This window comes from Thermobia domestica, chromosome 11 (assembly GCF_964235325.1).
Source record: "Thermobia domestica chromosome 11, izTheDome1.hap1.1, whole genome shotgun sequence".
Taxonomy (NCBI): Eukaryota; Metazoa; Arthropoda; class Insecta; order Zygentoma; family Lepismatidae; genus Thermobia; species Thermobia domestica.
In genome coordinates, this window is record NC_137464.1 from 261,875,116 (window position 1) to 261,992,324 (window position 117,209).

The 117,209-nt window shown below is 35.5% G+C and overlaps 1 protein-coding gene across 6 annotated transcripts; it reads right to left on the reverse strand.

Moving 5' to 3' along the window:
- Positions 1 to 5,001: 5,001 nt before the first annotated feature.
- Positions 5,002 to 113,617, reverse strand: LOC145665013 (rho GTPase-activating protein 44-like). Of its 6 annotated transcripts, XR_014127544.1 has the most exons (18): positions 113,398 to 113,617; positions 94,526 to 94,698; positions 89,559 to 89,709; positions 75,280 to 75,353; positions 74,151 to 74,339; positions 71,956 to 72,064; positions 64,491 to 64,641; positions 63,016 to 63,165; positions 54,349 to 54,526; positions 52,190 to 52,399; positions 51,665 to 51,750; positions 44,673 to 44,898; positions 39,370 to 40,117; positions 33,799 to 33,946; positions 30,142 to 30,300; positions 25,679 to 25,836; positions 21,102 to 21,157; positions 5,002 to 14,119 (listed from the first exon to the last, which is right to left on the reverse strand). XR_014127544.1 is itself a non-coding variant. In XM_081732206.1 (17 exons), exons 2-16 carry the CDS (start codon positions 94,576 to 94,578, stop codon positions 25,685 to 25,687), a joined length of 2,784 nt encoding a protein of 927 aa, XP_081588332.1. In that variant the 5' UTR covers positions 94,579 to 94,698; positions 113,398 to 113,617; the 3' UTR covers positions 5,002 to 21,157; positions 25,679 to 25,684. The 6 variants fall into 6 exon arrangements, 4 of the variants coding, with proteins under 4 accessions (XP_081588332.1, XP_081588333.1, XP_081588335.1 ...); XR_014127545.1 differs by lacking the exon at positions 25,679 to 25,836 and having other exon boundaries at positions 113,398 to 113,616; XM_081732206.1 differs by having other exon boundaries at positions 5,002 to 21,157.
- Positions 113,618 to 117,209: the final 3,592 nt, after the last annotated feature.

Here is a 117,209-nt window from a genome sequence, read left to right on the forward strand (position 1 = left end):
GAGACACAAGACGTCTGCAAACTGTAGCACTTGCAAAAAGGCAGTTTGTGGAAAATGTGTTCGTAAAGTAACTTATAAATGTAGAAAATGTGTGTAATCACGGTGATACCGGAGCAGTATTGAGTACCATATTCGTGAACAAAGATGAGGAAAGCTGTAAACAGAAGTAGTTACAGGGCTTCCGAAATAAATTTTGTATTAAGATGTAAGTAATGACTACTATGTACTTATGTGGTAAACACACCAAAAATATATGTACAGATTACACACACACACACACATACGTACATACATACATATTTTATATATATATATATATATATATATATATATATATATATATATATATATATATATATATATATATATATATATATGTATGTATGTATGTATATCAAACTTGCTAATAAAACTTTATTGGAACATGGTTTTGTTTTTCTACACAGTGAAGAAAAAGAAAAAAAACTCGAGTAGTGTTTGTTAGAAAGGTAAGTATGTACAAAAAGAAGCTAGGGATCAAATTGATCCCTACGGGCGATCTAGGTGAAACGAATTTCCGGGAGTTCTAGTGTTAAATGACGCCCCTGAGCATTATCAGTCAGAAAAAGCGAAACTGTCGTATTTCACACCATTCGGCCACAAAATGTGCAAAGATTAATCGAACAGCCTGGCAATTGTCACGTGATTCCTAACTGATAGTTCTTTAAAGGCTAGCAGTGCTGTGCCTACGATTACTTCCCCTTCATCTACGGTCACTCCTCCGCCTTCACTTTTGACTTCAAAGTACAAAGCGCTCCGTAGAAGCTCTATGTTTGACACAAGTTACCCCCGCGCTGATAGGCAGAATTTATGACGATGCTGTTTCTACTGGCGGAAAATTGCTTGTAAATACGATGGATAGATTTATGTAGCCTATTCTTTTCCCTATGTTAATTTCTTTTGAGCGAAAGAAAAAAAATCGTTGTGAAATTCAGAAAAAAATAACGGAAAATTATTAAAATATGTATTTATAACAACAATGTCCAAAATATTTATTTACATAATTTTTTAAAGAAAATATTTATTTTTATTTGAAATAAAATTTGTAATTTACACTTGCAGACTCTTAATTGGGATAATAAAATTTATCTTGGGCATGTACGTGTTTGGAAAAAAAGATGTTTTTACATAAAAATCCGGGCCTTAACTAATGTCTGTCGTCTTCCATTTTTTAAAATCTTGCCCGCCTCCCTGGAGAGTAGACTATGACCTTGAAGTTGGAGTATTAAAACTGTCACTGCAGTCGGGCGAATGTGTCCATGCGCTTCATTTGTCACCAGATTCTGTCCTTCGCGAAACTGTTCACACAATTCGTACACTCTTGTCCGTGACATCGTTTGTTCACCATACTGTGCTTGCAATCTTCTGAAAATCTCAGCTGGATTAACTTTCACCTTCACAAGAAATTTAATTACACTCCGCTGCTCTACAGTCACAGACACACTGCTTGTCGCCATGTTCGCTGCAACTGCTGCGCGTGCGCCAAATACGTCATGCCGGGCGCTAGTTACTCGAGAAGAAATAATTACGTTACCCGCAAGTTTCGTCATGATGCGGCTATTCATCGATTATTTACGTACGAAAATCCCGATCAACCTTGAACGACCCTTGTATTAATATATAAGGTATTAAAACCTCATCAAAGAATATAAGTTTCATCATGATCCGGCTATTCATCGATTATTTACGTACGAAAATCCCGATCAACCTTGAACGACCCTTGTATTAATATATAAGGTATTAAAACCTCATCAAAGAATATAAGTTTCATCATGATCCGGCTATTCATCGATTATTTACGTACGAAAATCCCGGTCAACCTTGAACGACCCTTGTATTAATATATAAGGTATTAAAACCTCATCAAAGAATATAAGTTTCATCATGATCCGGCTATTCATCGATTATTTACGTACGAAAATCCCGATCAACCTTGAACGACCCTTGTATTAATATATAAGGTATTAAAACCTCATCAAAGAATATAAGTTTCATCATGATCCGGCTATTCATCGATTATTTACGTACGAAAATCCCGATCAACCTTGAACGACCCTTGTATTAATATATAAGGTATTAAAACCTCATCAAAGAATATAAGTTTCATCATGATCCGGCTATTCATCGATTATTTACGTACGAAAATCCCGATCAACCTTGAACGACCCTTGTATTAATATATAAGGTATTAAAACCTCATCAAAGAATATAAGTTTCATCATGATCCGGCTATTCATCGATTATTTACGTACGAAAATCCCGATCAACCTTGAACGACCCTTGTATTAATATATAAGGTATTAAAACCTCATCAAAGAATATAAGTTTCATCATGATCCGGCTATTCATCGATTATTTACGTACGAAAATCCCGATCAACCTTGAACGACCCTTGTATTAATATATAAGGTATTAAAACCTCATCAAAGAATATAAGTTTCATCATGATCCGGCTATTCATCGATTATTTACGTACGAAAATCCCGATCAACCTTGAACGACCCTTGTATTAATATATAAGGTATTAAAACCTCATCAAAGAATATAAGTTTCATCATGATCCGGCTATTCATCGATTATTCACGTACGAAAATCCCGGTCAACCTTGAACGACCCTTGTATTAATATATAAGGTATTAAAACCTCATCAAAGAATATAAGTTTCATCATGATCCGGCTATTCATCGATTATTTACGTACGAAAATCCCGATCAACCTTGAACGACCCTTGTATTAATATATAAGGTATTAAAACCTCATCAAAGAATATAAGTTTCATCATGATCCGGCTATTCATCGATTATTTACGTACGAAAATCCCGATCAACCTTGAACGACCCTTGTATTAATATATAAGGTATTAAAACCTCATCAAAGAATATAAGTTTCATCATGATCCGGCTATTCATCGATTATTTACGTACGAAAATCCCGATCAACCTTGAACGACCCTTGTATTAATATATAAGGTATTAAAACCTCATCAAAGAATATAAGTTTCATCATGATCCGGCTATTCATCGATTATTTACGTACGAAAATCCCGATCAACCTTGAACGACCCTTGTATTAATATATAAGGTATTAAAACCTCATCAAAGAATATAAGTTTCATCATGATCCGGCTATTCATCGATTATTTACGTACGAAAATCCCGATCAACCTTGAACGACCCTTGTATTAATATATAAGGTATTAAAACCTCATCAAAGAATATAAGTTTCATCATGATCCGGCTATTCATCGATTATTTACGTACGAAAATCCCGATCAACCTTGAACGACCCTTGTATTAATATATAAGGTATTAAAACCTCATCAAAGAATATAAGTTTCATCATGATCCGGCTATTCATCGATTATTTACGTACGAAAATCCCGATCAACCTTGAACGACCCTTGTATTAATATATAAGGTATTAAAACCTCATCAAAGAATATAAGTTTCATCATGATCCGGCTATTCATCGATTATTTACGTACGAAAATCCCGATCAACCTTGAACGACCCTTGTATTAATATATAAGGTATTAAAACCTCATCAAAGAATATAAGTTTCATCATGATCCGGCTATTCATCGATTATTTACGTACGAAAATCCCGATCAACCTTGAACGACCCTTGTATTAATATATAAGGTATTAAAACCTCATCAAAGAATATATATTAGGTAGATAACGGAACACGTCGCAGTACTAATATTTGACATTTTTTTTTAACTCACAAAAGGAGATAAGCAGAAGCACCCAAATTTACGGGGGTATATATCTGAGTCTCATAAAACTTTAATAATAAAATCTTGTTTGGGTGGTCCTATGCATCCCTCCCAAAAATTTAAAGAAGGCATCAATGTATCCATGTCTTATACAAGAGACTGCACTCCTTTTCTCACCCATATAAGGTAATATGAAAGAATACTTGATAAAATAGGTCAAAACCCTCCAAACTTTTAATTTTTGGCAATTTGATACCCATGAAAGAGGACGAGATGATTACCCAAGCTTATAGTGATACAATAATTATTACTGTAATTAATTTCCGTCGTGAAATTGATTTAAAAACCAGTACAACTTAGGACACCGGGACCAACAGGTTAAAACAAAAACTAAGAGTAACTTCCAATCCTTTGAACTGATGGAATACTGGGCTACGATGAACGATGAGAACACCACGAAAACGCATTGACAAGATGCTGCCCACAATAAATTCATGTGTCCTGGAATCGAACGAGCAGCCCTTTATATCAATTTCCTACAATGTCATCGCCCCTTTTCCGCAAAGCGCTTGTGTGCACAATATAACTTCAGAGACACGGTAAGTTTGAGAAATGCTGTTTCATGCTGCAGATTTTTATCGTCACAGTTCCTGCTTAAATGGAGCGTTGATACAGGGTCTAGCTGAAAGACTTCCCGTAATTAGAGAGGGCGCAATGTGAGTCTCCAACTATCAACAACACTTTCGAGATTGCTAGATGGATGCTCTCTCACGCGCTACATTTTCCAGCGTTGCTACGCTCCGAGATCGGTCAGGCAAATTTTTCCAGTGAAGAACCTCCTGCTGCTCTAAAGTTTGGTACCCAAAGTTAAGTAGTTTTGGTATCCGGAACAGAATCATGTCGGCAAAGTCCGAACCGAATGTGAAAAGCCCGCTGAGTAGTAATAACAGAATCATCATTACGAATATACTCCTCCACAACAAACGTACGATGCTCACCGCGTAACGTCATTGCGACTACTGAAAATGGTACGTATATCGCTATCGATCGATACTCCCTCTGCCACCATATTCCCACCATAACTCACACACAGCGTCCTCTCAAAATACGGGAGATCTTTTTGCCGGACCCTGTATTTCTTCTTCTTCTTCTTTTTGTTTTTGTTTTTATAATAAGCCTGTAGGTTTATTTATTCCACGACATGGATCAAATGTAAAGCAGATGTTGAAATAATATACAAAAAGTAATTTCGATTGTATATTTCCACTTTACAATTTCATATATCACATTCTTTTTTCTTTATAAAGATCGAATACAACTTTATATATATGTACATAAGCAATTACAGTTTAATATAATAATCGCAATAATAATAATAATAATAAAACAGTCCTGATCGAGTCATTTTCCATCTCTCGTATCTGTAATTGAAATCTAAAGCTTCTCAAATTTCTAACAAATATGCTACATATGTATACATATCTATGTATAGCCATGAATCTTTATATATATATAAATGAAATAACTCAGTATATTTATGCTGTTTTATTTTTCGACGACATGTGAGCATCAAGCCCGAACAACATCCTGCAAATCAACTGCAGTTCTTAATAATTCCATTTGTGTTTACATATATATAGGTATATTATATATATATTACGCCCTCATTCATTCCGTATTATATTTTACACTGAAAACATAAAATATTTTTATTTTTACAAAACAATGCAAAAAAACACAAGGCGATAGCAAATTATACAAAATGTATAAATTCCAGCGATTCTAAGACAACTTATACTTCTTGATCATTACGTGACGAAGTTATCAACAACGTTGCGTTTCAGACTTTTCAATACGTTTATTTAAATTTTATTTTTGTGAACACCGCGAAGAAAGCAAGCTGTCTAACATTACACATTCTTAAAACTAATAGGCAGTTCGAAGACTTCTCTTACAGACCATGCAGTGTAATTTGTGACGTCATAACTGAAATTTTTGCCCTATATACAGTAGTTTGTTTATAATATTTAATAGATACTGATCTAACTATATTTTAACAAAGTATAATTTGGCAAGATTATCTAACTCGTTTATAATATACCCTGGAAATCCTGAAGAGTTATTATATTAATAGAGCTTTTCTATTTCAAGTCTGCCCCTTGTTGGCGCTGCTGTCGATATGTGTTTTCCCGTACCTCCATCGAAAGAAGAGGGATAAGTTCCTGTGACCGAGATCCTTCAATACCTGGATGCGGACAGGATTCTTTCTCAAAAGCAAAGGGAAGGTTTTTTTTTCCGTAGGAGGTCGGCAGGGGTGAGCCCAAGAATGTTTCACATATTTTCTGAGGGCACAATTAAAATAAAATGATTTTGGCAATTAATTCTGCTGTCTTCGATAGTAAGACACTAATGAAGGTTTCCGGTTTCATAAATATTTTAACATCTTACTACCGAACTTCCTTGGCTCCAAGATCTTCTCTCCGAAATAGAACTCAGAACTTATAAGCAACACCGTATCTAATTTCGAACAACGAAACTTATGCATAAACAACATCGCAACCTCACTTTGTTCTGGAAAACTGAGGCTTCCCATAGAATTCACTGGAAACTTGACATTGAATTCTTGAAGAGTTGAAAAATTGGGAGTAAACTTGGACGTACGAAATTAGATTCAATACTGTGTACAAGTTCAAGATTTCTATTCAGGGGTGAACGTCTTCGAGTGATTAAAGTTCAGTACTGTGTTTTCTGAGAGAAAAAAAAATGGACTTAGTTGTATAAAATATTACAATATCTGCAAAGCCGAAGTTCTTCATTAGTGTTTGGCTGACGAAATCAGTGAAATTGGAATCATTCCAAACATATAGTAATCAGGTTAAAATTCCCAAGGCACGTAATAGGTGAGTGTTAATTAAGCTAGATGGACTACTTTCCAAACTCACCGTGTTACTGCGTTAACAACTCAGTGAAAGTGGTGCGGAGAGTGAGGAGACGGCATATTTAGTTTTGATCGTATACGAACTTCAAAAATAAACGAGTAGTTTGCAGATATGATGATCTATCATCATACATTTCTATTATTTGGTTTAAGTATTCAAACATTTATATAAAGGGAAATATAGATTACATTTATTGAATCATTGTAAATTTATATCATTAATAATGATTAAAGATAAATGTCAATTTCACCTAATTTACTTAATTTATTGTTTGCCTCCCCCCCCTTCCCTCCACACACACGCACTTCCTTCCGTCTATGCTAATACAAACTGTTCAAACCAAGACATTCTCTCCACAGATGAGCAAGTACTTAGTTGTTCTAAGAGAATGCTTAGGGTTGTATCAAACTACTTTGGAGAGCTTGTGAACATTACAGAAGATACTTAGGAACTTTACCTGCCCATTGAATGGTGGCCATTTATAAGTAGCTGAATGAGTACTGTAAGAAAAAGTATGTGGTTTATGAGGACCTACAGCTTGTATGAGGATCTACAGCTTGCTATAACGGTCACTACCCAGTATTTCCTTAGAACCACACATTTTCTTTGCTCAGGTTCATGTTCACGGACACCACTGCTTGGCCATCCAGTGTCTCTATATATGTGCTTTATTGAACACTTACGATGGTTGAATTATATAAAACATACAAGAAATATAGGGAATAATAAACATTTTATTATTAACATCTAATCCTCTATAGGTGAGATTCACTTAAGTTTAGCCTACAGAGTAGATGATGATAACTGTTGGTTCCTTATTTCCCATACGTACTTGTATGAAGTCGCTTACTCTAGGTTAACGCTTCTCTAATAGAGGGAAAAATGGACAATTAGTCTTAAAATGTAAGAATTCAAATTAAATATATAAATTTTTATACCGCAAATGGACGAATGGACTGTTACACAAACTTGTCTCTACCACTTATCGGAAAAGGATACGGGTCCCCATAAGTCCACTGGATTTTTCAATGTTATTCAAATATAGTTCACATTAAAATGTATCCACACTACTAATAACTGGCATTTTCTCTGTTAAGAGTCCTTTGAACAGCTACCTAATAAACTTTAAAAGTAACCTAAGCCGACGGATTTTTCATTCAACTTCATTAAAAGCAGCCACCATTAGAAAAAAATCAATAAATACTATTATTACTAATAAGTATAAAGACGTCACTTCTAAATTTTCTTGACTACTTTATTTTTCATATTCGAAAAATCGAACTGTATTTTTGTTACACACAACTATCACGCAACATGTAAGAAGTAAATGTTGTCTTAATAATTCAACACATAACTAAAGCCTAACAAAACGGAAACTGACAATACAGATTTTTCTTTAAAAAAAGAAAAAAATCATTAAATAACTATTTTTTAAAAAAACTGGACCGCTGTTATTGCGTATTAAATGCTCTGATTTCTTTTTCTAGATCAAAATATGGGATAATGTATCCCGCACCCTACAACAGTAAGCTAAATAAACATGTACTTCCTTGGCAGGAATTCCATTTCCTTGGAAACAATACAAATTTAATATGCAAATAATATTGACAATGCAAGAACTTCATTAAAAAAAAAAAATCATACATACATATGTATATGTTACGTGTGTTTACACATTTTTACAATGGTATAAATGTTACTGAAATAACTAAAGGAAGGATTCCTTCTCGTCACACAAATATTTATAAAATAATAATCATACAAAACTAATAGCAATTTAAAGAAAACTTGGACTGGACTGAACATAATGTGGCAAAGTTTTTTTTTTTTCTTCTACTGCTTCAAAATTTAATTGGAAAGATGGATAGATCACAAACACCTTTACACGTTTCATTTAAATAACCAGACCATATCTTAATTTTAATATAAGTGTCTCTGCTTTCTACGTGCAGGATTGGTTAATATACTTATATCTCCCACTCACTACCACTGAGCTATTAAACAGTACAACGATCAATTCAAAGTAATATATCCATGATTATGCTGCATAGGCTAAATGAAACGGATGAGAATACAAGGACAGGTAGAATGAATAAAAATGGAGGAAAAAACGAGGTAACACTATATTCACCATGAAGTTACATGTTCTGCAATCGAAGCAGGATCGTTTACACTAAAACCGAGTCCTCTACCTCTAAGCCGCTTTAATTTTACCTGGAAGAAGAGGCCGAAAAATTTACTTGTAAGAAATTACTATAAAGAAAATCCTTCGTAGTTTTAAGTTACGTTACTCAGCAGAATTTAAAAAGAAAAGTCATGTCCGCAAAAAATGCAAATCTTCTCTATATTTCCACCCACACTATCACTAAATTTACATTCTTAATTGTTTCATTTAGATCAGTGTTTCTCAAACTTTATCCAAGTGGGGTCTACCTTTATTAACATTTACAAACTTCCCTACTCTTATTCCCTTCGAAAGCTAATTAACCATTTTTTAAATATTTTCAGCACATACCAATATAGTTATATTTTAAAATAGTATTAATTATAAGTCTCTTAATTCTAATTGGTATTAGTAGAGCAAAATAGTTTTAAAAAATAACTGAAAGGTACCAAAACCATTTTATAGTAATACCTCCTAAATAAGGTACTTGACTTTGTATACTCGGGAATTATTTAGTTTCTTCCGCAAATCACTTCTTAGTGACTATATAGATTACAATTTGCTATTTATAATTGTGATGAGTATAAATACAGTGTGGACGTATGGCATAAAAGCTATAGTGCATGAAACGAACTTGTGCTAGGTGGCCACTAAAAAGGACGAATGCTATCTAACCGAGTCAGGACAGGAACGCACCACAGGGGCGCGAGCAATGCATCTGTAGGGAACAGGCGCGTCAGCGATGGTGGGTATACGCATAAACGAGGTTTTACAACAGATTACCGTAAGTCATAGTATCAGCTACGGAGCCGTTGATCGATTTGGGCGATCGTCTACATATTCCTTACCTTATTAAGATGTATATTATATTACATATATAATTATACCTGTTTGAAATTCTCAGCTATTGATATGCAGTTCACTTGAATTTTATTCTTTCTGTCTTTTTTTTGACTACAGTTCAATCTAAGAGAACCACAAAGGCATGTAACGAGGACCACAGCTTCGTAACGCTGATCAATGATATACTGTCATTTAACAAACGTGATTTTATTAAAGTTTTAGTCTAAAACCCGAACGAGAAAGTAAACTGAACAAAGAACTAGTTATTTCAAAAGAAAAATTCTTTCAATTACACACTTCTGTAATTTAAAAAAGCTACGAATAGACTCATGCTGTCTCTAATTATTTTATCATATATACGGCTTGTTTCCAGATAGTTGTTGAGTACTTCAAATTATATGTCCGTTGTCGAACTCCCTCTATAAAAGGGGGCGCGGTGGCTCAATGGTAGAGCGTTCACCTCCGGTGCTTGGGGTCCCTGGTTCGATCCCAGCTCGCGCCATGTGAACACTGTGGTGGACAAACACCGTGCTCGTGGGTTTTCTCGGGGTTCTCCCGTTTCCTCCCACTTTCTTCATTCCACCATTTCACTCATCTCTCATCATCACCGTCTCCTTTAGCCTAACCGGCATAACCGTGGGACGTAAAACTTAATGATTTCATTTCATTTTTTTCCCTCTATAAAAATTGTTGCGTGAATACCTAAGTATTCTGAAACATGTATTTTTGGATAGGGCACGTATAGTTCCTAAGTGAAGTCTTGACCCGACTACGATAGGTCCCATGGGAGCCTATAATTCCGAAATGACGGAGTTTTGCACCTAGGTTGGTCTATACTTTTCGTCTTATCTTGGTGTCAGCAATCACCTCCCAAATGTTGTGAACACCCTGTTATATATATATATATAAAATTTCCAATTATGGATTTTTCTTTCAATCTTTCAATCAATCAATAACGCCCACTGTGAATATTCATTTTCTAAAATGAAATAATAAAAAATTAAAAATCATAGAAACAAAATGCTAGAGTCACCACGATTAAATCACTTTAGCTTAATGAGCATTGAACAAGAGATATTACAAAATATTAACTTTGACGGCTTAATACATGACTTTATCACATTAAAATGTAACGAAATCACTTCATAATAATAGTTTTTATACAGGAAAGCATGCGAGTAAGAAGTGGGTAAATTATTATTTTAAATATCATCCTCTCATCCATCAATATATTATTTGGGACTTGCAAATCAACGAGTATACCTAGGTGTCATTATTATAATTATGAACTAAAATTGAGGTTTCACTTTTGTCTTTCCCATCTGGGGCCCAAGAAGGTGTTTGTTGGTTCGGCCTTGTCTGTTCCATCTTACTATAGAGAAAGAAGGTATTCAAAACTTCAAGTAAAAGCTACGCACAACTGTCACATAGAAAGCAAAGAAACTATTCAGTTTTATTAAAATCTGGATAACCACCTCTCTGTAAGAAGGCTATATTTCAACAACCGTACTAGGACAATTCAATCACTTAGGCTGGTAAAAAAAAGATACTAAATTAGCAAAAAAACATGATTTGTTTGATTTACTTCTCGTTACAAATATATAACAGTTTAAAAAAAGGCAGTAGTCAGAATTTCTAAAAGAAAAAAATGTACATATTATGTAAGTTTTCATAATGTGTTTCTTGTAAATTATCATATGCATTTTTTCGTAACTTTTCCAAAACATTACTTCAAAGTTTGAACCTAAATAAATTTGCAAGTTTCTTTCACATTGAAAACCATTATTTATTCTTTTATGAAGCAAGCTATTTACAAATATTTGAGCAAAACCCAGCACTGTTGTCTAGAAACTTGCAAATGCATTTAACTTACAATATTACTAATAATGTTAACATGAAGTTGACGCCTTTTATTAAGCACAATACCTTCCTATATTATCATAGAAACAAAATAAAATGTCCGCCAAAATATATAATTAACACAAAATATGTACTCTGGGATAATTAATATAAAAAGTACCACTCTTGTAACCTTGTGCACGTAATGCAAACGACTTTTATTTTATTCGTTGAAAATCCAGGAAGAAAAATGATTACCAAACTATCAGTTCGAATATTCGTAGACCATAGAACAGACTCTCTTCTTTTGATTCTTTACAATTGTTTTGTTTTTTGATGCACAAATGAAGTACATTTAATAACTTATAATTTTTTACTTCTTAATAACAAACTTGTAACGAAACCTGGTACATGCAAATTCTCCACAACCGTTAAACAATCACAAATCAACTTAAGAATTACAAAATGATAACACCATATAACATGTCTGTGATACATCATATAGTACTAAGTGTTCTGTTAACAACTCAACTCTGACGCGAAAGAGGGATGACAATGTTACATTAAGAATGTTTATACTTGTGTAACAGAAAAAAAAAGTTTACAGTTACATTAAAAACAACAATTAAAGAGTCTGACATACTAAAAATAATACAAAATTTACCATTTTCCTTTTGTTTATCTTTCATAAGTGAAAAGAGATAATGAAATTCAACTTACCACAATCATAGACAATGTTATTCTACAACAGAAAATATGAACGTGAAGAGTTTTCAGTGTTGCCAGAATAACATTTCCCCCAAAATCTAAGTTCAGGCATCGACTAGAGGAATGGACTGAACGGAACTGCATTTCATTACATATCATGTTGTTTTAGTGTCCTGTGAATTACTTTTTAAATAACATAATTATTTAATTTTAATAACTGTATGTTAAAACTATTTTGTTCATTACAAACTAAATACAACTATTATTTAGAAACTAGTTCACAGGATTTTCGTCACTAAGGTCCTACCTATTTCTTGGTGCTGATGCGTTTCAACTCTTTGAACTGTCGCATTTTTTTCTTTTTCATTTTATTCGCTAAGAACGGTTGATAACGTTACCTTTATATTTTTTACGAATAGTTGCGACCATATTTTAAACGCATTCTTGTTTCATTTTACAAGAAAGAGAGAGAGAGAGAGAGAGAGTCGTACTTTTTATATCTTTTTTTTTTAAGACTTTTATTAAAATCCTGGCAGCCTATATACTTGCAAGTGAGGATACAATAAAAGATGGTTTTAAACATTTACTAATTTGATGTTCATATGTCCTTAAAAAAAGTCCTCAACCTTTGAATAAAGAGCTTTTAATTTTTCATTGCCACAATAAGACAAAGTTTAAAGACAGGCAATAAACAATCATTGAGGTTGTAAATAAATTTATCGCTACATCTTTTCTTTTCTTTTCTTTCTTTTTCTTTTTCTTTTTTTTTTTGTCAATGTGGGTATTAAAAATTTATTGCAAAATACAAAGAAAATGAAATAAAATCCTTAAGTTTAACGTCCCACGATTATGCCGGTTAGGCTAAAGGAGACGGTGATAATGAGAAATGAGTGAAATGATGGAATGAAGAAAGTGGGAGGAAACGGGAGAACCCCGAGAAAACCCACGAGCACGGTGTTTGTCCACCACAAAGTCCACACGGCGCGAGCTGGGATCGAACCAGGGACCTCAAGCACCGGAGGTGAACGCTCTATCACTGAGCCACCGCGCCCCCCTGCAAAATATAAAGATAAAACTGTTTTTCATGAGGTTTATTTATTTATTTTATTATTTTTAAAACAAGGAATATTACATAAAAGTCACAGTATTGAATCGACATCGTCAATTATAAAAACAAATATTTTTTTCGTTATAAGATTGGATGAAGTTCTATTTTCAGACTTATTATGCTATTGAACACGAGAAAAGATATTTCGACGCGGCCTACGACGCAGTAACAGTGTTTATGACATGAAATCTTTGAGTTTTACATCCCACGGTTATGCCGGCCAGGCTAAAAGAAGACGGTCATGGTGAGAAATGAACGAAATGAAAAAAGTGGAAGAACCCCGAGTAAACCCACGCACGTGTTTTGTCCACCACAAAGCTCTCTTGGCGCGAGCTGGGATCGAAACAAGGATCCCATGCATTAGAGATGAATATTCTACCACGAAGCCACCGTGGCGCTCACTAACAGTGTTTAATGAATTAGCGAATGTGCACCTAATACAATCGTGAATAATCAAATATAATATTATTAAAGACACAATATCGTCCTAGACATTAAAACTAGTCGTATGAGATGTTGCCATTAACTCTATCTCACATAACTTATTCTTATGGAAAGAAAATTAAGGTATTATGCGAAGTCTTACAGTTTATTTATATGGTGTATCACAAGACATATAAATATTTCAACTACACACTTTACTCCTCCGTTCCACATTAATTATACAACAATCCAACTTAAAATAATCCACCGTTTCAGCTTTGTATAAATAATCGCATTAAGAGCACAAATAATGTACTTATTATATATGAGAATGCATGCTGAAAAGAAAAAAAATTTACAATACGTTGGACATTTGTGTCATAAATCTAAAGTTATTCACAACTCTTCTTCAAGTAGTTACTCATATGTAACCGTTAAGTAGTTCAACTACTTTTTCAAAAGAAAAAAAATCTTATTATCTAACTTATCAACTTATTTCTCCTCTTTTTCTTTCTCTTTATAAAACAGCTTATCTATATTAACTCTATCACAGCCAGCATGCAATGGACTTAGGCTATCTGGTGTTTTAAATTTACCATTGATCGGTCTTCTATTATTATTATCGTAGTCAACATATAGTTACAGACATTCTGTACTTTATTAACTATGCCTTTGATCAAAATGAATCTATTTCACCAAGAAACTATTTCGTGTTTACAAAAAAGGAAGATCTGAAACATCCAGTCACGATAAAATAATATGGTGGTCTCGTACGTTTAATAAGAGAGAGTTGGACTGACTGCTGTGCGCATCAAATGATGTTTAAATGAGCGTTCATGTAAACGAGTTTAAAATTGTTGAAGTCTTATAGCTTGAAAACAGCTAATCGTATTAGAATGAAACGTCCACAGTTTAAAAGAGGGAGCGGTCAAGTTTCGTTTGGCTGGCGGGAGATGTCATTAATGTACAGGAGCGACGCTCGTAACATTTCTCGCCAACAATCAGTTAATTCGCCAACCCTCATCAGTATCCAAAGTATGGAATGAATTTGAGTATCGACTTGAAGTATAATTCGGCTAGACGAGATCACATTCCATATTTATGAACTGAAAACTTTATATAATTGTCATTATTTTATATTTTGTAATTTTTATTTTCAGCCAATACAGTTTTAAATCGGATGATGTGTGTACGAACTTCAACACTTTGTTTTGAACTACAGACGTTTCTTGTTACCTGTGTGATTCGCCAAGTGCTATTTATTTTCTACTATACATATTTCATAAACACCACTGTCTACTTGTTCATATAGTTCTCAGAATTACTTCTTGATCTGGTTGTTAATTTATTTTTTTTCTTTCTTCTTGTGTTCGGTTAAAACAATAACTTAATACTTAAGATCTAAATTTAATAGACTGTATGACATTTTTTTTTTTTTTTTTTTTACTTCCTTTTCCGAGGCATAGCAAAAGAAATACGCCATACTAAATTTCGACTTTAAGTGCTACAGATATTCTTTTCACCGAACACAAGGTGAAGAAGAAATAAAGAAAGAAAAAAAAAATGAATTAAGAAGCAGCTGAAGATACAATCCGAAGGACTACACGAATAAGCAAACAGAGGTGTTCGCGAAATATATATAGTAGGAAAATAATAGCCCTACGTGCACCATATACGTAACAATATTCGCTCTTTTATATAAACTGGTGTGTTAATATACATATATTGATGTATTATAATGTAACTTATTTAATCCTACACTGCACTTGCAAAAAAACCCTTTCCGTATAGTCGGCGCTTTAGATAATTCGACGTGGCTTCAGTCCCACCCAACTCGAATAATCTCTCTCTACCGTATTTTGCTGGACATACCCACTTGGCCAAAAGAGATGGGAAAAAGAAGAAAAGGTTGGGAAACGAACATAGGGAAGAAAAATACTAAAAAGTATAAACAGGGTTATCATGCTATACATCACAAATTCACATGGCTTTGCATCGTCCCAAATTCATTAGTGTTCTTAACTTCGCGTCATCTGAACTGGCGTATGGCATTAGCCAATAAGCTCCCAGTGCGCTGTTACTAAGCCTTTAGGAAGGAACCTAATCATTCACAATTGATTTTGTTCGTATTTGTGAACAATAATGAACGATTAGATTCGTCACGGAAGGTTTGGTAACAGCGCACTGTGAGCTTATCGGCCGACGCAGAGTACAGTATCGAGTTACCGTTGACTGAATTTCCGGAGTCATTTAATACTTTCCAGCATAACCAAATGAAGATTGTAACGTCTATGGTACGTTTTTTGTACCCAACCATACAGTGGCCAGCAACACTGCACACTTACTTCACACACCTACTTCATCCGAAGAAATGAATCATATGAACGAGAACAGGTACAGATGCTTTCTTTAATGAGAGAACGTGATGCTCTGCTTATTAACAAATACTGTTTTCTAATTACTCCGTTTGCTCTGCACTTTAATAGGTAAGTGTACGGTACAAACATGTGGCCCATCCCCATGCTAGAACAAGTCCCAGATTTGTGGTATTCAAATTGTCTGTGTTTTGAGATGCTGTACATTTCTCTTATAAGTACTACAGCACAATATATCACTAAAAGAAGTACTAAAAATTATTCGTATTAGTACATACAAAAAAGAGAAATGAAGTCAGAGATCGACAATGCCAATACAGCATCGGCACTTCTTAAATTAATAATTTACAACGAAACAGTTTCTTGGCAAAATTTCAATATTATCATATTCTTCTGTCGTTTTGTGCAAAGAAAATTTTTTTAAAAAATTACATAGGTTTACACTCTTATTAAGATAGTTGTCCATCAGTACTACGACAAAAGATTATCTCATGTCACGCATGATCAATTATAAAGAACAAGAATCCATTAACTCTCAAACCAACAATGACTCTACAACCACACATACACACACATCGTCACATTATTGCTGCCACACAAGCACCGTTGCAGAACCGCATTTTTCTTTTTTAATTAAAAATTACATCAAATATCGCGATTTCAATGTTCTCCTGCTATTTCGACACCATTTTCAATTCTTACATAGGATTCACATTAGCAAAATGTAAAGGCGTTGGAAGACTATTGTATGAACAGTGTGAATACTGATTGATTTTGATCTGAATGCCAATAATAAGGATGCTGGAATGTCTGTCATAGTTTTATTTTAATTTCTCCCTAAAGTCAAAATATGAAACGTCAGTTACCGTTTCGAACACTACACGGACTGCATTATTTGAGTTACTTGCAAATCCTTAAAGCTGTTACGTAGTCATGATCACAAGAAACTCGTTAAATTCTTTAAAGAAGGCCTTGTACTCTCAACAAAGGTGGAAAAAAGTCTTCCTTATTCTCAGACTTTTGTTACAGGCAACTTTTATCTACAGCCGCGAGTAACAAGGCTTAAGAGCCTGACATACTAAAAATAATATAAAATTTACAATTTTTCTTTTGCTTGTTTTTCCTAAGTGAAAGGAGATAATGTAATGCAACTTACCACAATCATAGATAACGTTATTCTACAACAGAAAATATGAACCTCAAGAATGTTTAGTGTAGCCATCCATAGAAATTGCAGTTCAGAATAACAATTCTCCCAAAATTTAAGTTAAGACAGCGACTAGAGGAACGAACTCAACTGCATTTGATTACGTATCACTTTGTCTTGGAATCCTGTGAACTACTTTTTAAATAATAGTTGTATTAAGTTTGTAATAAACAAAATAGTTTCCACATGCAGTTATTAAAATTAAATAATAATGTTATTTAAAAGGTAGTTCACAGCATACCAAAACAACATGATACGTAATCAAATGCAGTTCCGTTCAGTTCGTTCCTATAGTCACTGCCTTAACTTAGATTTTGGAAGAAATGTTATTCTGGCAATACTGTAATTTCTATAGATGGCAACACTAATAATTCTTCAAGTTCATATTTTCTGTTGCAGAATAATTGATCTTGATTCTGGTAAGTCGTATTTCATTATCTCCTTTCACTTATGAAAAACAAGTAAAAGAAACATGGTAATTTTTTTTATTATTTTTAGTGTCAGACTCTTAAATACAAACTAAACGAATGTACTTTTTTTTCCAGTAAGATTGTACAATTTATAATTATTTCTCAAAATTTCGTATTCGAAAGGGAGACGGCGAGGAGTTTACATTATACAGAGAGATAAGTGAAAAGTGTGAAACCCATTTCTTTAGTGAACTTGCATGTAAATACTTAAGGACATCATTATTCAGAATATATCAGCAGCAAAACAATGAATTATGCCCAAAACAGAAATATTGAACTAGATAATGATACAACGGTTGCAGAAAGAGAACATAAATTCTCAGCATTTGCATACTCGTATAATGGAAATGATCAACTTCTGTTTTCTACAGACATTCAGGACTTTGTTCTCTTTTACGTTTAACTTCTGTTTACCAAAGGCTATTAAGTACAAAAGATAATAATTCCGGTAATGCGCGAAGGTTTGAGAGTAGAAATATGATAACGGTGTTCAAATCTTAAATTTCATATTCTGAAGTAAGACGTATGCAATCACTGCAAATCAAAAGGAACTGCGAAACCATTTAATATTTTACTTACAGTGAGATTTGTTACAACTACTGGGGTATTTTAACTGAAAGACAGCACTTACAGTGAATGAAGAAATGCCATTTTGATGGCGTTACACAGCAGCCAACACCAAACGGTTAAAGAGCACACAAGAGCATTAAGTTAAAAGAGATACTTTAATAACGTTCGATACAGAAGCACTTTATCAATACTGTGTTATTCTCGTGTGGCCAGCTACACACAACAATAGCAGAATATTTAAGAAAAAAGAAAGAGAAGCTGAATATTTTTTAAAACATATCACCAAAAACAGATAAATTAAAGCAAAAAAGCATTCGCATCTTCTCATACATTGGGATCCAGCATTCAGTAATGATTAAAAAAGAAAAAAAAAAGTCTGATTTCGACCTAAGAACTTGTAAACCATTTGCAATAGAAGAGCTGCTTTCTCAAGAGATACTCACGTCACTCTAGAAAAGGATAGCTATTTCAGTTTATTTCAAACTTTCTAAATTGAATTCAGTGAATTCTATCTATTTTGTCGGAAGACAAAGTTTTTTAAAGTTTTCTTTTGCCACAGAAAGCAATGAGAAAACACATTTGTCACAGTCACTTTATTTCGGCATTTGCCTAAATGACAATATACAAAGAAAGAAACTTCCAAATCGAGTCACCTGACAGGCCTAGCGATCCAATCTATATTCAATCTATTGGGTAGATAAGGGCTTTCTCTCACAACATTAAGGCTCAAGTAAATTAAATGCGCGAAATATTTTAAAATCATGAATTACAAAGAAAACGTCACTAGAAATACAACATTTACATTTCACTAAATATTCATAACAAAAGAAGGGCTACTCAAAATAAAATAATGAACGAAATGAGATGAGATTACACATAAAAATAATAACAATTATTTACTGGATTTCTCAAAGTAGTAACACGATATTTTTAAATAATGGTATCTTGTGTTTACTGAAAACACAAAGTAATTATGCACGTTAACATGTGAAGTAGAATATATAAAGAGATAATGAAAAAATCTTTCCTGCATGACAACAAAAGCAATAATAATAATAATTATAAAAGGCGAGCATCTTTATTAAAATAAGCTTGGAATGCACGAATTATACATATTGTATATAAATATGAAATTCTTAAGTATCTGCTATGTTACCGTAATAAAATTACATCGAAAATGCAATGCTTGATTATAATTATTGATTATGCGTAGCTCACGAATAAACTTAAGACAACTGAAAAATACACGATATTCTCAGATATTATACAAGACATGTGAAATATTATGCAGTTGAATTTTCAGATAAATGAAAAGACGTATACGTTCGTTCTTGTGCAAACGTAAGTTTCTTGGGGGGTCATGAGAAGGTGACAGAAAACAAAGAACATAAATTTTTTTTAAATGCACGTACCTAACAAGCAAAATAATTAATATACTTGCTTAAAAATACACTAGTATCTCGTCAATTTAAGATCTGTATAGTTAATCGAACTTCAAGATAGGAAAATAAATTTAAAAAAAAAGTACTCAAAATTTCATCACTGAGGATCTCTCTTTACAGAAACCGAATATATTTTAGGTTAGTGAAGATCTTAAAGTTATATACTTCAACAATTGATGAAAATAACGGTTACGTTTCTAAGAGTGCTTCTTGCGAAGACATAAGAAACACATAATTCGAAACCATTTACAGTGAACTGGATATATCACAATGCATTTCTTATGATTCCTTATGACTGAAACTTCTATAAATGTAACAAAGAATCCAAAAATCAAGTCTTCGGCGTAAATTTCTACTACTACAAAACCCCACTAAATAAAATGGTATTGTTACTGTTGAAAGATGTTGAGAAATCACTCATGCCATGGGGACAGGCAAGGAATTGCTACACAATACGCGTCTCTTGAAAATGCTGACCAGAGTTTTGTAAATATCAATAAATTAGGCTGCAAAACACTTTTCAAATTCTAAGAAAATGCAGAAAGATCAATGGGGCTTGGGATCATCTCGGAACATATAAATATATTCCGTTATTTTCTACTGGAGAGAGAGATATACATAGAAAATATTCTAAGGATGCTATATACGATGATATTTAAGAAACAATCTTTTTTGCTTTCTTATTCTTATAACAAAGACTGAAGAAATGAAAAATACAAACATGGGTAGGTGTCGACACAACCCATTTCGTATACTTAAGAAAAAAAAAAAATCTACCGTATACTTACAAAAACAAATGAAATATACAAAAATTGCACGTATGAGTTCTATATACAAAAATTATCATGTTTGATAACAATCGAAGGAACCGTTTCATTCCATTTCATTAAAGCAAATTTTACATTCCAACATCCTTATAAGACTATTGTTGTGTGGCATTATCAAAGATGTATTAACAAGTGATTCAACATTTAACTCCAAAATAGGATCAGCACCATTATAATTTTACTCTGACGGTTATTAATAATAATAATAGTAATAATGATTATATTCTATAAAGAGAAAAGACAGTCTAAAAAGCCTTCTTATGTACAGACTTCTACAACAGAAGCCATGTTATATAGTTTTAACAAGCTGATCATTTAACATTAGTAATATATAAAGAGGAAGGATGCAGTACCGTTTCACAGACGGAACTACTTCTAATTCGCTGCAGTCAGTAACAACGTGTATACTACAGAACAATTAGTACTTACACAATGATATGAAGGTTCTTTCGTTTGGTGTTTGCACACCCATCAGGAAGATCAACCTAAAAAATGAACGAATACAAATATATCAAATGATGACGTCATTTATGCTCTAGAAATAGTTACCAGCTGTCATAAAATTAACTTTTAACTTTTAAGTTCTAACTACCACAATAAGTCCTAAATTCGTTCGATTTTTGGCCTGAAACATTGATATGGGTAAAATCACTGAATTTTATCTTATTCTGCTAAGACATTTGTGTTGGATGGCCCCCACGAATTCCCTGCAAGCCACATCCCACGGCAAGGACCCCATGCACCAGAGGTAAACGCTCTACCATTGACCCACCGCGGCCCACTCTCCCGAGATTTGTCTTCAACACTAGTGTCGCCTGATATGATTACGTAAACTATTTTTTCGCTGTACGAATATACAGTTCCCTCTTCTTCCACATCTAAGATTTCTCGTGCGTAGCTTCCCCCTTTTCATACAATAATATCTTAATAGCATACGCATAGCCATGTTTGATCATCTTTAGTTTCACTGTAATGGCAAAATTTTAGATTAACGTAGGATCCAAACCACATAAGCGCCGCCAGAAATCGAGTCCAGGTTCCTTACGCCACAGGCACGTATGCTAACCATAGAGCAACGAGAGAGCTCATGCTAAGAACGGGTTTGGAATTTCATTAATTACTGAGTTTTAAAAAAATAAACTACTTTGTTTCAGAGTCAAGTTCTGAATTCATTTGTTATACATATTGCTGTCGCCGGGTCATTGTGAAGAACAATTACTGGATGATGTGTACGTTGCGATGCGGACGATATGAAAATACTCGTTAATTCTGTTAATAAATATTTACTCTACGGGAACTGTGTGTTTATTAGAATTTATATATATATATACACAATAATCTACTATAATTTCCATAGTGTCCCGCGTAGCGTAGTCGCTAACGCTCTCACCTTTGGTGCGAGTGGTCCCAGTTCGATTCCCGGTGGGGACACGGTCGGAAAAGTGTAAAAAGCTTTTTCAGGCCAGCCATTCTGGATGAGGCTTTCCTGAGTTATCCTCATTTACACCAGGTAAATGCCGGGATGGTATTTAACATACAGGTCCCTTCTTTCCTTCCACAATCCTTTCTTCTTTCCCTTTCCTCGGATACTGTCATCACTGAGGCACGTCACCCATCGTACGTGACGAGCTAACATGGCCATAGATGCCGAAAGCCCAGAGATCTAAAATTCATCCTATAATTTTCCTAAAATCTTACTCCATAACCTATAAGAAGCTCTATCATTGGACCTAAGCTGGAACATTCAAACAAGAAAAAAACGAAAAGGCACATACAGGGTGTCCGGAATGGGACTGACGGTTTTTAAAAGTGTATAGTTTTAATATGGTCAGAGATAGAGAAGAAAAAAAAAATCATATTGAAGGAAAACTCAAAAAGTTTTGTTCAGCAAACTTTCATACTTGAACAACTACCGGTGACAGCGCTAGTATCGCCGATAAACAGAAATGTTGTTGGATAGGCCGTGGTGGGCGAATTAGGCCTTCACGCTCTCCTGATGTTACCCCCTGGACTTTTTCCTGTGAGGGTATGTGAAAGACCTTGTGCATTCTGGTGAAAAAGTGCGTAACCTTGATGAACTGAAGAATTGTTGAGTTGAATTTCAGTTTAGCGTCCCTTTCAGCAGCGAGGCTATGTGAGACGTGGACCTACTGATTAACGTGGAATCCGAACCACATGAGCTCCCGCCGGGAATCGAACCCGGGTCTCCCGGAACTGAAGAATTGTATTAGGAATGCGATTGCTTCAGTAACACCTCAGATGTTACAGAATACGTTGAGAGAGAGATTAAATTCAGGCTAGATGTTGTAAGAGTTACAAATGGAGCTCACGTGGAGTTACACTCAGTTAGAATGACTTGTAAGTAAGACCAAATAACCTTTTTGAGTTCTCCTTTAAAATGCGTTTTTTTTTTTCTGTATCTCTGACCATACTAAAACTATACACTTTTAAAAACCGTCAGTCACATTGCGGACACTGTATTTTTTACAATTTGAAAAAATTGTGTTGTGCGTCATACAATCTGCCATGAATTGCTTTACATGCATATGTAGCAGTATAACATATGTATTAGAACATGCATTCTTAGTTTGCATAATGACATAATATTCAAAATAATTTTTCAACGAACGATATAACTTCATGTATACGCTAAAAGAAGAAGAAGAAAAAAAAAGATTCCATTAGAAATGATACGTAAAAAGAACAATACAAGACAACACAAATACAGTAAATGCAGTGCGGTCTATCTCCGACTCTGTTACGATAAGTAAAGAGTCCTACATGTACTGGACAATGTTACCGACTTGTCCTACATTAGACAACAGTAATGACATTTTATCTTAGAAATACTAACAATATAAGGCACGAAAGAATTTTCGGAAAGAAGTTATCCTGCTCGTACATATTGAATTTTAACGTACACACGCGTAGTACAGAGTTGGCAAAGTTAAAGGTATGAATTGGTATAATGACAAAAGATGATTTTTAATCTCCTGTCTACAAAGTCGTATGTAAAGGTTGTTAACCGACTAAGAGGGCGTAGACTAATGATTGGTATTCTTGCTTCCCAATCGGGAGGTTCCAGATTTAAATCCTAACTGAAGTTATTTTTTTCTTCGTTCCACTACACGAATGCCGAAATAGTAACTTTAAATACGCTTCGACCACAAAACTTGAGAGACACCCAAAAGGAATGCTCCAATTTGGACATAATTTGATGCAATTCCTTACAGTGATGAGAATGTAAGTAAATTATGTCTGACGATCTGTAAGGTCTGGAACATCCAGCAGAGTACATTACTGGCGTAACCACGAATAAAATGATGGTGCCGAAAAGGCTGTTGCGAAGTGTTCAGACAGTTCATCCGCATAATGAGACACGTCACCAAACACAGTATGTCTCGCAAACAAATTAGACAGCATTTCCAGCACTTAACAGAGTTTAAAAAGGTTGCATTGCACATTAGCGTAAGGCCGGTGATCGTATGGAGAAATCGTAAAGCAGATGGGGCATTAAAATTTCAGTAACTCGATGCTGAAACAAGTAGTTGTGTGAGGGAACCCACTTGCGACGTAAAGGTTCCAGTCAACCAAGACATTACGAAATCAAGGAAAAAATTCCGCATTAAGCGACAGGCACTACGCCATTCCATGATATCTGACACAGACACAGGATCATTCCGTGTTATTTCACATCATAGTTTGATTCTGCTATCAGCCGGACTGCAGGTTCACTGTTCCACGGATAAGCTGACAATAACCAGAGCAGAAATGCCGTAGTGGACGGCATGGACTGATGACGATAGACGCCGGTGATACGATGAATCTCGGTTCTGTATTACCATTGATGTTGAAAGACTATCGTGTGTGCGCATTGCGGTATCGAGAGGAGACGGTGCATCATCCAACTGATGGACACACACAGTGAGATTACTTCTGACGTGATGTGAAGAGGCATAGGGTATGACTCCAGGTCAACTCTGATAGTGACTCATGGTAATCTGGCGGCACAGTTAATAAATTACTGATATTTTGCGTATGCAAGTGTTCTCTTTTTTATCACAGTATCCTGGGCATTCCTCCAACAACATAACACTCATTCACATATTTTAAGGCACGTGTGTCTACGGACTGCCCACATCATGTTGAGATAATTCTGTGGCCAGCAAGGCCTCCCGATCGTACCCTAAAAAATATAAAACAGGATATTCTCGGGCGTAAACTCGAACCTAGTCCCACTCTGCAGAGTTTTCGAGGGCCAGTTATAACAGCTGTACGCTAACTTACTCCAGGAGAATACAATAGCGGTACGATACCCTTCCGGGCAAAATCGGAGTATGTGTCCCAAGCGGGTGCTATAATCTACTGACATGGGACGACTAGCAACATGCCTGTATTGTTAACTGTATTGTCCATTTGGTATTGTAATCACTGTAGTACTCACACTGCCTTTCAACACACGGAATTTCATTCATTCTTATCACTCCTTCAGTTTTATTTTATTTTTGGCAAGGGGGGGGGGGTACGAAATTAAGCCCATGAATAACTTCTTTCCACTCCTTTCTTCACTGTTCATATTGTAAGTCAGCTTCAAAATTTGTATCTGAAAGTTGCTTAAATAAATAAAAATACCCGGCGCCATATTTAATTTTTAATCCATTGTTAAATGGGAATTATTTTTGTTTTTCCCTATATATTTCAATTGTACTTCCCTTTATAATTTAATGAACTAAAAATCAAAGACGGTGTCAATATTGCATGAACGTAACTATACATGTACTCGATCGCGAGGCACTGCTTTCTCCTAGGCTCAGAGGAACTTACTGGCTATTGTTAGTAAGGATTAAATATTTTCAAATAAACTGGATTACCTAACATAACGCTTAGTTCTAATAACTACATCATTTTACGCTTTTCCTGCTTGAAAATCTATCAAGATATCGGAGCCAGACCGACTACTAAATGACACAAAAGCTCCACTCCATGCTGTTTCGCTGCTTACTTACCATTATTCAGAGGTCAGTGCTTTCAGAGGCACTGTTGGCACGAGACTTGACCAATGACGGAGGAGGAGGAGGGGGAGGCTGCGGTCGAGGCGGACGCTGAGGAACTCTCGGAGAACTTGGTGGATTTGTGTTTGGATGAACTGGAGGTTTACTCACGCCTGAAAAGGAACACATACACACTTCTATTCCTTTCTATAAAAATGAATTCAATAATATTTAGATAACCCTACCCGGAAAGAGCCTACCCAGGGCCGTTCAGGCTTCACCGAAATATTTTTGAAGCATATTTCTCAGTAGTCCACGGAGGATTACAATCCTATGGGAGCTTCATGATTCCTTTTAAGTGGGTAAATGCTGCAGCCCGTCCAAAGCACATTTCTGAAATTGAAATTCATTCATCCCAGCTGCTCCTTCAGATGATCAAGAGTTGCTTGGAGCCATGTCAAGACTAGAGTGTGCGAAATGAAATCTTACCGTTTCACGTTTATACTTTTTAGACTTAATATGGAAGACTAAATGGAAGTGAATTATTATGAAAGATTTGTTAAATAAGCCTGTGGGAGAACTCCCAGACAACCCACGGACATGAACCACAACTCCACATGGTACGGGATCAATACACGGAACTATAGTGCCAGAAATAAGCACTCTTTCACTGAGCCACCCTACTTCCCCCCCCCCCCTTCCAAGAGCATACTTGGAGTGCTGTTATCAAATTGACTTATAAACTGTGTAATACCATAAGAAATAATAACTTTTTCTGAAATTTTCTTGATTTGTTGTCAAGTGGCCAATTGTTGAGTTGATTTTGAGTCTAACGTTCCTTTCAGCAGCGAGGCTATATGAGACGGGACCTACTGATTAACGTGGAAACCGAGCCACATGAGCTCCCGCCGGGAATCGAACCGGGGCCTCCCAGGCCAAAGATGCGTATGCTAACTGCTTAGCCACGAAGGAGCTCAAGTGGCTAATTGTGTACCGAGTTCTTTTTTTAAGCAGAAAGACCGTTCTTTAGCATTCTGACTCTTCCTCCAAGAAGCTCATATCTTTGAGAATGTACTAGTCAATGTCTTTCGGCAGATGATTGTGCTTTGCATTTCCTTAAACTTAAATAATGATTCCAAATTGCTTCATTTGTATTTCGGAATAAAATAGTGCACTCCTTGTTTTGACGTATGTGACGATTGCTTCGAGAAAATGGATATCTATAACCGAGAACTCTTGAAAAACCAGTTGCGAGTAAATGTATTTAAGCAGATGACATAACAGCGAGGATTGCCACAATTAGTGGCACATACTCTACGATCATGTACTGGTATTTTGTTAGTATTGTTAATATTGTCTGTAGTTGGAAAAATGCCGTTGGTGAAAGCAGTGGCGGCCGTTACGTAAACAGAAGTGAAGCACAATTCGGAGCTTACAAGTCAAACTGACAGTCTGCATTAAAATTATATTAAGCCATAGTTAAATCAACTTCGTGAGGTTAAACGAGTGGGATGCATAGTAACAATTTCTATAGACTGAATTGTATTGCTTCACTTCCGCAGCATTTCAGAGTTAGTTACGGTAAAAGCCTTTGAAAGACATACATAATACAATTCGAAATATTATTTTTGTAATAAAATCAAAAAACAATACTTTAACTCTTTTCCGTTTGCTAACATCTTTATATTCTACACCCTCCATTCCAAAAGAAACCGAACTTTTGAAAACAAATAGTACCACTAGTGCCATCTGTTGTAATATTTTACCGGTAGATGGCGTAGTCCCTCATTGACAACTGGTATAAATGTCATGACATTTGGATGCACGGCAACAAAGTTATTGCGTTTCAACTGTCAGTGTGTTGGGTACATCGGTTGGAAAATGAGTTTCAAACAACGAGCTGCAATTGAGTTTTGTGTTAAACTGGGTAAAACTTTTAGTGAAACGCACCAAATGCTACAAAATGCATATGGTGATGAGTGTCTATCCCGTACGCAAGTTTACGAGTGGTTCAGGCGATTCAAATCGGGTAGAGAGACGCTGGATGATGACGAAAGATCAGGCCGTCCCAGAACCGGATTATCGGAAGAAAACATCGAAAAAGTGCGTGAATTCATCAAACATAACAAAAAATCGTCGGTGAAAGTTATTGAAATGGAATTAGGCATTCCTCAAACAACCGCATACCGCATTTTGACCGAAGTTTTGGGCCTTAAGGAGGTTAATTCGCGATTTGTACCACACAAACTCACCGAAGACCAAAAAGTTGATCGAATTGCGCATTGCAAAGACATCGTTCAAAGTGCTCGGCAGGATCGAAACTTCTTGAAATCGATTGTAACTGGTGACGAGACGTGGTGTTTTGAATATGAGCCCGAAACAAAGCAGCAAAGTGCTGAATGGAGAGCGCCGGATGAAGGAACACCCAAAAAAAAGTCGCTTGGTGAAGTCAAAAGTTAAGGTGATGCTGATTTGTTTTTACGATTCAAAACGAATTATCCACAAAGAATTTGTTCAGCCCGGCCAGACAGTCACTGGAGAGTTTTACTTAGGCGTCATGAAGCGTTTGCTGGCAAGAATTCGTCGTATTCGGCCCGAATATCGCGAAATCGGCAGTTGGACTCTTTTGGACGATAATGCACCATCACATCGTTCGCGACTTGTAACTGAATTTTTGGTCAAAAATCACATTATTCGGTTGCATCATCCGCCCTATTCACCAGATCTCGCTCCGTGCGATTTCTATCTGTTCCCGAAACTGCATTTGGCGATGAAAGGAAAGTGGCACGCATCGATTGATGCCATTGAGAAGGCGACGACCGCCGTCGTAAAGACCATTCCAATAAAGGACATGGAGAAGTCGTTTGACAACTTGTTGGAGCGTGCAAATATGTGTATCGATGCAGAAGGGGAATACATTGATTAATAAAAATGATTTGTTCCAAAATGTACATTGCTTTTTTGTTTTTTTAAAACGTTCGGTTTCTTTTAGAATGGAGGGTGTATAGTCAAAATGTGGAGAAATTTATACTTTCATGTAAGTCAATTTTTCGACAAAAATTGTGAGCTATAAATTTAAATTTACTGTATTATACGCAACAATGCAACTTGCAAATTACATTATTTTACATCTAGTCATGTAACTTAACAGAATATAACGATCAATTATGTAAAGAATACAGTTAGTTTATCATTAAATTTAAACGAGCAATTTTCAAAATATTAAATTTGTAACAATATATTAAATTATAGAACATGAAGTTCCTTTTATTTCCACAAGTGCATAATATATTTATTTTTACGAGAGCGGAGCAATCAATAATGCACAACAATTTCTTCACCCGATATTATAGTGATCTGAGACGTGAATGTTGAAAGAGAGTCACTCTGAAATTCGCACTGTAGTCGGTAGTTGTTCGATCAGGTGTATCTCTACCGGCAGAAGAATGAACTGTTGAATAAAGATGGTGCGTGTGTTACAGCTTTTTTCTTGTGGTGTGTGTGCGCACGCGTATGTAGGAAAGGACAAAATTCGAGTGGAATTCACAGAAAAATTGTGTGTATATACGCGAAAATCTGTATGGACTTTAGCAACATCTCCATGTATGCAAATTCTTTGAGGAAGCTCGTATGCATCTTACGGATTTGGCAACTACTGCTTTTGTTCGTGGAAAATCGAGATGTTTGGGTGGAGAGGTACTTTCAGACTATCACCTTTTTGGTCCGATGAAGAAATTCTTGGCCGGCCAACGCTTCGATTCCAATGGCGAAGTCAAATCGGTTGTGCATAAACAGCTATACTCCCAAAAGACGAAACTTCTATGAACAGAATATTTTGAAACTTGTGTCACGATGGGGGAAATATATATTGAAAGACTTGGTGACTACGTTAAAAATTAGCTTTAATTTGAGCCTCTATTTGTATATATTCTTTTCGTCTAACTTATTACACTTTGTTCTATATAAACTATTGTGCGTCACTTATTGATGCGTTCTCGTATGTTTAAATAATCATGAAGGCAAATGTGTCTGATGAAAGCAAAGTTAATCTGCCGAAACTGTAACGCTATTATTTATTAGTTAATATATGCTTTGGTCAGAATTTGTCTTTTAATTTAAATACATATATTGATTCTCTGCGCACCTAACGAGAATAAATTCTGTAGTCTGAATGACGTGCAAAATTGCATGAAACAAATGTTTTTGTTCGTGTATTTTTAGTCTTTATCGAATGTCGTCTAGGAAATTAATCAATTTAAGCAACTTCTGAATCATACGAGTATTATCTTAGTATAAACTTTCCTTTAAAAGTTAAATTTCTCATTAGCAATTTTCATACTTTTTTTTTTTTTTTTTTTTTTTTTGTAAGAAAATGTTATACAGCTATAGATATGAGTATTTCTACTGATTTCTATGACACTTCTTATGTCATAGAAATAAATAATATATTATTAAATCTTGTACGTTCTGATTCTTACCTGTTTTTTCCGAGTCGCCAGGCGTCGATTGAAGCGCGCTTCGATCAATAATGTTTCCTTCAGACATAGTTCGACTGTGACTAGACGGATGAGTTCTCTCTGCCGTAATGTGCTCCGGCTTTGGGGGTCGCTCGGGCTTCTCAGATAAATCTCTTTTATCTATGCAATGACACAAACAACGAAACACAGTTAATACTAATGTCTTTCTACAGTAAGCTATAGCACCAACACATTAAGATAATGCAATAATATATACAACTAGTATGGATTAAGATATTTGCTTCATTAGCTTCGCTGGCTCCTACATTTGAATTACCTCAACAAATAGGCAAAAGAGGCAAAAAATATACCTCCTAAACAAAATTCCCAAATTAACCTGATTTTTTAACACGGTTCCTACTGATCTGGAGGAATCTATTTCCCTGACTTTCATGACAGGTGTCGGATCACACTGACATATAAATAAGGAATAAATAATGGTGAATATTTATATATGAGAACATTTATTTCATAGAGACAAATAGTAATCAATTGCTCATACGCACATTCGACTTACTGTCCATAAAAATCTGAGAAAAGTTCCATATTGTGATCATTAATAGTAGGCTAAGCTGAAATTGGTGTCAATTAGTGTTAGAAAAAATATATTTTATAAAAATTTCCTCACTTTCCCTGATTTCCAGTCTCTATCCCTGAGTTTCCTTGACCTGCACTATTTTCCCTGATTTTCGTGACCAGTATGAACCCTGTTTAAATACTGTTACGGTCTCTGTTCAAGTCAATTAATAAACTTTTGTCCGTAATTGTATTTTCAGTTCATTATTCTTCAAATGACTTACAAAAAACAGTAAAAAACTTTAGATATTTCAAAACTTAATTGTAATTCTTTATCTGTACGAACCGCTATATAGTTCTGTCTTTAAATTTATTTCCAAGTACTAAAGTCATCTACCTTACACAACTCATTGTGTAAGTTCATGCATTGACAAATATGATGAAAATAATATATTCATAGGTACATCTACTTAGTAGTTTACCACGAGTACAGTAAGTCCATAACCTTAACATTAGTCAAAAATCAAAACTACTCGCTTTCCTAAGTCGGAAGTTGTTGCAACGGAAATCTCCAATATATATATATACAAAAAAAAAAAAAAAAAAAAAAAAAAAAAAAAAAAAAAAAAATATCTCAGGGCTCATAGTGGTCTGGTCTCTTGTAAATAGTTGAAAAATGACCAAAAGCACACGAAAAAGTGACCAAAATCTCATCATGCCCCTTGTTTGTCAATTTCTCCATCACCTCTATCTTTGTTGTTTTGTTTCATCTTTTCCTCTTTACTTCTTTTTGAGCTTCCTCCTTTCTTAGGTTTTCTAAGTATGCTTCGTAGTTACGGTAAGCAGATTTAGCAGATGTAAAAAGCTTCTGAGTCAGTGGAACCAGTTCTGGCTTACTTCTGAATTTCTTCATCCCAGACATTTAACTTAGCATTGAGAGTTCTTAAAGCCATGAAATATTCAAATTCATCACCTACTCTTAAGAAGAACATACAAGAAGCATAACACAAGACGAATATGATGAAACACACACACAACGTTGGGCGGAGCGTTAACTATAACGAGAAAAAACTAAAAGACTATTATGATAAGGGTTCTCAACCCCACCTTGAGAGCTTCAGCATCCACCAACCATCCACTGTGCTTTAGGAAGAATAAAAGCTGAAGTGAGAATAAAGCTGACTGTTTCACATGTGGCAGCAAGTACTGAAGCTTTCAGAAGAGTAATGAGTAACAAGTTTCTGCCTTTTTCCATTTATTTTTATATTGTTCTTAGTAAACTACCAATGCAAAAGATAAATCACACAGAAAAGACACTTTATCTCCCAAAAAAAGTAACTTTTAGTTAAAAAAGTGACTCACTATGAGCCCTGCAATCCCAACATTAGAAAAACACGAAAGCGCATCATCTACTAAACTTCTATAAGACTACCATTCATAAGTTTAAAGTATGTACTCGTTTCATATTTATCAATGAGTCGGTACTTAAAAAGTTTTAATAAACATAAATAAACATAAAATGACACCCACTAAAATCATTCCCCTACAACTATTCTTTCATTTCACCATAAACAAAAAGTTAATAAATATGTAAAAATTATCAATGAGTAAATTTCTAAAAAGAAGTTGGTTATTCTTATAATAACAATACCTCTCGATTACGTCACGTTCTATGTTAATCATACATAACACATAGCGTAACCACAATACTATTTTGTTTTCTCTGTCTTTTCCAGGATTTCCATATTTATAAGAATCCTAATTCTTTCTTTCTTTTTAGATCAATTCAATATAAACGACAGATATGTTAATGCAGTTGTACAAATTGTAATAAAGAGAATATCTGGCACATTATTACCTTAATAATAAAACTGACATTATCATGCCTAGACATTTATTCTGTTAACATTTTCTACAACTCTTCTTTCCTTTCATGGATTACAATGTACACTCATGTCCAAAATTATTGTCGCATGTCTATAAATATGTTGTTGTAGGAATATAATTTGATAACGAATTCATCCGGTATTTCTGACAATGTTAATATGTGTATAATCGGCAAAGGCATGTATGTGGCAAATTTCATGTCAAAAGAGCAGTAAATAAGAATAATAAAACGAAAATAAAACTTTCTTGTCCATTTAGCAACATTTTGTTTTAGTCATTCTAATTTTCGTATTTATAATTCTTTTCCTATTAAATTTACCACAAATATACATTTTCCCATTATACACGTAGTATCAGTATTAAAAGTATCCTGCAAAATCATTATCAAATTATATTCTTATAAGAAGACAGTTATAGATATGCGACAATCATTTTGGACATGAGTGTACGTGCTTAATGGTTCATTGCAACATCAACGTTGTTAGATTTCCAGTTACACTGTTACAATTTTATGTTCCAGTTTTTGACAGACTTGTTACGTGAATGCTTTCAGTGTTTATACTTCTGATTTCGTATATAAAGAAGTTATGAAATATGTGCGTGCAATTTTGACTATTAGGAATGTGAGTTTGTTATGGCGTTAGTTTTTTCCTCCGTATATCGTGATAGACGCAGAGAAAAGAAGAAAATGAAATCTGTCAGTTTTACGTCGGCTAGGCTAAACATAGGTGATGATGAGAAATGAATGAAATGGTGAAGAAAGTGGGAGGAAACGGGAGAACACCAAGAAAACCCACGCACACGGTGTTTGACCACCACAAAGCTCACTTGGTGTGACATGGGATCGAACTAGGAACCCCAAGCATCAGAGGTGAACGCTCTACCATTGAGCCCCCGCGGCCCTGCAGAGAACAGAAGGGTTCTGAAAATTTTCACAGGCTAAATATACTTACAAAATACAGCCAGTTTTATTATTAAGCTAATAATAATGTGCAACACAATTTATTATAAGTTCAATGTGATCATGAAGCTTCCAATGGCAAAAATGCTTAACGTATCTGTCGTTAACATTTAACTATCCTGCCATGAAAATATAAAAGAATAAACCTTCCTAGATTCAAGATATATAACGAAAAGTATTTATGTCTCATGTTAAATAGAAGTTGTTGATCCGTATTCCTGGTTCCGCTTAAGAGCGATAAAGCCTCTACTTACCAGGTAAGGAAAATGACAAGGGACGCCCTGAGGATGCAGCTCGATGGAACTCTGCGTCTCCGCTCTTCTCGTTTCTTACTTGAATGATGGACACCTGTTGTTTGTCTACTGAGTACATGTGAGTTCTCTCCAACATCGGCTTCTCTGACTGCACCAACAAACAAAACAATAGAATCGCAAATCAAAATACAACCTTACACTTGCAACTACACTCTCTAATTAAAACAACTGTCTCAATACAGTAATTTACACACTGTACGGCATCAAAAATTAAGATATTATGGGCTGTATAGGAATAGCAGTTTACTCCATAAAGAAAAATAAGCTTAAATTCCTCACTCACAGTGATCGATCTATTTTAAACATTGCTATATCGAGGAAAATGTTTCTTTCTGAAAATAGAGAACTTCGGTACAAGAGTGTTTCATACAAAATTAGGCCAGTAATAAAATCATTTACTTCCACGAACTTATTATCTCTCTGAAGTTTTAAGTTTACGTCATTTCCATAGGATTCCTATTCCAAGTGAACTGTTACTATAAAAATAACAGAAACAATATCCAGTAATAATATCTAATTGTAAATTTTAAAAAAATCGAAAAATTTACAAGATATTTATAAGTTGGTTCACTGTTATATTTATACATTCTTATTACAAAGCAACTACTTCTAAGTGCTTAATTATTTCAAATAATTACAATATTGTGAGCTTACTGAGTACTTCACAGTTCATGATCGTTAAATGTCAGTTCAATCTTGTCTATCGAGTGCTACTTGCTATTTGTTATTTGAGATTTCACACAGAAATTATACATACTACGCACTTTTCATTACACATGAAATCAGAAGATAAGAAAACCTTTCCATCAAATTTTAAACTCATTCTACTGTTGAGACATTGGACGGATTCCAAAAATCCGGTTTTATCTACGGAGATCAATATTGAAACGGGAAGTAGTAAATTTCTAAAACTTCCGGTTTTAGCTAGTGGCGGGCACAAAAACCGGTTTTTCGGTTTTCTTCGAGACCGGTTCGGTTTTCACCGGATCCGGTTTCGGTTTTCTTCAAAACCGATTCCGATTTTTTTTTTTTCAAAATTTGTTCTATTTCTGACTAGAATAGTGTTTCGTTGTTCTCCGGAAACCTATTCCGTTTCCACACAAATAGTTTTATGTGTTTTCCAAAAGTTTTCAGCGAAATCAGTTTCGGTGAAAAACCAAACCGGGTTTTGGAGAAAACCGAAACCAGTTTTGGAGAAAATCAGTGTCGTTTTTTCTAGAAACCGGTTTTGTCCATCCCTAGTTTTCGCAGAGAGATGTTGAAGATGGCATCTTTAACGACGCTGAATTGATTTCAAAATAACCAGTTGTCGCCATCTCTTACCGTTTCTGTTTTATTGCGATCAACGTTCAAACTGGAAACGGTTAATTTCTACCACTTCCGGTTTGAAAAGAGAATTAACTTAAAGGGTCAAACCTACTGTTGGAACACTGAGTGGATTCCGAAAAACCGCTTCTCGATATTTCTTACTGTTTTTGCTCTGATACCTGTCAACAGATAGACATAGCCGTTCATTATATTCTGTTACCAAAGTAACATTCTTAGTTTATGCTGACTTCTCTATTTTTATTATTTGACTAATAAGTGCTGTCGATACCAATAAGGTAATTAGAATGATATATCGTCGGCGTTCATGTAGAAGTCACAAACTCCAAAAACATACGAATGGAGTTATGTATTTCTTCCAGTACGATAAGGATTACATAAGGTGAAATACACGGTATTCTAACATTGTCAGGCTAGATGTAGCAGGTGAAATTTTGATGCTAAGCGTGGTTATCCTTAGCATAACAATGCCATCTGCTACATCTAGCCTCATAATATGTATCAGAAAGTCATATATTTCACCTTGTATATAGTCCTCGTACTGGAAGAAGTACCTAACTCCAAATTGGAGTTAGTGACTTCTGCCTGAACGCCGACGGTATGTTTACTAAAGCCTGTGACAAACATCTTGGCATTTCAGCTAAACGAATAAAACGCAAGCTCTGGCGCGACGTTGCCAAGTGGTAAAGGGTTGTGGGCTATGGCTTAGCTAAGCAGACGAACTACAGCGCGATCAGGTGGCAGGAGATAGACTGAAGTGAATTGTACAAAATAAACGTGGCAATACCGCTGGCCTCTTATTTACTAACAGCATTTAAAGGGAACTTGGAGCGCCGCCTTCAAATGCCAAGATGTTTGTCACGCCGTTTAATTCGTACGATTATATAATGAACATATTTACTAACTTTAAATTTTAAAAAATCTTGAGCTTTAAAGCATGTACAAGACATAAAATCTGCGTTCAGTTTCGAGGCACTCCTCACTTTTTCCTAAGCATATCTAAAAAAGTTGCTGCTACAGAAGACGTATGATTACAATTTGATGAGTTTAAAATAATCTCTATTACGATAATTGTCCATTCAAACCGGAAATGGTAGAAATTTACCACCTTAGGCTTCGCCGCTGTTGTCATAAACGAAAACGGTAAGAGACTGTCAGAAGCGATCCATTGGAATCGATTAAGAGTCCCCAGAGTGAGTTTTAATTACTCTAACCCTCTAATCAAATCATTAATGCTAGAAATCAATAACTTCTGGTTTCAATGTTGTTCGTCATAGAATAAAAACAGTACGAGACAGCGACAAGGAATTGATTCAGTGTCTCAAGAAAAGATAACACACTCACTCACATTTCTCTACTAAAACCGGAAGTGGTAGAAATTAGCCATTCCCAGTTTCAACGTTGATCTCCATAGAGTAAAATACGGCAACATATAAAAGAAGTTTCCTGAAATCGATTCAGTGTCTCAAGAATAGATTCAACTTCCACACTGAACTCTATTCAAACTGAAAGTGGTACAAATTAACAGTTTTCGGTTTCAACTTTGATCACGGAGCAAATATATAAGGAGATAGCGAAAAGAGGAATGTTTTCGACATTAATTCAGTTTTTTTGTTACTGATTGATCCTCCCGACGAACAATTTTATCGTTCTATTGCGACCAGTACTTATAGATGTACTATTTCCAGTTTGAGAATTGAATTCGTGTAATTTGGAAATCTACTGTAGTTTCACAACGGAAAACGAAACTCACTTCGTTTGCTTCTATTTAGTGTTTTTTTTTTTTTTTTTTTTTTTTTTGAAAAATTTGAGTAAGTCCAAACTACAATTCGTAGCCAAACATCTCCACAGGAAAACATTTCAGATGGTTATTAAGCAAGTCAAGGACTATCCTCCTTGCCAAGCTTGGTCAAGATTGGATGAAATGAAATGACATTTTTGAGTTTTACGTACCACGATTATGCCGGCTAGGCTAAAGGAGACGGTGAGCATGAGAAAGGAGTGAGATGATGGAATAAAGAAAGTGGGAGAACCCCGAGGAATACGGTGTTTGTCCACCACAAAGTTCACTTGGCGGGAGCACGGTTTGAACCCGGAACCCCCATGCACCTGAGGTAAACGCTCTACTACTGAGCCTCTACGGCCCGAAGATTGGATTAATTCTGTACATTGCGTACGGTATATGGTGTCCTTCTGTTTATTTTTTCTTTAATGAAATGAAGGAAGAAAATGTAACTGCTAATTGGATTATAGAACTTATCAAAATTTAATAAAACACTAACGTGGATGTGTTCCTGTGGTGATAATTATTATTTTCATTATTTTTCTAATTTTTTATTTACATTTCTGGCGAGATACTCGAATCACCTTTCATCAGGATAATTTTTGGGCTTAAATGAAATTAAATGGAATCTTTTAAGTTTTACGTCCGACGCTTATGCCGGCTAGGCTAAAGGAGACGGTGATGATAAGAAATGAATGAAATGGTGGAATGAAGAAAGTGGTAGCTCGTGTACAGCACTTCAGTGTCGGTAACTAAATTGTTAACATCCATACATTCCAGCACTTTAACAAACAACGAAAACAAACCTATTAAGAGTGTTTTATGAACAAATACTTCTACTTCCTATTTATAAATGACTTAAAAGTGAACTATTTAAGCCAATATAAATTGAGGGGTAAATTTGGATAAGGGCGAAACTAGCAATTCTTCACTTTTTCAGGAGAGCAGAAAAACAAACGCCCTTATCCAACTAACCAACGTATTCACACACTATTTTTGGAGACAGGCGTTCGCTACGGAGCAAAGATATTACCTTAACACCACCTAGACATATATGGACGTGCTCAAACTTGCAGAAAATATGTATATCTTATTTTACCGGAAATAGGTCGTTACGCCCTTACCCAAATTACCTCTGAGCTCCTCCGTGGCTAAGCGGTTAGCGTACGCGCCTTTGGCGTGGGAAGCTCGGGTTCGATTCCCGGCGGGAGCTCATGTGGTTCGGATCCCACGTTAATCAGTAGGTCCACGTCTCATATAGCCTCGCTGCTGAACGGGACGTAAAACTCAAAATCAACTCAACTCAACCAAATTATCCCTTCAATTAATACTTTCTATTTACAAGTTAATCTTACTGAATTTCCGAAACAAAATTGAAAAAAAAAAATGTTCAAGCACTTTACAACTACCACTACAGGAGTAAATCCAAATTAGTATTGTGTTACAAGATGAAAATATAGTTTGAAATTCTTGAACAATATACAGTATACCAAAATAAAGTTTTCCGTTCTCTTAAGAGTGTTCCCACACAAGTTAATGTTATTACAGACACGTTATACGCTTTGGCTGATGCATGTGAAACAACTTGGTCCTCATGTAATGAATCATTGGAAATATGTTTCTAACGAACCTAAAATTATAAAGATTAACTAGCTGAACCTGCGCTCTCTACACAGCGTATCATTCACATATAAGCATGAATCTTCATGTCATTCCTCACATCTGTACATGTCCCTTTACGGACACAATTGAAAGACGTCTTGATAAAAATCGGAAAGGGTATTATAAAGGGGAGATTTTTTTCCCGATTTTTCAATATCTCGCACCGTTTGCAAGCATTTATCCTACTTCCGGTTGGAGTTTCTAATTCATGTATGATCAGTGTTTTCGTTCTTCTTTCACGCAGTATGTAATAAACAAATACATTACACACACACAATTTATTATAATGTCAGTGATATATGGTGTTCATTGGCTCCAAATAATAAAGATTCGTCTTAGTTTGGAGAAATGGTTATCCTTCGGTTTTCATTAGCATTTGGCCATGAAACACGCCGGAGAGACATACTAACCCTGTATACAAATATGTGGTGTTAGAATGTATAACTTGTAGGATACGACGCTTTACTTTTCAAAATTTCAATACTTCTGGTGTACCTCTAAAAATGTAATAAAGAAAACGGCCATTTTTTAAAAAAAAATATTCAATTAGAACTGAACAATCTACACAAAATTTGCAATTAATCAGTGAAAACGGAATCTTTCTAGTGTTTGTGGTTTCCGAGATGATATTGTCAAAAGAACTGGCCACGAACATATAAACTTTTCTTGATCACAAACATATAAATCTAGCATTTTAATATATAGACGGTAAATCAAAGCAATGGTTTATTTAACCTTACCTCGCTTCCTGCTTTATCTGCAGAGCTATCTTCCGCTGACTGCTGAGAGATGCGAAACGATCCCTGTCGTAACGCAAGTGGCCTCTCAGGAACTACTGGTTTACTTCTTTCTCCCTCGGCCGATGACTGCTGTTTCGGACTAGAATTATCTTTACTCACTTCTTGTGACTCCATCAACGGCTTACTTTCACTCACTACCTTCCCTGACTCTCCTGCACTACTTTTCGTTTCATCTTTACTAATAAGAGAAGTTCGTGGAGCGGCTACTGGCGGCCTCAAACTGGGTGCAGGCTTTTCACTTGAATTATCATTGATTTCTTGTATGCTCTCGGGAAGTAACCATCCTATTGTGCCTGGTGCAGCATTCTCAGGAACACAACTACTTTTCTCTACTATTTCCTCACTGCATCGACTTTTCACATTCTCAGCCGGAATATTTGCACTCTCATCACAGTCCGCTAACAATATTTTATCGAATCCTAAGGCAGGCGATTTCTCTTCTTCCTTCACTGGTGGAATATCACCCCGAACACTACTTTTCTCTAGTTGTACATGTTGGATTGTGGCTTGTTGCGTTTCCTTTTCTGAGGAGAACGTTGCGATTCGCTTGGTTAGATTTACATTGGTAGAAGGTCTGGGAGGCTTCTCAGGTTTCTCCACTGGTTGTGTTGGTTCCCGGGTGCACGGGGGTATTGGAGCTGGCTTGTTTTTTCTACGAATTACTGGACGAGGGCTTCCTTGAGGCGGGCTGCAAGCAACACAAAATTATTAACAGTCTACACGCTTAATTTGCCACAGTGCGTAAACTTAATAATAATAATAAGAGAAGTGGATCTTTAAAAAGAAAGAAAAAAAGAAACTACACACAAATCAATAGGACTTTTGTTTTTGGTTTCTTTGTTAAATCCAAAATCTACCAAATAACAATTGAAGTTGTGTAGGATCAGTTGTTTTAGAATCAAGCTTCTGCCACTCTACGTATCATGAAATGTACTGCCTGTTCCCTAAAATTGATTCGGATGTCACTTAAACCAGATTTTCCAGATAGACCTATTGCTTGAGGTAGAAGCCAGTCAAGATCAAGAATAAGAAAATAAAAGGAAGGCAAAATCACTCTCACCTTGAAAGTGGGTGTACATACTTAACCCTGACAAACTATGTTCCGCAGTAACTTACTAAAAAGTTATTCGACTTTCATGAAATATGAACTAGATTTTCTTTAATGCTTCCTGATTGTTTGGGGTTGACAGGAGCAAGTATCCCATTTTGAAAAAGGCATGCTCGTTAAATCCCCTCCTTTCTTCTATTATGAAAATATTATCAATAAATGCGCAGGAAACTTTAGTCGATCGTAATTTAAGAAAACACATGGCGCTACTTAAAAACCACTAGGAGGGACTACAGAAACGCGAAATAGAAAGACAAATGTTATTTATGAAAGAAAAGTGTTTAGTAATGCTTTTTTTTTTTTTTTTTTTTTTTTTTTTTTTTAACACATACAATCTGGCAAATTTTGTTAAGTTAACTAGCACTAATGCCCTCGGAATTCTAATAGGATGATTATCCTGGTACGATTTCGGCAGATACTAAAATAACATGAAATTTGCTAAATAACATGAAAAACAGTTTGTTTTTCATGTTATTTATTTTTTTTTTTTTCCAGTAAACCACAGAGTGGATATTCTCCCTAAGTACAACAAAGCCATGATTATTCGTGGAATTGGATGGCAAGGGCACCGCGGATATAGAAAATCGTGGATAACCCGAAAAAAGACTAACAGTGAGGTGCAAACACACACACACACACACACACACACACACACACACACACACACAAAAGAAGTATTTCAGCATAAAAACTATATTTTTTTTTTTATTTGTATTGCTCAGGTCATGATGAGTGATCAGGGAATGTGACAGCCATGACCAGAACAAAACAGCAGGAGCATACCACTCATCCATGAATTCCGAGAAGGCCTACTCGACTACGATACATAATAAACCTGTCAGTAATGTTCGACCTTTGCACTGTTAGGTCTATTGTATTTTCCCGGTTGTCGGCTTGGGTTAAAATTTGTTTTTTGAGGTTCGCAATTTACCCTCTCACTACGCAGTCAACAATGAATGTATAAAGGTAATCAAGAAAGTTCTATCGCTTCTTCACCCACCACTTTCGAACATCGATATGTTACCCAAAACGTATCTGGAAGGCCATGGATTCTATTGCGGTACAATTTGCTGGGCCGTGAAGCGAAGAAGGTATCACGTGTATTTTGCACTTCTAGTAGGGATTTGAACCGGCGTCCTCTAAGGTGATTCTCCAAGGAATGGAACAGGTGATAATCGGACGGTACATAGTGTTTCCCATCCATAACGCAGAATGGTATCCCGGGTCATCCTAGCCACGTAGGGCTTAGCGTTGTAACAGAAGGACCTCTTTGCGATTCAGAAGTGCTCGCTCCAGACTTTTGAGTTTTCCTTGAACACGGCTCAACTAATAACAGTACACAGTTGCATTGATGCTCTGACCAGCTGGTATCAGATCCCAATACACGAAGCAATGAGCAGTCCCTCAAACACACAGGAGGACTTTCTTCTGGTGCAGTGCTGGTTTCAGCTATTTTGGAACCGGTTGATGGGATGGTAACTAATGATGACGGCGCTGTGGAGCTTAGTACAGGACCCAACTTCTCATCATATGTCAACACCCAGTCCAGAAATGGCTCCTTCCTCAGACGAGACAGCAAGAAACACACATTTCTGCTCGCGTTGCATTCTGGCCTGGAGTCAAATAATGTGGGACCCATGGACCCAACTTGTAGTGCTTCCCAAGTTGATGGAAGTGCTGCCGAATGGTTTCTCCACTCACACTGTATTGTAGTACAAGTTCCTCATAGGTTTGGCCACTATTTGCCTCAATTGCTGCCTAAAGACCTTCATTTTCTATATAAGTGGGTCTTCCGGCACGTGGTGCGTCTTCGAGTTTCGTCACTGTCCTTAAACTTGTTAAACCATCGCTGCACTGTGCGCGTAGTCACGGTACCTCACCAAAGGCCTGGCATATCTTTCGCCCCACTACAGCGGCGTTAGACCCCAGTTTGAACTCGTACAGCATACACGCCCTTATGACGCTCTGTGGAGGTCCCATGTTCACTCTGTCCTTACGCAAGTTCAGGGTGTAACTGAAGTGCCACAACCAGGTATATGTTGAATATACCCACACCAACAACTCAGCTTCGCCTTTATCTCCATTCGCATTCAACTCACGGTGTGAGGGCCAATTGAACACAGACGTCCACAAAAATCGACAGAACTTTCTTGGTTACCTTTATAATTTATTATCACGCAAATCACTCTTTCCAATTCCCATTTTTCATACCTTCCAACAATCGGTTTCAGCTTATCAGAGTAGCGTTCTACTTCGGAACGTCCACTATTGTTGGAAATACTGATATTTACAATGCAATTTATTTTAATGTTTCAGAATATACAGTACTTATTTCCATGCGGAGTGTCAGACCGCAGTGACTACTTATGAAAAATAGTTGAGTTCGACTGCAACAGGGTTTAAAAAAAAAAAAAAATAATAATCGAGGCATTCGTGGATAATCCGCGCCATGAATCACCCGTTCGCGGATAATCAGGACTTTAGTGTACCTAATTCAGGTTAATGAGTGAATATCTGTCTACACACTATGCTTTACGTCAAATATGCAACAACACACAAATATAATCTAACATAATATAACATATATCATAATCTAATCTAACATATATCAAACATTCAGTAAATCACAATGAAGCATGTTTTCCTTAAGAATTTCATATCCTCATTCAAATTCTGATTTATCATTGGATTTGGTAAGACCGATTATATCTATGGTATCTTATCTAAACTTTTCGTATGAATCTGTTATTTGCCAAGCGATAATCCCAATTATTTAAACTGATTAGAGCGCCAATCAGATATAGCCACAATATATATTAGTATTTGAATTCATTTATATTGAGCCGAAGACAATGTGCATTCGCAACCCCCCGCCGTAAGATAGCTACAAACCGAGCAACAATATCTTGTTAGTCACTGTGGTCAAGTGGAAGTCTGATGCCAACGAAGCTGAACAAATTTATTGTGGCTCTTTCCGAAGTTAAGTTCAGTGTGTTACACATCGCAGAAATGTGTAAACTGTGTAATTTTCATGTAGCTCATGCCACTGTCAATCATATTATACGGAAATATGCGGAACAGAGTCTTGAGCCCACTATACCGACGCGACCAGCTAGAAACCGGTCTCCCGTGAAGACTATTCGCCGCTATTGCGTGTGGTTCGGCGTATGGCGACCTCCGAAAATCCTACCAACAGTGTATGATGGCCTGCAATTACCGCACATCTCAGGCGACAATCAACTGCGCCATTTACAAGGACTTACGCCTCATGATCATTTGCAACAGCAGTGTGCACGTCGTGAAACCATGTCCTGTGGCTGTGTGAAAGAAGAACTGCAGGAGGCTATTATGAACATCGTCTCACGAGTTATCAATTGAAGTTTGTTGTTACTCTTGATAAGGCGTGGAGTTACCTCACAGACTATGGTAAATTTCGTGCCATTCCATACGGATCTGTTGACGCCACGGGCCGAAGCACGTTCATCCGCCAGTGCGCAGATAGTTTCATAATTATGGCTGGTTTCTTGTATAGGGGCAAACTGCAAATCCGAAAAGTGAAACGACAATGCTGCGTACTACCAGACTCACGTTCTGATTCAAATGTACCAGCATGAAATCCCACCACGGTACGGACAAGAAATGAATCAGGTTAAACTGCATCAAGATAAAGCATTCAGCTACACGGCGAAAACATCACTGGAATTCTATTATGCATGGAACAGGAAGCTGAAACTGCGGCAATTCCCTTCTCTGGCATCCCTGTCAAAAGTCCAGATGCCAACCAATTGGACTATTGTGATTCGGGACTCCTCAAGCGGCACCTGTTCTATCATCGAGTCCCCACCGTCTCCGGCCTGTGGAAATCCTGTAAAGAACATTACTGCACCTATGATCCAACTGCAATACAGTGCTCTGCAATGGAAACTTCAATGGGAGTCAGTGGAGATGCCCTGAGGAAACACGTGATTTTGTAGATAAGACGCACATTCAAATTCGGTTCAATATAAATGAATCAACCTCTGTAACAGAAGAAAGGGATCTTTTTATAACATATATATGTCCCATATTCATATAAATTTGACTACGAGAGTCGGAACCTGTACAACCTGTACGAGATAATTAAGCTTAATCTTACCTGCTGTGATCTGACAAACTGCTATTAGACTGAGCACGTTTCATGTCCCCCTCATAGTTGGTAGTTATGTTTACAAGGTCTCCACTGCTTCTTCTATGATGCGTTAGATCAGCATGATGGCTGCTACTCGGCGTATTTCCACTTGCCACCAAGCCATTTGGCAAATTTGATTTCACTGGGAATTCACTATGTTCCGATTTAGGTACAGTTAAATAGAAGTCCATATCTAAAAGGAAAAAAAAAATGAAATGAAATCTTTAAGTTTTACGTCCCACGGTTATGCCGGTTAGGCTAAAGGAGACGGTGATTATGAGAAATGAACGAAATGGTGGAATGAAGAAAGTGGGAGGAAACGGGAGAACCCCGAGAAAACCCACGCACACGGTGTTTGTCCACCACAAAGTTCACTTGGCGGGAGCAGGGTTTGAACCCAGGACCCCAAGCACCAGAGGTGAACGCTCTACCACTGAGCCACCGCGGCCCCCATATGTAAAAGGAAATACTATACAGTCAGACTTCGAACAAATCAAATCAATAAAGTAACCAAAATCAGAGTGTAAAAGTTCAAATATGTCTCAGGCTCTCAAGAAGAAAGAGCAACTAAATTATTTTTATTAACAACGATTAAACACTTATCTTAAATACCTGAAGAATCATTAGTACGTAATATTATTTCGGTATCTTGGCTGCTATCAAGATCTCATCAGAATTATTGTGAAAGAGATATCTTCTAAAAAAGGGTTAACATATTTCAAGTAATATACTGCAACTACTTAAGTCCATAAAGTTCTATTACTACACAGTTGACAAACGTTTTACAATCTCGAATAGATCAAGATGGCAGCAAAAACATCAAAATCTCATTGCATACATTTTTAAGGCATTTCAAGTGAGTTATAATTAAATATTTACCTAGTAGGGTTGATACATTATGATTGACAGTTACAGGCATTTGATGTCCTTTTGATGCCGCGTTGTTTCAATATATCCAGAACTTTTCAAAGATTACAATTACTATTTTTAAGTCATTAGTTATGGAGAGCATTATATTTTACATCATTACAAAAAAGAATTTAAAGGGATATACCATTTCAATTTTTTTTTTTTTTTTTTGAATGAAAACTATTTGGGTGATTAATTTTCGGGCGTGTGGAACACATTATATTTTGTATTACTCACCTATTAAAGTACCTCGAACAATTTTTCTTTCAATGTTTCGAGTTTCCGATTGTAACACTCGAAAGAAATACTGTTGGGTGAGATTGCTGTTAAATTGAACAGTTCTTATTTCAAAAAGTGCATACAATATGGATCTTGGTTTTCATTCGTACAAGATAATAAATGTTTTTTTTATTCATTGAAACGTTGGCTCAAAGGAGTTTAAAAACCGACACGAATTTTAATTTAAAGTCCTAGGGTATGCCCTCTATACTAAAAGAGACAGATGATTAATGAAAGTGAATGCTTATAAATGAATTGGTGAAATGACAATGTGGGAGCAAACAGGAGAACCGCGAGAAAACCCACGGACACGATGTTGTTCACCACAAGCTCACATGGCTCGGCATCGAACCACGAACCTGTCGCACCAGAGATGAACATTCTGCTACTGAATCATTCTGTCTCTCGGCCCGCGGTGGCTCAGTGGTAGAGCGTTCACCTCTGGTGTTTGGGGTCCCGGGTTCGATCCCAGCCCCCGCCAAGTGAACTTTGTGGTGGACAAACACCGTGTGCGTGGGTTGCCTCTGGGTTCTCCCGTTTCCTCCCACTTTCTTCATTTCACCATTTCATTCATTACTCATCCTCACCGTCTCCTTTAGCCTAACCGGCATAACCGTGCGACGTAAAACTCAAAGATTTCATTTAATATTTTAGTTTTCATTCTGTCTCTCCGACCCTTTTTATACAGAAGTTCATACTACAAAGATGTAATATGATTACAGCTGAAGTTTCTTCGCTATTGTTGATAAAAATGGACATCAAGCGTTGAAATAGTATGTTCCTTATAAAATAGCGACACTTACAAGATAAGTCTTTGATTATAATTCATAACGTGCGTCTGATGATCTCTCTAAACAAAATTTAAAGTGAGTAATTAGTCGCCATTAAAAATGTACCTATTATGGTAAATTTCTATTTTACTCTATTCTTATTTTCACTGTATTTCCTTATCAACATTTGCTTTTCATATACTTACTTTTCTTTAATATTTTGAAAACGGATTACTAACGTTTCACTTTGAAAATAACCAACTTTCATGTATGGACAAAGAACAGAAATCTTACAAAATCTGACAAAATAGTTATCTGATAATCTTTTACTTAAAGAAGCTCTTTTACTCTCTAAAGCGCAGAAACGGTATGACATCTTTAGTTTAATATTTTACAAGTACGCTCTGTAGGCTAAGGAAATCGGACCATTGTTCGGTTAAAATGCAAATGAACAATGATGGAAAAAAAAAAAATTGAAGTAGTTGGATTTTTGTGGAGATTTTATTTTGATGTATTCAGCATTCCCTAAAACGTACCCTTTATTTGAGCCGTGTTTTTTTTTTTTTGGGGGGGGGACGATGGGGGGAGGATGGAATTTTAATTTTTTGCAATTCTCTCGAAAATTATAATTTTTTCGAAGAAAATAGTTATAAGGAAAACTATAGTTTATAAAATTCTACCCCCCACACAGAAAAAGCCCTTACACTTTTCTGTAGAACCAATCTTTCAAAGATACAGACTGAATTATGTCTGAACAGAAATATGGTGAGGCTAACTTCAAACTGCAAAATACCTGGAAAATTAAGCATCGAACGGAATGTTCGACATTAATATTTTGGAGGAGAAAATTTACCTTTGTTAAAATTACCCCGCTCCTCCCCCTGCAAGTGGAATGAGAGGTAACTTTTGTAAACTCAAATGGGAACTCTCATTTTTTTATTGCAGATTCGGATTCTGCGAAGAAAAATTAGTAAATTTTATTCGAAACATTTTTCTCGATCCATAATAGATGACGCTGAAATGAGTGAAAACTGGTTTAAATAAGATTTCTTCAATTAGAAGCCTCCTAGTCCAGAAAAGTTGGACAAAGAGAGCAGAACAACGAGAAAATTTCGCTGTCAAAATATAAAGAAGTATGTAGTACAAGTGACAATGAAGCGTTGCCTCTGTCAATATCCAAACCAACTAACATGTACGTTCTTTGCTAAATTTGGGCTTAAATGTCATCGGGACTGTTACCAGTTAGCTTAGCAACCTCAAAAAGTATGGATTCGGCACTACTCTTATAGTCATTTTATTTTTCAAACCTTCTAAACAATAAAGCAGACGGGACTAAACTTGGACCTAAACAGAATCGAGAGTGCCACTTTTCACCTCAGCAATCCCGAAAACTATGGATTTGACTATCATCTAACTACGGACACTAATACCAGTTGTACTCTATTATTTTTAAGTCAGACCCTTCCCACTCCCCTCGGTGCTAAGGTTGTCTTATCCACACAGTTTATTCTTTTTTAAAATTGACTTCTTCTCAAAATTCTTCTTCTTTTCAAAATTGACTTTATAAGTAGGGTTTACTTTTCCAAACCTGAGAAGCTCGCGAATTCTCTATTTTGACAAATTTAAAAAACACATCTTTCCCTTTTAACTCCTTCCTCTTCCCTTAGGACACGCACCAAAAAATTCAGAAAAGTCTATGGTTTCTTCCAGACTATGGTCTCTTCGATGCAATTACTTGGAAGTACGTCAAGCAATTGAACGTGAAACACTCGGCGTTCCATGGGAAGAATAATTGTTTATTTGAAATACTTGAAAATAAAGAACTGAGGAGAATAAATAACGAAGACTGTCAGAAAATAAGAAACCGAGTAGAATAACTATAGTTGCCTCTGTCAAAAGTAAAGAATTTAGTAAAATAAATAACAACTAACCACGAGCAACGTCTTTAGCGTTGTTGTCACTGTCCATTCCCAGGTCATCTGACATGCAAGTTGTTGACTAAACTAGGGCTTAAATGTCATTGGGAATCTCACTAATCAGCTTAGCGACTACAAAAGCTATGGACTCGACACTAACCTTAGTCATTTTAGACATTTTATTTTTCAGGCTTCATTTCCTCCCATTCCGTGCCGATAGGGGTTAAATAAATATGGAGTTAAACGGTATCGAGAGTGTAACTATTTATCTTAACGACCCTGACAACTACGGTCGTTGTCGATTATTTTTACGTCACCCCCTTCCCCCCTAGGGATTCTTGCCTCCACAGTATTTTTCCAGATTGTGAGTTATACGTGTACGTCAACTTGTTTATAGAAATGAGGTTACACACCGAATTTCATCTTCCTTAAATGAGAAATTCTCAACATAAGGAGTGCGATTTAAGTTAAGGGAACTTTGAATTTTTGTAATAACTTTTTTATTTCTTGAGAAATCACAACACATTTTAATATAATAAACAAATGATATCTGAAAAAAGAAGTAGTTTACTATTTGACGCTGTAGACACCCTTACGGCCGATTTCTCGAAGCTTGAACAGGAACTTCTGGAAAAGCACTTGTCCACTACTTTTCGCCACTTCTTTTGATATTTCCGACCACTTTGTTTTGCATATCTTTCACAACCTTGATGAAAGTAAGTTTTTTTAGCCATTTCGTGTTTAACTAGAGCCCAAAAATGCTCAATGTTTCTTGCCTGAGGAAGTTCTGGCGCGTTCTCGTTTTTACCGACAAACCCGATACCAGCATCAGTAAGCGCGTCTCGCACTTTTTTCACATAATGCGAGGATACCATATCGAGCCAAAACACAATATCATGTCCGGTGAACTCTTTTTGTATCCATAGAGACAAAACCTTTTGAATGTACTCTAAATACTGGTCACCGTTGATTGTCCCACTTCGAACAAGAGCAGACGAAACTTTACCGTTTGTCACGATCGCTTGTCAGATCAAAAACTTTTTCGTATACCTGTCTTTGGGTTTCACGAACTTGCTAGGATTAAGTTGACGTTTACCAATGTACAATACATACTTGGAAACAGGTACGAACGCTAAATTTTGGTAACAGTAAGTTTCATCATCCATGATCACAATCTTGTTCGCGAACTTCTTGTCGGAGAGTTTGCGGCAGTTGATCTTAGCGCGCTTCTTCTGTTCGTCTGTATAAAATGGTGCACTTTTACATGTTTTAACCTTGAATCCGTATTCTTTCTTGATATTCCTTACACTGAATTCAGAAATTTGATATTTTCGTCCTAAAAAACGGTTTGAGAAGTTAGGGGTCTTCAAGAGTTCTCGTCTAATCGAACTTTTCACTTTTTGTGTACATTTTGAAATTGAGCAACCAGATTTTTTCTTTCGTGATGCTTCACCAGTCTCCACATAATTTTTCAACATTCTATGCACTGTACTATAAAGATATTCACACTTAAAATGGTTTAAAGCAGCCATAAAATCACATGTCCACTGGTTCTCGTAGAATTGGATAAGCCTGTCGCGGACAGCCTTGCTCTGTTCGGCTGTCATTCACTTCCCGTTTAGGTTTACGCGCTCGAACTTAGCATACACTCGTGAGATACTATGACAAGCAAAGGGTGAAACTTTCATTGAGATCGAACGAGTGGTTTTTGTTTTATGCATGCTTTTTGCCAGTAACCTTAACTTAAATCGCACTCCTTATTCTACTCTTTTCATAAATTTTATACCACCTCCTTCCCTTTGAAGTCCCCTCCAGCCCTTTTAGGATAGAACTAAGAAGTTGTATATAGTCTACGATATCTTCGATAACAATTCCTTTGAGGCATGCCAAGTTAACTATGTGGATTTGTGTACCAAACACACATTTATTTTTATACGTAAGGTAAACTATCTCTTCTACTTTTGAGTTCCCATCCTCCTCTTTTAGAATATGGATAAAAGATTTTAAATAGTCTGCAGTCTCTTCCAGATTATGGTTTCTTTTAAAGTCACGTAAACGGCTTGGGTTTGTATAACGGACAACAAACATACCAACATTCATCTAACGATCTTTTTTGTCTAGAATTTTATGAACTATATCTTTTGATAACTATTTTTCTCGAAAAGTTAATAATTTACGAGATAACTGCAAAAGACTAAAATCTCTTTCCCCCTTCACAAACAAACAAACAAACAAACAAACAAACAAACAAAAAAAAAACCTACGGCACAAATTAGAGTACTTTCCAGGATATGCTGAGGACACCAAAATTAAAGTTTCAACAAAAACCCAGCTTGTTCAAAATTGTTTCTAAGTGAAAGTTGAATTTTACTGCGCTAATAGCTCACCAATAGAATTGTAAGTGCTTTCATAGCTGTTATACAGTCAAGTCAGAATTGTTGCAATAATAAGATAGGAAATGTGATTCGGCATAGCAACTCATTAAACATCTTCTGATCTAGATGCCCCACGAGATGGTGATCCTAATAGGCTTCGTAACGCATCAAAAGCTTAAGGTTAGTGTAAAGGGACAAGTTTTCCCGATAGATATCACTACAGTCTTCGTATCTCTCCCATGTATTTTTTTATCTTTCACGAAAATGTACAATTTCTCTTACAAATTTCAACCTAGAGACTTCAAATTTTTAGAGAAGGAATTTCATAACCTATAAAAGGTAACAATCCGTGCCGATTTTTTATTTAAAATTTTCTTCATTGTTGGAACAGTTCCATTGTTAAAGGTTTAGATATCCATTTCAACAAAGAAGAAAATTCTAAATAAAAAAATCGACACGGATTATTGCCTTCGGTACATTATGAAGTACCTTTCCTAAAAATTTGAAGTCTGTAGGTTGAAATTTGTAACAGAAATCGTGACTTTTCGTGAAAGGTAATTTAAAAAAATAAATAAAAAAAAGAGATACGAAGACTGTAGTGCCATCTATCAGCAAAACTTGTCCCTTTAAACCAACCTTAAGTAAATTTCAATTTTATTATACAGCCACCATACTATTTTATAACTTTCTGAAGAAAGAAAAAAAATTACCTTTGCTTCGAGGGAAAAACCAGTCTGCGTAACTAACTAGGCTATCTACAATGATACTATGTAAACCAGCAGTACTCATGTTCATCCTGCAAAGAGAAAGGAAATAGGTAAAATCTCAAAGGACCGAAACCTCACAGAAAATATATTTCAGAACTGAGATTCCCATAATGGTTAGAAAAGGTGAAAACTGGCAATGCAAATACTCTTACACAATTGTTTTTTTCTTTCTATTCCCAAGGCAGAATTTGCAACGGTTGCACTATCCTAATAAAACATGCTGATGCTGAAAAGAACTTCTCAATACAAGTCTATTATTTCTGACAGAAGATACCATTACTATGTCATATTTCGTGTACTGCATATGTACTGTGGTGTTAATTTACAGCTTTATATTTTTGGAAGATGTTACATTAATACCGTAACACCACTAAAACGCTGTTTTTTGAATTTGAGAAATGATTTTTGACTAAACAATGATATTTGCATACGTCTGTTCATCAAAGACATCACCTTATATATACTTACCCAATTGTGCTACTTTCATCTTTTTCCGGCCAAATAAGATTTGGAGCTATTACAATTGCAATGTTTTGTGGACTCATTTTATTTATTTCTTGATTGCGTGATAACGTACTCAGAAACTTTATTAAATATTCTAAGTTGTCGAAATTCGGTTCCGGAAGTTTGTGCACCACTTGCCATAACGCTTGAAGTCGCTCATTTGGAGTCTGAATTCTGAAAGAAAAAATAAAATTCTTCAAGTAAACGAAAATAATTCAAACATTTTAAATTACTTCCTATTGTGGTACATTATTTTATAATGAAAAGCTATATTATCAATTTCTATCCTATCTTTATATACCCTCAAGTCAGAGTGCTTGGTATGTTCTATATTATATATATATATATGAACAAACTCCATGGCTCTAGATAAGTAGAGTAACAAATAAAACACAGTTCTGACCAGAGCAGAATGAAATATATTAAAAACTATACTTACAATGTGTTACAGTTTCATGAGTGTTTGTGTCTGATGAAGAGGACGTTAGGTCCTTGAAACTGTAACACATTGTAAGTATAGTTTTTAATATATTTCATTCTGCTCTTGTCAGAACTGTGTTTTATTTGATATATATATATATATATATATATATATATATATATATATATATATATATATATATATATATATATATATATATATATATATATATATATATATATATATATTCCGTCTTCCCATAAATATTTACTAACCTCTAATATGTGGTGGGCAACTAATGCTCAAGGCTAGAACCACAGTAGTGAATCACTGTGATCACTGTGTTAACGAATTACAATAGAGAAAAGGTTTCTATTAAGCAGTTGGCACATACTCTGATGATTATGAGAATCATATTGCTGTAATAACGATGAATAAAGCACAAACTCATCTTTGGTGATGTTCAACAAACTTAAGAGATTGAGTATTATGCAAAACTTTGTCATCGAAAATTTCATTGAGATTAGAACTTGTGTAAGAATTGTATAATTGAGGAATTGTGTAAGTGTGTAATTGAAGAAAAAAAAAGTGATCTTTGAAGGTGGATTGGTTAGGGTAGAATGGGGAATCTTTTTTTGTTTGTTTGTTTTAAAGACCACATTGGCAACGTCTCAAGAAGGCCGAATATAATTGTTTTGAATAGATCTAATACTTGTAATTGTTTAAGAGTTATTAGTTATATAATTAGATTAATAATTTACATAAAAATGTACAACACTATCTCATTACAGATGTTCTGCCATTATTGGAGGTTACTTGCCGCAACTGAGAAGCTTGTATGCTCCACGGTCTTCAGCTAATCTCTTCACGTACGATTTCTCTGTTTTGATATCGTCCATTAATTTAACTCTACTTCGCCCCCTCCCTCTCTTTCCCGCCACCATACCCTCCAGGGCGTCCCTCATGATACAGTTCCTTCTTAGCCAATGTCCCAACCAGTTTCCCTTCCTCTTAATATCTAAAATTGTTCTTTTCTCTCTCACCATTTCTAACACTCTCTCATTCATTTTCCGCTCGCATCAGCTAATTCTTTCCATTCTTCTCCACACCCACATTTCGAAAGCTTCCAGTTGTTTTTCATAATTTTTGTATAATGTCCATGTTTCTGACCCATACAGTACAATACTCCACACGAAGCATTTTATGAGTCTTTTTCTCATCTTTTTATTCAAGGTCCCACAAAATAGTATTTTCTTCCTCCTAAAGGATTCTTTTGCCATTCCTATTCTTGGTTTTATTACATTCTTATTCTTGTTTTTACTTCATAAAACACCATAACATATTAACAAAAATAAAATAAGAAAATTTATCATTAATTTACTCTTTCAGAATGATATTTCTTGAATATGTCAGATTCCTTTTATAATTTCACAACAGGCCCACAAGGCCAAACTTTATGACTCTGATGGCCTTAATTTCTCCACTCGTGGTCTAGAATGTATCAAATGAAAGACTTTTACTTCCAAAGTAAACAACTTGAAGAAAATGATACACAGAGTGAAAAATCAGCATAAACTTCAGATTAATTAGGTTTCGTACTTGCTCATATGGTATTCAACTACAAAAGAAACTGTTCAGAAGAAGAGGAAATGTTTTGTCTATGTATGACTACGAAGGTTCAACAAAAGTTTTCTCATGTTACCTGGCCGCAAGCATCCATTCCTCATACAGTGAATGGGTCAACAGAGGTTCAGGTAAGTCTCTTAGGTATGATTTTAAGGCACCAGCAATCACATGTGGATCTCTGTACTCTTGTAGAGTCTGAAAATTCATACATCCAGCATCGAAGCTCATCTTCATTCTCCGTACTTTGGACGTCCCTGAAAAGTATACAATTTCTAATAATAAATAAATTAATTAATACATAAATTGGATTCTTCCTATGAATATGTCAACCACAAAAAGTTATATAAAATTTGTTTCATGCGTATAAGATTCTAATAATGATTAGTGTCTTATTCTATTCTGATTAGTGCAACGTGTGATATTCTTTTTCTCATTACTGCTGTTGTTTGTTTTAAATGAATAATCGTCATATTTCACATCAAAGAACTGGAATTACGATAACTTGTGAGCACCAGCAAAGACAGCACTAGAACATTTTCCATGTCCAGTATGCTTTAAACAAAGATAACCTAAGGGACATTCCATGTCAAATCAACAAGTCATCAGACTTGACCATCTCAGATTTTTGTAAAAATTGGTGCATAGCTTTATTACAGTGGGAGATGAAAAAAAATCTCAAATATTATCCCTCTCCTCCTGAAAGTGTCCCCACACAGGGTGTTCAAAAATTGCCAAAAGGAGCATTTTTTCAGTTACAGTGATTATTAAAAATTGTCATAAAATGGTTAATATATGCAGTAGAGACATGAAACAAACACCATCGGAAAGCATAAAGATTCCTCTATAAGTTGTTTTATATTAAGAAACCTATATAAAAAATAACACTTCAAAAATTAAAATTAAAATTAAAATTTTGAATTTCGCACAGAAATGTCCCTGTGAATTTGTTCAAAATTGCCCAGATTGTAGTCTCATATGTGTACTAAATCACCACAAAGTTTTCTTTTGGGCACTCAATGGGGTCCGATTCAAAATTCAACATAAACCAAACAGCAAGATATTGACCATGTAAATATCTGGGTTCAGATCGATAACCATTTGCCTGTAGCTATTTACCTGCAGCATGAAACGAATTTATCTTCAACTTTATTTGTTTCTTGATGTATTCATTTGAATTTACACAATTATCCACCTTTCGAGTTATTTAGACAGGTATTACGTTTCCGAACATTACTCGATACAAGTCATTATTCTTGTTAGTCAGTACAAATGTTCATAAATTTATATTAGCTACATCGATACATGTTATTTTCATTCCTTTGTTTCAAGATTGCTGTTACAGACATGTGGAAGTGCATCACTGAAATAGGAAAAATAATTTATTGACTAATTGTTTGTGCTGAAAGTGTGTGAAGCGATTGTGAAGAGGGCCACTGTGTTTCATAACACATTCGATACAAATATTGTGAAAGGGAGGGAAATTTATCCCTCCCTTTCATAATAAGTTCTATAACAGCAATCCTGAAACAAAGGAATGAAAATAACATGTATCGATGTAGCTAATATAAATTTATGAACATTTGTACTGACTAACAAGAATAATGACTTGTATCGAGTAATGTTCGGAAACGTAATACCTGTCTAAATAACTCGAAAGGTGGATAATTGTGTAAATTCAAATGAATACATCAAGAAACAAATAAAGTTGAAGATAAATTCGTTTCATGCTGCAGGTAAATAGCTACAGGCAAATGGTTATCGATCTGAACCCAGATATTTACATGGTCAATATCTTGCTGTTTGGTTTATGTTGAATTTTGTATCGGACCCCATTGAGTGCCCAAAAGAAAACTTTGTGGTGATTTAGTACACATATGAGACTACAATCTGGGCAATTTTGAACAAATTCACAGGGACATTTCTGTGCGAAATTCAAAATTTTAATTTTAATTTTAATTTTTGAAGTGTTATTTTTTATATAGGTTTCTTAATATAAAACAACTTATAGAGGAATCTTTATGCTTTCCGATGGTGTTTGTTTCATGTCTCTACTGCATATATTAACCATTTTATGACAATTTTTAATAATCACTGTAACTGAAAAAATGCTCTTTTTGGCAATTTTTGAACACCCTGTGTGGGGACACTTTCAGGAGGAGAGGGATAATATTTGAGATTTTTTTTCATCTCCCACTGTAATAAAGCTATGCACCAATTTTTACAAAAACCTAAGATCGTCAGGTCACATTTTGTCATTTCATTGGTTGATTTCACATGGAATGCCCCCTAATTGAGTAATTCTCTCGCCATGTCGATAAACGCAGGTAATGCTGGAAAATTTGGTGATCCAAAAGACTCAAAAGTAATTATTCAAACATGGAAAGTTTTCCTTAATAAATTATCTTGTAATCGAATCTTTGTATAATCTTTACTCACTTCTTTTAATTTAACCCTTGATAGTGAATGTTACGTAATGGCTTCAAAATAACAGGGAGATATTATCACTTTCTTTGTGCGGCGGAATTGTAAGCAATATATTTGCTAATAGATGCTGTAGGATACATAATTTAAGTAGAACGTTCTTGCCTTGTATCTCATGTAAAGCGATTCACTAATACCGTTTCAGTGTATTCTATATACTTTCTTCAGTACCATCTTAAAAGTGTTTAACTGGATATAGTTTTGGATTCCTCCAAGTAGCTATGTTTTGTTTAAATATAGCAATTGTTAATAGTTTACTAAAATTTCGTTATTTCTTCACTTACAGGAAGTACATTAACATCTAAAACTATATTAATATTTATCAACAGTAACAATATTTATGAACAGTAACACACGAGTTTCCGTAAAAGGAAAATACTGTGTCTACAGTTTCCGAGGATTACGTTTTATTTTATTTTATTTTATTTTTTATTTTTTTATTTTTTTCAGCTCCATAGAAAGGAAGAATCCAACAATGTATCCAGTATAGTAATTTTAAGATTACTGGAAAAAGTGCTAGAGCACACGAACTCTACGAGAGGGTATCAAGAAGTTAGTGCAATCACCGAGAAAATGACGAACTACGAACTCCCTCGGAATTATATAGTTAGGTCCTTCTACGCTAACCATGAAAATTCTAGACTCGTTACAACAATTCTTTCTTTCTCTTTTTGCAGGCAAATCACTGAAGGTGAGATGATTAACAAGCTTGAAGCACAGAGAGTCATTAAGTTCTTCCATCTTCAGAGGGAATCACCAAAGCAGATTCACGAAAAGATGTAAGAAGTCTATGGGAATGACTTTTCCAGAAGAGAAATCGAGAGGACGCTGCAATAGAAACGTTGCATTGCTGTGAGGTGGATGAAGATTACTTTTTTGGTAGGCTAGTGACAATGGATCAAAGCTGAGTTTATCTTTATGACTCAGAAACAAAAGAAATGAACAAACAATGGAAACGCCCCTCCTTTCCCATCCCTAAAAAGGCACGAGTGCACAAATCGCCGCGAAGGTGATAATTTCCGTTTTCTGGGACTGGGTCATCATGACAGCTTACCTACCACAGGGGCAAACTATTACTAGTACCTATTATTCCCATCTCCTGACTATTACAAGAAGAACTGAAGAAGAAACGCCATGAATTAATCACAAAAGGGGTGATGTTCTTGGCAAACAATGCACCAGCTCATTTTCCCATGCATTCATGATGCAGTGGAATTAGAATACGAAATATTACCCCACCTCCCATACTTACCTGATTTAGCACCAAGTGACTTCTTTCTCTTCCCAGAAATGAAGCTGTGAAGTGCAGAGTTAGTCTCTGTACTTAATATGCATAACAAAATGCCGATTAGTTTATTTGCATATTAATATGTAAGCTACCTATTTGATATCAAGAATAATAATCATTAATTTCTTTAATCTATAATATATTTGAATACTATGTTTTGGTAGACAATAGTTACATACGACAGCAACTAAATACATTTCCATAGAGGTAGTTACAACAGTGCTCGCTATATATTGCATAATCCCGGGTAGAAATGGTTCAGTTTATTTTATTAAGATAATTATAAGGAAGTAAATATTATTGATTGTATGCTGAGAAAAAGAAAAATCTAATCCGGTTGAAAGTATGAAAGCTAGGACGCTAGAATGGGTGAACAACTTGTTTTTTCTTTCTTTGGTGTCATTCGTCTACCTCCAACACCCAGAATTTAACAATTGCTACCCCATGATGGCGAAGAAAGCTAGATTAGCTTCTCAATACGCATCATCTAGCTACAAGAAACCATCCATCAAGATAAGAATGGTTTTATAATGTGAGGATAGCACCACTGCCGTTCACTCTCTTCTCTGCCATTGTATTAAAGCTATTTTGGGGAAGAACTAGCGGGGCTTCCTTTGGGTAACGAATTCTAAGCGTGGCCAGAGAGGTTTTTGTCTACTTTTCCCAGAATGCACTGTGTTTCAAAAGTTTGAGCTTTTAATTTGATTCATTTTTATAGTAATATCAATAGACGCTGTCTTATGTAACTTAATATTCTTGGAATCAGACCGATAATTCAGAAGTAAATTAATCATCGCGTATCTCTACGTTAGAGTGTTTTATACTCTCATTGTGGTAAAATAAAAATGCGAAGTTGAGCAACACTTGTGTCTTCTTCCGTGAGAAAAGCATGCTTGCTTGCAGACGACTTAAATTCTCACAACATGATGGAAAATACTTCGTATTTGTAAATAAAGTATTGTCAGTGTATGTTTAAAGTATATGTTCTCTATAATATATTTGTAATATTGTTTGAAAGTGATATCATGTGTAAGAAGCTGCAAAAGTCTGCTTTAAAAAAAAAAAAAAAAAAAAAAAAAAAAAAAAAAAAAAAAAAAAAAAAACCAGGGTGAACTCAATTGTTTACCATTTGAAGGCAGACACTTTTTCTTCTTCGTCGTCTTCTACCATGAGAGTAGGTGGCGACACAGGGCAGCGTGGTTTATTAAATGAGTGGATGAGAGAGAATCGAGAAGTGTGATGTTTAGTTTGCTGGATACTTTCTAAAGAATTTTTCTATGCATATCATATATATTATCCCGAAGAAATACTGACTACTATTATATATTCAGTTCTACTGAAATTGTAACAAGAGGAAAGTTACAGAGAGATAAATAGGAACCAGTTGCAGTTTGCGATTGTTTCAAATCTCACATAGACGACACACGAAGCACACCTCGGAGTGCTTGACCTTTTGCGAAAAGGTTAGCAACAGCGGGGGCAAGTCAACACAAAGGGGGTGTTTAGTTTGGTGTTGGTGCCCAAAAAATAACAATATTATAGTGAGTTCTGTTTTGTGCCCGGAGACGACATAATGTTTTTTTTTTTTCTTTAATGTGTACGATACTACAGAAGTGTGTTGGAAGTGTTGAGTGGTACTGCAAGGGACTACCCCATATTCGATGTAAGCTAAGGTTAAATTAATATACAGTGCTACTTAGTGTCTCCCGATAATAAGCTGGATTTACATTATGAATTTTAACCAATAAAAGTCCGTAAGATATACAAACTTCACTTCAACTGTAACAACAGTACGTTCATTGTGCTATTTCAGGCCTTAGAGCTAAGTTTTACGTGGATATCTTAGTGATGTGGGGATAAGTTTGAAAATCTTATTCAGTTCATCTCCACTCTGGTGACACACGCTCATATTCATTCTCGTGCAGTAACTGCGAGACATGGAGAACAGTCCCTACGAGAACTGTGTCTTAGGTGGTATTAATACTTCCAAGAAAAAACGAGACAGGTGAAACATAGTATATTTAGTCTTATTATATATATATTCTTCCTTTAGCCACTAATAAAACATTCAAACTGGACGTCTTTCAGCAGTCAATTTTTTTCTTCTTTTAATACCATATTCATGCCATCAGGACTATCGCAGTGATAGTAATACATATCATACAAAAGTTTGGTCCTCTAGTGGATAGATCTTTGTGTGGTAGATCGGTGGGCAGGCTAAGTACGCCTCTCTACAGAACATGGTTGTTGTAGGGACATTAAGAGCCCACAACGGTGAGCAGAAGTGTCTGGAAGAAAACTTGATTATTATTATCGTCAGTGCGAACTCTCCATGAATTTTCTTTTCGTTCATGGGAAAAGCTGATAATACAAATTATTGAGATTTTTTTTTTAAGGATTAATTAAATAAGTGTTTTTCTTATTGTATGGGGATGAGGTATATATATATATATATATATATATATATATATATATATATATATATATATATATATATATATATATATATATATATATATATATATATATATATATATATATATATATATATATTAAAATGCTACAAAAGCAATAAAAACGTCAGATCTCCAACCTCTAACTTTTGATTTACGGTTATTTGTGATTTCACGTTTAACGAGGACAAATATTTGAAAATGTGTGTACTTTAAATAAATAATTTAAATAAATCTTTTTCATGAAGTTTATCTTCTTACAATTATTGTTCAAAACCTCTGTATTTTAATAAATCATCTTCAAAATCAATGCAAATGAATTGTGCTGCTATCTTTGGAGTTCTTTTAAACTGTACGTTTGTGGGCGTTTATATGTTTGAGGCCAATCTTTTCGACAATGAGATCTCGGAAACTACAGGCACTAGAAAGATACGTTTTCACTGATCGATTGCAAATTTTGCGTAGATTGTCCAGTTCTAACTGAATATTTAAAAAACATGGCCATTATTCCTTTATTACATTTTTACGGTTACACTGGAAGTGTTGAAATTAAAAAAAACTATATATATATATATATATATATATATATATATATATATATATATATATATATATATATATATATATATATATATATATATATATATATATATATATATATATATATATATAAAACAGCATATCCTACGCATTATACATTCCAACACCACATGATTGTATACAAGGGTTGCATATCTCTCAAGTGTTTGTTTCATGGCCAAATTATAATGAAAAACGAAGGATAACCACTTCTCCAGTCTAAGTTGGATCTTTCTTGTTTGGAGTGTTTTGCCCAATAAACACCATCACTGACATTATCATTTATTGTTTATGTAATGTATTTGCTTATTACATACTGCATGCAAGAAGAAAGAAAACACTGATCATACATGAATTAAAAACCGGAAGTAGGCTCAAATCTTGCAAACGGTGCGAGATATTGAAAAAGTAATTAAAAAAATCTCCCCTTTACAGTATCTCTTGCCGATTTTTATCAAGACGTCTTTCACTTGTGTCTGTAAAGGGACATGTACAGATGTGAGGAATAACAAGGAGATTCATGCTCATAGGTGAATGATGTGCTGTGTAGAGAGCGCAGGTTCAGATAGTATATATATATATATATATATATATATATATATATATTGCCGACATGAAAGATGAAAGTTTAGTCTGTAGATGAAAGAAATGAAAATAATTACGTAAATTACGAAGATATTTTCAGTGGTGCATCGCATTATTAAAATTAAATTTTACTGTTTTGGTTTCAATAACTTTGTGCTACTTCTGGGAAAATAAATCATTCTGCTTACCTTGAAAGGATGGCTCCATTCCCTAATCATCATGTGCGGTGAGTATAAATGCCCTTTGCAAACTGTATATGTTATTTTCTAGGTGGATGCTACAAGGGCTTAAGTTTTGTTTTCAGAGAAGCTTGACTCAGCTTTTTCTATTGGGGCAAGAAGAAGTAAACTAAATAAATCTGACGATACTACCCAACTGGTGTTGTAAGAAGCAGCATGAATAACACCAAATAGGTATTGCACCGGCATTTTTTTCCTTTTCAAATCTGGGGTTGAGTATTTTTCCCCCTCAAAGTTTGTAACACCCCACATCATTCTTACTAAATCTGATTAGCGTAACCAACTGGATTGTAGAGTTAATGGTGTTAATAGTAGCGTGCCCTTGAGACGAGTCACAAGTTGGCAAAACTGGCTTCTCTTAGTGGGAAACTAATACTGGCGGCTTTAGAGGAAAGTCAGGTGCAAGACTTTCTCCTTTAGATTTTAGAAATTATAGTAATTCCTAGTCTCATGCTCATATCAGTATTACTATATACAAGCCTACAGCTTATATTGCTTTAATTTTATGCCCCACTACACGTAGTGAGGGTGGTGGCTGTAGGTGACTCTGGGGTTGTTTGTTTATGCAAATCTTTGTGACTTAAGTTTGACTTTTCTATAGTCGACCTTCACCACCCATTCACAAAGAGCCCACTCAAGAGGACGCCATTTTGACAGTCGAGATGACATCATTTCTGAGATTGAACTGTGATTTCAAACCCAAACTGCAGACGTTTACAAAACGAGCTTACGGAAAGTAAAGAACCGCTGACAAAAATGTGTTGCTAGGCACGGTGATTACGTAGAGAAGGACTAATACCATCACGATGTCAGAATTCTCCAGAGAGGATTTCTTCTAGGTGATTGCACGAACATTTTGATATCCTATCGTATAAGTGAATCACTTAAATTGAGATACCAAAAGCAAGTATGTTCTATGTAAACACTTTATTTTGTCTTAAATAAATGAAAGACAAATACACTACCATGAAAACAAGAACATCTACGATGAATCATTCGCTTTGATCAACATCTGTTTTATTGTTTACGATTTTCTTTATTTATGTTCATTATTATTCCAAGCTTTTTCTTAAATCATACAGAACAACATATTAGTCGAAGCACTAAAAACTACTTACCACCAGTAACACGAAACAGTCCCTCTTCTTCCATAGCAATTTCTAACAATGCACACACACAAAGTTCTATCGGGTAGGCTACCTTCCGCTTCGTCACCCGTAAATGCTCTTCTAAGGCTATGCCATAAACAGGCTTTACACTGCTATCTCCTGAAAATTACAAAAAAGGAAACGACAAATATAGACATACTTAAGTAAACTTAATCAAATTATTTCACTTTATATCTTACCATCCTTCATCTACAATGATTTGATTTGATTTTTAGTTTAGCGTCCCTTCCAGCAGTGAGGCTATATGAGACGTGGATCTACAGCTTAACGTGGGATCCGAACCATATAAGCTCTCGCTGGGAATTGAATCCGGGTCTTCCACCCCAAAGGCGCGTACGCTAACCGCTTAGCCACGGGAGAGCTTTCATCTACAATGAATATAAAGGTTTTTATATATATATATATATATAAGAATATCTTTTGTATCTTTTAACTTTGGAGAAGGAACTGCTCAACTACGGCATTTATTTTAAAGATTCCAGGAGTTCTTTACTGCCGTTGTTCCACACAAAATACATACTTGGCTGGACGGTTGTTTGGAGTTTAGCATCCCTTTCGGCATCAAGACTAAATGAGACATGCACCTATAGTTTAAGGTGGAATCCGAACCATCTAATGCGTTCAAATTGACTCTCTCATTAGGAATCAAATTCGATCCTCATACACCACAGGCGCACGCGCTAGTCACTAACCCATAAAAAAATCTAGACTTGATACATCAGAGATCAACACACCAATGGACCTACAAAAATTTTTGTTTCTACTCTTTTTATACTCTTCGTATAACTCTCGGTATCAAACTGGCAGGCTCTCAACTGAAGAAAAGATCACTCTTACCTAGTAGGCTTAATATTGGACTAAGGACGAAATTAGTCAAGTGCTATATATATGGACCATTGGACTGTATGGTTCAAAGACTTGGACATTATGGAATTTAGAGAAGAAATATTTGGAGAGCTTCGAAATATGGTCTTGGAGGAAGATGGAGAAGATAAAATGGACAGAGAAACAAGTGAAGATGTTTTCAAACAAATAGGAGAGAAGAGAACGCTCCCTTCAGCATCCTTCACAGGAAGGCCATGAATTGGACACATCTTGCGAAAAAATTGTTCTTCATACCGCCATAGAAGGGAAGACGGAAGGAAAGCGAGGAATAGGAAGAAGAAGAACACAACTGATCGATGATTTGAAACATACAAGAAAATATCGGGAGTTAAAAGAGGAAGCTGAAGATCGAGAAACGTGGAAGAGACATTTCAAGGCCCAAACATAAAATAATAATAATAATAATAATAATAATAATAATCGAACTATACATTAACTTATCAAATTATAACGAGAAGTAAGAGACACTAAACAAAAATAAGTATATAAAACTGCAAGAACGATATGGATCTATGTGTAAATGCTTTCTTTGTACTTACGTATTAAATTTTCTAAATCTGGAATAATATTTCCTAATATATTAAGTGCACTTTCATGATAAGCCTTTTGGAACTTTACAAACTGGACAACTAATTCTGCTAAATCAGCCTCTCTTGAGATCAGTTGAAACATCTCGGATGCCAACACGTCCTGAAATGATCATAGAAAATTTTATAATAACAAGTAAACGACAAATATAGCAGGTGTCATATTTTATACTTAAACTGTAAATAAATCATTATCAATTTTCATTTCATTTAAAACTTACTAAACTTGCTTAATTCACAAACTAAGGGTTGAGAGACAGTCATTTATTGTCAAATTTATTGACAGCAACTCTTTCTGTGGATGTATAAGGAACAGAATTTTTACGTCCCATGTCGTCCTTCAGGCAGAAAGAGACGCATGATTAAACCATTATGAAAGAATTGGTGGAATTACAATGTGGAAAAAAACAGGAAAACTCATGGACACCATGTATCTGCCACAAACTTACAGGATCTAGAATCGAACCAGGAACCCATCACACCAGAGGCGAACACTCTATCCCTGAATCACCGCGTTCTCTCCACTAACTTCTGTTTTATATTGTTCTCCAACTTTTTTTTTTTTTTTTTTTGTCCACTCAAAGGATTCCTGAAGAATTACTCCCCCAAAAGCACCGAGAATTGTCCGATGTGCACCTTTCGGTGAAGAATTTACTTCCTTCCTCAGCGCACATTCCTCTGAAAAATTAACGTTAAAATCTTCTAAATATGATTACTTTTCTTAATTATGGCATTTTTTCATGCTTTTATGATTTTTTTGTTTCTTCCACATCAGCCACAGGCACAACTTCGAGCGTCATTTCCGATCTGCTATTTACATTTACCGTGTTTCGAAGCGAACCGAAGTCTTCGCTACTGAATAGTGGTTAAACAGTAGACGAATATGATCCAGGCTACTATATTCTCAGTCAGAAGGAGAAAGTAGAAAATGTTATGAAGGATGATGAAGAGGATGACAGTGATGATGATGAAGGATCGGTCGTATCTGGATCTAAATTATCAGAAGAGGCCATACGGACATCATCACCGTAAACTTAGAGACAACTTCAGATCGGGCGTTTCAGGCAATTAGATCTTAAACTATTAAGGAATAGCAAACAATGGAAAAGGAACTGAAGCCCCAGGCTTTTTTTCATCCTTCTAGTACGCATTTGTAAGGAGTTTTCTTGCTACTAATATGGTACACACGGAAAAGAAAGTATTTGACAGTTGACAAATTTTCTTTTGCCAATAACTCGGGAACAAATGAATTTGAATCTTTTTGTTGTTATTCATAGGATAGTTAAAATTTATAACCTGCCAAAATCTGTATTGTAATAGGTTAATTTATTGTTGAGTTATTAAGAAAAGAATTTTGTCAACTGAAGAATACTTTCTTTCGTAACTGTACGTACATTAAACAGTTTACATCATAGTATAATTTCAATTGTAATATACTATTTCAATAACATTTTAAAACATTTTTCTGACCAGAGTAAAATGAATTTTTAATAACTATACGATTTTTGTTACAGTTTCAAGGACCTAACGTCCTCTTCATCAGACATTAAGAAAAGACAGATGACAGCAAATCTTATATCTTCCTCAGCCGTTAGTTTAGCATTTTCATTTATATAATTTTAATTGTTGTTTTTATATATATAAAATTTTTAAATTTGTAATATGTAACAATATCATATAATTACAATATCATATAATCTTTTTTCCCCGAGAAAAGAAACGGGGCATATCATAGATTGGGAAGGAGCTAGAGGTTTAGAAAGAGAAAAAAGAAAGATTATTAGGAAGTGGAAGGAAGCGAGAAGAATAAAGAAAGAACAAGAGGAGAAATTTATGAACTGGACAAGTGGTATAAATATACATGAGCAATGGGAGAAATTATTAGAAGTGATAGAAAAGAAAAATGCATAAGACTATTAGTGCAATTTGAATATTTTCAAATTTCTGTTATTTTATTTTATTTTATATAAAGATCAATAGAATTGTAAAATTGCATTGACAATTAACATATATTAACAATGTAATTATATGATATTGTTACATATTACAAATTTAAAAATTTTATATATATAAAAACAACAATTAAAATTACTCCCCCAAAAGCACCGAGAATTGTCCGATGTGCACCTTTCGGTGAAGAATTTACTTCCTTCCTCAGCGCACATTCCTCTGAAAAATTAACGTTAAAATCTTCTAAATATGATTACTTTTCTTAATTATGGCATTTTTTCATGCTTTTATGATTTTATGCTCTCTCATGCATGAAGAGCATAGGCAGAAACACCAGACATTCATCTGTTAATGACATCATTTTGCGAGCCCTCACGACGGCAGGAATTCCTTCGATTCGTGAACCGTCAGGCTGTTGTCATTCCGATGGTAAACGACCTGATGGCATGACATTAATACCTTGGATGAGAGGCAAATCTCTAGTATGGGATTTTACATGTTCGGACACATTCGCCCATTCAAGCCTGCCGTTGACCGTTGTGAATGCTGGAGAAGTTGCTAGACGTAGAGAGGCAGAAAAAGAAAGGAAATACAATAATCTCCTCGATAAATTTATATTTGCTCCAATAGCTATCGAGACCAGTGGAGCATGGGGTTCTAGAAGCCTTGATTTTATCAGAGAGGTAGGCAGACGCATATCTATCGTTTCTGGAGATGTTCGTTCAGCATCCTTCTTATTCCAACGTATATCCATTGCGGTCCAACGTGGCAACGTTTCGTCAGTTCTTGGTACGTTGCCACCTGGAAAGGAACTGGAGGAGGTGTTTCTTCTCTAGTGCAACAGAAACAAGCGAACAATAGAATAATAAAAATAATATATCAACTGTTCAGAAAAAATTTACATATGTATTATATTGTTATCCATTGTTTCTAAATAATACATACAATAGAAAAACATTATGAATACAATATGTACCTTTGTTGGCGGTTGTACATACAATAACATGAAATACAAATTGTCAAAGATTATTTATAACAATTAAAATTATATAAATGAAAATGCTAACTAACGGCTGAGGAAGATATAAGATTTGCTGTCATCTGTCTTTTCTCAATGTCTGATGAAGAGGACGTTAGGTCCTTGAAACTGTAACAAAAATCGTATAGTTATTAAATAATTCATTTTGTTCTGGTCAGAAAAATGTTTTAAAATGTTATTGTGATTATCCAGAACTATGGAGTATATTTAATACTATTTCAAATATAACAAATTCGAGATTTAACGAAATGCCTATTTTACGGATACCCTTTCACCGCAATTAATCCCGTAAATGGATGGTTTACTGTATTTAAACTTACTGAACTTTCCTGCATAATTGTTGTTTCCGCGAACACTGTCTCTTACCAACCTCACCTCTGATCGACTCATTTACGTTTTCTTGTTTCCAGTGACCATATACCGTCACCTACTAAACTTACATTATCCGCTTATGTAAAAATTATTTTAGATTCGTGATGGGTAAACTACGACCCGCGGGCCAGACGCGATCCTCTTAAAAGACTCAATTCGGCCTTCAACATGATTCCTAAACTTACGGATAGAAAGGAGAAGGAAAAATTAAGAAAAAAATGTGGATTACTGTTTTCTTGTCTTCTTACCTTTTATGCTTAACTTTGTGACAATTTCATTCATCACACTCTTCATTCAAAATTTTTCAATAATTAATAACGCTTAATATTACAAGCATGTTGGTAATGTTCCACTTTTTGATTTTAAGAAATTTTATTGACTCGTCTGAAGGGTTTTTAACTTTAGCCTCCTCCTAAATGTTTACCTATAACTAGTTTACAACATTCAACCTTAGTCCTCCATTCTACCTTCAATTTTCCTGAACACGTGTTCTAAAGCAAAGTTAACAAGTAATGGAGAAAAGGGTAATCACTAGGGATGAGTAATATTTCGATACCAAAAAATATTAATTGTAAACTTACCTTATAATATAATACGTCTCGATATATATTACCAAAATTTTTGATAGCAACTTCTGTTTTCATTTGCGGTATTTTTTAAAAGTAATTACACACCAAACCATTACGTATTAAGAAGGTAACTGAGAAATACACTTGTACGAATACGTACACGTAAAGTTTCTGAAAGATGAGAGTTTGATTAGCAATTGCTTTCTTAAATAATATCGCTGATGAAGATATCAATTACTATCGAAATGCCCAATTATTTAATATCAAGACATATTATAAATTTACAACAGAATCGCTAACTGTTAAAAATCGGTAAGTTCCATTATATTCTCATGACACATGCCCTTTAACAATGATTGGTTCAATTAATGTTAATCATGCATCAATTCGTTTCAGTATTAAAAACAAAAAAATATTTTTTATTATCCAATATTTCAGTATTTTTTGATATTTCACACTATAAATTTCGATATATCAATAAAGCTTCGACATTTTATCGATATCGAAATCCGGATACTGCACAGCTATAGTCATCACTTGTTTGTGACCATAACAATGTCCTGAACTTCTTTCCTAAAAAGTAATCGGTGACTCTGAAAGTTTTTACTGCTGAATTCGAAAATGATATTAATTTTTCCGTATCAGGTCTCAGTTCTTTTTTCGTAAAACCGAAAAATGTAATTGAAATTTCCAATTTTCTGGAACTAGCCTGGCAAAATACTTTTTTCCTCTCCCTGATCATGTCATAATTATTCACACAATTCGGTTATTAAACACGAACTATTATCAATATTAAAGTAAATTACTCCCTGTGCTCCTTCCCCATCTCAGACGAAAGGTTCAGAAACTTTTGGGGAAAGAAGGGAAAAGGGATCGTTGGAGGGAAATAACCTACTATCTTGACAACATGGGACGACGCTGAAACATTACGAAATATTACATGCTTACTTTCATGCCTGCTTGTATTGCTAAGCTTCATTTCGCTGTTCAAGTAATGTAGACACTGAAAGTTATCTTCTTGCGACACAACAACTGTATGTGAATAGTTTATTCTGAAGTAGCTAACATTTACAAACGTTGTTTCGTGTTGTGAAAGTACAGTCTCGCATTTCTCAAAAGGGCTAGGAAGTATAAGTGATCGTGACTAGACCGGTAACTCCACACGCTACCTGTGATGCAATTATACTATCAAATGACCTACACAAATTACGCAAATTATTTTAAATAATATATTGAACGCACACTTAACCATTTAACTTGCACAGAACAAGAATAAGAAACCAGAGGAATTGTGCACGTTAATACGTAACGGTTATCGTATAGCGCAAGGGTTAATGCATATTACTATAAACGCATTACGTAATGATACAACTTTGGGAAAACAAACCATAAGATTTGTCATTTTCTTTTCTTTGTCACTTGAATATCACTTTCGTTAGATTGACAATGAGTAACTGTATTGATTCCAGCTGCATCTTTATACATGTACATGTTATTTCATACATGTGGATTTTTTACCGGTTTTATCTGTCAGCCATGCAAAACTGCACGCAATACTAAATTATAAATATTGGTTTATGCTTCTGATATCTAAATGTACCATGTATATATATATATTCATATAACTCTCATTGTATATAAAATTAACTATTTTATTAAAAGTAGGGCGACCATAAAATTTTCAGCTGAAAACGGAACAAGTTCCGGCTTTTTAAAAATCATGACAAATTAGGAACAAGTCAGTGCGTAAATTGGTTCCTGAAGCTATAGAATATAAACAGTATTTAACACAATACAGTAGGACATGATGCTGCCTGCATTTGCATCGCTCGCCATGCCCGTGAGAAATTTGGCGTATAAAAATTTCGCGTTTAAATTTCCTCTACCTACAAATAATTTACTTATAATGACTACATTTTTAGAGACGCAAGAATGAATATGAAAACTGGCTATAAAATGGCTAGAAGTGTAAAAATGTGGCTTGGATAAGCCTGCCTTTGTTCTTATGAGCGCCCTGATATAAGAGCTCCCCCTCCTCTCTCTCTCTCTCTCTCTCTTTGTTACAGGGTGAAGTCAAGTAATTCGATACTTATGAAAAAGGAAAGACATGTTAATGTTTGTTCAGCAAGCAAGGAAATGCTAATACCTCTGTTGTCTTTCGAGCAGTACTGCGAACTATAGATCATGTTTAATGTAGGAAATTTCAGTTCAATTTTTGCCTCTTTATTATTGTTAATTATTAATACCTTTACAAGAAGTAAAGATACTGTGTTTGTTATTTACTTCTTTCACTTGCATAAAACGGGACAAATACTACTTTTTTCCATCTACTGACAAGACGGCCGGGACACGCCTTTAAAACGGGACTGTCCCGGTCAAAACGAACGTGTGGTCGCCCTAATTAAAAGACATAAATTTCAAAAATATGGAGTTTCCTTCAAAATTTCATTTCAACATTTCCGAAAAACCGGACCTGATACAACATATCTGACTTCAGATTCGTAATCAGGAGGTCAACAACTATAAGGAATACTTACTTCTGTTCAGAAAAGAGAAAAAAACTACAATTTGTAGGACAGTGTAATGGATCCTGGAAGTCAGACAAATTCCTTCCGAAACTCGCAACTTTTTTTAAAACTAATTTTATACCTCCATGAACCGAACTATCTACTTCGGAATTCCGTATTCTTGCGTGAATATACACATAATGCACTTTCTAAAAGGCATACTGACTTTACACTATTCACCTATGTCTGTTTCGTTTAGTAAGTTAAAAGTTCGCATATATTTTAATAAACGAAAAACAATCAATTATTCACCTATTTGCGCTCGGATCCCAAAAAAATGAACCAAGAGTGGATAGGTGACGAATTTAAAGTATTTTTTTTATTTGTTTTTTTCTTTTATCTTTTTTTTTTTTTGTTAGTTTAACCTTTATGTTCTCCCTTAAATAATGGAAGAAATCATATCTTATAATGAATTAAATCAATTATCAACATCTAAAGGAAACAGTAACGAAATTAAATCTTTAGTTCAACTTCCCAAGTTACCCCTTTGAAGGCTAAAAGGGGCAGTTGTATACAGCAGGAAACGGCAGGCGTCCAAAAAAAATCATGGACATGATGTTGTACACTACACGCTCACATGACTTAGGATCGAACCAGGGACACTTTTAATAACAGACAGCGTCGTATCACGAAGTCACCGTAACTTAACCAAAAAGAAACGTGTACATCCTTAAGCCAGTAACACGTCTAGTCATATAACTTTTTTTTTTTTCGTCCATAAATATGCACAGATACAACTGAAAGCGGGGACCATCAATTTCGAGCAAGATCTAACAAAATACTGAATATACAGTATTTTAATAATATATACTTAAAAAAAAAATAAAAAACTTCATTTTAAAAATAAATTTTAAGCTTTGTACACTTTTCGTAACTGATACTAAAAGTCAACATAATATCTAAGATTAAGGAACACTTACTCTACACTGTTCGACTTTCTGTTCAGCATCTTCCAACTCATCTTTAATAGAATCAGCTTTTGAGCCTCCAGTCTGTGTATTTGCTGCATGTTTCATTGCAGTTTGATACCTACAACGAAGAAAAAGAAAAAGGGAATTATTTAATCAGTATTCGTTCATTCTAGGACAGCAAACAATCCTATATAATTAAGAATGAGCAATCGAAAATTTAGCTCTAGTATCTAGCATGCGCTCCTTTGGTGCAACGGGTCATAGATAGCATTTTATCAAAGTAAGTGAAGTTACAATTCCATTTACCAATCAATCCATCAGTGATCCAAACAGGCGAAAATCTACAGCACGGCTTGTGTTAGTTGGACTATCCATCGTTTCCGATTTGTTTCTACAAACTGTAAGTAGAGGGCGACCGATAGCGTTAAGAAATAACATGCCTAAATAGAAAAAAGTCTCGCACTAGCTAATTTTTGAATTTCCTGAAAAGTACGAGTTCGAAATTCGAGTCTTCGTCAGCACAGTGACCCAATATTTTTGCGTTATTACATCAACATCAATTTCTTTTACCTCAGTAAAAAAAAGCTTATCAAAGTAAAACAATCATTGGTAAAAGGCGCATATTATGGACATCTGGACATAATAAAACAGTTTCCAGAATGCTATACACATGTAGAATTAAATATGACTGTCAAATTAGTCAGCTAGGGAGGACTGTAATTTTCCTCAAATCGCAGTTCTAGAAAAAAAATTAGAACAACAGTACCACATCATAATATATGTCACCTTATTTTGAAGGTATTGTATTTTTTTCCCATTTAACATAATAAAAATAACTTTGTCACTATTTCTACTATAAGACGTAAAACTTTGAAATGAAATCTTTCAGTTTAACGTCCCACGATTACGCCCTTTAAAAGAAGACAATGAGAAAGTGACAGGAAACGGAAGTATCTAGAGAAAAGTCAGGGACACGATGTTGTTCACTACACTTACTTTTACCGTGGATCGAAGCAGGGACCTACGCACCAGAGGTAAGCGCTCTGCCACTAAGCCACCGTGCCTTCTCCCCCCTACAATAAAACTACGATAAATTTCAAAATTGTAGACTTACAGGGCTCATAGTGGTCTGGTCTCTTGTAAATAGTTGAAAAATGACCAAAAGCACACGAAAAAGTGACCAAAATCTCATCATGCCCCTTTTTTGTCAATTTCTCCATCACCTCTATCTTTGTTGTTGTTTTGTTTCATCTTTTCCTCTTTACTTCTTTTTGAGCTTCCTCCTTTCTTAGGTTTCCGAAGTATGCTTCGTAGTTACGGTAAGCAGACTTAGCAGATGTAAGAAGCTTCTGAGTATGTGGAGCCAGTTCTGACCTATTTCTGAATTTCTTCCTCCCAGACATTATATTTAACTTAGTTGAGAGTTCTCAAAACCATGAAATATTCAAATTCATCACCTACTCTTAAGAAGAATATACAAGGAACATAACACAAGACGAACATGATAGTTGAGCGGAGCGAAACTAACTTACGAGACTATTATGATTTAAGAAAGAATAGACACAGAAGGGTTCTCAACCCCATCTTGAGAGCTTAAGCATCTACCAACCATCCACTGTGCTTTAGAAAAAATAAAAGCTGAAGTGAGAATAAAGCTGACAGTTTCGCACGTGGCAGCAAGTACTGAAGCTTTCAGAAGAGTAATGAGTAACAAGTTTCTGCCTTTTTCCATTTATTTTTATAATATTTTTCTTAGAAAATGGCCAATGCAAAACATAAATCACACGAAAAAGTAACTTTACCTCCCGAAAAATTAACTTTTAGTGACTAACTTGAAAAAAAGTAACTTTTAGTTAAAAAAGTGACTCGCTATGAGCCCTGGACTTACTATTTGAAAAGATTGAGACCCCACTTTACATTCCCCCGTAAATTCTATTCCTTTATTAGATAATTTTACGCTATAAAAAAGTACGCATACAGCTAATTAACAATACTTAAGTTTCAAATTTCTCATTGATTAATTTTGCCTTATTATTCCGTATTTAACATCAAAGTCATCAAGAACGAAAACTACTATTCACACGGACTCCAAACCACGTTAGGGATTTAATACAGTGCAGCTAACGGCTACATAAGCCCTTAAATACAACGTCTTTTATTTCATTATTATATTAAATTGTGATAAAGGAAAACTGTATACATACCTTGTTCTCGCTGAATCCATATCTAGCGTCAACTTCGCAAGATTGCGTTTGTGTCTTGCGATGTTAGGAATATCATTTTCCAGGATACTCTGCAATTGACTAACCACCACATGCTCAACGTTCACTTCGTATTCCACCCACTCGCTCGCCAAGGTATTCTCCGCTTTGCCACATTCAAGTAAAATGTGTCTGTAAAACAGAAGTATTTTACAAGAAGTTAAACCTTTCTACAATTAAAACATAAGTAAATATTACGATTACCTTACACTGTGGACACAATGCAACGGTTTTTTCTCCGCTGAAGGTTTTCACCACCTTAACCTATAAACTACGGGATATTTTGTTTTCAAAATACCCTGTTTCTTGTCTTAACTACGGATATTTCGATTTCGAAATGGTACTACAACACTTTTTGTAACATGTTTTGTTTGATGTGTCTTCGATAAATAGGAGTGAAGAAATAAACTTCTTTGTAAACCCTTACGAAAACGCTTTAAATGTAGTTTAAAGGTTAAAGGTAAATTACCTCCGTAGTTTCAAGGTTAATGTATGTTGACTTGAACGATAGAAGCTCGCTTATACAGGTTCCATTACAGACAACACTTTTTTTTTTCAATCACTTTTTCATTTAGTACGACCTACACTGTCAATAGTTCAACGTTCTCTGTTCTACAAGCTTCTTAAGTTATCGAATGAAATGTCACATACATCCACAGATTTATTTAATTCTGAAGCTGCATATAACTCTGCATTACGACGTCATTTTAATCGATAAATTCTAGTCAGCTATTGTCAATCTTTCTTGTTATTACTTAGATGTTGTTATTTTATTCTTATGATTATTGCCTATGTTATCATCTCTTAGATTTGTCAAGATATTTCAACGTAAACTGACGTTCAGCTGTTATCTAGAATTATGTTCGTAAATAAATAAATAAATAAATAAATCTAACAAATTAATTTATGCCGTACAAAATACCAAAAATACATAAATTGAAAACAATAATAGAAACAGGAGGAATAAATTTTCATTGCAAGATTTCTGAGAGTTTTATTATTAAGTTGGAAATTCAAATAAATAGTCAAATTGAAACCAGAAGTATTCTCTTATGAAGGGCTAGTTACATACCCTAATAAAGATTCCTCGTCCAGCTGTCCACTCTCTAACATAGCATGTCCACGGATGTATTCACTGCACTTTTTCTGTAAAACAAGAAAATTAATTCTTAGAGATTGACCATAACATCATAATTCAATAAGTGATCAAAGTCTATATTTAGTATTCAGAAAATAAGAAAGATGAAAAGTTAGATTTACATGTCGCAAATCTGAAACATTCCGGTTTTTGTGTAAGGAATTGCGCGTTAGTCCAACAGAAGACGCAGTTACACTAAACTATTAAAACGGTGTCCATAAATGACTAGTTTTATATCTCTTGGAACACTAAATTGAGAAAGAAGGTTCAAATTTCGAAATTATCTCTCTCTTCAATATCAATATTATCATCATCATCATCATCACCATCACAGGTTTTCTGCCATTATTGGCTGGTCACTTGCCACAACTGGGAAGCTTACATGCTCCATGTTCTTCCGCTAATCTCTTCGTCTCCTCGTACGTTTCTTTCTGTTCTCACACCGTCCATTAATTGTGGTCTCCTTCGCCCCCTCCCTTCCTTTCCTGCTACAGTATTCTCTACACGTCCCTCATGATACAGTTCCTTCTTAGCAATGTCCTAACCAGTTTATCTTCCTCTTCTTAATAATATCTAAAATTGTTCTTTTCTCCTCTATCATTTCTAAGACTTCCTCATTCGTTTTCCGCTCAATCCATCTAATTCTCTCCACTCTTCTTTACACCCACATTTCGAAACCTTCCAGCCATTTTTCATCACTTTTTCGTAATGTCCATGTTTCTGATCCATACAGTACATTCACAGAAGTATTTTAGAGTCTTTTTCGCAATTCTTTATTGAAGGTCCCACACAATAGCCTTTTCTTCCTCCTAAAGGCTTCTTTCTCCATTCCTATTCTTGGTTTTATTTCACGTTCACATTTCATATCATCATTAATAATACTATCCAGTTATCGAAAACCAGTCATCTGTTCTATTTTCTCCCCTCCTCCTCTTATATTTGACACCGACCCCTTCGTTCCAATCACCATGGGTTTTGTCTTTCTAACATTTATTTTCATCCCATATTCTTCACAAACCCTTGCTCAAGTTTTCTAACATTTTATTGATTTTCTCTTCAGATTCTGCAACAGGCATCATATAATCTACAAACCGTATATAGCGCATCTCTTCAATAAAGAAATATTACTTGTCATATGCATATATACGTGTGAATGAAGATGATATACAGGGACGGCGCCAGAAGCGCTTGATGGGGTGGGCGGAAAGAGGCGGACCTAGTTGCTGGGTGGGCGGACAATGCAAATGAGAACTGGGCAATGTAGACATGTTTTTGATAATAATTAAGTTTCATTTTTTACACTCTTTACTTAGCTAAGGCTCAGACCGAAATAGGGGAGGAACAAGGATGTGGAAAACAGCTGTCTTGGCCTTACAGAAGGTACAATTCCGGCATTCGCCTGGTGGAACTGAAGAAATGCAGGACTTAGGATGGGCTGCGGAAGTACGTGGCTATACGCTCGACCTACCGAATTCCGTGTGGCAGACACATTATCTCTATTTCCAATTTTTTGAAACAATAGTAACGTTGTGTACTGTGTAGTCGATGAAGTTCAAGACAGCTTTATCTCCTCTCCCTCCAAGAATGCACATGAATGCATAGAAATAAAAGAAGGTTAAAACAACACAGACTAACAGATAATACTCCACCTTTCGTTAATAAAATAAAATACACAATAAGTAGGTAAAGTAAAACAAGATTTTTTGACGTGATCTCTATATGCAGCAGCAAAGATCTATGTTACTAAAAGAATGGGGAAATTCGACGGCATGATTGTTTGATCATAGCTTACATAGATATCGTTGAAACTGAAACTCAAGTTAGCAAAAAAAAAAAAAAAAAAAAAAAGTTATAAATTGGATAAAGGAGTAAATAGCAATTAACAAAACTTCGTCATGATCCACAGAAAGAATAATGTATTTTAAACTATGAAGGGCTGATCACATGGTACGAACAGCAGGGTTTGCCCAAGTGGGCCCAGCCCGAGGACCCACCTGAAAAAACCCATCTTAAAACCCACCTGGGTTTTTGACTTTTTTGTTAGTGTATTATTGGTACAACTAAGGTGATCACATTGAAAGTTATTTTTATCAGATTTTAAACTTTCTTTGGGCGAATTATATGCTTTCATGTTAAGATAGACAACAATATTCAACATAAGACCTTTATAAAGCTCTAAATGCACTGAATAAATAAAGAAAACCCTCACCTTAGCTTGAAATAATTGTAGAACAAACTGATGTGTGGATTATGCTTATAGCCTATTTGAAGTAAAGTAAGCGATTTTATATTTTAGAAAATACTTTCCATGAATAGTACGTTTCCTGACTCGGCACCGTCGAGGGACGTTATCCCTCATACGTTGACGGGTTTAAGGTCATAGGTGCCGGTACTAACAGTAAATATGTAAATACATTAGTAAAACTATTAACATTATTTCTTACCTTTGATGGTAACAAAAGTATTCAGTAAAATTTGGTTTTCCACCAACAACAGTTAAGTTCAGTCATTTGTTGCTAGCCTTCAAATAAGCATTCTGTAGAATCAACACTAGCAATAACGTAAATATTCATGTCAAAATTAAGAAGCTTAATGCTCGGAGCTCCGAAGACTACGTAACGCTTACTATTTCAAGTGCTGCATTCAAACTTCAGTATTAATGGAAGTTTCGATGTATAGTAAAGCAAGCTGCATTTTCAGGAAAAACCCATCGTGAAAGAAGTGTTCGGGAAATTCCCGCAATTGAACCCACAAAGCATCGAAAGTGAATACTTCAACAATAAAACTATTTATTTTACGCTGGAGGATATTTCATTTCATTTTAGACATTTTGAAACATGTACTTTATAAAATATGAATTATAGGCTTATCTTTGTTAATTGTTTTAAATTAATTTTCGGAAAAGAACGGTCTTGCAACAAGTGCTCGGGTAATTCCCGTAATTGAATGCACAAAGCATCGAAAGTGAACTTCAACAATAAGACCATTTATTTTACGTTGAAAAATATTTAAGATATTTTGATGAATTATGTCTTCGTTTTACATTAATATAGCTATTTGGTATTCATATTTGGCGAACGTCACTGAGGCTCCTAGGATGATTCGATCTACATTTGTTCGTTTGTCTGCCTTTACCACACAGTGTTCAACTTTCGGTCTTTTAAATTTTCAGGATACAAACCAGAGACACTCTAAATTTTCTGTTTAGATTCTGGCAGCATACCAACGTAAAATTACAAAATGGCGCGCTTTTTTTTTAAAAAAAAAAAAAAATAGCTTATATCCACTGGCGAAAATCCCGGAGGGATGATGGGGACATATCCCTTACAATCTTGGAACTGTCCCCCTCAATAATCCGATTGGAAATGTGTCTTTTAGGAAGAAATGTGATGATTTGTGTCCAACTGTCACAAAGGAAAGTGAGATGAAATTGATACCTCCCAGAATAAGCCTCAAATCTGACCGCCTCCCAATGTTGAAGACAACTCTGCTCCCCTGCCCATGTTGTCCCGGAGTCCCACACAGGGGACATAAAATATGACGATATTATTATTACTTTACAACTTTAAAATCAGACTGGCAACATTGAAAACTGTTAACAGGGAATTATCATATTCGGATAATCCCTTGTAAACAGTTTTCAATGTTGCCAGTCGGATTTTAAAGTTGTAAAGAATTAATAATATATTTTGTCCCCCCTGTGGCGGACGCCGAGTCTGACATGGGTAATCCTCCCCAGCATTGTTTTTCGCCTTCATAAATATTTTGCACATCGCATATTATATATATATATATATATAATATACCGTCTTACCCATCTCCCCAATGTTGAAGACATTTGCGCCGCTGCTGATATCACGCTACAAAGCGCAATTTTAGGTCTTTCAAGCTGAAACTTTCAAAGTAGAAGCACAAGGGACTAAATTAACTGTATATATTGTAGATGGATCCGATAAGTAATCAATTTTAATATTATTTTATTGTTATTGTTGTGAAAGTTAATCTCATTCAAAAACTTAAGAAGATAAAATTATGTTGTGTTTAATCAGAATCAGAAAAAGTAAACAATGTCATGCTGTAAGTAATTACGCATGATGTTTGTTATTGTTTATATGTCGTCTAGACATAATGTGTTAATAACGATGAAATGACAGAATTTAAGAAAAGAGCGTGTAAGCTCTATGTTGTTATAAAATATTTTGTGTACTCAGCTTTGTTCACAAATACACATTTCGGGTATGACATAATATGCAGTTTAGCAGAAATAAATTGTCTGAGAATTTTCGACATGGCACAACAATCGAGAAATGAAAGTTTCTAACAGCTGTGACATTTTGACGTCATTCCAAAGTTGAGGGGACACATTCCATCGTCTGGAAGATGGAATAAAAACCTATTCTCCGTTGGAAGAAGGAGGTAGTTCGGAGGTAGTTGGATGGCAGTACAGGAGAAGTTCGGATAGAGCGATTGGAGTGCGAACATCCGAAGAAGAAGCTGAACGAGGTTCCTCGATACCTCGGTCGCAGGTTCGATACCAGCCGACTTTCAGTTGTCAGGTGACAGCTGAGTACCAGACATCGAGTTCCAGTTCACTCATCGCCCATGGTTCCATCAATAGATTTAACAGGTATGTCATCGGCTATGTTGTGGCCTATGTTAAATTCTCAGAGGTTTATAAGTTCTGCGACTGAGAGTGTCATGTTATATCTAAAAACATAAACATCACACGATACACTACAAACTAATTAATCAGAATATATTTGATATTTAAAAGATAATTGATTTCACTCATTTATTATTAACCTCTCGCAAACTATGATTTACCCTGTCCATTCCGGATAGTGGACAGAAGCGGCTGAACTGCATCAATTTAAGCACTTTCATCCCCATAAATTTAGGCACAGATGCAGTTTGGTTGGCAATATTTTGGCGGCATAAAATTTCAAAATGGCGGCCATTTTTCAAAATAGCGGGCATCCATGCTACAAGGTGCAATTTTCGGACTTTTTAAGTTGATATTTTGAGGGTAGAAGCACAAGACCTTCTAAATTTGCTGTATAGATTTTTTCGGTGATCCAATATAAAATTTCAAAATGGCGGCAATTTTTTCAAAACAGCAGTGAATAGAAAGTTGTTGCAAGTTGTGACAATAACACTCATAAAATGTAAATCATATTTTAACATTTTTACTCCAAAGAGATTGAAATATTTCGAAAAAAACCAATTAAACCGGAAAAAACCCAATAAAACCCGAAAAAACCCACATGGGCCCAGGTGGGTTGGGTTTTTTCAAAAATACCCGGGTTTTTTCAAACCCTGACGAACAGGCTTACAATAAACTTTCATAATTGCACTTTAATGAAGAGCAATGCGTCAATTTTTATGCATCGAATGCGTTTACCACATCCTCTACAGAAATATTCATTACAACTTTTCTTTCTACTGAGAGGAAACAAATCAGGTGACCGTTTGCCATTCGATTTCTTAGATATGCTTTAACTCGTCTAAGACACGAGAAAGAACGCTCACATGGTGAACCAGATACAGAAATGATAACAACAATTACGGCTAATTTGTGAATTTCATGAAAGCCATTTTGAAACGATCCATTACTTCAGTAAACTGAGAAACGGAGGTAATTTTGATTGCTTTTCCTCCTCATAACGTTTCAAAATTTTCAGAAGTTTCAGTTCCACCTCTACACTATCGACATCACATTCATAATGATGTGCAAGTAGTTCAATTTTCTCAAATGAGAGGAAGTGTTCATTTTTAGGGTGAAGACACATTATCCCACATAGAACACCTGTGTTTTCTGTAAAACGCCTATTTATTTCTGCAAGTATTCAGTCAAGTACAGGAAGAAACATTCTAAGTCTGTAGTCTTCTTGGGATTGGATGTTTTCTTCCTCAACCGATATTTGCTCAGTCATAATACACTGACGTAAATGATGGAGCAGTGACTGTGTTCTGGACATTGGACCCGTTAGAGATATACAGTTAATTTCAGCAAGACTCAATGACTCTTTCCAAATTTTTTCGAACTCCTCGACTGAGTTTTGAATTTCGGTAAAATAACCCACCACACCCTTCGTAACTAAAACAGCATTGGCCAGTGTGCTTTCCATATTTTGTAGATAATCTGACAATCTCTGACAATCTTTTCAACTTTCCAAGAAAAAGTGTGAACAAGTTGAGTTGGAACACAAACTGAAAATTAACTTCACTCAATAAACGTCTGCAATTTTCATTACTTATCTCAACAAGTGTTTGAATAACTGCCCTAAACATTCTCTTTATAGCCACACAAGCTGCAACCTAAGACAAACGGGTAAAAAATATTTTGTTAGTGGTTTAGAAGACACTTAATGCCATAAAAATACTATATATTGAATACCATACAAAGATAGTACATTAGAAACCGTCATTTTCAATGTAGTATCACTGACGACACCTCAGCAGTATTTGAAGGATGTGATGACCGATTAGTGGAAGCTCATTATGATGATGTGCAGTGTCCTATCCGAAGGTCGATCTTTGACCCGAAAGTCTGTGGGCAAAGTGAACAAATGATGGCTTGCCATAACCTTCCATGGAACGATGGTAACGTCCTAAGAACGGGACCTAGAGTAGGATCCAAATAACTTATATTTCCACTGGAAATCAAATCCGGAACTCACCGGTGACACTGGAAGGTCAATAGGAGTAACATTATTTCGCATCTGTTTATTTTCATGGTAACTGTTCGGACAAAATGTGGACCAGTAATAATGTTCGATAACTACAGCGGGAAGCGCGCGTTAATCCGAATATTTGCTTGAGCTGTTCGGGTTATTAAATTGTTTGGCGTAAAAACTTCTCAAAAGTCACAAATCCAGTTAGAAAAACGAATATTTGTCAAGGTTTAGTTCTAATCCCAAACATGTACAGTACCGTATATGTAATTAAAAATTCAAAAGTCATTTGAAACAATCTTGGAAATGAAAATGAAATGAAATTTTGAGTTTTACGTCCCACGGTTATGCCGGTTAGGCTAAAGGAGACGGTAATAATGAGTAATGAATGAAATGGTGGAATAAAGAAAGTGGGAGGAAACGAGAGAACCCCAAGAAAACCCACGCACACGGTGTTTGTCCACCACAAAGTTCACTTGGCGGGAGCAGGGTTTGAACCCGAGACCCCTAGCACCAGAGGTGAAAGCTCTACCACTGAGCCACCGCGGCCCCTTGAAACAGTCTTGTATTCAAGAAAAGTGGCCTGATCTAGTCCAATAATTCACAACTGTTTCTGTTTGAGCAACCAGTCTAAAAAAATAACCCCGCCGGCAAATTGTCATTCGGACAAGGGCAGGGTTCGGATTACGGTAGGTTTGGATTAACGTGAGCAGCCTGTATTGCTAATGGAGAAACAAAATACGAAAATGTGTAATTAAATGAGCTCGAATAAAAGCAAGCCATCTTTACTCATGTCCAATAGAACAAGCTACCAATCATGTTTACACCACACGAGGGAAAACGATATTAGCAATTCTAGCCATGCTAACTTTATTGGTTCACAGCAATTTGCAAATTATCTGGAGATGATGGGGAAATTCCCCTTTAAAACTAGATACACCATGTAAGTTGTTTTTTTTTTTTTTTTTTCGTTTTATTTCCTCCTGGAGTAAAAACTGGAATTAGAAAGGACGGTTTACATGGATTGTGATGTCAAATAATGGACTTCAAGGGTAAACTAACCATGTAAAAAACTTTTTATAAGACTATAGATATTACCACTGCCGTGTCTTAGTTATGAATTTTCACGCGCCTGAATCTTAATACATTCTTTGCCAATAAAGGAAACTTTCACTGTCATAATGCTAGATATAGGGACAATCTCTCCAAATTCAAAATCACCATACAGAATTGTTCAAAATGGTCCCATATACTTAGGTCCAACATTGTATAATAACCTTCCTAAAGATATTCGTAACATTGAATCAATAAATGTATTTAAATAAGTTACAAAGAAGTATCTATTGGACAATTGTTTTTATTCAGTAGATGAATACCTGTCTGCTTAATCAGCTTGCAGATTGTATAGTGTAATTTTGTCTCATATAATACCATAGCGTTATTGTCTTTTAGTATATAATATCTATTTATTGACGTGTCCGATTCATACGCTCGTCTCCCTTCGAGTTTCATGTATGACTTATGGATGAAAATGAAATGAAATAAAATAAACACATATTCCTCCTATCAGTATATTTGAGGAGGGGTGGGGGGAGGAGAAATTTTAGTTTTCTTTCCTAAAAGGATATTTAAAGTAACAACAATACTAGTAATGCATAAAACCATAAAAATCACGTATGTGTTAATAACTGAAATTCAAGTAGAGATATTAAATAATAAGTTTTTTTATTATTTATTTCATGTGTGCGGCAATTACTAGTAATTATTTTTACAATTTTTCCAACCCTACGAAATCGGTTCAAATGCCTTCGTAGTTCACGATATGCTGGAATTTAAAGCCCGCGTAATTTAAAGGTTAATCATGACTTTTGGCATCATTATATTACTACAAGTATCTGTCTTAAAATCATTGTTCATTGCAGAGTTAAACAAGAGTCCTAGAACCTTTTACGTTACAATCCAAAGTAATATGTATTGCTTTTGAAGCACAGGATGTCACCTTCTGTTGGGGTGGGCGGATGGGTGGGCAAGGCCATCCATCGGGTGGGCGGTCGCCCACCCCCGCCCACCCTTAACGCCGTCCCTGATGATATATTACCGTTAAAACTAGTGTATGTAATAACTGATTACTTGAAATGCAATAACTGATTACTATCTACACATTAGTTTATACTAAAAATTATTTTTGAAACATCGTTTGTAATAAACATGTATTTTATTTTGCCATTTGCACATTATACATTATGTTTTAAATGTTGTGATTTCAACATGCTAATTACCTACAAATAGAGATGCAAAAAAGCCGGCTTTTGGAATCGATGTTTTTTTTCACATAAAAAGCCGGCTTTTTTGGGAAAAAATCGAGAATTTTGGAAATTTTGGCTTTTTTCATTTTCATGATTTTTCTATCTAAATAGCTTTCTTATAGTATATTCTATAGTTAGATAAGAATTCCATGACCTAAATGCCATATTTCGCTCTAAAATTCACCAGCAAGATGGATGGAGCACATGTTTTAGGAATTAAAGCTAACATGAAGAATGTAGTATTTGAGGGCAATTTTAGAGGCTATTTAACTTTGTTTTAACTTTTGAGTTATCGACATTTTTTCCTTCTCGGGATCATTTCAGTTTGTCATCCGTGTTTCATTTCTAAGAGCTTAGTACTCTAGCTTCTAACGCAGAAGTTAAACTTACGTTTTTCAATATATCCGTCAAACCGTACTTCCACATTTCTGTTATACTGTAGCTGTGCAACGATTTAGCAATAAGTTTCCGGATACAACCTTGTATACTAATTTATACAAATAACCAGTAGCGGATTTAGAAAAGTACTTTGGGAAGAATTTTTCTGATTGTTTCGTTTTTTAAAATGTCCTAATTTTATTTGGGAGGAGCTTGAAGTTTATGAGTACAGGCATAACTAATATTTCGTTTCGTTTATATATTTAGCGATAATCTTCCGGATACAACCTCATTGAAGATCATTTTATACTGAGAATCAGTGGCGGATTTAGAAAAGTATTTTGGGAGTTTTTTTTTTCTTACTAATGTTTAGTTTTTCTAAACATTCGTAATTTTTATTTGACGGGAGCTTAAAGTTTATGAGTAAAGGCATGACTAATAGATATTTCGTTTGTTTTAGACATTAAGTAATTTCGGGAAACAGGCTTCAGTCTGAAAGACCGCCCCCTAACCTTCGCAAAACCGTCACTTCTGGTAATTAGTAATAATAACGATTTAAAAACAATAAGAAAGGAAGTCGGCCAACTCACAGAACACGCACTATTTCTACTTCACAGATGGAATGAAGAAAAGCTTTGTCAGAATGGTCGAATGCTGAGTTGAATCCCGGACTTCCCAATAGAAGCGCAAAAGCTCCACTTAATCATGTTTGTTGTGCAGTTGTATTTATCTTAAGTTAAATATATTCCGTAGTCCTTTTTTGGGGTGGTGGTGGTGGGGTGAGGAGAGTTTCATAATGATATGAAGGGTGTGAGCCAAGAACATGATAACTAACAAATTTTCAATTGCTGAGTTATGCAGCACCAGATAGACAGCAACGCATACCGCTTCGTTTAATCCTTCATGTATAGTCTTATGTGAAAAATTAGCTTTCCGACTTTCAAAATGAATTGTGCAGCAGAAAATCTCTAATTTCTTAAAAAAGTAAAATTGTGGGTTACCATGTTCTTGCCTCATACCCTTCATATGTTGAATCCCTCTTGTTAAAAATTCAGAAAACTTGAGGACTGAGTAAACCGTGATGGTGGTTATATAAAACTGTAGAATTTCAAGAATATACAAAACCAAAAGCTCTAGATGTGCAGCCTTTAAGTGTATCATATAAATCTAAGTATTTTTCTTATGTTTTATTTTAATTTTATTTTGTTCCAAAAAGAGGGTATAGAATATTTTGAAAAATACTACGTAGAATTTTGCTAGTTATTTGTGTATTTTTTTAAAATAAGTATTTACTTTTAGGGTTGACTGGTTTACACCAGCTGTTTTCTTTTCTTATTTTTTAAATAAACAACTGGTTTAAACCAAAAAATTAAAAAGAACGAAAAATGCGAATCGTGTGAACTTCATGGTGACGTTTCCCCACATCAAACTATCTGCATTAGTTTTATTTCCTTTTCACCTTTTAATCAAGGTGTCCCATGTTCAATTGTCGGTCGAACCACAACCCTTCTTTCATGCGTAAACAAAGTAGCGGTTCGGATGTAACTTTAAGCACAAGTCTTCTCCTTGATAACCTCGGTATTACGTAAGAATGTTAAGCCTAAACATACGAAACGAAACCAAATTGTATATTTCTGCATGCCTGAATGCCTGTTGTTTTATAAAGAAGCCAAGGTTACTTAAATATAATGATAGAAATTGGCAAAATTTATCGATTGCCTATGTAGCTTCCAACAATAGCTTGGATTGGACTTTCAATATGTACGTACTAAATTTGTAATTTAATACTTCAGTTTTAGCGTACTGATTATGATATGTTGACCTTTAAATTTTACATGCAAAGCAATAACAGAATTTTTCCGTTATTGTTTTACATTTAGAGTAATGACGGGATTTTCCCGATGGCTAGGGCGGGAGTTTCCCAATTTAAGAAATTTACTGACCGGACTTCTTTAAGCTTATGTGACCTCTTCTAGCATAACCCCATTGTTGCATAATAACACCAAAGCGAAACAAACTTCTTTCTGTCAATATGTAATATAAACACATAAAGCAAAGTATCTAAACCCAAGAAAGCCTGGTTTAAACCAAAAAACCTAGTTTAACCCCCCCAAAAAAAAACCCGGGGTTTTGGCATTTTCAGAAACAACCACGGTTTTTGCGAACCCTGCTTACTTTTGTTTGTAGGAGGTTAAAAAAATCTTATTAAGTACATTGGTTAATCCTTTGGAATTCATAATGTAAATATGTTGAGAAGTAAAACTGTTTGAAATATCTTTTCGAAATTCGTGGTTTATTTTCGAGGTTTTATATTATTATCGACATCAACCACTAATTAAATGACTTTTTGTGTTATAGAGAAGCGAAACAAAATCTGGTTTATCCATTCAAAGCAGAATTTTGAAAAAAGCCCAAAATTTCCCAAGCAAAAAAGCGAAGCAGAAAAAACCGTTTTTTTTTCCGAGCCCTTGCATCTCTACCCACAAAACATTATGGCATTCCTTTTATCTCTTCTACTTATGACGATAGCCACAAATAAGATCGTGAGTTCCAGGAATTACTAAAAGCATCCATACTATCTCACCCCTCTAAATAGCGAAATAAATAAGAGACTTTTTCGTACATTCACAATATCTACATTTAAAATATTTTTCACATTTCTTTTTACTGCAACATAAATCCAATCATCATCTGTTGAAAATTTCTTGCAAGCGTCTCCCGCTTAAAAAGGAAATTTTCACACCACGCTAAGACAAATTTTACCTTACTTTTACTGAGGAGTTTTTATACCAAGTTTCGTCTTCCTATTTAACAGACTCCTGAGACTCTGTATTTCTGGAATAAATTTTCAGCCCCCCTTAGGATTCACCCTTTGATCAAAGTAACCTGATTAAAATACTTGAAATGAAAAATGAAATGAAATCTTTGAGTTTTACGTCCCACGTTATGGCGGTTAGGCTAAAGGAGACTGTGATGATGAGTAATGAATGAAATGGTGGAATGAAGAAAGTGGGAGGAAACGGGAGAACCCCGAGGAAACCCACGCACACGGTGTTTATCCACCACAAAGTTCACTTGGCGTTGGCTGGGATTGAACCCGGGACCCCAAGCACCAGAAGTGAACGTTCTACCACTGAGCCACCGCGGCCCCTAATTAAAATACTTAGCTCAAGGTAGGTACAAACTACATTTTAAATGAAATGAAATGAAATCTTTCAGTTTTACGTCCCACGCTTATGCCATCTAGGCTATATGAGACGGTGATGATGAGAAATGAATGAAATGATGGAATGAAGAAAGTGGGAGGAAACGGGAGAACCCCGAGGAAACCCACGCACACGGTGTTTGTCCACCACAAAGTTTACTTGGCGCGAGCTGAGATCGAACCAAGGACCCCAGGCACCAGAGATTTTTAATGAAGAGTGTATATATGTCGCAGGGTTGGCAAAAACCATGGTTTTTATTGAAAAAACCAAAAAACCAGGTCTTTTTGGTTTAAACTTTTTTTTTTTTTTTGCTTTAAACCACGTTTTTATGGTTTAAATAATTTGCTCTAAGTGTTTATATGAGATATGGACAGGAACAAGTTTGTTTCCCCGTCCTGGTGTTATTATGCAACAATTGGGTTATGTTGGAAGGCTTCACATAATCTTAAAGCGGAATCCAAACTGCTTCTCGGCGTACATTCGAGAGAAATTGTCCTCCATTTGAACTCGATGCCAGGACTAATTGGCCACAAATGCAATGAGTCTGCCGACTCACTCACGAAGGACTCCTGACAAAAATACGTTGTACTTTACATACTTGCTAATATAATTGTGAAGAGTCATTTCAGGACAAAAAGATAAACAGTTGCACAAGTGAAACCATTATACAGAATTACATATGGACAATTTCAAAATACTGCAGAGTACGGAAGAACTAATTTAGTCCAAGTTAGTTCACTAAACGACTTGTTAGTCCAAGTTAAAGAAATACAAGGACTTAATTCGCATATCAGTAAGAAAAGTGAATAAAGATACGAATTATTTGAGTCCATTTTGGCTCTGACCAATTTATACATAAATAGATACCAAAGATACTTCTGATTTCAATAAACGCTTCTCGTGAGGTTTGTATGACCCCCCCCCCCCAAAAAAAAAGTGCGGCAATTAGATTTTATCAATAGTAAACATTATTGAAAAAGGAAACAATATTTAGAATTTTCCTTTGATTGCAATTGCATAACAATAATAAACTATAAAAAATCACAAAAGAAACATTCATAAACTTATTAAAAAAAAAAAAGTTGCTTTTGTAATATAATTTCTTTGAGTAATGAATAGCGAATTTAGGTCTGAATATAATACGAATAATATACGGGAGTGAAACTGATAACCCATAAATGTGTGTTCATCAAGATTTTACAAACACTTACACTTTTACTAACATTTTTCGTTTTATGGTTTAAACCAGCCAACCCTGATATGTCGAATAGAGTGTATATATATCAAATTTCATATTACAAACTTTATAGACATAAGATAACGGTACTCAATTTCTCGCATATATTTTGACACCTGCTCTACCTTTAGTGCCGTATATGTATTTTAATCAATTCATTTCAAACTATTCAGTCATATTCCCGAGGTTCGATCACAAACAAGAGCCATTTCTCTTTTATATATTAGAAAACACAGAGCTTTCTTGACAAGAAGATGGTGTCATTTTTAAAAGAATATACACTTACTGACTTAAAAAGAAAGTATGCAACTAGTTTGGCTATTAAGCAGTTACAGCTCACGAGATGAAAATTTAGCTACTAACTTAGATTCACAGCCACGAGAAAATGCAAAATTTTCTTTCTGTATCTTACCAACTTCTTTTCTTTCGCTACAGCATCTTGTCCTTGACCAAGCATGCAACCAACAAGTTTTTTGCTGGTGTTTTGGCAGGCTGATTTGATGAATTCCACCCTTCGATCGGCATCCTGCAAATCGTCTGATAACACTTCAGTCTTCCCTGCCCTGAAATAGAACAAAAATATACATTTATGCTTTGATTAAAATAACGTAACATCCGAGACTTTTGTAAGGAATTTTCATGAGTTTCAAGATCTTAGGAAGCAGAAGCAACAAGTAATATTAGTTTATTATTTCAATTTCATCTCACTTCACTGATGGGGTGTCCCTACTCCTGTTATAGTCCAAGTGTTTACATTTTGAAATATTATACTACAAGTTTTCCACAAAGACTTCTTCACCTCTGAGATAAGTGGTGAGGTACGATACTTAATCCTCTTAATACTCAATTACGTTCTTGATCAAACTAATCAAACTACGAAAAAGAGAGGAATTAATAGCAACATTTCTGAATGAATAGGACACACCTTGCACCGAGGTAATGAGCGCTCCACCACAATACAGTCTGTGAAATATTTTTTGGTTATCTTTCTTCCTGTTCAACAAAATTAAATTTGATCGAAGTGACGAAGTTCGGAACAATTCAGCTCTGTATCCAACAGTAACGAAATGAAATCTTTAGTATAACGTTCCATGAATATGCTGTGTAGGCTACAGGGAACAGTTAATACATAGAGTAGTGAAATAATCATTGAAGAATTGGTGGAACGAGAGATGGGAAAAAACGAGGGAATTTCAACCAAACTCACAGATACGATACCATCTATTGCAAACTCATAGTGACTGGAGCTGAATAAAAGACCTTATCACTCATGAGTGCTCTATCATTAAACCGATGTGATTTCACTAGTTGCAACTATATACAGATACAACTTGGAATTCTTCGAAAATTATGACTCCTGGAAACACAAATACAATAAGTAAAAATGATTCAAGGATTCAGAACCATTTCTTTCGTTTCATGTGTCATTGTTGTCGACATTATACTGAAAACCAAAATCAATGATTTCCAATTATTTCGGACTAGGAAGAGAGAAAATAATAATTCGAAATACTAAAGTTTGTAATGATGAAAAATTTTTAACTCCCAAAAATCAGCAAAACATGTCTTTCAGTTTAAAAAGAAATGAAATGAAATTTTTGATTTTAACGTCCCATAATCAACCACTGTGGCCCGAGGGAGACGGATAAGTACGGCAAGTGAATAATGATGAAAGAATTGGTGGAATGAGAATGTGGAAGGAAATGGGATGTTGTCTTTCAGTTTAGAACATTAATAGAGAAACAAAGAATATTAATAGAGAAATATATCAATTTTGCAAACTTTTTCTTTCTCAATGTTTAGATATTTTCATTTTTTTCAACACAAAATTATCATCTGACAACTGGCAGAAATTCTAGATGTATTTGATTCAATGCCCTGATACATTGACAAAAGTTAAAATATTTAACAATACATCACAAGTTGTGACTTTATTTGGCACAAAGTAGATGCACACTGATTTATCAAATTTAATAAGTTTTCCGTGTGATATTCGAAAACTACACGAATATTTTACTTCCGCTATTTAAGCACCCTTTCTTTATTGGTTTTCTGTTAAATGTAGCTCAACGTCACTCGGTTATGATCTATAAGCAAAAGAAAGAAGATAGAAACGGGAAAATCCCTTGAAAAGTACTGTAAATGGCTGGGGTTCTTCATATGTAAAGTGACAGCTCTATTACTGTCTCTCTTTCCTATGCTTTTGAAATATATTTATACTCCATTGAAGTGTTTTTCTTCTCCGTTTCTAGAGTAAAAGGTATCGGTACTCAGTATAAATTGGTTAAACGTATCTTCCGATATGCCTCGGTTATCTCTAGATCACTTCTTGTTTTTGGAATATCGCAGAATGAGAAGCACCCATGAGTTCATATATCTGGTAGGTCTGAACTGTGCAAAAGGCGGTTCTACTATCCTGGTTAACAACAGTGCAAAGGTTATCCGTATAAGCAGAGAACCTAGACAAAGCAATTACAAGATTCATCTGAGATAACCCCCTTTCGCATTCCCTGAAAGATGTTGAAATTGAGACCAAAGTATAGTTAGATTTGAGTTTAGCGTCTCGTTCAGCAATAAAGCTATATGAAACGTGGATCTACAGCTTAAACGTGGGATCCGAACCAAAAGAGCTTTCCCAGGAATCGAACCCGGATCTCCCACGCCACAGGCACATATGCTATCAACATAGCTACGAGGGAACTCGAGCCCAAAATATAATTTAGAGAACGTAGATATCCGGAACTATATTTTCTTGACACTGCGAACTGATTCTCTTCAACTTAGACGGAATTTGCGTGTTGGATTTCTAATCTGGGTTTAACCAAATGATAATCGAAGATTTTGTGTCCAATGCTCCGAATTTAAAATCTTAGCATATGGCGACAAATCAGCCTCGTGTGCTTCAAGCAGACGCTTTCTAATAGGTTCGTTCAAACTTAAATGACAAAGCACTGCTCCATAGTACGTGTTGGAGGTATTATGCTCTGCGCCCTTATGCATCACCGACGTTATAAAGCACTGAACCTACTATTAACAAGGCTAAACATTACCTCTGCCGTTCCCCACCATACTATCTCGCCTTCAAAAGAGAATACAGAATCAGTCATCGACTCTGATTGCGGAGATTAGTGTTGAATGAACAATAATGAGTGATGACGTTAGCATAAAGTATTATACATATAGTAAAGCCCCTATTATCCGCGGAATTGGATGGCAAAGACACCGCGGATAACCCGAAAAAAGACTAAAAATGAGCTGCAAACACCCCCCGGAAATTCTTTTATTGCACAAAAAATGTAACAAAACTTTAAAAATATGTACAGTACAGCAAATCACTCTTCCCAATTCCCGTTTTTCATACCTTACAACAATCCGTTTCTGCTTATCAGAGTAGAGTTGCACTGTTGTTGGAGATATTGATTTTTACAATGCAATTTATTTTGGGGGATTTTAGATGGCGCTGAGCTTCTTCACACCTGGAGTGTCATGCTCTTTCAATTTTGCAATTGTGATTTAGAACATTATTTTACTTTTTGACATACTTGAGTTTTTTACAATCTTTATATTTTATTACTTTTTTTTTTATATATGTCCTGCGTCTTTAATCCCGATGTATTTTTACATATAGTGTTAAAACAAGTCTACTTAGACCAGTCGAATTCGTCCGTGATGGAACGCGCCATTTTATACAATTCTACTTTTTCAACAAACATTTAATGAAGCAGTCCCCAGGGCTCTAAGGCCAGGACTTTATAAATCTCCCGTAAGAGAGGTTTATTGGAACTGGAACTTATTTTTATGTATTAGAACCTAGAGTACTTAATTGCATGAGGAGTGTCAGTCCGCAGCGACTATTTATGAAAAATAATTGAGCATGATTGCAGCATAGTATTTTTTCAAGGCATTCGCGGCCGCTCGCGGAAAATCGGTGCTTTACTGTAGAAAATCCCATAGCCCAGAGTTCCGAAGATTCTGTGTAACAGAAATCATAGAGCCAACGTATCCAAATAGTATTATTTCTACTTATTACCAGGGTTGTTGTAATCATCTCCAGCTCAAAAATATCTCTTTTTTTTTTTTTTTAACCCACAATAACCCCGCCCCGCAAACAAGGACGAAAAACACACATCGAAAAATATATCTCAAATCCTGGACTAAAATGACATCCTTAATGTGATTATAATTGCCTTCTTCAATCGTGTTTCTCAGTACATGAAATTGGCCTAAAACATGTATTCATGAAGACGATATCTCCAGAACAGAGTACCATTAAAAAAAAAGAAAAAAAAATGTTTGGGAACCACCCTAACGAATTCTGTTCGAACTCGGTCAAATTCGCGGTACCGGTGTTCAACTGAAGCCTGGAACAAAAAGAAATGCGACTACAGTTCCTATGTTCTTGTAGTACATACTCACGTATTGATACAAACAAATAATAAAATGTCTTTCTCTGTGCCAGTTAAAATTCTTCACTTAAAAAAGAAAATTACTAAAAATATACCTCTATTTTCTCGACACTACATTTAAATAAGTAAACACATACAAAAGAAAAAAAAGTTGCATTAGAATAATCTCTTGCGACAATTACAAATGCATGAATCATTTTTTATTTTTTGTTTTTAATATCATATTTTGCATCGAAGACACTAGAAATATTTCAGTTAAAAGATTAAATTACTAAAGATCTACCTCTTATTTTCTCAACGGTATACTTGGATAATTACACATATCAAAAAGGAAAAAGAGTTGCATTAAAAAGGAGATAGGGGAACTCTCAGAATTCCTCTTGCGTATCTTGTGGAGTAAGTAACGTTTAGTACAACTGTCTTATGTCAAAAGGTTCTTGAATCGTGAAGTCTATGACAATAAAGCAAATTGGCAACTGGAAGTGATATCATTTTAAAATAGATTTCCAACATATTAGCTTTTCTAGAAAAGTCTACTTTTATTTATTTATTTATTTATTTATTTATTTATTTATTTAAAGGTAAATTTAATCCAGTAGGACATTTGCCTGGTGTATCTTGAGGGAAATTAAGGAATCTTCAGACCAGGAATTTGAATCCTGAGTGTAACTGAGGATTTTTACCCCTATTCTGTATTATGTAGAATTACGAACATTTTTGTTATTCTACAAAATTATCTTTCTTTCTAGAAATAACAGTATTAGCGAATACCAAGGCGGCAAGATAATTTCGAAGTTTCATGTGTGCAATAGGATATAGATGCATAAATGATATTAATCAGTAGGAATACGGCTTTAAATGTACGTACAGGATGTAATTACTCCAAATAAAACCTACTGGAGTGGGTTTTTCACAACACTGCTTATTGCAAATATTAGTTTAAAAATGAAAGATCATTAAACACAGCTCATACCTTGCAAATGTCTGATCTGCTAACTGCTTCACACGGAAGAATTGCTTCTTCATTGTTAATCTCTGGGATATAATGGCTTCACTCTGAAATTTTCATCCAAATGATTTCTTCTACTATAACGAAAATGTTCAAACACTGCATTCCTACACAGTAAATGCATTGACAGATTTCACCTGAAAAATCAAAACGTCAAAGTGTTATATTCCAGTAATGCATACATATTAAGACAATGTTTAACATAACTCAAAAGCCCTTCACCATGCTCTTGTGAATCCTGTTACGGAATTCAAAAAGTCATACAAAACATCGATTTTTTACTGACTGCTGCTGTCAGTAATATCAACACAAGATAAGAAAAAAAAAAAACTGCGGAGATACGTTGTACCGGAGTAATTTATTTCGGTGAAAAGCACATACTGTGGCATATTACTACAACACATGAACTTCAGTTTTCCAGGACAGGTTTTAACAAAATCAGTACTTTTTGCGTTTATAAAACAACTCTTCAAGCGGCTCAAACGAACAACTTTTAACGTATTTATTTAAAGAGAGAAACCGATGCATCCTTGAAATAATAAAAATGATAAATACTCAAATATTTCTTCTATTGCTTCGCGAAAAAAAAAAATTAAATCTCACAGTTTTCGCTACTGTCTGTTTTAAAGGGTGGGATCAATCACATGTAAATCTTTTCACTTCCTATACGTAAGTGCGTCCGATCCTACCACGGTGATTCTTATAGGTTGGTTTTGTCTGCCCCTTTTTTTAAAGAAAAGAAAGAAAGAAGTGAAAAGATTTACATGTGATTGATCCCACCCTTATATATATATATATAAACTGTTGAGGTGAATATTTGAAGATTTACTTATGGATATTATTATATAATACGTATGGAATAAAACAGCTCGCCCTATTTGACACACGAAGTAAGAAATTTTGGTCAGTTAAGTACCTGAATATTTATCAGTTTTATTAACAAGCAATGTAGTTTCTTACCAGCATTGACAAACGGTAACAAAACATATTAAGTAACTTTTGTGGCTGAAGGAAAATGAAAATGAAATGAAATCTTTGGGTTTTACGTGCCACAGTTATGCCAGTTAGGCTAAAGGAGACGGTGATGATGAGTGATGAATGAAATGGTGGAATGAAGAAAGTGGGAGGAAACGGGAGAACTCCGAGCACGGTGTTTGTCCACCACAAAGTCTCACGTTAAAGTGTAGGTGCACCTTTCATATACATATCCTATCGTTAATCAGTGCTATGAACGGTCAACTTATATTATTATTAATGTAAGTTATTTTTTTTTTCAGTGAACAAGTGAGCTGGCTGCGTATTGCGAAACAACGGTAGACTTCCAAACTATGAGGTTTAGTCTGCGGTTCACCTTTAATAATGCTGACCCGGAAAACATAGATGTTATCCATGACATGGTCGAAGACCTTTAGTGTATTATAGTTAAACTTGGCATTTCGTACTAAAGGTATAGCACACACTGATGAAATGATGAGCTTGAGAAAAATATTGGCCAGACAGGTCCTAAATTTCTGAATGCTGAACAGAATCGGCTCGAGTGCAGTGTTCTTTCCAAGTATACTTCCAATCCCCCTTTCTCAGGCTGACCAATCGCCCGGAGCTATGAAACATCAAATAGTGGCCCAGTGCAGCCTCAACACATTTTCAAACGAACGTTTCTTGAAGAAAACAGAAGCAAGTGTTCACTTGTGAGCACACTATTTCTCTAAGGACACAAGCAGGTTTCAGTCAAGATTTGTACATTAGAATATGTCTTACATCCACCGGAGACAAAACAGATTTCACAGCAATGGAAAATATATCTCATCCTCACTCCCAAAATATTAAAATACTTCGGATAAGCATGAGCGGAGTTAGGAATTGTCTGCAGAGGGGGCAGAACTTTTGGTCCGCCTTGGACTTGTGGAATACTTCCTAGACGAGTGGCCTCTTATAGGTGGCATTATTATTTTTGTCAAAAAGTTAAGGGAGGGGGAAGGGGGATCCGCTCATGCGGAAAAGTGATGGCCAGTGTTTTATGGATCTTTGAGGAATTCTTATGGTGGATTCTCTAGCAAACGGTACTGCGGTGATCAGAAATGAAATGAAATGAAATTTCGAGTTTTACGTTCCACGGTTATGCCGGTTAGGCTAAAGGAGACGGTGATGATGAGTGATGAATGAAATGGTGGAATGAAGAAAGTGGGAGGAAACGGGAGAACCCCGAGAAAACCCACGCACACGGTGTTTGTCCACCACAAAGTTTACTTGGCGGGAGCAGGGTTTGAACCCGAGACCCCTAGCACCAGAGATGAACGCTCTACCACTGAGCCACCGCGGCCCCTGCGGTGATCAGAATATACTATTGTAAAATGTTAAGACTTTCAAGTGAAGAAAAAAATGTGAGATCGCCAATGAAAGCGTTCTGATGCATCAATACAATAACAAGGTTATGGGTGTGATACACACTGCGAAGAAACAAATATGTCCTCACCAAATTTAGTATCATCAACCCTATTTTCCGCTCCTCAGCTTAATAACAACTAGGTTCATGTTATCCGCAAGTATTATAAAAATGACGTACATTACATCGTTGTGCACAAATATCACACTTTTCCAGAAAGTACATTTAATTCCGAAGTAATTAAATGCTGAATCATAGTGTAAAGAATACACTGACTAATTGATTGCAATTTAACATCCCTTTTGAGGACCGAAGCTATTTGAGATAAGATTCCTTAAACTTGGATCGGAACTCCTACTCAGGCTTACAGTCGACGCAATTATTCCTACTAGGATCGATCCCCTGATCAGGAACAAAGAAAGAACGATTGTTACCCTTTAACAACAAAGACACATAAATACTTACTTAGAAACTGTTCATGCGTATTATTTAGTTTCTCCATCAAATCACCTGGTATTGACTCTGGCTCATTTAGTAGTCATTACGTTTTGTTATTTGTAATTGGATGTGTATAAATACAGTGTGGACATATGGTATAAAAATTACAGTGCATCTTGTGCTAGGTGGTCACTAAAAAACACGAACGCAATCTAACCGAGTCAGCGCAGGAGCGTGTAACGACTGCTACAATCTAAAAGCCTAGTTCAAGGGAAGTTTAATTATTGCCAATACGTAACGACCTCCTCCCTTGAACTCACCTTCTTGATCCCTGATTCGAAGTCCTAGCAACCTCGAAAGGAATCGAGAAGGGAAAATATCGCGCAACGGAAAAATAAATAAACGAAAACGGAGACAAAAGGAATGAAGAACCAGAAACTTACCTCCGGAGGATGCAGATTAGAAGGGAGAGTAATAGCTCCACTCAACTCCTTTAATAAAGCTCAACTTAAATATGTACGTATATATGAATATTTTACCTTAGTTATATTAAGTACTTTGAAAAGGAAAAAAAATCATTTTCAGATACTATTTATTAACAATGCTTCAACTCAGACTGGTGTGGTAGTTAACCACACTTCTACAATTAACGTAAGGTGCCAGTATATTCATTATAGTACCATAACATTGTGAGGAAAAAAAAACTTCAATAGAACACATCGAGAATTCTGTCTGTCAATCTCATATCCAATTTGTTTACAGTATCAACCATTACCAAATTTTCATTGTTCATCATCCATGACAGAAGTCAACAAACCAATAGTTGAAGTAAATTGTACTGTAGGTGTTAGAAACCGTTACCTGACACTTCGTCACACCACATAAGAGAAACAACTGTATTGCCGTCACACAAAGTTACATAACATTTAAGAACTTCATATCACTCATCATAGGTACGACATAATAACAGAACAGAGTGATTCTCGCCTGCGCGAGCGTCAGCTGAAAGAAGTGTTACCGCTTCCGGTTCAGTTCAGGTGCCGAAATCACAATCAATAAAGGAACGGAGGTAATATTTACTGACATCCCCGTTCGGCAGCTCCAACCATGGGCGCACTTTACTACCTATTATAATGTCATAAAATTTATACGAAGTCAAACATAGTACACCTGACGTCTTAATCACCACTTCAGCATAATAGAACTCCTGTTCAAACATTTCGCATAACTTAATATGCCGTAGAAACTCAAATAATAAAGTGTACAGCCGAACATCCACTGGGCAGACACAGCAACTAAAGACTCGGACGATTAGTAATAGTGTTCCCTTACGAGCGGACAAGGTGGACGGATAGTACGGACAGTAGACGGTAGCTAGATAATGGACAAGATAGTATATCACACTTCGTAGAGGACAGTTGGATGAGACTTTGTGTATATATCAACTAGACAACATTGGACGAATGGACGATAGATACGTATATTCTTATAGACAGACAGTTACTGGCCAAACAGCAATTCAACAGCACGTAGCACCAGTAATCTAAGCAGAGGAACAACGTTCAACTCATTACTGTAACATATGATAACCCGAAGGTGGACAAACTTTGGAGAACTATAGATGCTATTCAAACAATCTTCGTAAAATGGCAACCTTACCAATGAAATCACTTGAACTTTAGACACATATAGCAAGAAGCACTGGTAAATACCATCAATATATATATGTATGTTATTATACTCAACATGTTATTATACTCAACATATATATGTTATTATACTCACATTTACTCAAACTGGAGCTCTAATAGAAAATATTCATGTGCACTTATAATACATTTCACCCAATACTTAATGAACTTCACAACAGAGAGAGAGAGAGAGAGAGAGATTTACGCTACTTACGACTTACATAATGAGAGGGCTGGCTAAGACTATTCGAGGCCGCGCACGGGCTGGGCCCCTTTGGGAGAAGGTTTCCCCCATAGGAACTCTTTACTCGGACATTGTGCCGTGTATAAGATACACTCGTGAACTATACATTTTCGTACTCACAAATATTAATTTGTACTTCTGAAGAACACCAGTGCTTTCGTTATCTCAACTCCAATAAACAACTGTATGTTTTATTTTAACTCTGATAAACCACTGTAGCTAATACGAAGAAAGAATAATTTCATTCAGTATGTTCGTGTCCCAGAATAATCTAACCGAACTAAATATAGATATATCCGTTGACCTTTAGTAGTTCGAGTTTTACTACTGAAGTTTCAAATAAAACAAGGTTAAGTTCACTTTACTTCAAGGCTCCCATGCAGAATAGTCATTGTAGATAGACTTAAAGTTAGTCACGTTACCTGAAGTGCTGCTACAAGAAGAAGTAATCAATTTTGCGCCATTGTTCAGCTTACACGATAATCACCATGTGCATGATCAACTTCCACCTTCGTATCCAAATTACTCACTTTTCGTTCACAATTTAGAACAAACCCATATCTCTGTCGACAACTATGATCCTTAGAGAATCTTATGATATAGAATAGGACGACGAAATAGCTTCTAATACATCACAAATTACATTTCTTTTCACGAAAGAAAGGAAGCTCGAAACAAAAGTTCTGTCCGGCGTAGTTTTTTTTTTTTTTTTTTTTTAGTACCCAGTATATATAAAACCAGTCGTTTCACCGCCTCGCTTCTCTCTCATTCTCGCTGTTGGAAATTTTGGTGAAACTTTTATTACAGCTTTATTAAACGAAATAAAGATAATTTGCATAAAATATAGATATTCATGAACAAAAGATATAGTAAGAAAGAATACTACAACCTTAATTTGAACTATAAATCAACGTTATAGACTGGCCTCATTCCGTAATGCTCCTATGCCTGTATATTCTCCTACTATGGGCGACTCAATAGAAGAAGAAGAAGAACATTGATAACAAACTCAAGAGCAGTTTACTAAGAGAACCAACGTCTAAACACAACAAAATCTGCATTTCAACGCAATGTTTGCGAAAGAATAATAAGCATAAGGATACTTTAAATTACCCTATTATAAAATTACGATAATAATATGAGTAATATAATTCGAAATTTACATTGGGCCTATTAACTTGTCTGTAACAAACAAGGTATGTTACAGTTCTCACCGAGCCTTGGAAAAGAAAAAAAAAATCTTTTTTTTTCTTTTGAATTTATGACTCGACACTTAAGAAATGAAGACTATATAAATATAATTACAAACAATATTTGCTTAAACTAAATCTTGATTAGGATGTTTAGATAGTAATTCCCTACGCTTATCTGGAGAACAATCAAATATCTTTAAGTTTTGAAAGTTTTGAGTACCTACTGACTCACCAGACAAGTTATGCAAAACTGCACAATTCTTTAGAAGTTTATGAACCAAAAAGGGTCCAATAAAACAATTAAGATACTTAGAAGTTTCTTTCTTAACAGCTGAAGAAAGATAGTGTGTTTTAACCATCACTAAATCTCCTTCTTTTAATTTTACTTCTCTTCCAGTCCTCTTCATTTTCTGACATTCTTTCTTAGGGTTACATATAGAAGTTACTATATGCTTCCGGGCTTCTGATTCTTTTTGTAGTTCAGGAGGCCACGGGAACGATCGCTTAAATGCTTCTGTAGCCGAATACGAGAGGAATAACTCAGCAGGAGTTTTCCCAGTACTACTACAAATGGAATGATTCAGAAGATCTTGAGCCATTTTGATGACCTTACTCCAATTGGTCTGTTGAGTATTACACTCCAACCGAAGAATTCGATTAATTTCCTTATGGGACCTTTCAGTTACTCCATTCGCATTTGGCGAATAACTAGACGTTTGAAGATGCTTTATATTATGTTGATGACAAAAAGAATTCCAGAGTCGTGAGGTAAATTGTGAGCCTTTATCCGATATAATTACCCGAGGGTATGGAAAAGAATAGAAGTATTTTTGCTTGAGGACAGAAATAATTTCTTTAACATGTGCTGTGCGAAGAGGTAGGTAGACAACAAATCTAGAATAAATGTCAATAATTGACAAAAGATAATAATATCCATTACTACAAGGTAGCTTTCCTACCAAATCTATTCCTAACTTATCATGAGGAGCTTGAGATTCTATTTGACATGCTTCCTTAGCAATGATCCGATTAGCGAACTTAGTCTCAGCACAACGAGTGCAATCTTTCACATATTTCTTTATAGAATTTCGCTGGTTACGCCAATAGAAAAGTTTACGACATACTGACAAGCATTTGTACACTCCAAAATGGCCTCGCAGATGGACTGCTTCAACAATGTTATCCACCAGACATTGTGGCACAATGAGAACCCATTGATTTGTACGAACATTCTTACGATATAGAAGACCTTTATGTTCTACGAAGTCAGAGACTTCAGATGGATTAGCGAGAGATTCCCGAACTTTCTGACAAAATGGATCGTCGGATTGACCCTGAAGAAATTCCTCACGATTAAGAAAGGAAAAGTCAAGATTAGACAACAAGTTAACCGAGAGATGGGTACTATCTCCAGGAAGTTCCGGAGGATATCTACTAAGAATATCAGCAATGAAATTGTCTTCTGATGACACATGTTGGAATTGTAGATCGTATCTTTGGAGTTTTAGAAGAATACGAGTAGTCCTAGGATCTAAACTTTTCATGGTAAACGCATGCGTAGCTGCTGCGTTATCGCAATGTACAACCGTCGGACGACCTAGAATATATTGCGAAAAATGGTCGCAAAGAAAGAGAATAGCTAATACTTCTAGTTGGAAAATGGACAAGGACACCTCATGTGGCTTTACCCTTCTACTAGCATAAGCAATAATGACTGGGGACGATTCGCCTTCAAGATATTGCGCAAGAAATCCTCCTAAATTTTCTCCACTGGCATCTGAGAAAATATGGAATGGAAGCGAAAAATCAGGCTGGCTAAGAGCCGGTGGTTGACTCACCAGTTCTCTTAGTTTGTAAAATAACTCTAATAAATCAGGAGTGAACACAAACTTCCTATCCTTTTTCAACAAATCATATAGAGGAGATGTTAAAGCAGAGAAATTAGCTACGAATTTTCTTCTCCAATTTACTAAACCCAAAAATGCTCTCAATTGCCGTTTAGTTTTCGGAATCGGGAAACAACGAATGGGCTCATTATGTCGAGGATCAACCTTGATATTGTTTCCACTGATAATATGTCCTAGAAAATGTATTTCGGGTTGGATGAACTGACACTTTCGAAAATTTAATGAGAAATTGGCACGAGCAAAAATTTCAAAGGCCTTTTCTAAATGTTCGAAGTGGTCTTCGAGGGAAAAACTAGAAATTAAAATGTCGTCTAGGTAGACCGTGGCAAAAGATTTAGTAGTCTGATCAAAGAAAGAGTACATGATATTCTGGAAAATTGAAGGTGCACTCTTAATACCCATCGGTAATACACACATTACATACTGATGACCTGCATATACAAAACTAGTACATGGATATGATGTGGGATCTAACCCTATTCCATAGTATCCAGAAGAACAGTCGAAAGAACTGAAATACTTCGCTTTGGTTACGCGGTTCAAAATTTCGCCTATAGGTTCCACCTGAATTTTTGGCGCCAAAACCTTCTGATTTAGAGCTCGGAGGTCTAAAACTGGGCGTACTCCTCCTGACGCTTTGCGTACACAGTGTATCGGATTACGATACGGAGAAGGTTGTTCCCTAGCTAACCCAAGTTTGATCCAAGTTTGGAGTTCTTTCTCAAAAGCAGATTGAAGTGCTTGGGGAACAGGATAGTACGGTCCTACTATCGGTTTCTCATCTATTAATTGAATTTTATAGAGTGGTGCCCGCACCCGTCTAGGATACTCCGAAAATAAATATCGGTACTTCAAAAGAATACTGGCTAAACGTTGTTTCGAATCTTCATCTAAGTCGATTCTCGACTTAATGTAATCCTGAATTTCAACCTCAGAAACATTAGGCTCTGGATCCTCTGATGAATAATGTTCAACAGGATTCATCGGAAATTTCGTAGGCTGCTTCACTGACTGTTGAGGTTCCTCAATGGTTGAAGTCACTAGAGAAGTGTTTTTATTCTTCTGTTCAATAGCTCTAACTGGCCATGTGGATGAAGAGACTTCCACACGATTCGAAGAAATTCCAACAAATAAGACTTCAGGCCTTATGGTCTGTAAGGAAATCTGAGTCCCAGACGAAGTTTGGAGTCTAACTTCATTTTTACCTCGATCAATAATACCATTGAATTTATCCAGGAAAGGACATCCTAAGATGATATCAGTTCGTAAATACTTCATTACAAATATAGGAGTTTCAAAAAGGTGACCTTGAAAATTTAAATTGAAGGTTTGTAATCCCTGTACTTGGAATTTTTCCTTTCCTGCAAAAGCTCCTAAAGTGAGTCTAGTATACGGATGTAGCTTGGCTGCTGGGAAAGTTAATTTTAGACGTTTCCATACTTCCCAATCCATTAAATTCAGCTCAGCGCCGCTATCCACCGTACACCGCAGATCTATGCCAGCAATGTTCCCTTTTATCATGGGTGAAGGGGAAAAATAGTACTCAGACGAGGAACAGACATAATCGTCTTCAACTACAAAATTAACATGGAATTCTAGAAACGGATTTGTAGTCCCAGAAGAGTTTGACGAGGTCACTGTACAAATACTTCGAAAGGGGTCTTGTCCTTCGCAGCTTGCCTGCCCCTTTCTCATTGGCAGCTGCGGGTCATGTTTTCCGAACTGTTTACCTGTTCTCTCGAATTCGGAGACCCTTCACTGTTACTGCTAGACATCTGTCTAGATCCATCATTTTCTTCTCCTCGGTCATTATTATAACTATTGTTATTGTTATAGTATCGATTTCCATTATTTCGATATCGATTTCCTCTTCCTCTAAATCGTCGATTTCGATTATTACCTCGAAACGAGTTCTGATTATAATTATTATTATAATTATTAAAGTTCTGAGAATACTCCGGGTTCCTCTTTTCGGTTTGACAACTGCTATCAACCGTTTTATTCTGATTAAAGTTTTGATTAGTTTTGATAACCTTCGCCTGTTTAATAAATGATCTCTTCCTAGAAGGAGGTTCGAACTCGGTACGCGGACCGGTAATCGAAGACAAGTTCCCAATCTGAATCATCAGATCGACTAAGTTCTGACTTGGATTAACAGATAATAATCTTACATCATCGTAAGGTAAGCTTCCCAAAATTAATCCTGAAAGTTCCTGAAAGTTAGGATTTTCGGTAATGTTATAGTACATTTCAACCAAGAAAATTCCAGCAACGAAGAATATTTATTTTTATCATATTTTAAAGATTGGAGATATCTTTTCTGCATCAGCTCGGTTTTCTCATTACAATATTGACTTTTGAATAGCCGGATACAATCATCAAATGAACGGATTTCATGTAGGACAGACTGAATCCAGACTTCAGCTCCATCTCGCAAGCAACTTTGAAAAGCTCTAATCTTTTCAAAATCCGACACTGAATATCGATCTATACAACGTTTGAAATTTCTGAGGAAAGCTCTGGATGCACCAGGACGAATTTCTCCACCAAAAGTAGGAAAATAAGTAAGATCTTTTAATGAGATCTGTTTAGATTTATAATTATATTGCTGACTAGGAATCCTAGACCATATAGGACCATTGTCAAAAGGACTTAAGTTGGACACATTATAGAAAGGTGTGGAACACTGACTCAAAGGGTTGATTGGATTACTAATGGAACTACCCCAACTGGGTTGACTGAATGATGAATATTTCGGAGTCGAGTGACTCGAGTTCCAATTGGACATAGTAAAGACCGGAGAACTACTATTGCCAAAGATAGGCACGGTATTTCTACCAGTACTTGCAAAAGCATCGAAATTAAACGGGGACTTCATCGTCGGAACACTAGGGATTGGTTTAGAAAACCAAGAAGTATTAGTTGCTGTAGTAGCACCATTAAATAACATTCCATCCGAATGTGCAATCGGCTGATCACTATAATCAAACTTACTCTTTTCAGCAGACGTCCTATCCTTTCTGACATCTGTGAAACAAACTCTCTTAGGAGCAACACTATCGTCTCCCCCTTCGGTCTCAATATGTATTTCTTTCGAAACCGGAAACTTCGCTCTAGCTTCCTTAATTTCTTTCTGAAGCTGCTCATAACGAAGCTCGAGTTTCTGTTGCAAAACAGAGACTCTTTTAGTTAAGCTTCTCTGTTCATCACAAACCGATTCGAGAATAGTGGCAGTAGTTTCATAGCCTTCTTTAATTGAAGTTATCTCCTTGCTATTAGTATCAACTAATTCAGGCAAATTTCGCAATTCACCCTGCAATTCTTCCGCTTTCTGATTTACTTTCAAGAGGTCACTCTCGACAATTTGCAGTCGAGCCTCTTGTTCCAACTGGGATCCAGTTATCACATTTATTTGTTCACGTAGTTTGTTCGATTCCTCAACTATTTCTTTGTGTACTTCTAATTTGACTTCGTTAATTTTCTCAGCTAAGATCACAATTTCATCATGCTGCCTATCAAGCTTTTTATCAAGCTTTTCGTTTTGTTTTTGCATCTCTTCGCGTTGGTTGTCCAGTTTCTCGTTCTGCTTTTGTAACTCTTCGCGTTGTTCACCAAACTTTTCTTGTAAGAACGCAAATAAACGCATTTCCATTGAACTCTCTGATCCACCAATAGGGGACGAGGTGACTACTGGGAATTTTAGAACAACTTGTTCTTCATTTTGGTTGGACTTAACCAAGCCAGCATTTTCAAAAGATTTTTCGATTTTCCCATTTCCATTTGACGGTTGGCAACCCTGACAAATCCATTGGTACGAATCCCGACTTATTAATTCAAACATACTATCGGATTCTTTTATCCCGACACAACGGAAGTGATACCATCGAGTACATTTTTCACACATGACTGAATCTTCTCGTTCAGCAGTTTCTGATATTACAGACTTAAAACTTTGATTACAGCACGCGTATTCTCTATCAGAATCGGAGCTAGCAACACTGCCCCCAACTGAAATTCGCTCAGACGTTGACATATTAACAAGTACACAACAACACTATCACAAAATATATCACACAATATATAATATATCAATACAATAGAATACTTCCCTTGGGAGAAACCAACACCAGTAACCCTACCAGCGCACATCACCGAACAGTCTGCCTCACTCATTTTCTTTCTCCTCTCTCTCTGTTTTTTTTTTCACTCTCCTTCCATCCACAATCCTACCGTCAGAAAAATCCTTGGCTGGTTCGCCAAAAATTGTAACGACTGCTACAATCTAAAAGCCTAGTTCAAGGGAAGTTTAATTATTGCCAATACGTAACGACCTCCTCCCTTGAACTCACCTTCTTGATCCCTGATTCGAAGTCCTAGCAACCTCGAAAGGAATCGAGAAGGGAAAATATCGCGCAACGGAAAAATAAATAAACGAAAACGGAGACAAAAGGAATGAAGAACCAGAAACTTACCTCCGGAGGATGCAGATTAGAAGGGAGAGTAATAGCTCCACTCAACTCCTTTAATAAAGCTCAACTTAAATATGTACGTATATATGAATATTTTACCTTAGTTATATTAAGTACTTTGAAAAGGAAAAAAAAATCATTTTCAGATACTATTTATTAACAATGCTTCAACTCAGACTGGTGTGGTAGTTAACCACACTTCTACAATTAACGTAAGGTGCCAGTATATTCATTATAGTACCATAACATTGTGAGGAAAAAAAAACTTCAATAGAACACATCGAGAATTCTGTCTGTCAATCTCATATCCAATTTGTTTACAGTATCAACCATTACCAAATTTTCATTGTTCATCATCCATGACAGAAGTCAACAAACCAATAGTTGAAGTAAATTGTACTGTAGGTGTTAGAAACCGTTACCTGACACTTCGTCACACCACATAAGAGAAACAACTGTATTGCCGTCACACAAAGTTACATAACATTTAAGAACTTCATATCACTCATCATAGGTACGACATAATAACAGAACAGAGTGATTCTCGCCTGCGCGAGCGTCAGCTGAAAGAAGTGTTACCGCTTCCGGTTCAGTTCAGGTGCCGAAATCACAATCAATAAAGGAACGGAGGTAATATTTACTGACATCCCCGTTCGGCAGCTCCAACCATGGGCGCACTTTACTACCTATTATAATGTCATAAAATTTATACGAAGTCAAACATAGTACACCTGACGTCTTAATCACCACTTCAGCATAATAGAACTCCTGTTCAAACATTTCGCATAACTTAATATGCCGTAGAAACTCAAATAATAAAGTGTACAGCCGAACATCCACTGGGCAGACACAGCAACTAAAGACTCGGACGATTAGTAATAGTGTTCCCTTACGAGCGGACAAGGTGGACGGATAGTACGGACAGTAGACGGTAGCTAGATAATGGACAAGATAGTATATCACACTTCGTAGAGGACAGTTGGATGAGACTTTGTGTATATATCAACTAGACAACATTGGACGAATGGACGATAGATACGTATATTCTTATAGACAGACAGTTACTGGCCAAACAGCAATTCAACAGCACGTAGCACCAGTAATCTAAGCAGAGGAACAACGTTCAACTCATTACTGTAACATATGATAACCCGAAGGTGGACAAACTTTGGAGAACTATAGATGCTATTCAAACAATCTTCGTAAAATGGCAACCTTACCAATGAAATCACTTGAACTTTAGACACATATAGCAAGAAGCACTGGTAAATACCATCAATATATATATGTATGTTATTATACTCAACATGTTATTATACTCAACATATATATGTTATTATACTCACATTTACTCAAACTGGAGCTCTAATAGAAAATATTCATGTGCACTTATAATACATTTCACCCAATACTTAATGAACTTCACAACAGAGAGAGAGAGAGAGAGAGAGATTTACGCTACTTACGACTTACATAATGAGAGGGCTGGCTAAGACTATTCGAGGCCGCGCACGGGCTGGGCCCCTTTGGGAGAAGGTTTCCCCCATAGGAACTCTTTACTCGGACATTGTGCCGTGTATAAGATACACTCGTGAACTATACATTTTCGTACTCACAAATATTAATTTGTACTTCTGAAGAACACCAGTGCTTTCGTTATCTCAACTCCAATAAACAACTGTATGTTTTATTTTAACTCTGATAAACCACTGTAGCTAATACGAAGAAAGAATAATTTCATTCAGTATGTTCGTGTCCCAGAATAATCTAACCGAACTAAATATAGATATATCCGTTGACCTTTAGTAGTTCGAGTTTTACTACTGAAGTTTCAAATAAAACAAGGTTAAGTTCACTTTACTTCAAGGCTCCCATGCAGAATAGTCATTGTAGATAGACTTAAAGTTAGTCACGTTACCTGAAGTGCTGCTACAAGAAGAAGTAATCAATTTTGCGCCATTGTTCAGCTTACACGATAATCACCATGTGCATGATCAACTTCCACCTTCGTATCCAAATTACTCACTTTTCGTTCACAATTTAGAACAAACCCATATCTCTGTCGACAACTATGATCCTTAGAGAATCTTATGATATAGAATAGGACGACGAAATAGCTTCTAATACATCACAAATTACATTTCTTTTCACGAAAGAAAGGAAGCTCGAAACAAAAGTTCTGTCCGGCGTAGTTTTTTTTTTTTTTTTTTTTTAGTACCCAGTATATATAAAACCAGTCGTTTCACCGCCTCGCTTCTCTCTCATTCTCGCTGTTGGAAATTTTGGTGAAACTTTTATTACAGCTTTATTAAACGAAATAAAGATAATTTGCATAAAATATAGATATTCATGAACAAAAGATATAGTAAGAAAGAATACTACAACCTTAATTTGAACTATAAATCAACGTTATAGACTGGCCTCATTCCGTAATGCTCCTATGCCTGTATATTCTCCTACTATGGGCGACTCAATAGAAGAAGAAGAAGAACATTGATAACAAACTCAAGAGCAGTTTACTAAGAGAACCAACGTCTAAACACAACAAAATCTGCATTTCAACGCAATGTTTGCGAAAGAATAATAAGCATAAGGATACTTTAAATTACCCTATTATAAAATTACGATAATAATATGAGTAATATAATTCGAAATTTACATTGGGCCTATTAACTTGTCTGTAACAAACAAGGTATGTTACAGTTGGACATATGGTATAAAAATTACAGTGCATCTTGTGCTAGGTGGTCACTAAAAAACACGAACGCAATCTAACCGAGTCAGCGCAGGAGCGTCAACGATGATGAGTATACGCATGACATCGTTTACAATAGTTCACTATAAGTCACAGTACCGGCTCTGGAGCCGTCGATGGATTTGGGGAAGATATTAAATGCCATCCCAGTTCATTTTAATCTTCATTTAACTATACAATACATTATAGATCACCATATTACAGTATATATTAATTATCAGCTTCTTCCCTTAAGTTGAAAGTTGATGCGCTGGCATCTAACAACTCTGATGGACAGCTGCAGAGGACTTGAAGAGCATATGACAGTAAAACAATCTGAATTTTTAATATTTTAGGAAATGAAGCTAATTTGCATCAAAATTGAATCAAATAACGTTGCTTCAAAAAATGATATCTCTGAGTGTAACGTCCCGCGATTACGCCTGTTGGCTAAGGGAGACGGATGATTGAAGCTATTTAATTAGGATTGAAGAATTGCTGGAATGAAAAAGTGGGAGTACCCCCGAGAAAACCCACCACGAGCACAATGTTGTCCACCAGAAACTTACTTGGTCGCGGATCGAACCAGGGACCCCAAGCACCAGAGATAAGCTCTACAACTGAGCCACCGTGCCCTCCCCTCCCCATGTGTTGCTTCAATTACTCATGATGGATATTGGGTTAACAAAAGTGTGAACTATATAGAGATATAGAGAAGAATAACCATATAGAGAACATAGTTAACGAATCTCTCAAGATGTTAGGGTTCATAATTAGAACTGGAAAGGAATTTAACAATAGTACTACACTAACAAAAATGTATTATGCCTATGTCCGATCAAAACTGGAATATGCTGCTGTAATTTGGAACCCATCACAACAACAATACAGACACCAACTGGAAAAGGTCCAATCTAAATTTATCAAATACTTGACGTACAAGACAACTGGAATCTATCCACATTATGAAAATTATCTAACATTAATAGACAACTTCTGTATCCCTACACTTGAACAAAGGCGAAATGTGACAGATTTGATTTTTCTCCATAAAATAGTATAAAGCGAATTTAATTGTACGGAACTCATATCAACATTAAATTTTCATGTCCCGACTCTTAAAACTCGTGCTAATAACTCTGGTCTGTTTTATTGCAAAAAAGCAAGGGCCAACGTATTATTGAAATCACCAATTTGGAGAATGTGTTCTACTTATAACAAAATATGTATCAAACACAAAGAAACTGACATCTGCAATATGAATTCTATGTTTAAGAAAATTGTTTAAATGTATTATGTAATACACCAACACTATAATTGGGCTTATGCCTGTTGTGTTGATGGCAAATAAATAAATAAACTATATGTATATATTTAACAATTTTTATTTATGAGATGTTTATGAAATAAAACTCACGTATATTTAATATTAAAACAAATACAGCACGGTATTCAACTGAAATTGAATTAACAGCATAAATCACATGTTCTCAATAATTACTGAGTCAGGAGGTGTCTAGGTAGCTGTTACCATGACAACGTGCACGGTCAAATTGCAAATTACAGTACGCTCAGATCTTCTGGCCAAGTAACTGGGGACAACGGCGCGCCTAATAGCTAAGCAAACACGTTGTTTATGCACTAGTGACTATCCAATTCAGTGCAAACGTCTAAATTACTCTCATGCACTCCACGACTGAACAGAGAACTCTTCTCTATTTCTACAAATGTAATAAGACATTCTCCTATACTATTGAAAAGTATGGTTTATCCATCGTTTTCCTAATTTCGTTGTGATAACAAATATCAGTTAAATTTGAATCGACCAAATTTCAACTAGGGGCGAGGATATCGCGATATGACTTTAATCATAATACCACCTACTCACACGAATTAATGAGTTTTTGAAATCTAAACGTCGTCACCATCTTTTTTTTACTGAAATATGATACATTACAGAGTTACATAACTAACTTATGACTTAACACACCTACGTACGAGACAGTTGTGTACTTTTAAACGTCAACAATTCACAAAACACAACCTATGGGATTGTACATAAAATGTTTTAGAAATATACAGGTTTATGTTTAGATAAAGGGGGCCAAATGTTTAGATGAAGGTAAGTGCTAATTGAAAATACAAAATCAAACCTAACCTAATAAACATAAATCGAAACTTTTAACATTTTTTACGGCATTTCTTCCGAAGTTGGGCGTTTGCTTTCGCCACGTTTTTTTCGCTGTTATCTCCTTTGCACACTTCCTGCAATTCGTTATTAGGTTCATTAATCCTTGCTCTTCACAAACTTTGAAAAGATTTTGCTTGTTATCAACGTATTGCTTCACAAATGTTAAAACTGTTAGTTCATTGCCCTTGTACATTCGCCATGTTGATAACATAAATGCTCGTTTCTTCCCCACAATGCAACTGTTCGGTTACCTTGCGCCAAGTAGTTCCGTCCGCTCGTCGTATAGTCCTATGTTTATAGCCGCTTATATATAACAAATAAACAGATTTTTCGAGACTCTCATATATTATCAAGCACACAAACGATCAAATTATCCATATCTTTCCTGTAAATTTTGCTGGAAACGGACGCCCAACTTTGGAACTTAACCCTTTTTTTTACGATTTGAAAAAGAAAACGGTTAGCACCCTCAACACTGGCTAATAATCGTACTACTCATTACATTTACAGCGAAATAAACACAAACTAAGTGTGTAGCAGGGAGTTAGACCTACTCTCCTTATGATGATGATGATTTTGAGTTTAACGTCCCGTTCAGCAGCAAGGCTATATGAGACATGGACCTACTGATTAACGTGGAACCCGAACATGAGCTCCCACCGGGAATCGAACCCGGGTCTCCCACGTCAAAGGCGCGTACGCTAACCGCTTAGCCACGAAGGAGCTCTGCCTACTCTCCCTATATTCTACGAACAATATATCCGATGACAATCAGCAACATAAAAATGGGTAGATCTACAAGTACAGAGAATAATTCAAATTAGCATAATTATATGTGAATGGTCTTGGTTACATTAGCAACAATCGACTTTGGAATTGATGAACAGATGCATGATATTAATTAGCCTATGGAAAACTATATCCATAATATGCTTTCCTAGATTTCCAACTTGGTCAATATTATAATAGTTCAATTTTAGATATTATCAATCGAATTTTTCAATAAAAGTTACCAGAAAAATAATATGCAAGGAAATACTTTTGTGTCAAATAAGCACAATATACTATACGCCTACATACACAAACCATTTCATTCGGTAATAGCCAAACCTTCTGAGTATCTAATCATCACTCAACTCACAAATACAACGTATCGGATTTCTAAAAGAACTACAACTTCGTATCTTTCGCAATTACTTATTCCTTATCGTTCATCATTAAATACACACCCTAATCTGAGAATTCCAACGCAAATAAATGAATGATTAATACAGTTTCTTCAAATCATCCACATTATAGACTATCAAGATAACTGCGTTATTCGTTATATCCTTTGACGTATACAAATAACTTTTAAAGCATGAAAAGAATAATGACAACAAACACCGAAACAAATTGAAGCTACGCAAACTCATTCAAGTGGCAAACCGTAGGTGATGCACTACACTTTTAGGTCGTTGAGACACACAAAAGCATCATGCTTAACCACATTAAAACATCAAAACAGTCTAGTTATAAATGATTATGTCTTAAGTACGAGAATTTTAGAAACAACTGATAAATTCTTCATTAACCTTTCCACGTACCATTTGCCACAACACTTTCCTCGCCCTTCCATGGGCTCGTTTTATGATTTCACTGACTATTCGAACGCAGATATTCATCGAAAGTCTTATACTATCGATAGCAAAAAAAAACGGAGAATTCCGTCAATTCAAAGTGTTAAATTTAACTTGATAAAGGTGATCGAGAAATGGGAATTAAAATATGACTTTGAACTAGGAAATTGATGAAGTTTACTACGTCTAGACATAAACTATAGGGGCCTTATGCAGAGTACTTTTGAAGTATGATTAGCGTCATTAAAGGCCTGACTACTGCAGGAAACGTTAGTCGAACTTTTTAGTATGGCTCCAATCACGCGTTAGAACGATCCTGCATAAAGCCATAGATGTTTAGAATTTCAAATTACGCTATGCATATATATATATATTGATGTGTTATAGAACATCTATGTTCGTCTCGTCTCGACGAGTGGCAGACCAAAAACGGCAAAAAAATATCGCGAAGCAGCTCTTTCTCAATTAATACAGCGTCCCAAGAAAGGTTCCCTCTCCACTGTTAATCTTCAATTCAAACCGGAAGAGGTTCAAATTAGCAATTTCCAGTTTCAATGTTTTTAAATGTATACCTTTGTGTTGAATATTTCAAATGTTTGAAATGATTGTGTCTCAGAAAATATATGGTGAAATTCATTACAAAAGAAAAAAAAAGTGAAATGCTTACTAGCACAGTAATTTCTCTCTCCAATAAATCGTACTGCTACACTTTGGTACATCGAAGAATATATATACATATATATATAGTCTATGGAAATCTAAGCAAGCTGTTAAATGAAGAAATACTAACAAGTAACAACAGTATATTATACATTAATACATACGAGCAGAACATCAAACGAACCTGAAATTCTGTGTTATGAAGCAGCCAGTTTTTCACACGGCACAGATTCAATAACTTTCTCCGTCAGATGCCTTAAAACATAGCAATAGAACTCAGTATTGACGGTCTGATCCCTGGGAACTTGATGCACAATTGTCAAAAAAAAAAAAAAAAAAAAAAATGCACGTAGTCAAGCTACGGACCTCCCTTATATTTTTTAGTCGTGGAGATGATGGGCTCTTTCACTGTAAAGCCTGTTCGTGGCTAACGGTCGTACACGTACACCCAAGTTTCGCCACCGGTAATGGTCCTCAACATGAAGAACGTGTCATCCATGGCACGCTGACGGAGTTCTTGGCAGATTTCGACGCGGTGTTCTTTCTGCTCCTAAGTCGGCAGCAACACGCTGCACGTCCAAGTCATATGTGAGGATTGCATGCATTGTTCCATATTAAACACCGATAATGGCAACAATGTGTATTGTTCTCCGTCGATTCTCATGCACAAATTGCCAAATTGTTTCAACATTTTTGGGTGTTAAGCTCGTTAAAGGTTGTCCTGATCTCTTGTAGTCTTGCAGTGAGGTTCTCCTGCTGTTGAAGGGCATTCAAAACACCTTGAACCATTCATTGCAGCATCACCATACTCTTGCCGAGTTGTCAAGCTCTCCGTGGCCAATTTGCTCAGTTTCACACAAAAGTGTCCACGTTTGTTTGTTGTTCTAACTTGCTATCTATGATGAAATCACTGACGTGGTGAAGCACATGTTCAGAATATACCATATACCAACCTGCGCATAGGAATGCGTTTGAGTCGAGTCCTGACAGAATTTCCCTGACAAAATTCGAGTCGAGACACAGCTCTTCCAATAGAAAAATATATGTTTTTCGAGTCGAGACAGTCTCAAATCTTGTTTCGTGCGCATCCCTACCTGATCAGCTCTTGATGTACACAAAACGATGCCCCTTAGCACAAATGCCTTACGAAGATCGGTGCTCTCTGTGCCTCTTCGTGCAGCTTGTGCTGTCATCTGTTGAAGTGTTACAGAACTAGTCTCAAAACTTTTTGATACCACTTCATATATATCAGTGGTGTCCAATTATAATGAGCCTGAGGGCCATAACCGTCTTTGCTAACAAGGTGAAGGGCCGCAGCTAATAATAATAATAATAATAATAATAATAATAATAATAATAATAATAATAATAATAATAATAATAATAATAATAATAATAATAATAATAATAATAATAATAATTATTATTATTATTATTATTATTATTATTATTATTATTATTATTATTATTATTATTATTATTATTATTATTATACTACAAAAGAAAAATATAAAAATGTATTTGAAATATTACATTCAATGTGATAAATGAGGATGACTAGGAGAGTTTACAAGGGCTGGGATATCTACATCCAATCCTGTTGTTGCGAGCCGCAGAAGATGTAAAAGAGAAGAATCTCCAAGGCAGCTTCTGAAGCGGTTCTTCACAATTTTCATGGTGAATTGCTATGGTTGGTTTGGTTTGGTTAATTAAAGTAATCGTTCTTTCAGCAACGATGCCTTGCCTATAGCTACATTACTGACTCCAGTGTTGCCTTGGATGTCCGGGCCTTTTTGTTGTACAGAAGCGCTAAATGGATGCCTTATTTCGAAAGAAGGGTGGAAACATTAAAAAAATGAACATAAATGAAAATATTATCAGTAATAAGAATCGTATGTTTTGAGAGCTTTGTGGGCTGCAGAAAATGGTTTGGCGGGCCGCCATTTGGACAACTCTGATATATATATATATATATATATATATATATATATATATATATATATATATATATATATATATATATATATATATATATATATATATATATATATATATATATATATTCCATAAGACAATGGAGGTCATTCCCAGTCTTGAACTGGCCGGTCGGAGGCCTACCCTCAACTTCGTTTCTTTTTATATAAATTCTTAATCCTTACGTAAGTATCTACAATATAACGAAAAGAATCACGAAATTCGGGCCTATATCAGACGCATGTCACTGAGTATTCCCACAGACATCAGAAAGATATCTGTAGATCTGACTACGTCCAGAAGGCCCCCAATAACTTATGGAATCCTTCCCGAAGGTTACTGCGTTGTACAACAAAAATAGCAATTAGAAAACATGGCAAATCCGTCATTTTTCATTCAATTATGACAATCATTATAGCCTGAATTTACAATCGAGCAAACAGAATGGGAAAACTATTGTTTTGTTTTGTATCTTGAACACCAAAAAGTGGTTTTTGGAATAATGTATTTCTGTCTTCGGTTATTTAACTAAACGTTAAATCTGTCAAACTAAATTAGTTGTCTGTCCTTTACTTGAAAGTAGTAGAAATTGAATGAAACAATGAGCTATGAGTTTTTTATTATTATTATTATTATTGACTTACCTCATTAACAGCTAATGACCCTGTAGTTTGTATTCCTTAAACAAAGCACGCGACATTTTAGAGTTTTGGCAAATCCTCTTAGGACACCGGGACAGAACTCTGAGAAAGGGGCGATCCCATATTTTATAGGATGTATACGATTCTTACAATGGGGGCCCTAAACTGCTCTTCCAGCCCTGACCCCGGGGGGCCCAGTCCGACACTGGTTATTTAATAATTACCCCTTTTGCGATGTGTTAGGCTCCGAATTTTTTTTTTTTTTTTTTATTACACTTTTTATTACACAAGTGTTTCATTGATATCATTCCGTAACGGGTTTATGTCAACGAATGCAAAATATTCGTTTTAGTCGCGTTAATCAGTAGAGCACTTGCAATTGCTTATTCCAAACTTTTGGTTGCTTTATGAAAAATTTGGTACGGCTCGCACCAAGAATGTTACGGAATGATAATGTCAAACCAGACAAGCTGAAACACCGAATCTTATTTAATATCCATAATC

Coding starts and splice junctions, on each gene's coding strand:
- LOC145665013 (XM_081732206.1), bottom strand. CDS start 94,578: ATGAAGAAGCAATTCTTCCGTGTGAAGCAGTTAGCAGATCAGACATTT. Junction 52,400..54,348: donor GAATGGATGCTTGCGGCCAG/GTAACATGAGAA, acceptor TTTTTCTTTCAG/AATTCAGACTCCAAATGAGC. Junction 40,118..44,672: donor AGTTTGTCAGATCACAGCAG/GTAAGATTAAGC, acceptor TGTTGCTTGCAG/CCCGCCTCAAGGAAGCCCTC.